This window comes from Plecotus auritus (genome assembly GCF_963455305.1).
Source record: "Plecotus auritus genome assembly, chromosome: 6".
Classification (NCBI taxonomy): domain Eukaryota; kingdom Metazoa; phylum Chordata; class Mammalia; order Chiroptera; family Vespertilionidae; genus Plecotus; species Plecotus auritus.
In genome coordinates, this window is record NC_137773.1 from 96,727,615 (window position 1) to 96,831,075 (window position 103,461).

General features: G+C 53.0%; 5 protein-coding genes across 9 annotated transcripts; 3 read left to right on the plus strand and 2 right to left on the minus strand.

Moving 5' to 3' along the window:
* The first annotated feature begins 1,870 nt into the window (after positions 1-1,870).
* Positions 1,871-25,639, plus strand: MAP1S (microtubule associated protein 1S). 4 transcript variants are annotated; one of them, XM_080672754.1, is made up of 8 exons: positions 2,048-2,198; positions 3,219-3,320; positions 4,700-4,782; positions 5,483-5,623; positions 6,226-8,575; positions 19,406-19,641; positions 20,440-20,583; positions 24,804-25,639. In XM_080672754.1, the coding sequence occupies exons 1-8, from the start codon at positions 2,069-2,071 to the stop codon at positions 24,993-24,995; spliced, it is 3,378 nt and encodes a 1,125-aa protein (XP_080528880.1). In that variant the 5' UTR covers positions 2,048-2,068; the 3' UTR covers positions 24,996-25,639. The 4 variants fall into 4 exon arrangements, with proteins under 4 accessions (XP_080528881.1, XP_080528880.1, XP_080528882.1 ...); XM_080672756.1 differs by lacking the exon at positions 24,804-25,639 and having other exon boundaries at positions 6,226-7,053; positions 8,275-8,575; positions 20,440-20,716; XM_080672757.1 differs by lacking the exon at positions 24,804-25,639 and having other exon boundaries at positions 6,226-7,053; positions 8,344-8,575; positions 20,440-20,716.
* Positions 25,640-28,723: 3,084 nt separating this feature from the next.
* Positions 28,724-57,200, plus strand: FCHO1 (FCH and mu domain containing endocytic adaptor 1). Of its 2 annotated transcripts, XM_080673904.1 has the most exons (29): positions 28,724-28,818; positions 34,363-34,407; positions 34,609-34,693; positions 35,348-35,422; positions 39,878-39,969; positions 40,999-41,073; positions 42,215-42,356; positions 44,105-44,257; positions 44,477-44,581; positions 46,500-46,598; positions 46,691-46,787; positions 47,993-48,037; positions 48,150-48,228; positions 48,786-48,810; positions 48,931-48,988; positions 49,690-49,868; positions 49,951-49,975; positions 50,558-50,609; positions 51,179-51,270; positions 51,631-51,906; positions 52,786-52,898; positions 53,006-53,093; positions 53,243-53,351; positions 54,045-54,200; positions 54,539-54,671; positions 55,107-55,306; positions 55,922-55,977; positions 56,319-56,483; positions 56,923-57,182. In XM_080673904.1, the coding sequence occupies exons 4-29, from the start codon at positions 35,396-35,398 to the stop codon at positions 56,943-56,945; spliced, it is 2,664 nt and encodes an 887-aa protein (XP_080530030.1). In that variant the 5' UTR covers positions 28,724-28,818; positions 34,363-34,407; positions 34,609-34,693; positions 35,348-35,395; the 3' UTR covers positions 56,946-57,182. The 2 variants fall into 2 exon arrangements, with proteins under 2 accessions (XP_080530030.1, XP_080530031.1); XM_080673905.1 differs by lacking the exon at positions 34,363-34,407 and having other exon boundaries at positions 28,739-28,818; positions 56,923-57,200.
* Positions 57,201-64,361: 7,161 nt separating this feature from the next.
* Positions 64,362-76,875, plus strand: B3GNT3 (UDP-GlcNAc:betaGal beta-1,3-N-acetylglucosaminyltransferase 3; the record flags this gene model as incomplete). The annotated part of the gene is made up of 3 exons (XM_080675473.1): positions 64,362-64,381; positions 73,888-74,506; positions 76,324-76,875. The coding sequence occupies 3 exons, from the start codon at positions 64,362-64,364 to the stop codon at positions 76,873-76,875; spliced, it is 1,191 nt and encodes a 396-aa protein (XP_080531599.1).
* Positions 76,876-79,226: 2,351 nt separating this feature from the next.
* Positions 79,227-80,600, minus strand: INSL3 (insulin like 3; the record flags this gene model as incomplete). The annotated part of the gene is made up of 2 exons (XM_080674776.1): positions 79,227-79,556; positions 80,411-80,600. The coding sequence occupies 2 exons, from the start codon at positions 80,598-80,600 to the stop codon at positions 79,339-79,341; spliced, it is 408 nt and encodes a 135-aa protein (XP_080530902.1). The 3' UTR covers positions 79,227-79,338.
* Positions 80,601-82,452: 1,852 nt separating this feature from the next.
* Positions 82,453-97,506, minus strand: JAK3 (Janus kinase 3). The gene is made up of 24 exons (XM_080673478.1): positions 97,429-97,506; positions 96,308-96,503; positions 95,773-95,896; positions 95,344-95,455; positions 95,031-95,176; positions 94,333-94,627; positions 93,639-93,761; positions 93,392-93,549; positions 92,858-92,969; positions 92,425-92,611; positions 91,489-91,616; positions 91,124-91,255; positions 90,505-90,589; positions 89,709-89,836; positions 88,874-89,006; positions 88,644-88,795; positions 88,396-88,546; positions 87,652-87,791; positions 87,391-87,580; positions 86,316-86,440; positions 85,885-86,057; positions 85,290-85,407; positions 84,972-85,082; positions 82,453-83,678 (listed from the first exon to the last, which is right to left on the minus strand). The coding sequence occupies exons 1-24, from the start codon at positions 97,438-97,440 to the stop codon at positions 83,571-83,573; spliced, it is 3,339 nt and encodes a 1,112-aa protein (XP_080529604.1). The 5' UTR covers positions 97,441-97,506; the 3' UTR covers positions 82,453-83,570.
* Between the last annotated feature and the right edge of the window lie 5,955 nt (positions 97,507-103,461).

The following is a 103,461-nucleotide window of genomic DNA, read 5'->3' on the forward strand; positions in this document are numbered from 1 at the left end:
ACCTGGAGGGAGAAAATCAATTGCAGAGTCCAAGCAACTGCCAGGGCTGGGAATGTCTTAGATCCCATCCTGAGAGCTGTCCCCTCATCAAGCCCCACTCCTGACACTGGTGAACTTGACTAAGCCCATGTTTGTTTGTTTTTAAAAAATTACCAGGGGAAAAAATGAGAGCGTCAGCAGTCATGAGGACCCAGGGTTCCATTTCTTCACAAATGCCATCACCTGACCCCCGGTGACGTTGAAACAGGCATGGAGCTGTGTGGGCATGGACAAAGATAGGAGGGAAGTGGCCTGCATCTGGTTCTTGGGATTTCAGAGGTCACCCTGGCTGGTGTGGCTTAGTTGTTTGGGTTTCAGCCCAGGCACAAAAAGGTTGCCCATTCAATTCCCAGTCAAAGCACATGCCCTGATTTTGGGCTCGACCCCTTTCTCTCTCTCTCTCTCTCTTTCTCTCTCCAACAACAAAAAAATTAAATTAAATTAAATATCTTAAAAATAAAAAGAATATCAGACGTCTGTGGGGGCACTCTTCCCTCCCAATCAGATTCTCTGGTGAAGACACATCTTGACAACTCAGGGTCCTTTAAGGCCAACTAGCATGACTAACTCACAGCCTTGAGCAAAAGGAAGAATAGAGATTTCAGTCAGAAAGTCCTGCATTTGTATCCTGACCCAATCAATAAACACACATGAAGGAATAGATGAATGAATGATGAATGGTGGGCCAATGGGCTTTTCATCCCTGTTCCACAAGCCTTTCTCATACACTTCCTAGATGCCCAGCCTTGTCCTGCAAAAGACCAGGGCCCCAGAGAGGCCTCTGCCTAGTCTGGCCTCCAACAAGCTCTCATCCTGGTGAAGAAGACAGAGCCTGACACAGAAAATCCCACTTTCATGATTGCTCAGAGCAATAATAATAATAATAATAATAATAATAATAATAATAATAATAAATCATGAGGGAGGTATCGGAATAGAGTAAGTATGCCAGGGCCAAAAAGAAAGAGAGAGAGGAAGTAGAGTGCCAGGACGTTAGATGGTATGTGGCAGGTGACTGTTATCCGCTGACCAGGGAGGAAGTTGGGCTGAAAACTCAGATAATGAAGAGTAAAGGCTGGCTGATCCTGCTTCCCAGACCTTTTCACTTGTCTTGATTTCTTTTGTATACCTCCAGAGATGGGAGCTCACTCCCAAGGTAGATAGCATGGGCATGGACAACCGTCAAATGTTTAATGCAATGTGGTTTTTCAAGTAGTGATTGCCATAGGTAAAAGGGCTGAATGAGATTGTTTGGGGTTGGGGGGATGCCCTTGTGAGCTGAGCAGTCAGTCCCTGCCACAGGCTGTATCTGGAATCAGACCCACCTGAGTTCGAATCTCTGCCACTTATTGGCCTGATGACTTCATTTCTCCAAGTCTCAGTTTTCTTTTTCCTCTGAAATGACCCTAATAACAGCATCTACCTCATAGGTTCCTGCATGTATTCAATGAGCTAATGGGACAAAATGCAGGGCACACAGCAGGTGCAGAAGTATTTTGCTCTGCTCCAGGCCCATAATGCTCTGGGATGTGTCCCAAACACACTGTACTTTGCTAACTCTAAAACGTTGCACGTTCTCACTTCTGCACGTGCTCTTGCCCCACCACCCACACCTGGCAAACTCTGATACATCCCTCAAAACCCTAGCTACAAGATACCTTTCTTTCTTTTTTAAAAAATTGTTAACACTATTACAGATGTCCCCCGTTTTACAAAATACCTTTCTTTTCTCTGTTCAAGCCCTGACCTAGGGAGCTGGAAGCGTCAGGGCATGGTTCTGATTGGGCCTACTGTGATGTGACTCCCCGAGGGCAGGGATTCTGATTGGCACGTGGTAGGCATGGGTGGATAGATTGATGGATCAATGCAGACCCAAAAGTCGGCACCACCTCCCATGACTTCAAAGGGCCAGTAGGGGGCAGACAATGGACCGGAGGGGGACTTCCGGGCGGTGGTCAGCATTTCCGGGAAAGCCCCTTTAAGGGGCGGGGCCGGCAGGGCGGGCTCTCAGCGCCAGGGCGGTGCGAAGATGGCGGAGGCGGCAGCGACTGCGGCCGGGCCCCGGGTGGCTGAGGCGCCGAGCTCGCTGCTGCTTGTGGTGGGCGGCGAGTGCAGCTGCCCGGGGCTGCTGAACTACGTGCTGGAGGAGCTCGAACGAGGTGGGGCCGGAGTGGCGTGGCGGGGTGGGAGCGGCCAGGCCGGGGGCTGGAGGCCCGTGGGGTGGGGCGGCTGGGGGCGGAGAAGGGTTGCATCCAGGGATTTGGGGCCGAGAGCTCGGGGTGGGAGGCGGCAGAATCCAGGGGGGCGGGTGGATGGGCGGCCGGTGGCCTGTGCGGCGAGATCTTTGGGCTGGGGGCTCAGATCCCCTCAGGGTTAGGCGGACGGCACGGCTGCTCCGCCCAGACCCGGGTGCAGCCAGAGCAGGGGACGTGGCCTGGCTTTGGTAACCGTGCGATTGGGCAACCCCGGTAACGGCTCCGCTTCCCGCCTGCCGGGCCTGCCAAAGGGAGGGCGGTGTCGCCTCGAATCCCGGGTCTTAGCAGCCTGGATGAGGCCGAGCCGGGAGCCAGGGCCCACTTTCCTTAGCTCCAGGGGGAGCTGCTAATTGGGGTGTGGGCGGTTGCGGCTGCCAGTGGGATTTGGCACCAGGGGAGGTGAGTCATAGATGCACCTGCAAGGTTCAGTTCACCTGCAGCTACTTGGCACCCTGGCTGGCGTGATGCACCCCACCTGTAGTTGGAGGGCGTTCATCTCTCCAATCCGCGGGGCCTGGGCTCCATCGCCTGTGAAATGGGCGGCAGCACACGCGGTTCTCATTCTTGGACAATGTTCCCCCGCAGGGCACAAGGTGGAGAAGACTGGGGTGGGGGGGTAGGAGGGGTGTGGACCCAAGGTGAGTGAGGAGATGGAACCAGTTTTAAGCTTGCATGGTGTCAGGACAGTGCAGAAGGATGCAGTGGGCATAGAGGACCTGAAAGGGGGTGGTGTCCAGACAATGGGAACAGCTGGTGCCAAGGCCCAGAGGTGAAAATATGCCTGGTAGTGGGAAGGAGCAATGAGACAGGTGGTGGGGGTGGGGCAAATGCTGGAGGGGAGGAGATTACTGAGATGAACAAGAAGCAGGGGCAGTTGAGGGGAGGGGGCTGACTTCCCACCTCCATTCCCCTCCCCGCCACTAGGCCTCCAGTCTTGGGACATTGACCCTGGCATCTGCAGCCTGGATGAGCAGCTCAAGATCTTTGTGTCCCGGCACTCGGCCACCTTCTCCAGCATCGTGAAAGGTGAGGCTGGAGACCCTGTGTGCCCCAGCTGCTCCCCTTTTGTGTTCATTGGGCAATGCCTCAACAACAGTTAAAATACACCTGACCTCTGCTCAGTGTGGAGCAGGGGTGGGTCCTGAGCCAGAGGTTTCTATACCTTGGTCATCAACAGCCCACGAGGCAGATCCTTGTGCTTTTGTCCCCATTTGACAGATGAGGCAGCTGAGGTGTGGGGGGCAGGGAGACCTCTGACAAGGGGGCTTTAGTGGAGAAGCATCTGGGGCTGCTGTGCCAGGTGGAGGGAAGGGCCCAGGCAAAGGGACAAGACATTTGGAAAGTGAGGGGCTGCTGGGCAGGCCTGGAGGATGGTTTGTGGACTTCATATTGTAGAGAACGTGTCTGGTTCATGCCTGTGACCCCTGCACAGGGTTGGGTACATAGTAGGTACTCAGTAGATGCGGAGCTGATAAAAGAGCAGGGTCTAAGAGGGAGTTGAGATGCCTGAGCAAGTCCCACATAGCCTGTGGCTCCTTGGAGATCCTGTGGTGATTCCAGGTTAAGGGAGCAGCTGCTGGTCGGGCCTGGTGTTGCCTGTAGCTTCCCCACCTCAGCCTGCCCTGCAGCCAGCCCCTTGAGTCACCTCCAGGCTGCTATGGGAGGGGAAGGAAGTGACTCGTAGTTTCATTGTCCTGGCAGTTCTGGTGGCTTCCTGACCCCTCATGGGATGGGGGTACTGGAAATCCTGTTGGCCCTGTGTGACCTCAGGGGCCACTTCCCCTCTCTGTGCCTTGATTTCCCCACCTGAATGAGGCAATATCCAAGTGTGTGACCCTGGAGGGTCCTTGCCTCTCTATCTTCCGGGCCTAATGCTCCATATTGGAAGCACATCCGGACTCCATGAGACAGTTTAGGGTTGGATCCCAGAATTAACCCCACTCCTCTCTCTTGGCTCATGAGGCTTCCCTGTCCTCAGCTCCCTCCTGCTGCCCCTCATCCAGCCCCACATGCCACTTTCTCATCCTCCTATAGTCCTGCCTCAGGGTCCATGTTGTTCCCTCGTGGCCCTCCCTGGGCTCGGCTCCTTGTCTATAAAATGGGGGTGACGATGGCATCCCCCACAGAGCTGACAGCTGTGAATTGGGCCTCAAGCAGCAGTGGCCTTGCTGTCCCTGCTGTTTCCAATGGGAGGCCTGCTGAGGTAGGCTTCCTGTTCTTGCCTCATCCTGACCTGTGGCACTACCATGTAGGCCAGCTCTGCTGGGCTGGGATTCCCCGGAAACAGATCCTGGAGGGACTTGTGGCTGCCTGGGGTCACACAGGGAGGCAGGGTTTGACCCCGGACAGCCCGACTCTGTGCATGTGGCCCAGCTCCAAACTCACAGGGTCCAATTCCCACACAGGCCAGCGCAGCCTGCACCTCCGAGGAGACGCTCTGGATATCCTGGTCCTCCTGAACCCATCAGACAAGTCCCTATGTGATGAGGTAGGACCAGCCAGCTCCTGGGGGGTGTGGGCTCTGGAGACTGACACCATCCCCCATCCTGTGTTCTTGACTTCGTGCTGCCTGAAATCCTCTTCTCAGCATCCAGCAGCAGGGCCCTTGCCCCTCAGAAGCCTTCCCCACCCCATGGCTCCAGCTATAATTTATTCTCTCCGCATGGGGGATGATGGGAGCAGGTGGGATCAGAAAGGCTAGAGTTTGGGAGGAAGGAATGGGATAGGGAATGTCTGGAGATGGGTAGGGCCTGATGGATGTTTGCATTTTGTGTTCCCTCTGGCTGGGTCCTAGTAGTTGTCTGAATTGATTTCTTAATACTTCTAGCTCGTGGATGTCTGTATCCTTCTCTCCAATATCTATGAGAAGATGTACAAGATAGAGCCCCAGGGCACTCCTGTAGAGACCCTTGCACAGGTTGATTCCTCGAATCAAAATGCTCCCTCTAGGAAACAGCTAGCTCCGTGGCTCTGGGGCTGGACCATAGAGAGAGGTGGGCTTGAGGGAGCCCTGAAAGGGTAGAGAGGGCTTTTAGGAGGAGGTGGCACTGGAGCCAGGCTTTGTAGGATGAGCAGGAGTCTGGGGGGTGAGGAGGACATAGATTTAGGGTTGGGGGTCACCCAAGGCGAGTGCTGGTTATGTCGCTGTGCAGAATAGGGTCTGTCTTAACAGTCTCTCCCTCCCTCAGCTCCGGAACCTTCTCATAGACCCTGCCCCTCACAAGCTTCTGGTGCTGGCTGGGCCCTGCCTGGAGGAGACAGGGGAGCTGCTGCTCCAGACTGGGGGCTTCTCACCCCGCCACTTCCTCCAGGTTCTGAGGGACAAAGAGGTAAGCTGCCTCCTCCCCCTCTTGCCTCCCCCAGCTCTGCATCCTGGCTTGTTTCCATTGGGCTGTGTGGCCCCTGTGACTTGCTGTCTGGAGCCCCATCCCCTCCTCTGGAAGAATGATGGTGACAAGTATCCCTCCTGTTGTCAGGGTGTAGTCCCATCACCCACTACCGTGAATAGTTCAAGAGGGTACCTGTGGATTACAGGCATCCCAGAAGCCTCAAGTGGCACCCCAGATTCCCTTCTGGAATCCTTAGTCTGGGTGGGGCATATGAGCAAAAACACCTCTGAAAACTGTATGTTCACATTTGTAGTGAGTGATGTAACCATGATAAGAGAAGAACCAGTGAGAGGGCAGGGAAGGCCTCCCTGGAGGGAACAGCAAGTGCAAAGGCCCTGAGGCAAGGAGAGTGAGAGAGGCAGGAGGGAGGGAGGGGGGCAAGGGGTGAGAAGGACTGGGGGAGGCCTGGATTTTGTCTTGAGGGTGACAGGTGACCCTCGCAGCCACAGGGGGCAGGACAGTGGTGTCCTTGCTCAGTTTTTTCAAGGTACTGGGCGTTGCCTGGCTCCAGGTGGCCCCTTAACCATTTCCCCCCTCTGCAGATCCGGGATCTCCTGGCTTCTGCGCCCCCATCTGCAGACCCGCCCAAGCTCACCATCACCTGCCCAACCTTTGGCGACTGGGCCCAGCTGGCACCTGAAGTGCCTGGCCTCCAGGGCGGGCTCCGGCTGCGGCTGAACCCCCCAGTGCAGCGGCCGGCCTCCGAGGGCCTGCGTGAGTTCCTGGAGTATGTGGCCGAGTCACTGGAGTTGCCGTCCCCCTTTGAGCTGCTTGAGCCACCAGCATCCGTGGGCTTCCTCAGGCTAGCCCGGCCTTGCTGCTACATCTTCCCTGGTGGCCTTGGGGACGCTGCCTTCTTCGCCGTTAATGGCTTCACTATGTTGGTCAACGGCGGCTCGAACCCCAAGTCGAGCTTCTGGAAGCTGGTGCGGCACCTGGACCGTGTGGACGCTGTGCTGGTGACGCATGCGGGCGCTGACAGCCTTCCGGGCCTCAACAGCCTGCTGCGGCGCAAGCTGGCAGAGCAGGAGGAGGCAGCAACCGGTGGGGGCTCTGGGGATGACAGGCTGCGCAGACTCGTCTCCCCCAGCCTGGGTGTTGTGTTCCTCAACGCCCGCGGGGCCACCTCTCGTCTAGTGCGTGGTGAGGATGAGGCGGAGTTGGCCCGAAGCCTTCTGGCTCGGCTGGGCATAGAGCCTCTGCCCCTGAGCCGTGGGCTGACGCCGACCGAGCCCACTGTACTCTTCCAGAAGATGGGTGTTGGCCGACTGGACATGTACGTGCTGCACCCGCCCTCAGCTGGTGCTGAGCGCACACTGGCCTCCGTGTGTGCCCTGCTGGTGTGGCATCCCACGGGCCCCACTGAGAAGGTAGTGCGCGTGCTATTCCCTGGCTGCACACCACCTGCTCGCCTCCTAGACGGCCTAGTCCGCCTGCAACACTTGGGCTTTTTGCGGGAGCCCGTGGTGACCCCCCAAGACCTGACAGGGCCTAGGCGCACTGAGAGCAAGGAAAGTGTGGGCTCCCGGGACAGCGTGAGGAGAGAGGGCCGGACTTCGGTGCCTGCCAGGCCTGCCCAGGAGCGCTCTGGGGTGGCCCGGAAGGAGCCACCACGATCTGAGGCCTCTCGCAGGGCTGAGAAGGAAGCTAGACACCCCGGGGAGGTGAAGAAGGACCCCAAGCCAAGTGCCCCTCGGACCCAGCCCAGGGAGTTGTCCCGGGCATCCTCTACTGTGGTCAGTGGCAAGAAGGCAGGTGCCCAGGCAGCCCCCAAGCCCCGAAGAGCACCCAACAATCACCGCCCGGGTGTCCCATTGGTGGGGAATGGGCCCCACAGCCCCCCCAGCTTCCGGTGTGGAGAGGCCAGTCCCTCCATAGAGGCCTGCAGCTCTCCTGTCCCCCAGCTGGTGGCCACTCCCAGCCAGGGGAGCAGCCTGGAGCTGGGGCTGAGCCCCACAGGGGAGGACAGTAGCAGCCTAAAGACTCAGGAGCAGCTGGTAGCCAGTTGCACCACCCCGCCCTGCACCCCCTCGCCAGCTGGAGCTCCCCAGGGCCCAGCTGAGGGTAGTAGGCAGCTGTCACTGAGCCCACTGCGGGGTGGGGAGGCCGGGCCAGATGGCTCCCCCACGGTGACCACACCTTCCCTGCCGGCTGAGGTGGGCTCTCCACACTCCACAGAGGTGGACGAGTCCCTGTCCGTCTCCTTTGAGCAGGTGCTGCCACCGCCCCCTGTTCCCATGAGTGAGGCAGGGCTGAGCCTCCCGCTTCGAGGCCCCCGGGTGCGGCGCTCAGCCTCCCCACATGACGTGGACCTGTGCTTAGTGTCGCCCTGTGAGTTTGAGCACCGCAAGATGGTGCCCGTGGCGCCGGCCCCCACATCCCCTGGTAGCTCCAATGACAGCAGCGCCCGGTCCCAGGAGCGGGCAGGTGCTCTGGGAGCTGAGGAAACGCCGCCTACGTCTGTCAGCGAATCCCTTCCCACGCTGTCTGACTCAGACCCCCTGCCTGCTGCCCCTGGCACTGCAGACTCAGATGAGGACATGGAGGGCTTTGGGGTCCCTCGTCACAACCAGCTGCCCAACCCCCTCAAGGTTCCCCCACCGCTGCCAACCCCACCCAACATCTGCATGGTGGACCCAGAGCTGCTGCCTCCCGAACAGGCCCGGCTGACAGAGAGCCTCAGCCGTACCCGGAAGTCCCTGGCTCGCCCCACCTCCAGTACTGCCAACTCCAAATCCACTCCAGTGATCGCTGCCAAGACCAAGGGACTGGCTGGTAGGGACCGGGCCAGTCGGCCACTCAGCGCCCGGAGCGAGCCCAGTGACAAGGGAGGTCGGGCACCCCTGTCCAGAAAGCCCTCAGTCCCCAAGATGACCCTTCGGGGCCCATCTGGTAAGTACCTGGGAGCTGGAAACCTGCATTGGGTTACCAGCCCAAGTTCTATTCCTAATGCTGTGTGGCCTTAGTCACCCTGGCCACCCTCTCTGAGCCTCAGTTTCCTCTATAAAATGGGGGCGCACTGGTGATCCCAGTTGCTCAATGGAAACATACAGTGAGCACATCTGCTAGTAGCCACAGTGCCACAGTGAGGGAAAAGAAACAGGTGACGGTAATAGTGTATTTTACATAACCATTTGTGTTGAGGTTCTTAAGACCAGGCCCAGATTAATGATTGGCTAGGAGGACACAACTCTTAGTATGCAGCACACAGAGCAGGAGCTGCAGAGGGAAAAGACGGGTTGGGGACTACTCCCCGCTCCCCCCTCCATCTGCGACCCTGTCCACAGGCTTTCTAGAGTCCTCTCCCAGTGGGATCCTGGACCATATGCTTAACTCCTGAGAAGCAAGCTGTGATGACAGGGGAGATGTGGCTGCCACTGGGAAGGCCCATTAGAGACTCAGCCGTGAGGTTTCAGCTGGGGGCTCATCACATCAGTATCTTCGTCTGGCTTGTACCATAGTTCCAGACTCCTCAGAAAGGGGGAAGCCAGTGGTCATCTTAAGCCACGTTACTATATGAACGGTGTTCGTTTACGGAATGTTGGAGCTCTTTGGAAATATGTTCCCAGGTGCCAGCCCAGGCCTTCCTAAGGATAGTAGTCTCGAGCCTGCTGTGCTAACCTTTTCCAGTTTTCTTTCATTGTGATGAGATACAGAACATGACATTTACCACCTTAACCATTTTGAAGTGTCCAGTTCAGTGGCAGTAAGTACATTCACATTGCTGTGCAGCCAGCACCACCATACATTTCCAGAACTTCATCTTGCAAAACTGAGACTATCCCCATTAAGCACTAACTCCCCATTCCCCCTCCCCCAGCCCCTGGCATCCACCATCTTTTCTGTCTCTGGATCTGACCCCATTAGGGGTCTCATAGAAGTGGAATCACAGTGTTTATTTTTTTGGTGACTGGCTTATTTCACTTAACATAATGCCCTCATGGCTCATCCATGTTGTAGTATATGTCAGAATGTCCTTTTTTTTTTTTTTTTTTTTTTTGTTAATCATCCAATGACATTTTTTCCATTGCCTTTTTAAAAAAATATATTTTATTGATTTTTTACAGAAAGGAAGGGAGAGGGATAGAGAGTTAGAAACATCGATCAGCTGCCTCATGCACACCTCCTACTGGGGATGTGCCTGCAACCAAGGGACATGCCCTTGACTGGAATCGAACCTGGGACCTTTCAATCCACAGACCGATGCTCTATCCCCTGAGCCAAACCGGTTAGGGCTCCATTGCTTTTTTAGAGAGAGTGGAAGGGAAGGATGGAGGGGGAGGGAGGGAGAGAGAGAGAAATGGGATTTAACCTGCAACCTAGGTATGTGCCCTTAACCAGGAATCAAATCCACAACCCTGTGGTGTGCGGGCCAACGTTCTAACCACTAAGAGACATGTGCCAAGGCAGAATTTCCTTCCTTTTTAAGGCTGAATAATATTCCATTGTCCAGATGGACTGACCACATTTTGTTTATTTATTCGTTCATGGACACTTGGGTTGCTTCCACCTTTTGGCTGCTATAAATAATGCCGCTATGAACATAGATAAACATCTCTTCGAAGACCCTGCTTTAAGTTCTCTGAGATAAATACAGAAGTGGAATTGCTGGATCATGTGATGATTCTGTTTAATTTTTTGAGGAACCTCCATATTGTTTTCTATAGAGACGCCACCATTGTACATTTCCACTAACAGTATACAAGGGTTCTAACTTCTTTCCTTGTTTTTGAGCATATTTGTAAAGGGCTCAGCACAGTTCTGGGCAGATAGCACTCCACAAAAATGCCCTCTTATTTTTTTAGATAGAGAAGCATTGATTTGTTGTTATACTTATTTATGCATTCATTGGTTGCTTCTTGTATGTGCCCTGACCAGTGGTCGAACCCCCAACCTTGGTTTATTGGGATGAAACCCCAACCAACTAAGCTACCCAGCCATGGACACAAGGGTTCCAATTTTTCCACATCCTTATCAACACTTATTTTCTGCATTTAAGAAGCAAAAACTTTTTTAACTTGGATTGCACACAGCTCCCAGTTGCCCACTGGGCAGGCTCCTTCCCCGCAGGCCATTCTTTATATATTTTTTCCAACAATTTATTGTAGGAAGATTGGGTCAGAACGGAAAGTAACCCCAGTCTGCACAGATAATCGCTGCTAGACCAGTTACAGTAAATATTTTGTAGTATAGCTGAACTAATGATGGACAAGACAAAAGGACCATGCCTTCTGGTGGTCTTATGATGGATACTTACTTACAGTTAACACCAGTTTGATATTTATCTCAGTTGCTGTGCCATTCTGGCCTTTTACTGCTAGGAATCTTTATGGTTACATTATATAAACTTATCAAACACAGCTGGTCATTAATTATGAGGCTTTGGTGCTGGCTGAGGCTAGTTTGGTCAGGTTCAAAACATGGAAGTTTTAAAGAAATCAGGGGCGCACACAAAAATGAAATCAGCTTTGTTTACATCTATAAAGAGAAAGTTTTGGAAGCTGCCTTAGACACCAAATAGAGGATTTTAAACTCATAATAAAATTAATGCAGCCCTGACAGGTTTGGCTCAGTGGATGGAGCGTCGGCCTGCGGACTCGGGGGGTCCCAGGTTCGGTTCCAGTCGGTGGCATGTTCCTTGGTTGCGGGCACATCCCCAGTGGGAGGTGTGCTGGAGGCAGCTGATTGATGTTTCTCTCTCATCGATGTTTCTGACTGTCTATCCCTCTCCCTTCCTCTCTGTAGAAGATCAATAAAATATATTTTTTAAAAAAATTAATGCAGAATCAGAACAGTTTACAGTCTGTACAATTAATACTTTATCACTTCAAGTAAAATGGAGAAGCTCTACAACTGTATAGATCCTTTTATCCTCCTCCTTTTATACTGTAGTTGTTATATGAGCTATGTCTATTTGGTACATTGAAACCTGACCAGATACTGTTACAATTTTTGCTCTCAATAACATATATTTAAAAGAACTTAATGTTTCTCTTCATTCCTTAAGTTTTCCTCTGCTATTATTTCCCTTCAGTCTAAAAAACTTTCTTGAGCATTTCTCATAGCACAGGTGTGCTAACAGTGCTCTTCATTTTCCTTCATCTGAGAATAGTTTTTACTTTGCCTTCATCCCTGTGTATATTTTCTCTAGATGTAGTTATTTTCTTTTGGCACTTTGCTGTTTTTTGTTTGTTTGTTTGTTTGTTTTTATAGTAGCCATCCTGATGGGTGTGAGGTGGTATCTCGTGGTTTTGATTTGCACTTCCTGATGATTAGCAGTGTTGAACATCTTTTTATCTCTTGTTGACTGTTTATATATCTTTAGAGAAATGTCTACAAAGTCCTTTGCCATTTTTTAATAGAGTTGTTTGTATTTTTTTATTGGGTTCTGTGAATTCTTTCTGTATTCTTGATATGAATCCCTTATGAGATATTATTTGCAATATTTTCTCCCATTCTGTGGGTTGCCTTTTGATTTCAGAGAGGAAGGGAAAGGGAGAGAGAGATAGAAACATAAATGATGAGAGAGAATCATTGGTTGGCTGCCTTCTGCATGTCCCCTACCGGGGTTCAAGCCCGCAACCTGGGCTTGTGCCCTGACCGGGATCTGAACCGTGACCTCCTGGTTCATAGGTCGATGCTCAACCACTGAGCCACCATGGCCAGGCCTGTGGGTTGCCTTTTTACTCTGTTGATAGTGTCCTTTGATGCACAAAAGTTTTTACTTTTTTTTCCTAACATAAAGTACAGTTTGTCTTTTTGTTTGTTGCCTATGTTTTTGGTGTCATATCCAAGAACTCATTGCCAAATCCAGTGTCAGAAAGCTTTTGCCTTATGTTTTCTTCTAAGAGTTTTATAGTCTTAGCTCTTAAATTCTCTTTGATCAATTTTGAGTTAATTTATTAATTGGTTTGAGAGATAGAGAGAAAGACATCAATTTTTTTCTTCCACTTATTTATGCATTCATTGGTTGATTCTTGTATTTGCCCTGACTGGACAATTATCCACCAGGAGGTTATGGTCCCTTTGTCTTATCCATTATTAGTAGTTCAGCTATACTATAAAATGAACTGAGCTACCTGGCCAGGACTGAGTTAATTTTTAAATACTGGAGGCCCAGTGCATGAAATTCGTGCACAGGTACAGTCCCTAGGCCTGGCCTGCGATCAGGGCCATCTTCCCTGGCTGCCGGCAGCTGGCCCCACCCCCTACCGCCACCCACCCCCGGTTCCCATTCCCCTTCAGGCAATTGGAGCGTGCTGGCTGGGGGTAGGGACCAAGAGGTTGGCCATTCCTGCCTGTTCACCGGCCCTGCCCCCAACTGCCGGTCACCCTCTGTGTGGGGTGACCGGTGGGGCGGGAGCCTTGGCCTGGTGCAGCCCACATCTGCCACCACCCACCCCCAGTTCCCCGTTCCCCTTCTGGCAATTGGAGCCTGCCAGCCAGCAGCAGCTCATGCATCGAGTGTCTGCCCCCTGGTGGTCAGTGCGTGTCATAGTGATTGGTTGTTCCGCTGTTCGGTCGATTTGCATATTGGCCTTTTATTATATAGGATGGTGCTAAACAAGGGTTCAGCTTCATTCTTTTGCATGTGGAAAGCCATGTTTTCCAACACCATTTGTTGAAAAGCCTATTCTGTCCGCCACTGAATAGTCTTGGCATCCTTATCAAAAATCATTTGATCATGCCCATCCGGTGTGACTCAGTAGTTGAATGTCAACCTGTGAACCAAGAGGTCGCTGTTTGGTTCCCAGTCAGGGCACATGCCCAGTTGCGGGCTTGATTCCCAGTGGGGGTCATGCAGGAGGCAGCAGATTAATGATTCTTTCTCATCATTGATGTTTCTATCTCTCCCTCTCCCTTCCTTTCTGAAATCAATAAATATATATATATATATATATACACATATATATATATATATATATATATATTTTTTTAATTCATTTGGCCATATACATGAGGGTTCATTTTGGGCTCTTTATTCTAGTCCACTGATTTTAAAAAAATATATGTTTTTATTGATTTGAGAATGAGAGGAAGTGAGGGAGGAGGGGGAGAGAGAGAGAGAGTGAAACAGTGTGAGAGAGAAACATCAATTCATTGCTTTCTGTACGCACCCCAACCAGGAATTGAATCCGCAATCTGGGTATGTTCAAACCAGTGACTTTTTGGTGCATGGGACAACACCCAACCAACTGAGCCACACTGGCCAAGGCTCCATTGATTATTTCTTATCTTACTCACTTGAGTCTTCTCTATTTTGTTCTAAGCCCATCTAAAGATTTATCAATTTTGGTCTAAGCTCATCTAAAGATTTGTCAATTTTGGTCCTGCTGGTGTGCTCAGTGGTTAGAGTGCTGGCCCATAATCTTGGTTTCAGTTCCTTGCTTATTATTACCTTGAATATTTCATGCCATCCCTTCTGATGTAGAGTTTCTGATGAAAAAAATCAGCTGATAGCCTTATGGGAGTTCCTTTGTAGGTAACATTGCTTTTCTCTTGCTGCCTTTAAGATTCTTTTTTTGTTTTTACTTTTTGGCATTTTAATTATGATGTGTCTGGGTGTGGGCCTGTTTGGGTTCTTCTTGCTTTTGGGACTCTCTGTGTCTCCTGGACTTGTGTGACTTTTTCCTTCATCAGGTTAGGCAAGTTTTTTGCCATTATTTCTTCAAACATGTTTTCTAGCCCTTGCTCACTTTCTTCACCTTCTGGTACTCCTATGATGTGAATATAGTTACATTTCATATTGTCCCACAGCTCCCTTAAGCGGTCCTCCTGTTTTTTAATTGTTTTTTTTTTTTCTTTTTGGTTCTCTGATTGATTTTTTTCTACCCTGTCTTCTTATTCACTGATCTGATCCTTAGCTTCTCCTAATCTGCTGTGTATTGCTTCCAATGTGTTCTTTATTAGTGCTATGTCATACCTCATTTCCAACTGGTCCTTTTTCATAGTTACTATATCTTTTCTCATGCTGTTGAGCATCCTTGCCATCATTATTCTGAACTCTATATCTGATAAGTTTCTTTTCTCCATTTTATTTAGTTCATCTTCTGGAGAATTCTATTGTTCTTTCACTTGGGGGTTGTTTTTTTGCCTTCCCATTTTGGCTGCCTGTTTGGGTTTGTGTCATGTATTAGGTAGATCTGTGACAACTTCCAATCTCTAGTGCAGGACAATGTCAGATGCTCTTTGTGACTGGCCTTGAGTACCCTATTTGGAGCTATCAGCAATCCACAGCTTGTGGCTCCCTCTGCTGGAGCTGGGTGCCTTTGGAAAGGACCAAGATGTGCACCAAGGTCTGCTTTTCCTAGCCCCAGATCCAGAATTAGATTAGGCAAAGACTCAAAGCCTCCAGAAACCCACCTCTGCCTGCATTCTGATTATTATCAGTCTTGATTAGCCTCAGGCTATCGACCACAGGGTAGGGCGAGAGGTTTTTCAACATTGTGGGGCAATTGCTCCCTCCCCACTGGGAAAAAGCTACCTGGATGATAAAGGTCTGCTGGAGAAAATGTCCTCTGCAGTATGGGGGAATGACTCAGCACAGGAAACTGGGGCAGCTGCCTTCTGAGCTCAAATCCCAGAGCCCACAACCCTGGATTCTGCTCACACAGCTCTAGTCCACTCTGCCCTCCCTCTGTCAGAGCCCAGTGTGAGTGGCTACACACAAAATTTTGTGTTGGCCCTTTAAGAAGGTACCTGCATTTCCAGCCATCTCTCTTAGGCAAACAACCATCCTACTTTTCACAGTCAGATGTTGTGTAGGCACCTTTCTCAGTTCTCATGCTCTGGGCTAGTGGACCCAGCTTGGGGTTTGGGGCCCAGAGTTCTCAATGGGAATCACCCACAGCTGAGATATACCTCTGGAGCTTCAGGTGCTGTCTGTGGGAGCTCAGCCAGCCCTTTGCACCTCTGCACTTCCTACCAGTCTCTATGTGGTCACCACTTTCCATCCTTGGTTATCAGGGTTCTCTCCAGCGAGTCTTCAGTTGATTATTCAGGATGGTTTTCTGTATTTTAGTTGTTATTCCATGTTGGTCCTGGGAGCATGTCAGTATAGCTTCCACTTACTCTACTGCCATTTTGGAAGCTCCAAGATATTATTTTTCAGTATAAGCTTTTGAAATGTAAGATTATAGCTATAAAATTCCCTTTTAACACCACTTTCTCTCAGATTCTCTCTTTGTCTTTGTTTTCAAGAGTTTATGTGTCTCAGTGTGGGTCTCTGAGTTCATTGTACTTGGAGTTCATTAAGCTTCTTGGATGTTTATGTTTGTGTCTTCCATCAAATATGGGAAATTTAGGACTATTCCTCTCCCCGCCCCCCCCCATATAATCTTTCTGCCCCTCTCTTCTCTCTCTGGGAATTCCATCATATATATGTTGTTCCTCTTTTTATTATTATTTTTTTTAATGTTTGTTTTTATTTTTAGAGAGGAAGGAAGAGGGAGAGAGAGAGATAGAAACATCAGTGATGAGAGAGAATCATTGATCGGCTGCCTCCTGCATACCCCACACTGAGAATCGAGCCCAAAACCTTGCATTTGCCCTGACTGTGAATCAAACCGTGACCTCCTGGTTCATAGGTCAATGCTCAACCACTGAACCATGTCGGCCAGACTATATTGGTCCTCTTGATGGTATTCCAGAGGTTTCTTAGACTCTATTCACTTTCTTCTTTTTTTTTTCTGTTCCTCAGATTCGGTAATTTCCATTATTCTATCATCAAGATCACTGGTTTTTTATTTTTTGTTTTTGTTTTGTTTTTGTGTGGGTTTTTTTGTTTTGTTTTGTTTTTTGCCTGTTCAAATCTTGAACAGAATCCCTCTAATGAAATTTTCATTTAAGCTATTATACTTTTTTTTCAGCTGCAGGATTTCTTTTTGGTTTATTTTTTTGTTTTCTATCTCCTTATTGATTTTCTATTTTGTTCATACACTGCGTTCTTGATTTTCGCCATGTCTTTAGTTCTTTGAGGATCTTTAACACAGTTGTTTTGTTTTGTTTTTTAATATATTTTATTGATTTTTTACAGAGAGGAAGAGAGAGGGACAGAGAGTTAGAAACATCGATGAGAGAGAAACATCGATCAGCTGCCTCCTGCACACTCCCTACCGGGTATGTGCCTGCAACCAAGGTACATGCCCCTGACTGGAATCGAACCTGGGACCCTTGAGTCTGCAGGCCGACGCTCTATCCACTGAGCCAAACCAGTCAGGGCTCACACAGTTGTTTTGAAGTCTTTATCAGTGTTGATTTTTGTTGATTTATTTTTTTCCTTTGAATGGTCTATACCAGGGGTGGGCAAACTTTTTGACTCGAGGGCCACAATGGGTTCTTAAACTGGACCGGAGGGCCGGAACAAAAGCATGGATGGAGTGTTTGTGTGAACTAATATAAATTCAAAGTAAAGGAGCGGAGGGGAGAGCAAGAGAACCCTCCGCTCTTTCGGCTCCGCGGGCCGGATAGAACAGCCGAACGGGCCGGATTCGGCCCGCGGGCCGTAGTTTGCCCACGGCTGGTCTATACTTTCCTCTTTCTTTGTGTGCCCTTTGATTTTTTTTTTAACTGGACATTTGAATGTAATAATGTGATAACTCTAGAAATCCAAATTTTCTCCTTCCCTGGGGCTTGCTGTGTCTTTTTGTGTGTTTCATTATTGTGGGCTCTCTCTGTGGTGGGGATCAGTCTGAGGTGTAAATGTAGTGTTGTCAGGTCTTTTCTCAGCCTCTGCCTTTCTCTGGGCTTGTGTGGTGGCTTTCTAGGTTCTCCTGTATATGTAGTTGCTTAAATATCTGGCTCCCAGAACTGGGGGCGGCGGGGATGTGCAGTCCTTTAAATTTCATGGAAGTTGCTTCAACTTGAGGCTACAATTCGGTTGTCCTCTGGGTGGGAAGAGGAACTCCTGGTGCTTCCCACTGCCCCATCTTCCTAGAATCCTCCAACTGTGTTAAAACTCTTTCCTGCATAGTACGGTATAAAGATGATGCTTCCACATGTAAACAACAAAATAGATTATTTGATAGTTCCTCTTCTCTGTTCTACTCTTAAGTTTTGGGCGCCTGGCATACATTTGGCACTCCCAACTCATGTTGGCTCACACCCACCACTTTGCAGTATCCACTGCATTGGTTAGCACAAGGCTAGATTACTTAGGGCGGGCTGGTGAGAAAGCAGTGATATGACAACAGTAATAACTGTAGCTTGTGTTTACTGAGCACCTGCTTGTGGGCTGGGCCCCATTTCAGGTACCTAGGGTCGTCCTTCCCTCCAGGAGCTGAGGGGTGTCCCTGGCTTCTCTCCCCTCATGGCCTGTCCTTGGCTGCTGGGCACCCTGGTCTCTTGAGTCTCTTCAAGCCTCAGCACCCACCTGAGCTGTCATCTCTTGTCTTTGGGCAGAGTCCAAGGGAGGCACCTGATGGGCCCCTGTGACCTTTGGCAGGTCAGGGGTTCCCAGCACAGGGAGAGGATGGCCCCTGCGGGTCTGTGGGTACCTGGAGGCTAGGGGTCATCTGAGGCTCTGTCTGCCAGGGCATTTGGCCTCTTTGAGAGGCCACAGTCTTGGCCACTCAGGGTTCTGCCCCTCCATGCTATATCAGCAAACGTGTCTTAAAGGGCCAGAGGGTAAACTTCAGCTTTGCAGACCAGACCATCTCTGTCTCAAACTCAGAGCATCTCAGTAAGTACCTGAACAGATATTCCAGTAAAACCATCTTTATAAAAGCAGATGGTTGCCATATTTAGCCTATAGGTCATTGCTTGCCCGGTCCCTCCTCTACCCCTATCCTCCTGCCTATGATCCCCCTCATCTTCTCTTTGCCCTCCAGTCTCCTGCTCCTCTCTCCCTTGCACTTTCCATAGCCACAGTAGCTTTCTCTTTCTAAGGCTCCATGCAGCATCCTCACCACCACAATCCCCAGTTCTGAGTGACAGATGCCATTTGCCCAAAGCCAGGAGTTTCATTTTATTTGCAACTGCCCAGCAGCCCTTTAGGCCCACACCCTGAGCTACACAACATTTATGTTCCTAAGACATCGAGCATCTGGTAGGCTTCCTGTGCCCAAGACCTCAACCAAGTGTTAGAATTCACTCATCCCAAAGTGGCAGCCCTGTCCTCCTTGCACAGGCTCTGGGTTCAGGGCTGTGGACGAGGCTCCAAGCACAGCTGCCCCAGTTCCATCCAGGCCTCCCTGTCCTGGGTCGTCTTCTTGCAACTCGATCCCTCCCACACCAGCTCTTGCTCTCTGTTGCCCCTGTGGGCAGGGATTTTTGTCTGTCTTGCCCACTACCATGTCTCCAGGATGTGGTGCCCAGGAGGGCCTGATAAATGTCCCCTGAGTAACTGAACAGATGGATGCTGCAGTAGCAGCGAACCTTCCAGGCATCAACTGCTTTTAGGGCTCAAGTGCTAAAAATCCCCTCTTCCCGAAAGCCCTCTGTAGTTGCCCCCTCCTTCTGGCCTGAAGGATGTCTGTGTCTGGGGACTGGCAAGGGAGGGTCCAGGCTCTGAGGAGGCAGCCAGGGATGTTTACAGAGTTCATTGAGTAACTGTCCTTGCCAGGGAGGGCTTGTCAACCAACCATAAAACAGTGAGATCAGGCCTATTGAGGAGAAGCACTCAGAGAGGTGCACATAGAGCTGGAAGCCTTGTCCCAAACCCTGAGACTCAGTCCCTTCCCAGACCCAAAAGCTCATGACTGACCCCATCCTTCCTTCCCACAGGGTCAGCCAGCAGCCGGCCAGGTGGGTTGGAGGCCTCACCTGGCTCCCCTGTCTACCTTGACCTGGCCTACTTGCCCAGCGGGGGCAGCATCTGCCTGTTAAATGAGGAGTTCTTTCGGCGGGTGCGCTCACTCTGCTATGTCATCAGCGGCCAGGACCAGCACAAGGAAGAGGGCATGCGGGCCGTCCTGGACGCACTGCTGGCTGGCAAGCAGCAGTGGGACCGTGACCTACAGGTGAGTGACCACCCTACGGCCTTAGGCAGTCTTGACACAGGGTGGGGTCAAGTATGTTCCTGTTGAACCTACACAGAGGTGGGATGGGGGGCTCGGAAATTTATCTGCATCCCCAAGGTCACAAGGAAAGGAGGGCAGGAGCCCTCCCCATCTCTCAGGTTGCTTTTCCTGTCACATCCATTTTCTCATTCCTCTGCTGCAACCTGAATGGGGACGCAGGGCAGGGCTGGTTTGATCACGTCTCCTGACCCCCAGTTCTTAGCCACCCCACTGTCATGAGAATCGGCCAGGAGGAACAGGTGGGGTGTGGCATCTACACAGTTGATAAAGAGGACTGGGTCCCCAAAGGAAGCCTTGAAACAGAGCATGAAGGGTGGGGCAAGTTTGGGGAGAGGGGAAAGCTTAGATACCTGGTTGCCCATCAGTATGTGAGTGTGAGACCCCTGACCTTGCACACAGCTTACAAAGCAGCCAGGAGGGAGAGTCTGGGTGAAGGGCACAACATGGGCAAAGGCCTGGAGGTGGGAGTGAGCCTGTTGTGTTCAAGGAGCTGCAGAGAGGCCCGGGTGAGCCTAGATTGGGAGGCACAGAGAGGGGTTCACAGAGCCATGGCCCGGTCTCCTGGGTTGTAAGAGGGTCCTTTGGGTGCTGTGGGATCAGAGGGACTTCAGGGACAGGCTGGCCGCTGGGGAGGCGGGGCACATGTGGTCAGAGAAGGGCGCCTCTGCTGCCCAGGGGCTGGGTCACGAGAGCAGAGCGTTCTCCCCTTCACTGCTCATCCATTTTTATTGCCCACAGGTGACCCTGATCCCCACCTTCGACTCAATGGCCATGCATGAGTGGTATGAGGAGACGCATGCCCAGCACCAGGCAATGGGCATCACGGTGCTGGGCAGTAACAGCACAGTGTCCATGCAGGACGAGGCCTTCCCTGCTTGCAAGGTGGAGTTCTAGTCCTGCCTTCACCCCTACACCTACCCCATCCCTCAGCCCAAATCTGCCACCATCCTGAGAATCACTGCATCAGAAATAAACCAAGTGCCCCACTCCACTGTGGCCTCGGTTCCTTCTGCCGACAGGAGACTTGATGGCACCTAGGACAGTCATCGCTACCATGTGGGTCCCCAGGTCAGGCATAGAAGAGGGCATGCCTCTCCAGTAATGATTGCTGGCAGTGGCACTTGCTGTTAACTGAAGCCTCCAGCCCACCCTGGCCACTGGTGAGGTTCCCATTTTACAGACAAGGGAGGCAGCTGCTGGAGCCCTGCCATGTAAACCAATCAGTGGCTGAGGTGAGGTTTGTGCCCCGGTCTCTGCTCCAAAGCCATGAAACAAAAGCTGCCCTCTGTTCCTGGAGAAATTTGGTGCTTAAAGGAGAATCTGAATCCAAAGGTGCAAATAGCAGCTCCTTGATGAGCCCCTGCCCTTGTCACTGCATGTACAGAAGCTCCTAGATAAAATTCTATATAATAAAAGGCTAATATGCAAATTGTCCCCTCGACCGGGAGTTCAACCGGGGGGGGGGCCAGCTGGCCAACCACCCACAGACCCTCCCCCTGGCTGACCCTGCTCCCTATCGCCCCCCACCACTCATCAGGGCAGGGCCGGCTTGACCCAACCTGTGCATGAATTCGTGCACCGGCCTCTAGTTTTAGATGAGACATCATCTGTAATGGGTTGAATGGTGACAAAAAAACATGTCAGAATCCTGGCTCCTGATATTTGTGAATGTGACTGGATGTGGAAAACGCACTTTACAGATGTAATTAAGTAAAGGGTCTTGAGATGAGATCATCCTAGATTAGGGTAGTTCTAAAGCCAATGACAAGTGTCCTTACAAAAGACAGAGGGGAGACCCAGACCCAGAGGAGAAAACAGTGCAGATGGAAGCAGAGATTGGAGTGATGCAGCCATAAGCTGAGGGACACCAGAGCCCCCAGAAGCTGGAAGAGGTGAGGAAGACTCCTCCCCTAGAACCTCCTGAAGAAACCAGCCCACTCACATCTGTTTCTTTAAACCCCCAAGTTGGTGATAGTTTGTAACAGCAGCCCACGCTTTTCTGCCTGAATCGCTGTGTGTGGTTGCGTATCTCATGGTACGGATTCCTTCCTCGGGCTGTCTCAGTGTCTCAGTTTGTTCAGGCTCCTATAAGATACCATGGATTGAGCAGTTTAAACAACAGACACGTAATTCTCATGGTCTGGAGGCTGGAAGTCAGATCAGGGTGCCAGCATAATGGGGTCCTGGCTTGCAGACAGTTGCCTCCTTGCTGTGTCCTCGCGTGGTAGGGGAGAGAGCAAATGCTCCTGGGTCCCCTGTAAAGGTATTAATCCCATCGCAAGGGCTCCACCCTCATGGCCTCATCGAACCATAGTGCCCTCTCAAAGTCCCTTCCTCCTAACCATGTCATTGGGGATTTGGGCTTCAACATAGGAATTTAGGGGGCACATCAGTCTACACTGAGTGGCCAGATTATTATCTCTGAACACATAATAATCTGGCCACTCAGTGTATCCTATATAATAAAGAGGTAATATGCAAATTGACTGTCATTCCAACACAAGATGGCTGCCCCCATGTGGTCAAAGTTGGCCACCACAAGATGGCCAGCAGGGGAGGGCAATTGGGGGCAACCAGGCCTGCAGGGGAAGGCAGTTGAGGGGAACCAGGCCTGCAGGGGAAGGCAGTTGGGGGGAACCAGGCCTGCAGGGGAGGGCAGTTGGGGGTGACCAGGCCAGCAGGGGAGGGCAGTTAGAGGTGACCAGGCCAGCAGGGGAGGGCATTTAGGGGCAATGGTGCAGGCAGGGGAGGGCAGTTAGGCATAGATCAGGCTGGCAGGGGAGTGGTTAGGGGGTGATCAGGCTGGCAGGCAGAAGTGGTTAGGGGCAATCAGGCAGGCAGGCAGGCGAGCTGTTGGGAACCAGCAGTCCTGGATTGTGAGAGGGATGTCCCTCAAGGGGTCCCAGATTGGAGAGGGTGCAGGCTGGGCTGAGGGACACCCCCCGCCCCACCCATGCACAAAATCTGTGCACGGGCCTCTAGTATATATATACTAGAGGCATGGGTGGGGTCCAGCCAGCCTGGCCAGGGGGAGGGGACATGGGCGGTTGGCCAGCCTATCTGCTGGTCGAACTCCTGGTTGAGGGGACAATTTGCATATTAGCCTTTTATTATATAGGATATACACTGGCCAGATTGTTATGCGCTCAGAGATCATAATAATCTGGCCACTCAGTGTATAGCAGTTAGGGATCAGAGTCACAGGGCGAGTGGCAGGTGTTGGAATCTCTACTTTGATTCTATTTTTATTTTAATAAGCTGGGGGGCAGGAGGCATTTAGGCTTTGGCCCTGGATACTTGGTGGATCTTTCCCTCCTTCCACATTTCAGACGTTGCTGTGTTTCTCATCACCCTCACTCAGCATCCCAACTTGACAACTTCCACCACCTCCAACATCAGGTGGCGAGACAGGAAGGGTCACATGGCCGTGAGTCGGGACCATCTCCTAAATGGCTTGCCCAGGAAGCATTTCATTGACTAAGGCAAGTCACATGACTGCCTAATTCTGGAGCTGAGCGACACTAAGCTCCTCCCTTGTACCTGGAAGGAAGAGAATCAGAAATCGTGGTGAAAATCATCTAGTAACCACTACCAAGTCCCCCCTGCCCCCTCAAAGAGAGTTTTGCCCTGGCAAACTTTCTGTAAAAAAAGCCAGGTAGATTTTTTGGCATCATGGGCCATACAGTCTGTCCACACCACCCAACTCTGCTGTTGTGACTGAACAGATGGAAATGGCTGCATTCCAATAAAACATTATTTACACAAGGCTAAGGCTGAGAGGTCCAGGGCATAACTGACCCTTTCCCATCTACATGCTAGAACAGCTTGCACCCTTCTGTCTCCTGTCTCCCAGTCTCTTCTGACAGCTGTCTGGCTCAGCCTCTGCAGGAGCAGCCACTAAAAATATCCCTGCAGCAGGGAAGCACCTGAGGGTGCTGGGCCTGCGCAGGAGCCAGATGTGTGCTCTTGGCCCAGGCACCCACTGTGCCACCTGCGAACCGGCAGCCCCTCGCTGATACCCTACCCCTGAGCTGCCTGAGCCAAAACCACCCTCCTGGGATTTCTCCTGTTGCTTCAACATCCAGATCCCGCCTCCAGGCCTGTGCACTTCCGGTGTCCTCTGCTTGGAATGCCACCATGCAGCCAGTCATCATTCAGCAGATGCTGCCCTCACAGGCCAAACAGTATTGAGAGGGGGAGCCAGACACTGGCGATCACAACCCACAGGGTTGGGGTGGAGGGGTGGCATACTGTGCCCAGAGGAGGCCCCCATGCCACCCCAGAATAAGGATGCAAAGGATCAAGCCACATTAGGGGAAATGAGCACGCCTGGGGAGGGACCCACAGAGGCAGAGGAACTGAGAGGAGACGTAACACTGAAGGCCCCAGAACAAGGGGCAGCTGCTGTGGGCCTGCAGCTGCCTGCATGCCCCACTGAGCAGTTGCAAGTTCCCCTTCTTGGGGCTGAGGGTGGGCCAAGCTGGGGAGCAGTGAGAAGACCAGGTTTGGGGCTCACAGATTGGAGGCACTGAGGAGGCAAGGGCATGGGGCTGGGGACCCAGGTCCCTGGTGGGGTGGGATTGAAGCACTTTTCTGGGGAGATGTGAGCTCTTGTGAGGCTGTGAGGGAGAAGGGAGGAGAGGATTCTCCTGGGAAAAGCAGCACAATAATCTCTCATCTTCCAAGCCCCACCTGCTAGGGCCCCTCTTCCAGGAAGCCCTCCCTGCGCTCTCTCATCCCACCTCCACCTCCACCCCCAGCCCAGGCACTCCTCTGGCTCCACCTGACCTACTCCTGTTTAAATGCCACCCTGTCCACCCTCTTGTGTTTCCTTCTAGTCCATAGCCTGGATTGCTCTGGGACAGGCACCTGCCTACACACAGTATGTAGCTTTACCTGCCTGGCACGTAGGTGCTCAGGAAGTGTTGGTTATATCCAGCTTGGCAACACTGCTGGGTGACCTTGTGAACGTTATTTAACCTCTCTGGGCACCCCGCCCCCATCTCAGAAATAAAAATATTGGCCTGTGAGCCTCCAGCTGAGGTGGTCTTGGGCTGTATGGGTGTTGACTGGACCTGAGTTTCCTTCTCTGGCCTGCTTAGCTCCAGGCATCCCCGATGGACCTGTTCTGCATCCTGTCCTCCTCATCACCACAGAATCTTCTGGGATCCAGGATCAGGGCAGGCGAGAGCTTTGCCTCTAGTGCACCTGGATCAAGTCAAGCTTCTGACATGTCTTCACTCTGTGACTTCAGAGGGTATCCTCTTGCCCACGAGCCAAGGTTTTGCCTGTAAAACAAGAGTTCTCTCCCTCTTCCCTACCTTGCCCCTGGCCCAGGCTTAAGGGAGGCAAGTGTGGGGAGTAGAATGCGGTTCAGACCCCACCTGACTCGTGTGGATGGTGCCAGGGCCCCCAAGGAGCGCCCCAGCATGTCAGGGGAGAGGGCTGAGCCTGACACAACACCCCAGTCTGTCCTGGAGTGGGAGGGGCCGTCAGCTCCCAGATAGGATTTGAGAACTAAGGTACCAGTCAGATGTGGAGCTGGAGGAAGGCAGAGGGAACAGCAGGAACAAAGGTCCTGGGACTGCTTTTGTTCAGACTGCAAAGAGGGGGCAGAGCTGGACTGCACAGGCACACAGGGCTATGGGGAGGGGCTGGAGTCTTGACTGAGAGTCCTGGGCAGTCAGGGGAGGTTTTTGGGCTGGAGAAGCAGATAAAGGGTTTCTATTAACAAAACAAGTCTAGTTGGTTTGCCTCATGGATAGGGACTGCAGGGTCCCGGGTTTGATTCCAGTCAAGGGCACATACCTGGGTTGCAGGCTTGATCCCCAGCGGGGTGCGTGTAGGAGGCAGCTGATCAATGATTCTCTCTCATCATTGATGTTTCTATCTCTCCCTCTCCTCTCCCTTCCTCTCTGAAATCAATAAAAATATATTTAAAACAACAACAACAACAAAACCCCATGTCTTGGCGTTAACCTCCTAAAGCCACTCTCTGTGCACCTGGAATGGAACAATGAAGCAAATGGAAGGTGGATGGGGGGAGACATCTACATGAACTCATGTTTAACTTTATATAGATATAGGCAGTTACATATGGAAATATTTATTGATGTGTGTACATACACAGGCTAGTATACACACATATATGTCCTTGCCCTGTCAGCTGAGAGGGCCTAGAAGCAGTGAAATCTCAGGAGCAGTGGGCACCCCCACTGCCCCAGTCTTGGTTCTAACAGCATTCTCCAGGGAAAGACACCAAGGCTGCTCCTGGAGAAAAGGCTGACTCCCGGCCTGGGGCAGGAAATAGATGAGATGAGCTTGGAGCATCCTGTAGTGACAGAGTAAGGAAGGGCTAAGAGAAAAATACCAAGGATACATGCAATAGGGACATGAGAGCCAACCGAACAAGCTCCCGTGGCCAAAGCTGAGACAGTATGAGCAAGAAAATCAGTAAAGTAGTATTAGGTTATAACCCAAAGTGTAAAATAAATATCCACGAGTCCATGGATACACTGCATGAATAATTGAATAGATGAATAAAGGGGGGAGACGAGACATTACCCAAGCAGAGGAATCCCAAATGATTTATGCAGATGCTCTGCCCTCCAGGGGGAGCAGGACTCCCCACCCTTAGGTGTGGGCTGGAAATAATTACTTCCTTCCAGAGGATACAGCACGGGAAGAGGGGAGAGAGAAGCTTTGCAGAGGAGACACCTAACAGGCACCGCCTCAACAAGGTGGTTAAGGTCAACATCACAGTGATAAGTCATGTTGATGGCATGCTCCCTGGTCTCAGTGTGATGAGACGAGCTCTTCATCTCTTCACACCCGTTCCCCTCCCACACCCATCACCCCAGTCCAGCCATGAGAAAAACCCACAAATCCCAATGGTGGCAATCATATAGTAATACATATAAATATCAAATCAACATGTACACCTTAAATTTGCACAATATTATATGTCAAGTATATTTCAACATATATTTATGTTTTTATTGATTTCAGAAAGCAAGGAAAGGGGGGGAGAGAGAAACATCAATGTAAGAGCAACATCCATCAATTACCTCTTGTATGCACCCTGACCAGAGATCAAACCCACAACCTGGACATGTACCCTAACTGGGAATTGAACCAGCAACTGGTACATGGGATGATGCTCAACCAACTGAGCCAAACCAGCCAGGGCCAATCCTATATAATAAAATCCTAATATGCAAATCGACCAAACAGCAGAATGACCGTCACTATGATGCGCACTGACCTCCAGGGGGCAGACGCTCAGTGCAGGAGCTGCCCCCTGGTGGTCAGTGCACTACCACAGGAGGAGCGCTGCTCAGCCAGAAGCCGGGCTCACAGCTGGCGAGTGAAGTGGCAGTGGCAGGAGTCTCTCCCACCTCAGCAGCAGCGCTAAGGAGCAGCGAGCAGGTGAGCAGTAAGGAGCGAGGGGTTCCGGACTGAGAGAGGGCACAGGCCGGGCTGAGGGACCCCACCCCCACCCCCACCCCCAGTGCACAAATTTTGTGCACCAGGCCTCTAGTGTGTGTGTGTGTGTGTATATATATATATAATGTAATTTTTTCCCATTAATTTTTAGAGAGAGTGGGAGGGAGGAAGGGAGATGGAGAGAGAGAGAGAGACATCAATGTGAGACACATTGATTTGGTTGCCTCGGGCACACGCCCTCTTGTGTTTCCTGGGATTAAACTTGCAGTGCAGGTACTAAACATGAACCCAGACACATGCCCTTGACCAGGAATCAAACCTGTGACCCTTCAGTTTTTGGACCAAGGCGCTAACCACGGAGAACACCGGCCAGGACCCAATATATACGTTTTTAAATCAAAACTCCTGACCAGTTCTCAAAACTGTAAAGATCATCAAAGCCAAAAAAGTATTAGAAACTGTCTCAGCCCAGAGGAGCCTCAGGAGATGTGGCAACTAAATGTCACATAGGATCCTGGGACAACAAAAGGACATTAGTGAGAGCAGGAAATCTGAATAAACTATGGACTTTAGTTAACATCTCAATATTGGTTCAGTGATTGTGACAAATGTACTATATTAATGTAAGATGTTAATAATAGGGAGACTGGGTGTGGGATACACAGGAACTTTCTATACCATCTTCACAATAATGCTGTATATTGAAAACTGCTCAAAACAAAAGATGTAATTTTTTAAAAAAGATAGTTGCTATGGGGAACAGAGGTTGTCTGAGGCAGGGGTGGAGGCAACAAGAGGCCCAAGTAGAAACGGAGGCAGCATCCAGCCTGGAGAATACTGGGCCTGGACCGGGGCCACTTCGGGATACAGGAAAAGGGGCAAATCCAGTGTATCAGAGACACAGGCCGGCAAGACCAATATGGATGATGAAGGGAGAAGACTCTCAGGGATGATGGAGGGAGAAGACTCCCAGGCCTCTGGGGCTGGGCTGGTGGAGGAGCAGGCTGGGTTGGTACCAGGTGGTGGGGAGCGGGGGGGGGGGGGGGGGTGCAGATCAGCAGGGTATTGAAGTGGAGGGTTGAATGGGGTACAGGGAGGCACTACGTCTCATTTTTGGAGGACCCAGATGAGAGGGGTAGGAGCCTTTCAGATCTGTGACATGACAGCATTCTTGGAGATAGTTTTCCCCACCCCTGGGGCCCATCCAGGGCCAGCCCTCATAATGAGGATCAATAATGTCCCGCTCACAGGCTGGTGGGGGGCATCACATGAGCCCTGCTCAGTGCCTGGTATACAGTGGGCGCTCAAATAAATTGGTCGTCCCTTCCCCCTCCCACCGGGTCTCGGATGCAGCGATGCCTGTGGCTTTAAATTATGCAGATGACCTGCAGGTGGTGGAAGGTGGGGGAGAGTAAAAGGAGCCTGACTCATCCAATCAGTGCGCGGGCTGGCGGAGCTGGATGCCCACATGGCCCAATGGCTGGTTGCGTCGAGAGTCCGCCCTGCCTCCGGGTGCTGTCGCGGCCTTGGGGTACTCTCTTAGCCACGCCCCGGAGGCGGAGCCACCCAGCGGCCCCGCTGCAGCCGCGGAGGGAGGGGCGGGGCGGGCTCGGGTGTCACAGACCGAGCCGCAGGTGGCGGCGGGCGCGAGGCTCGGCCCGAGCTCGGGAGGTGAGTGGATTCCCACCAATCCCCCTGGCCCGCGCAGCTCCGCGAGCGCAAGCACCGTGCCCCGCAGTCCTGGTGGCCACGGGGGTCGGGGGGGGGGCAAAGGTGCAGCGGGACTTGGAGGGATGGCGAACAGGGATTGGGGAGGGGGGCTGCAGGGTGGGCGCCCCTGCCTCCCCCAGGTGATAATCAGGGGTCCACGGAGGGAGACATAGACCCCTGTCCTAATGCCCCGTCTCCTGGCTTAGAGCAGCTATGATGCGAGACCCCTCCTCAAATCCCTTTATTCTAAGCCTGTATCTGGGTCTAGGTCCTGGGGCTGCAAAAATGGGGGCGCCGCCCGCCCCCCACCCCCCTCCGCCAAGCCTGGGACCCAGGATAGATGAAGTGGAAACCACCCCCAATTTCCCTCTTTCAGCTGGGACCTGCAGACCCTCTGGGGACCGAGATAAGGAACCTCCTTCCCTTTTTCTCCACTGGGAATCTCGATCCAGTCCTAGTAGAGGAGCAGGGGGTCCTCTGGGCCCCTCCTGTAGACTGTCCTATAGCAGCCCCCTAACACAAGGATGGGGTGGGGGGTCTTTCATTGGCATCCTCTTCATGGACCCCAAGGTTGGAATTCTGGGGAGTGGGTTAGTGTGGGGTCCCTTGCCTGGCGGGGCGGGGAATGGCCTGGAGTAGACTTGGGAGCGGCCCCTGCCTTGGTGGGGGTTGGGCAGTGAGCATCTGTTCCTGGGTATTAAAATAAATCGAGGTAAATTAGGGTCTTGCTAGAGGCTGACTGTGAGTGGGGTGTGGAGGAGGGGTGGGTGGCCCCTCCATCTGCCTTGGATCTTAGGCGTCATCTGCCCGAGTCGCAGTGGGGACCAGCCGGCGGCTCTGGATGGACCTGTCTCTGGTGACCTTGGGCAAGTGGCAGCCCTTTCCTGAGCCCTAGTTTTCTCCTTTGGAAATGGGGCTGGGGGCTTCAGAACCTGTATTCTATAAATTCTGAAGCACCCCGCCCCCCATCTTTTGCCAGATCTTGATCCCACCCTTTTGCTTAAGATGTTGGTGGTTTGGGAGTGAGAGAGCAATGGGTTTGAAGACACACATACCCCCACCCCTGACATGCCTTGCTGGCGTCTGAGCCTCAGTTTACTGCACTGCAAAATGGGTTGATGATCACACTGTGGCATTGCTGGAAGGGCTACTCTGCCATACAGTAAATTATATCACCAGTCTGCAATCACTGGAACAGGCGTTCCACCACCCAGGTTTCACCAGCAGGACCGCCCAGGGCACACCCTGACCCACATACCATCACCCACACCAGGAGCAAGACAGTGCCTGGGCAGGAGGAGGTGCCGGGCCTGCCTGTCCCCTTTCCCTTGAAGCTCTGTCTCTGTAGTGGACATAGGGGTGAGCACTGGGCTGGGAGTCTGATGCCCCTAGGTTTAAATCTGGTTTTTCTGTACATGGCTTTGGCCCTCTGCACCTTGGTGTGTTTTTCTGTGAAATGGGCTGAATCCCTCTAGGAAGATCAAAGGAGACTGTGGGAGGATGGGAGTGCTGTAAATATAGACATGGTCATTATAATACTAATTGCAATATTACTGCTCATAAATGGGGTCACAGCTGACCAGGAGTGGAGAGAAAAGAAGGGAGTCTGCAAGGGTGTCGCCTGCTGTGTCTCCAGCCTGGAGTCAGGTAGAGCTGGGTGCTCAGTAAGTGTTTGCCCAAAAAGGTGATGAAGGGGGGGCCATCAATGGGGAGGACTGAAAAAGTCCTGTGTGAGCTCAGATCCTCAATGGCCTAATCGCTGTGTACCATGGGGCCTGTGCCTCAGTTTCCCCATTTGGGGTGATGGCCCAGATGAGATACTGTCTCTGAGTGCGATTGTGGGAATCAAGCCGGAGCATGTAAATGGCCACAACTCTGGTGGCTGAGCCTGCAGGGAGGAACCCCGTGACAGCTGGCCATTGGTACAGCATGGCCAAGAGGCTAGACACCGAAAAGAAGAGAAAACCCCTAAACTGGCCCTACTGTGAGCAAACGAATTGAGGGGGAGCAAAATGTCACATCCTATTTCACAAAACTCAGGAAACCCAGAGCTGTCAGGGGCATCCCAAGGTCACCCAGCAGGAGGCCAGGAGCCAAAGTCTGACCTTCTTTGCTGACTGGGCTCCTATCCTGGGCCTGGTCTCACACTAGACCGGGCATAGAGCCCCAGGCTTGGGGGAGTTGGTGCTGGGGAGGCAGGATTCATCTCCAGGAGGTGCCAGGGCTCATGTCAGACTTCCCCAGGGAGGACTATGTTCCCTGCTTCTACCAGCCAGAAGATGGGGGCATCCTGGTCAGCAGACAACCTGCTGTTTGACCTTGGGCGAGTCCCTGTCTATCTCCGGGCTTTGCACTGGCATTACAGAGGCCAGGAGGCCTGGGTTGCAGCAGGACTGGCTACTCCATCAGATACAGTGACCACTGTGTCTCTGGTGTATTACTTTTAGGGGTCCCTGAAGATGTTTTAACTTCTTTTAAAATCAGAAGGGGAAAAAATGAGCTGCGGAATCAAAGAAAACATTTAAATATATGATATTAATATATTTGTCTTTATGCCAATGTAGCTGTAAAATATAGTATAAATTATTTTCTTTCTTTAAAAAATTTTTTTTTAGTTTCAGAGAAGAAGAGAAAGGGTGAGAGAGAGATAGAAACATCAATGATGAGTGATAATCATTGATTGACCGCCTCCTGCGTGACCGCAATGGGTTAAGCCCACAACCTGGGCATGTGCCCTGACCAGGAATCGAACCATGATCACCTGGTTCACAGGTGGATGCTCAACCACCGAGCCACACTGACTGGGCTAAATTATTTTCTGAATGGAGCACGGGGCCCAGGAAGGCAAAATTGCCTCAAGCCTGTGAAAGTCCTAATGAGACCCTGGGTTGAGTCTCACTCAGCACTGCCATTCATTAGCTGTGCAAGTTTGGACATGTGGACTCCCCTCTCCGAGCCTCGGTTTCTCCATCTACAAGCAGGCCTCATTGGCCCACCTCGGGATGGTGAGCTGTGGAATGCTGAGCCCAGGATTGGTACTCAATTTGTGGGTTCTATTATTTCACAACTGTCATGATTATGATTTGTTGGATAATAGCCCTAGGCTGAGGGCTGTAGATCCAGGGGCCTCAGTTTACCTATCTATGGCCTGCTCCAGTCCAGAGGTCCCACGGGTGCTGCTCCGGGAGGGGAAGGTGAGGTGGCAGTTGGGCGGTGGGCGGGGCGGGTGTGCTTCCTGTCCCCCACACCCACGGCCTCGGCTTGGCGGAAGTGGCAGGGGCTGCGTGTCTCTGGTGCCTGCCCTGTCTGGCTGGAGCCAAGCCCCACTTGCTGCGCTGTTTGGTGAGTTTGAGCCCTGCCGGGAGGCCCCCATTGCCCCTCTTTGCCCCCCTCAGGAACAGGAAGGATACCCCTCTGCCCCCTGGGTTTCAGAAACAGCAGGTGTCACTTCCTGGGCCTGGCCAAGCCTGCGGGACTGCCTCCCATTACTGTTCTGAGTGGTGTGGTGGGCTGCCAGGCAGTAGAGTGGATGTGGAGGCCCAGAGCCACCCAGGACGGTTCTGAACAGGAGTCCTTTGGCAGACAGGCCACGGACAAAATCAGCGACCTGGGGACAGTGAGTGACCTCTCTGTGCCTCAGTGTCCTCATATGTCGCGTTGGGGTTGCTCCCCCTGGTGTGGTTGTGAAGGTTAAATGAACTGGGACCTGTAAGGAGTTGAGCACAGCGCCACACACATACTGGCACTCGCTGCGTGGGGGGAGGAATCTAGTCGGAGTTGTGAAAACAGGATCGCGATTTTTGGTTTCGGTGGAACTTGGGCCTGGTGGCTCCCGGGATCCTCTAAAACAGCACTCACGGAAGTCTCTATCTGTGCCGTCCTACGTGGCAGCGCAAAGCTGGCACAAATGAGGGGATTAATTTAAATGTTACTTAGTTTAAAGTCAAGTGGCTAGCCCTGGCCGGTGGCTCAGTGGTTACAGCGATGGCCTGCACACCAAAGGGCCTTGGGTTTGATCCTGGTCAGGAGCATATACCTGGGTTGTAGGTTCTATCCCAGCCCCTCGTTGGGGCACATGCTAGAGGCAACCAATTCCTTGGGTAAGGATTAACAACAACAAAAGTAAAATTAAGTGGCTACAGCCCTGGCTGGTATGGCTCAGTTGGTTAGAGCATTGCCCTGTACACCAAAGGGTCGTAGGTTCGATTCCTGGTCAGGGCACATATCCAAGTTGGTCAGGGCACGTAATGCACGGGAGGCAACTGATCAATGTTTCTCTCTCACATCGGTGTTTCGCTCTCTCTCCCTCTCCATTCCTCTCTCTCTAGAATCAATGAAAAACATATCCTCTGGTAAGGATTAAAAATAAAAAATAAAAAGCTGCTACATAAGGCTAGTGGTTCCTATGTCGGTCAGCCTAGCTCTAAGGGATTTAGAGATGCTTTCATGGCCAGAAACTAAGAAATGAGATAGAAATTTAAGGCTTTTCCTTTTTGGGATGTCAGCCTAGCGTGACAGGCTGGGTTCCTCAGGGGCTGCACTGGCCACTGAAGTTTCTCACAAGTCCCAGCATCACCAGGGTGGACGTTGGGAATATTTGCTGAATCAATTTGTGTGTGTGTGTGTGTGTGTGTGCGCGCGCGCGCACGCCTGGATTCCTATTCATGCTTTAAAACCCCAGCACCTGCCCGGCTGATGTGACTCAGTGGTTGAGCATTGACCTATAAAACAGGAGGTCGTAGTTGGATTCTGGTCAAGGGCCTATGCCCTGGTGGCGGGCTCGGTCCCCAGTAAGGGGTGCGCAGGAGGCAGCCAATTAATGATGCTCGCTCATCATTGTTGTTTTTATCTCCCTCTCCCTCTCCCTTCCTCTCTGAAATCAATAAAAATACATATGTTTTAGAAAACCTAACACCCATGCCTCCCTTCTCCAGTGCAGGCTTCCCCAGTTCTGGTTCCTCCATTTGGCCCAGCCCTGGCCCTGCAGGACCAGGGTGTCTGTATCCAGTTCTGTTCCCCTAGACTCAGGGGTTCCTCAGGGAGCAGGCCCAGGGCTGAATCATCTCACAGATCCTGGTATTGTCCTGGCTATGTGGGCACATGGTGGGTGCTGGGTGAAGTCAAGGGACTGGGGCTAGATTATAATGGATCAAGTTAAACTCACTTTCAAGATTAGACAAACTGAGGTTCAGCAATGGGCAGCCTTGTCCAAGGTCCTTACTCAGTCCTTTCCTGGTAAGGCCCAGGGGGCTTTCCAATCCTGCGGTCACCAGCTCTGTCCCTGTTGCCACTGTACGTCCTGGGCTCCCAGCTGCTGCTGAGCTGCCTTCGGAGTCATGAATTATGAATGGGGCCAGCAGGCTCCAGTGACAAGCCCGGCCCCGAGAACATGCCAAGGACACCAAGTGTCCCTCCGTCACCAGGTGGCTTGACCCACCCCCTCTTCGGGGAGTCCTGGGGTCCTCCCAGCAAGACCCCATCTAGGCATTCTCTCTTGTTTTGCAGATGGGGAAACTGAGGCATAGAGCCAGACAGTGACTCAGATACCAGGTGAACACTGGCTTCCGGGGGTAGGGTTAGGACTCATGGAGGCACCAATAGCACCTGGGTGAGGGGTGAGCACTCCGTTCCAGGAGTATGCATGACATGGGGACTGTTGTAGAGGGATTCAGGAGACCCCAAGGGACCCAAACACCCATGTTGCTAATCACAGCCCCAGTGTCCATTTCTCACCAAACCCTTTCCCCACAGGAGCTGCCCAGTGTGGAGCTGAGTGCTCAGGACTGGACTCAGCTGGCTCAGAGTGCAAATCTACTATCAATTCCTGACTGACTTGGCAAGTGGTTTCCCCTTAGGGATGGGGGCCTGTTTTCCCATCTATACAATGGCCAAAAGCCCAGCCAGTGTGGCTCAGTGGTTGAACATCGACCCAGGAACCAAGAGGTCACTGGTTTAATTCCTGGTCAGGGCACATGTCCAGGTTGTAGACTCAATCCCCGGTAGGGATGCATGCAGGAGGCATCTGTCAATGGTGTTTCTCAGATCAATATTTCTCTTTCTCTCTTTTCCCTCCCTCTTTCTCTAAAAATCTATTTAAAAACATATTTAAAAATAAAAAATAAAATGGCCAAGAACTTTTCTCCCCAGTCTAGGGCTCATCCAATAATCTTCTCAACAGTGAACTCCTATTTGTGCTCAAGAACTCCAATTCCTTTGCCCCTTCCTCTAGCCTAGGCTCCCCTAACCCCTATCCCTCTATCTAACCCCACAGAACTTGGGGCATCTGTATCCAGCTTTTTCCTCCTAGACTGGGGCTACTTGGCCTAGGACTGAATCATCTCAGGAGCCCTGGCATGGTTCTCAGGAGCTCCCAGCTTTTGGTTCCTCCACTGTCTTCTCTCTCTCCTCCACAGGGAGGACAGTTGTAATATCCCCTCCTTGGGCCCAAGACAGCCATGACTTTGCAGCTCAAACTTGCCTCTCTCTTCAGACAGGCACTAGACAGGAGTCTGAAGGGGTCTCCACAGAAGGCATCAGGATGTCATATTTTGGGGAGCATTTTTGGGTAAGTAAGACCCACTCTTAGTTTGGTGGGTGCTCCTAAAAGGGCTTTTATGGAGGTGGGGGGACCTGGCAACTTGTGGGCAGAATTTGGGCAAGTGGAAAGTCTGTAAGGAATAGAAGTTAAAGGGAACAGGCAGGCTGGGCTTGAATCTACACCCCCAGACCAAATGGGCCTTGTGACCTTGGGCAAGCACAGCTTGAAAAACAAACTGAGGCTCAGAGTAGGACTCTTTTACCTGAGTTTGCCCAGTGAGAAAGTGCAGGATCAGGGCTCAAACCCAGGGCCAGACAGAACTACCAGGATCCAGCATTATTCCAGCCAGAGGATTTCCCTGTCTTTCCCATCCTGAAGTATTGGGAGTGGGGGGGAGGGCAGTTCATGGCTTAACCCCTAGGGGCCACCCCACCCATTTGCCCTCCAAGCTGGGGACTACATACTGTGACCCAAGGGGGCCACGTGAGATGGACTTGTTTTCATTTATTCATTCATTCACACTCTCCATCCCAGCCACCAACATTGCCACCAATTCGGGGAATGCTTCCCCCCAAGAGACTCCACCCCAGCTCTGACCCCAAGGAGCCCCCAGTCTGGAGGACACGGAGCCAGCCTGACTCTCCCAGCCCTATAGTCCCTTGGAGGCACCCAGAGGAGGAGCCAGGACACAGAGCCATGTTTGCTGTGGGCTTTGAAGGCTGAGATTTTCCAGGCATTCCAGGCATGGGAACAGCCTGGACACAAGCCCAGAGGTGTGACACTGGCTGGCGAGTAGAGGGCACAGGGCTCCTCCTGCAGGGCCAGGCTAATGGGGAGCAACAGAGGATGCGTGAACAGGAGAGTCTAGGAAGGACCAGGGCAGAAAGCCCCTTCCCCAGTTGCTGGCCCTGAGCTAGCAGAGAGGAAGTCTGTTGCTAGGCAACTGGTTGCCCCTAGCAACTGGCCCTGCTCTCTTCCTTTCTCCCTCCCCAGTTGGGGCTCTTCTTACTGGCCTTGCTTTCTTAAAGGAGCCACACCCCCTTGCCACCTGTGGGGACCTGACCTATACCCCTTCCCAAAGGTCAGTCTCCAGATTTGCCTCTGAATAGCTGTGTGACCCCCATAGGGGCTGCCTCTCTCTGAGACCCTGTTGGTGACTCTGTGTAAGGGTATTGCCCGGTTGAGGATCAGTCATGTTGCCCACGCATTGGAACCCTGACAATGGCACCTACATTTATTTAAAATTTCTTTTTAATTGCATGAGGCATGCAGGCTCACTGGAGAGAATTCAGATCAGCAAAGAGAAAATAGAAGCCACCCCCGTCCCCTCCCCCACCACCAAAAGATAGTCTAATGCACAGTGAATAAGACTTGAGTATGTGACTTGAATTGGGTTTGGCTGGGAGTTCTTGGAAAGGTAACTTGGCCTCTTGAAGCCTCAGTTTCCCAAACTTGGAAAGGGGAATAAAATTTCCCCCTTCCCTGGGACCCAGGAAATGCTTCTGGAATATCTGTTTTGTTTAATCTATTGTTTGTATTGATGGCTCTTTGCTGGATGACACTGGGGCTCTGGCTGGCTTGAAGGAGGCTCCAGGCAGGGGAGATCAAGCCAGACAGGGATGCTCTAGCCCCACTGGGCCAGAGCAGGGCTGGAGGCCTAGAGGGCACTAGGGAGCCATGGAGGGAGTGTGAGCAGGAAAGGGACATGAGTAAGCTGTGTTAGAAATACCCTCTGAGACAGCCCCTCCTCGGACCCTCGGCTGCCAGCCCAGCCTGAGGGAGGCAGACACTGCTGGGGGCTTTGCCAGGTCTGGGAAATGGGCCAGCAGTTGGCTCCGAGTCAGCCCCAGATGCTGGCCTGGTCAGCGGTGCCTGGTGCAGCCTCACCCGAGGATCCCCTGGCCGGTGCTGGTGGGGGCTGTTTGGGCTGTTTGCTGAGCACCCCTACCGTGCAGGGAGCCCTGTGTCCAGCTCTATACTAACCTCAGGTCACCAAAACTCTTGGCAGGTAGGTGCTGTCATTGTCCCCATTTGTCAGATGAGGAAACTGAGGCCCAGAGAGGTGAAGTCACTGGCCCAAAGTGAATCAGTGCATAAAAGGAAGATTTGACTCTTGAACCTTGAAAGTACAACCATAGATGTGGAAAGTGAGGAAACAGATTCCTGGGGAGCTGGAGGGATCAACCGTGAACCTCAGGGAAGTGAGAGTTTGAGGAGGGTCTGAGAAGGTTCTGGAAGGAGGGAGGTCTGGCAGTGATCCTGGAGAGGTGGAAGTATTGGATGGGTGGAAAGAAATGTAGGCTGGTAGCCGGGTGGTGGAACTGTGCGATGGTGGGAAGGTGTAGCATGTCATCACATTGTCTGCTGTTTTGAGGGCGAGGCCGAGAGGAAGCTGAGAGATGAGTTTGGAAAGGCAATTCCAGGCCAAGGGCTTTGGACACAGCAGCTGGCGGGTCACAGGGAGCCATCAATGAGTCTAGAATGAGCAGCGACTGAGATTTGGGCTTGAGCCTGCCTGGGTCTGCCCCAGTCTTGGCTTCAGTTTCTCCATTTGTGCAGCAAGAGGGATCATCTGATAGTGACTCTGGCCTTCAAGCTTCCAGGTAACTAGGAAGGTGAACCCCACAGATTGGAGGAGGATGGAGGAAACCATCTACGAAGGGCCTGAAAAATGCTGCCAAAGGGGTTGCTTCGGTGATTGGTATTGGCAGCGAAATAACGTCGGATCCCTCCACGAGCCTCTCCTTTCTGTTGGGGTTATAAGGCCCCATTTGGTGCTAAAATGTCTCCAGTTCCCTTGGACCCCAGCTGATCTCCCATTTTTACGAACGGCTCGGTGTTCAGACACGATGCACTTACATGTGCAGAGTCTGGCGGCAAAAAAACACAGCTGTTGCCTTATTTTCTCCCCTGTTCCCTTCTTGATGGCATGGGGTCCTGGCTGTCCACTTAGAATAGTGGTAAAAGTTGCCCTTTTAAATAAAAATGTGTTTGGAAAAGAAACATGAGCAAAATTAAAGCAAAAATTAACTAATGCCTCAAATTAGCAAAACCTAGGGTTGCCTTGGGGCACTGGGGGACCCTGGTCATCTTGGTATTTATTTGTCCTCAAATGAGAGGTTGATGACTCCCTGCCCCCATCTTAATGAGGTCCACTACAGAGGGACAGTGATTTTCCGGACCACCCAGCACAGCCCTGGCCGTCCCCACCATGGTGACCCCAGAACTTGGACGAAAGGGGTTTTGTTCAATGCACCAGCAGACACTGGGGTGGGAGCTCTGTTCCCACCAGCACCGGGTAACAGAAGAATAGCTCCAGGTTTTGCTAATTCGAGGCATTAGTTAATGTTTGCTTTAATTTTGCTCATTTGTTCATTTATTTAACAAACTCAAGTGCCCTTTCTGTGTCCCATCCTTAACTGGACACTGCTAGGTGCTGAGAGAGGTGTCAGACCCAGACCTCTCTGGAGGCTCAGACAAGGAGTTTCCATGATAAAGAGAAAGAAAACCAACTACGGTGACTTACAGGACAGTGGTCATATTGCTTCACAAAATGAAATGCTGTGCGGCAGTGAGGCTTTCAGAACTGGTTTGATCCCGCAACTCAACTCAATATGCTTGTTATGGGATTCTCTCAGATTCAGCTTTTTCCCAAAGTTCATGGTTTCCACTCGGCTTCCAGTGTTTCCTGTGCCCACATAATTCCTCATTTACCGAAAAATGCAGACAGAAAAGCAGGGGGAGAAGAGACTGGTGGAGGCAGAGAGACTCAGAGAGAAAAGGAGAGAGAGGGAGAAACAACCACAGAAAGATCATATAATAAAAGCCTAATATGCAAATCGTCCGAAGGGTAGAACGACCAGACGCTGTGACATGCACTGACCACCAGGAGGCAAACGCTCAATGCAGGAGCTGCCCCTGGTGGTCAGTGCACTCCCTCAGGGGGAGCTCTGCTCAGCCAAAAGCCGAGCAGCAGTGCTAAGGAGCAGCAAGCCAAGCAGTAAGGAGCAGCAAGCAGGCGGGGGGTAAGGAGCGAGGAGACCCGGACTGCGAGAGGGATGTCTGCCTGCCGGGTTAGGCCTGCTCCCTGGGGGTGGGGGTGGGGTGGGGAAGGCCTAACCCGGCAGGTGGACATCCCAGGAGGGCTCCTGGACTGCAAGAGGGTGCAGGCCGGACTGAGGGACTCCCCCACTCCAGTGCACGAATTTTGTGCACCAGGCCTCTAGTAGAAATAGAGAGAGGCAACTAGTGAATGAGAAAGTATCTTTTTCAACTATGGGACACAACTCCCCAGCTTCTCTCTGATTAGGCCAATTTAAGGCCCATGCACCAATGTGTGTGTGGGGAGGGTGGGGGGAGGAATGAACCAATCCCTGGAGCCAAGGGGATGGACTTCTGCTGGTTGGGTTTTCTGTTTAAGCTGGACAACACTGATATTTTTTCTGCATCCTTTTCTCAGTCTCCACTTGCATTCTTTTGCAGGGCGAGAAAAACCACGGCTTTGAGGTTCTGTACCACAGCATGAAGCAGGGACCCATCTCCACCAAGGAGCTGGCAGAATTCATCCGGGAGAGGTGAGGTTCCCAGGCCCCACCTACTACATGGCCATGCCCCACAGTCCACCCAGCCTTGCCTACCTCGTGGTCCCGCCCATCTCGTCGCACAGCCACCTCATGCCCCACCCCATCAGGTCCAGACCCCTGTGGGCTCCAGGGACCACACGTGCTTGAAGACCCTCGAAACTAGTCTTCTCAACACTCTCAGCCCCATGATCTCCTGTAAACAACCTTCCCCAGGTTTCTCATGCCTCCTGAAAAGACATTATGACCTACCTAAAGGGGAATTTGAAAACCCAATCTTGTGCCCTAAGCATGATAAAAGAAGACACATGTGATAAAATAGTCCACATTTCAGTATCTAAGTATTCTGTTGTTAATATCCCAGAAAACACAATAAAATCAGATTGCAAAGCAGCTCCCTGGTCACTCAGTCGTGAGTGCCTGTGACATCTGGGCAGAGAGTTCAAAGGATTAGAACCAAGTATTTCTATTTATGGCTGGCAAGTGGCACTTGCCATACAGGACAGAGGCCACTCTTTCTTTTGTGGGTCTTCCACCCCTGTGGTACTCCACAGGTGCCTCTATCATAAGATGCCCCCATGGGCAGTTGGTTTTAACTGGGCTCATTGCTGCCCCAAACAAAATTAAGGCTCTATTAGTCCAGATAAAAATGTTAGTGGATATGAGGTAGGCATTTAGCGGTGTCTGTTCAAAGGGAAGAGGGAGATATGAGTTTGCCTGCTGCAATTAAATGGGAAAAACCATCTAAACTTCATATGGTTTTTCTCATTTATATTATAAAGCACTTACAGTATGTGCTCAAAAATTGTTTGACCTGCTGCTGCTACTGTTGCTACTACTACTACTATTGTTGTAAAATGTATTATTTAAGGATAAAAACCTCTCCCATGAATTTCCTGGTTCTGTCCTCACTAAGAGCCACTGCTCAGATGTTTGAGGTGGGGAAACTGAGGCTCAGGGGGGCAGGGTATCTCCCATGGGTGCCCAGAACCTTCCCTAGCTTTTCCCTGTCCTCCTATCCAGGGCCACAATAGAGGAGACCTACTCGAAAGCGATGGCAAAACTTTCCAAGCTGGCCAGCAACGGGACCCCCGTGGGGTGAGTGGGCCATGGTGGGGTAGGGGTCCTGATGACCCCCGAGGTTGTGGGGCCCTGGGGTCATCAGGAGCCTTCCCTTGGGTGGACATCTTTTCACAGGTGTGTTGTGTAGGGTAGGGAGTCATCCCCCCACTTATAGGGCTAATCAGACAGAGGAAGGTATATCATTCATTCATTCACTATCTCATTCACTCATTTAACACATATTTACTGTGTACCTACTGTGTGCCAGGTACTGTTCTAGGCACTAGTAACCCAGTGGCCACCAAGACGGATAAAATCCTCAATTACCTTCAGGCTATGTTCATGCCATGTATATCTAGGATGTGTGACAAGACAAATGTTAACTACAAACATGAACAGGTCCTTTCCCGGGGCTAAGAGTGCTAGGAAGGCAATGAAATAAGAGTGTGAGAGGTTGGGCACCGCCTCCGGGGTGGCCTCCAGTTCTATGAGCTGAGACCTTAATCATGGGAAGGAGTCAGCCCTGCGAGTGTCTGGGGGACAGAGACCCAGGCCGGCAGCTCGACCAGGGTAGAGGCCCTGACACAGCCACACACTATATGTTCAAGGAGGAGCAAAGAGGCCTGTATGCTGCAGGGCCTGGGGGAGGGGGAGATGAGATGGGGGGTTAGACGCACAGGTGACTTTTAAACAAGGATGTGATGTGGTCCCACTGGCATTTGCAAAGTTCCCTGTGGCTGCTGTGGGGCAAAAGTTCTGTCAGGGGCAGACATGGAGGCAGAGGGAGGGAAGGCAGGGGGCCTGGATAGGGGTTCTGTTGAGGTAGGGAGGCCCCATGAGCTTGGTTGGGGCTGGTTGGGTCGTAGCTGCCGTTGGATATCAGGTGGCGCCTGGAGTGAGGACTCTGGGCCTCAGGACCTGGATTTAAATTCCAGCTCTGATGGTCATTCGCTGTGGGGCCTAGCATGAGTTACGGAGCTTCCTTTTCCTCAGTTTCCCCATCTGTCACAAGCCTGCCTTATATGGTTGCAGTGGGGATTAAATGAGTTAATATGTGTTGATGCTTAGCAGGGCCTGGCACACAGTAGGTGCCTGAGCCAATGCCAGATATGCTGTCTGAGGGGACCCAGAGGTGTTGGGCCTGCTGGGCCTTGCATGTGATCCTGCCCATCTCCAGGACCTTTGCCCCACTCTGGGAAGTCTTCCGTGTCTCCTCGGACAAGCTGGCACTCTGCCACCTGGAGCTGACCCGGAAGCTGCAGGACCTCATCAAGGACGTGCTCCGTTATAGCGAGGAGCAGCTCAAGATGCACAAGAAGGTGTGTGCCTGGCGGGCACTGCCCAGTGGGGTGGGCGGGGGGCACCAGTGGCTGAAAGGAGCCCAGGCCTTCTGAGGCCTACAAACCTCCAGCCTCCACTTGTGCCTCTGAGGATTCTGGTAATTCTGAAATTTCAAACCCAGAACCCTGCAGACCAGGGAACTGTCAGACATTTCAGACTCAAAATCCTCGAGCAGAGGTCTGCGCACTGCAGCCTGGGGGCCCGATCCAGCCGCCATCTAGCTTTGTCCAGCCCACGAGCTCAGAATGGTTATTACATTTTTAAATGGTGGTGGTGGGATCCGGAGAAGAAGAATATTTTGTGAAACGTGAAAATGAAATGACACTCAGTTTCAGTGCCAGTAGATTGGGTTTTATTGGCACACACCCAGGCCCACTTGTGTACAATAGTCTGTGACTTTTTTTGAGTTGAGAGTCCATGACAGGCAAACCCATTTACTGTCTCCCTTCACAGAAAAAGCTTGCTAACCTCTCATCTAGATGGTCAGAACCTACAGATGTCATTATCTGACATGTCTAGATGCTTTCAAACCTAGAATCTTGAAAGTATCAAGCCTCAGACTCTCAGGATCCCAAAATAGTAGCATCTTATAATTCATAGGTGCTCGGCATTTACAGGGCCTGAATCTGCATTTTTAACTCTGTTAAAAAGGGGAGTTGGTAGTAGTACTCAATACTGTATACTTATAAATCGTTAATATAGTAAATCTTATATTATGTGTGTTTTAACACAATTTTTTAAAAAATGGGGACAAGAAAGTTCCCTATGGGCTGATGTGGAACAATCTTGGGAATGGACTATGATGTGGAACAATCAGTGGGATAAACAGCACAGACTGCTGCAATTTGTCATTAAAAAATGGGTGAAAACAAGCACACTTACTTGTCCATGTGCTGTATAATTCTGAAGACCTATCATGGTAATAATGGGGGCCCCCTGGCAGAGGCCTGGGAGGCTGGCAATCAGGGAATGGAAGGTTTTTTGTTTTATTATTGATTTTTTTAATACATATTTTATTTTTATTGATTTCAGAGAGGAAGGGGGAGGGAGTTAGACAGGAACATCAATGATGAGAGAGAATCATAGATCTCTCTCCACTGCCTCCTGGAGGCCCCACATTGGGGATTGAGCCTGTAACCCGGGCATGTGCCCTGACCAGAAATTGAACCCTGACCTCCTGGTTCATAGGTCAATGCTCAACCACTGAGCCACACGAGTCAGGCTATTATTGATTTTTTAGAGACAGAGTAGAAAGGGGAGAGGGAGAAGGAGAGAGAGAGAGAGAGAGAGAGAGAGAGAGAGAGAGAGAGAGAGAGAGAGAGAGAGAGAGAGAGGAGAGAGAGAGAGAGAGAGAGAGAGAGAGAGAGAGAGAGAGAAAATATCGATTTGTTTTCCACTTATTTATATATTCATTAGTTCTTGTATGTGCCCTGACCTGGGGTCAAACCCACAACCTTGCTGTATCAGGATGATGCTCTCACCAACTGAGTTATTCAGCCAGGGCAGGGTTATGGGAGTTTTAGGGAGCTCACCCCTCAAAATTTTTTGAATGATGTGTAAATATTACCTATTTTAAACATTACAATTTTTATATTAAAATAATACTCAGAGAACCCCACAATGTTTGAGAAGCTGGGAGCTTCATGGGCTGCACCTGAGGTCTGCTCAGGTCCTGCACCCATGGGTTTCGGGTGGTATCCATGCTCCCCCTTCTCCTCCCTCGCAGCTGAAAGAGGAAGCAGGGGGCACCCTGGACGCTGTGCAGGTCCTCGCAGGTGTCAGCCAGCTCCTGCCCAAGTCCCGAGAGAACTACCTGAGCCGGTGCATGGACCAGGAGCGGCTGCGGAGGGAGAGCACAAGCCAGAAGGAGATGGACAAGGTGAGCCCACACCAGCCCCGTCCGCAGGTCCGAGGCGTCTGCTGAGGCGTGGCGGCTGCCTGACGGGAGAGTGAGAACATATCACAGAGCTGTAGTTATTGAAACTGAGTGTGGTCACCAGACCCTGGGCACCCCGAGAAGTCTACCTGCTGGGGGAGGGGTGGGGGGAAGCTCCCTGAGTGACCTCGCCCAACCCTGTCCCCTCTCTGTGCCTCCTAGGCAGAGACCAAGACCAAGAAGGCGGCAGAGAGCCTGCGGCGCTCTGTGGAGAAGTACAACTCCGCCCGCGCTGACTTCGAGCAGAAGATGCTGGACTCCGCTCTGGTAAGAATCGGAGGGCGGTACCTTAGAGACCTACACATCCCCGACACTGGGCCTCAGAAGTCCAGAACCTCCCATATCCTCATCTCCCAGGAGCCTCAGTCACAGGAACAAAGCCATCAAATGCTAGAGCCAGTTAGCTATTATTATTACTGCTGACATTATTATTATTTCAAAAGTCAAATACTTTTTATTTTCTTTTATTTCTTTGTTAATCCTCATCTGAGGATATTTTTCATTGATTTTTAGAGAGAGTGGAAGGGAGGGGTAGAGATAGAGAGAGAGAAACATAGATATGAAAGCTACACATCGATGGTTGCCCCCCATACGTGCCCTGACAAGGGCTGGGGATCGAGTCTGCAACTGAAGTACGTGCCCTTGACAAGAACTCAGGACCCTTCAGTCCAAGGGCTGATGGTCTATCCACTGAGTCAAACTGGCTAGGGCTCAAATCATTTTTGTGCCTTGGTTTTCCTACCTGTAAAATGGGAACAGTAATAGTACCTGCCTCATACAGTTGTTGTGAAGATTAAATGAGTCACTATATGTGAAGTTTTCAGACTAGTACCAGGTGCATAGAAACCACTCTATGAGGTGTCATTTTTATTTATATTATTATTGACTAGAGGCCTGGTGCATGAAAATTCATGCACTGGAGGGGTCCCTCAACCTGGCCTGTGCCCTCTCGCAGTCCGGGACCCCTTGGGGGATGTCCACCTGATGGCTTAGGCCTGGCTCTGCATACCCACCACCCAGGTGGTCATGATGCGACCTGTCCCTGTCCAGCTCACTAGTCATGTGCCACCTGCCTGGAGGCTGCTTTTATAACCCTCAAACAAAGCGAGGTCAACCAGATGGCCAGGGTGGTCCATTGTCATCATAGGATGGAGGCAAATGGTAATCTCAGGGATAGGGCATGTGCAGCCAGCAGAGGGGAGTGAATGGCGGGCCTAAGCTGCAGTGGGACATCCTTAGCACTGCCGAGGAGGCGGGAGAGGCTCTCTCCACCGCCTCTGCGCTCGCCTCGCGCCAGCCTGGCCTGTGGCTGAGCGGAGCTCCCCCTGTGGGAGCACACTGACCACCAGGGGGCAGCTCCTGCGTTGAGGGCCTGCCCTCTGGTGGTCAGTGCGCATCATAGCACCCAGTCGTTCCGGTCATTCCTCAGTTAGGGTCAATTTGCATATTACCCTTTTATTATATAGGATTATTATTTAGGATAAGGTGTTTTTTTGTTGTTGTTTTTAAACAAGATAGGGCAGGATTTAGACTCTAAGAGTCTCCTGACATTTCATGGTGGCTGAAAGGCCCAGGCGCTAGTCCAGCCTCCATTCCTCACCAGCTAAGTCACCTTTTACAAGATATTGTACCTCTCTGGGTCTCTGTCCATCCAGATTGGAATCTCAGGATTAGGAATCAGATTTTTTCCCCCTGATTTTGCAAGTGATAGAGAGTTACAAAGGATAGAGACCTTCATTCAAACTGACAAAGTTTATAGGCTCATGGGACAGAAAAGCTGGAGGGGAGGGCTCCAGGCATGGCTGGATCCAGGTGCTCAAAGGATGTTGGCAGGAAGTTGTGCCTCTCTCCTTTTCAAGCCTGTTTTTCTCTCTGGGGCTTCATTCTCAAGCAAACACACCCGTGTGTGTGTGTGTGTGTGTGTGTGTGTGTGTGTGTGTGTGTCCAGGTCCAGCAAAGTGGCCACCAGCAGCTTCCACATGCATCCCACCAACTCATTGACTCAGGATATGAAAATGTCCTTTTCCTATAGTTCAGCAAAAGACCTAGGGCAGACTCTCCTTGGCTCTTCCCCAAACCAATCACTGAGCTTAGGGGGTTGAAATATCCTGACTGATCAGGCTGAGTCACATGGCAACTCCTGGTGGCCTCCACCTTTCTGTTCGCCCCTCCCCTGCTGCCTCAGCACTTCCAAACCATGGAGGAGACCCACCTGCGGCACATGAAGACACTGCTGGGCTCCTATGCCCACTCGGTGGAGGACACCCATGTGCAGATCGGGCAGGTGAGTGGGGCCACGGGTGGGGAAGGAGGGTGGAGGTGCTGAACAAGAAGTCCCTGGCCTTGCCCGTTATACACCCTATCCACTCTGCCCAGGTTCACGAGGAGTTTAAGCAAAATATAGAGAACATCAGTGTGGAAATGCTGCTGAGAAAGTTTGCAGAAAGCAAGGGCACGGGCCGGGAGAAGCCTGGTGAGTCGGGGAACCTGGGGGTCCGGCTGCATGGAAAGAACAGGGTTCAAGAGGCAGGAGACTTCCCTGGGTCTCAGTTTCCTCATCATAAAAATGGGCTGATGACAAATCTAACTCTATAGCCCACAGAGGAAGAGGATTTGATAGCCTGATCTTATGTGTAAATCTAATACAGCCAGATACCAGCGGGGCCATGAATGCCAGACTCCGTTGTTCAAACTTTACCCCAAGGGCCAAGGGAGCCTTTACAAGCTGTTGAGCAAAAGACCAATCTGAAACTGCCCAGATGCAGGGTTGGGGAAATGTTGAGAGCAAGAGTTTGGGGTCAGACCTGGGTTTGAGTCTTTTCTTCCCTGCTTGCTGTGAGAACTTGGATGTGGGTCTTGACTTCTCTAAGCCTCAGTTTCTTCATCTGTAAAGTGAGAATGACACTGATCCCCAACCGATGGTGTGTGAATGTTCAGTAATTTGATGCAGGTAATAGGCGAAGTATAAGTCAGGCACACAGGGGGAATTCAATAAATGCTGGTGCACAGCCTGTCCATAAGTCAGGTCAAGCACTAAGGCCCGTCCTTTCTCCCTCCTAGCTACACAGCTCAGCCCACCCCTCCTTGTGTAGGCCCTTACTCTAGCCCCGTGGTCGGCAAACTGCGGCTCGCGAGCCACATGCAGCTCTTGGGCCCCTTGAGTGTAGCTCTTCCACAAAATACCACGGCCTGGGCAAGTCTATTTTGAAGAAGTGGCGTTAGAAGAAGTTTAAGTTTAAAAAATTTGGCTCTCAAAAGAAATTTCAATCGTTGTACTGTTGATATTTGGCTCTGTTGACTAATGAGTTTGCCGACCACTGCTCTAGCCCTTCACTGGCCCCAGATGAATCATGCCCTGCTCCTGCTCACACCCTCTCCCTGGCTCCCCATCTCCCTTAGGAGCGTCCCAGCTCCTCTACCTGGCACTTGCAGCCCAGCCCATTGCATAGACTTGTGGTCCATCCCTGACCCACCCAAGTTCCATCCAGAAAAGCTGGGAGTAGAAATAACTCAGGCATCACCCCTCCCCGAGTCCGTCCCAAGGTGGGAGCAGAACCCTCAGCCCATCCCACCCGTGACCAGCTCTGGGACTGGTTCATGTGTGGCCAAGGGTGTACTGCTGCCCTCCTCAGCCCCAGGCTCCCTCTCTGCTGAGTGTCTCAATCCCTTCTGTCTCAGGGCCTTTGGACTTTGAGGCGTACAGTGCAGCCGCCCTGCAGGAAGGCAAGTACGTCTGGACCTGGATGCCCAGGCTGGACTGTGGGGAAAAGGGAGGCAGAGCTGAATGGGAAGGGGGCACCCCCAGGACTCAGCTGCACCCATCATCTATCCTCAGCAATGAAACGTCTGCGGGGAGCCAAGGCCTTTCGCCTCCCGGGACTGAGCCGGCGGGAGCGGGAGCCACCTGCAGCTGTGTGAGGAAGCACCCCCCCCCTACCCCCACCCCCAGCCCTGGCCCAGGCTAGCCCGGGATACCTCCTCCTGCCAGGCTGTCCCAGAAGTCCCCTGTTTAGGGTAGCCCAGGAGCATTCTTACTCCAGGCACGGAGTACCTCTGACTCAGGCTAGCTCAGTATTACCTGCCCAACCTAGTCCAGAAGTCTTCCTTCTTCCAAGGCTAGACCAGGGGCTGCCTGCCCCAGACGCACCCAGGATTAGCCCTGCCCAGGGTGGTCCAGGATCCTTTCTTTTCCAAGACTAGCCCCTATGTTCCATGTTTTCAGGCAAACCCTTCAAACTAGCTCCAGGGTTCCTCGCCTTCTATGCTGTTTGAGAACACCCCTTGCTTTGCCAACCCCAGATTCACTGTCCCTCGCCCCAGGCAAGCCCCGGGATTCTCCCACCTGCAGGGCCAGCTCAGGACATTATGGCAATCCAGGCCCACCCCCTCAGTTGCCATTTCCAGTGTTGGGGGCCAAGGGCAGGGCAGATGGGGTGGGGGGGCTGATACCAATGTCTTTTTTTATCTGCAGAGATTCTCTGGAGCCTGATCCACGGGTGAGTGCCATCAGGGTTGTTTTTAGGTCTGGGCGGGGGGGGGGGGGGCGGGGGCGTAGAGGGGCAGGGTGAAAGTCGAGGTTTAGAGGGGAAGAGCCTGACTCACCGCTTGTCCTCCAGGCATGTGCAGAAGTGGATGAAGAAGGTTTCACGGTCCGGCCTGATGTGACCCAGAACAATATCCTCCTGGCGCCCTCTGGAGGCAGTTGTTGGCATAGCAATGAGAAAGCTCTGCCCACAGTGATTTCGCTGCCATTAGCAACCTTCTTGGCATACACCCTGTGGGGATCCTCTAGTGAGGACCAAGCAAAGACACCTGCCCTATGGGGTCTGGGATGGTCAAGAGGGAATCAGGAGGGGCTGGGTTACAATATAGGGAAATCCAAGAGGGCTTCCTGAAAGAGGGGGTACCAGTGTTGGGGCTTAACAGTTGAATAGGCTAGGCCTGTGGTCGGCAAACTGCGGCTCGCGAGCCACATGTGGCTCTTTGACCCCTTGAGTGTGACTCTTCCACAAAATACCACGGCCTGGGCGAGTCTATTTTGAAGAAGTGGCGTCAGAAGAAGTTAAGTTTAAAAAATTTGGCTCTCAAAGGAAATTTCAATCGTTGTCCTGTTGATGTTTGGCTCTGTTGACTAATGAGTTTGCCGACCACTGGGCTAGGCGTTCACTAGTTAGGGGCAGGACACACTTGTGCAAAGGCTTGGATCGGGGAAAGGGTAGGAGGTAAAACATGGTGTCAGGGCCCAGGGTGGCAGTGGTGAGAGAGAATGCTGCAGGGCCTCAGAGGGTTTGAACAGGAAGGGTTATGGGCAGTTTGAGGGCTGATGGGATGGGAGCCCTGCATTCGCATCTGCTTGGCCCCTGACTGAGGCGCACGCACAGCGGAGCCCTCCCGCTTCTCATCCAGCGACTCTGACTTTGACGACGAAGAGCCCCGCAAGTTCTACGTGCACATCAAGCCCGCCCCGGCCCGGGCCCCGGCCTGCAGCCCCGAGGCAGCTGCCGCACAGCTCAGGGCCACGGCCGGCAGCCTCATCCTCCCTCCAGGCCCAGGGGTGAGGCTCGGGAGAGGTGCTGCAGGTGGGGCCGTGGGGCTGGCTGATGCGCCCGGCCTGACACAATCCCCTTTGTCCACAGGGCACCATGAAACGCCATTCCTCACGTGAGTCGCCTGCTCGGGAGTCTCTTTTTTAAGTATGTTTTTTAATTGATTGTTTAGAGAGGGGGAGAGAGATAGAAGCATCAGCGATGACAGAGAATCATTGATCAGCTGCCTCCTGCATGCCCCGTACTGGGGATGGAGCCCGTAAGCCGGGCATGTGCCCTGACCAGGAATCAAACCAGTGACCTCTGAGCCACACTGGCCGGTATCCAGGGGTCTTTGGTTGGTGGGGGGGTAAGACGGGGGGAGAACATGGAGCGAAGACTAGGCCTAAAGTGTTGGGTGGGTTTGAATCCCAGCTCTGCCGGGTGACTTGGGGCAGGCTGCTTACCCACTCTGACACTCAGTCTCCTCTTCTGTGAAATGAGGTCATTATGAGAATTAACTGAGACCCAAAAGGGGTTTCTGGGAAAGAAGCCAAAACCTGAGACAGCAAGGCTCAGGTCCAAATCCCTCTCTGCCTGATTTGGCCACTCTGGCCCGCTGGCTAGGCAGCCCGAGCCTTGGTCTCCTGGTCTGTGGAGGAGGGCGCACTGCGGGCAGGGTGACAGGAAGGCTCAGAGAGAGGCCCATCTCTTGTAGGGGATGCTGCCGGGAAGCCACAGAGGCCTCGATCTGCCCCGAGGGCCAGCAGGTGAGTTCGCAGGGTGGGACATCGGGTCAACACAGTGGGCAGGTGGGGGCCACCCCCATCGTGTCTCTCCACCTCCCCGGCTTCCTCCCTGTGTCTCTGTGTCCCCTTCTCTCATCCGGGCAGGGAGCTGCGGCTGTGCTGCATTTTGAGAGAGCACTTAGTGATTCGTTTGGTAAACATTTATTGAGTACCTACTGTGTACTCATGCCATTCTGGGTTCTGAGGATGTACGAGCGAGATGGGTCCTCCTTCTCAGCTTTACATCCTAGCGGCTCAGATTTTAGGAATAACAAATAAGTTAGAGCATAGTCACTACTTCTAAGTGTTCTGACGAAACCAAAGCAGGTGATGCGATGGAAGAGAGAAGTGGCGACTTCAGCTGGGCTGGTAGTGGAGGGCCTCTGGGGTTGCGGGGAGGACGACCTTGAGCTGAGCCCTGAGGAGAAGCAGGAGTGGCCACAGGGAGAAGTGGGAGGACGGAGGCCAAACTAAGCAGCATGTGCAAAGGCCCCGAGGTGAAAGGAGGCCCGGAACAGCAGAACAGCCCCTCTCGTCCGTTTGCTCCCCAGCTGCACAGAGAAGCTGCGATCAGACGAGCAGGGTTCCAAGAACCTCTTTGGGCCACCCCTAGAGTCAGCCTTTGACCACGAAGATTTTACAGGTAGTGGGGGTGAGGGCTTCCTTCTGGGAGCGCGGGTGGGCCAGCGGGTGGCTGGATGGAGCCACTGCAAGCGTAGGTGGCTCGGTGGGCAGGAGGGCGGATGCTGGGGTCCTTTGTGGGACAAGGGGAAGTTCAGTGGGGCCAGGTCAGTGTGAGGTGGGCGGGGCCACAGCATGCGTAGGAAGAGCCAGAGAGCAGGTGAAGCCTCTTGGTAGTGGGGGTGGCAGTGGGAGGGTGGGTGAGGCGTCAGTGGAGAGAGGTGACCAGCGTCATGGCCTGGGTGGGGTGTGAGCACCGGCTTGGAATGGCCCAGACCCCCGCGTGGGCAGCGTCTGGAGCTAGTCACCCTGATTCTCCCAGGCTCCAGCAGTCTCGGCTTCACCTCCAGCCCCTCGCCTTTCTCCTCCTCGTCGCCAGAGAACGTGGAAGACTCTGGCCTGGACTCACCATCCCACGCAGCACCTGGCCCCTTCCCAGATTCCTGGGTCCTCCGCCCAGGCACCCCGCAGAGCCCACCTACCTGCAGGCCGCAGCCACCTGAGTCTAGGGGAACACGGTCCCTGCTGTCCTCGGACTCACCACAGCCCCTTGCGGCATCCCCAGGCCCCTGGGGGCTGGAGGCTGTGGCTGGAGGCGGTAAGTCCCGCAGCCAGGAACTGTGGGGAGGATGGGGAGGATGGAGCACCTACCATGATCAGCGCCGGGTGCTGGGGACAGAGCTGAGAGGGAGGCTGGCGGAAACCTCACCCTTGCAAGGGCAACAATGAGATGGGTAGTTAACAAGTCAGGAGGTGGCAGGTGAGGGCTCCCAAGGGTAGGGGCCTCTCTGAGGAGGGACATCTGAGCTGTGACATGATGGAGGTGAAGTGAAGTTATGTGGATGTGGGGGAAGGGGTTCCCAGCAGAGGGTTATAGCCTACGCAGGTGATGGGGTGGGAATGGGCTAGGCCCCTTGAGGAACAGTGGGGAGGATGGTGTGGCCAGAACAGAGTGATGACAGGGAGGGGGGAGGGAGGGAAGAAGTCAGCAAGGAGATGGGCCCAGGCATGGGGGAGGCGCCCGGGGCAGGAGAGGAACGGAGAAGGTCCAAGGCTGAGCTGAGGCAGGGCTAGGGAGGGAGGAGGAGAGCAGGCAGGAGTGGGTGCCTGCAGGTCACACGAGGAGAGTGGAGTCCCCTTGGCATTTAGAGAAACAGCGCCTCCCCCATGCCTGGGCCCATCTCCTTGCTGACTTCTTCCCTCCCTCCCCGCTCCCTGTCATCACTCTGTTCTGGCCACACCAGCCTCCCCACTGTTCCTCAAGGGGCCTAGCCCGTTCCCACCCCATTGCCCTGCGTAGGCTATAACCCTCTGCTGTGAGGTCCCCAGCAGTGGTAATGGGGTGCCAGGCAGAGGCCATGGTTAGAGAAAGACCCTGATTGGAGCTGCTTCAAGGGAGGGCCTCGGGAGTGAGTGTAGAGTAGACAGAGGCCCAGGGCAGCCTCTCAGCCATGTCTTTCTCACACTCACTCCCCAGACCCAATGCCCGGACCTGCTGACCTCCCAGCCACGGAGGGCCTGGCGGCCCCACCCCGGAGGCCCCGCTTCCGGAAGGTGTCCTGCCCCCTCATGAGCAGCAACGGGGACCTGGTAGGCCGAGGGGGCATGGCCGGCGCTGGGCTGGGGCGCCTCCCGGGTCAGCATCAGGACACTGCTCCAGGCGTGTCCACAGCCCAGCCTGTCTCCTTCCCTTCCAGTCTCATTCTCTGAGCTCCTCCCCGCTGGGCTCCTCCATCCCCAGCGCCGCCCCAGAGCGCTCCAGCGTCTCCTCCCAGACGGGACACGGTACCTGTGGGCTTGTGGGCTTCACCTTCTCGGGCCTGGGTGGGGGGCTGTGATACCATAGAGACCCTATTGGCAGAGGGCAGGTTCTGGAGCCTGAACCTGTCCTCACGCTCTCTGTCTGCCCTTCATTCTCTCCCCACCACCCCCAGGAATCTCCCGGGGCCCAAGCCCTGTGGTCCTGGGCTCCCAGGATGCCCTGCCCGTGGCCACCGTCTTCACCGAGTATGTCCACGCCTATTTCCGTGGCCACAGCCCCAGGTATGCAGTGCCAGGGGAGTGTGGACAGGGAGGGGCAAACGGGGCTCCCGGGGGCTGTGTGTCTGGGTTCTAGTAGGGACAGCCCCCAGGTGTGTTTCGTGACCCGCTTTACCACGGAGGGGCCTTTACCATCGAGCTGAGCCACCAGGCCCCTCCTTAAGGGCAGTGGGAGCGACAGAGGGTGTTGGAATAGGGTGAGGCATTATTGCTGCCACTGTGCCGAGGACCTCCTCTGAGGCTGCTGTGGGCCTCAACCTGAGGGAGGAACACCCGAGGCCAGGCCCATGGAGGAGGTGGATAAAGGGTGAATTGAGGGACCAGGGATCGTCGGGGGTGAGGCCCAGAAGAAAAGAACTTCAAGTCAGACCAAAGAGAGGAAGAGAGCATTAGACCCAAAACCCAGCATGCAGACAATTATAAAACGGAATTTTTGCTGTGAGCTTCCTGGTGGCCTAGGGGAAAAGAGAACGAGGGAAAGAGGTGTTCCTGCCTCCTCAGCCCAGTGTGGGTTCTTCCTGGTGCCTGGGTTGCTATGCAGACAGGGACACCATGGGAGGAGGTTGGGGGGTAAGGATGCTGGGTGTGGCCAGGGCCTTGCTGCTTATGCAGACCCAGGGAGCCCCAGGAGAGAGGGGAGGATGAGGGGCCGGCAGAGCCCTGAGCCAAAGCCCAGTCCCTTCACCTCTCACCCAGCTGCCTGGCTCGAGTAACTGGGGAGCTGACCATGACCTTCCCAGCTGGCATTGTGCGTGTGTTCAGCGGGACCCCACCCCCACCGGTCCTCAGCTTCCGTCTTGTACACACAGCCCCCATCGAGCACTTCCAGCCCAATGCCGACCTGCTCTTCAGGTACTGTTGGGGGGAGGGAGGGAGGAACAGGGGGTCCCAGAGGCTAGTGGGGGCCAGGAGCTCCCCAGCTGTAAGTTCCTCCTCTGTCTCCCAGAATTTGCCGTGTGTCCCTGGGCAAGTCCCTCCCTTTCTCTGGACCTCACTTTCCTGTCCTCCTTGGATTCCCCCCCTCCTCCCCACCTTCCCCACCCCCACATCCACCCCCATAAACGCACTTTGCTGGGCCAAGGTGACCTGGGAAATCAGTATCTTTAGGAAGCCCTTGGGGTGGGTGGGGTGCTGGGAACCCTGAGAAGGCTTCTTCCAAGGGTGGGGGTGATTATTCCGGGTCTCTGCAGTGACCCCTCCCAGAGCGACCCTGAGACCAAAGACTTCTGGCTCAACATGACAGCCCTGACCGAGGCCCTGCAGCGCCAGGCAGAGCAGAACCCAGTCGCCTCCTACTACAATGTAGTTCTGCTGCGGTACCAGGTGGACTAGGTGGATGGGATGGGCAGAGGGTAGGGAGGGGATGGGGGATACGGAGGGAATGGGGAGGGCAGAGGGAGCAGGGAAGGGGTGGTGGGAGTATAGGGAGGGTAGAGGGTAAATGGTGGCCAGATGGGCATTGTAGGGAGCCAGGCCTCCGCAGTGCGGACGGTATCATTATGCAAATTAGAAGTGCCCCTCCCAGGCCCCCCCCCCCCCCCCCCCCCCCCCCGCTCTGGTGCCTGTCCGCAGACTTTATTAGAATGAGGCCCTCTCCTGCCCTCTGCTGGACGTGTGGTGTAATGCAGACTCCTATCTGCAAAGTCTCCAGAAAAGGGTCTCTCTCTCTTGGGGTGGCGTGTGCAATACAGACCGAAGCTGGTTGTAGTGCAGTGTGGTGGGACAGGATGGCCCACTCTCTGTCCTCTCTCTTTCTAGTTCTCCCGCCCGGGTCCCCAGTCTGTGCCTCTGCAGCTGAGCGCCCACTGGCAGTGTGAGGCGACCCTCACTCAGGTCTCGGTGGAGTACAGCTACCGGCCCGGCGCCACGGCTGTGCCCACGCCGCTCACCAATGTCCAGATCCTGCTGCCTGTGGGGGAGCCTGTGACCAATGTCTGCCTGCAGCCAGCTGCCACCTGGTGAGGGCATGTGGAAGGCGAGAGAGGCTCAGGGTGCCCCTGAATCCCCCAACCTTCCCCTTGATGAAGCAACTAAAGGGCCCACCCTGGACCTGACTGGTCAGTGTGAGCTCGAACTGCCTACAGTTGAGGGTGCTGTTATCAAAGAGTGATGATATCTGACACTGAGAGCTTCCTCCGTGTCGGGTGTGTTCCATGGGCTCAGCATGCACTGATTGGCTTCAGGCTCTTAGCAACCCCTCCCTGTGTAGACTGCCATCATCCCTATTTATGGATGGGGAAACTGAGGCAAAGGGAGGCTAAATTGCTTCTCTAAGATCACATCAGGATTTGAATCCAGCTCCAGTGTTGCCTTAGTTTTGTATAAAGGATAGAACCTGTCACGAAGAAGCCAGACTTACAGGACCAAATGCATCCTCTAAAAATGCTGCAAGGCTGTGGGGCCCTTGGGACCAGCTGCTCCACATCCCACCCCTGCTTCACAGATGGGGAAATGGAGGCAAGGGAGGGGACCTGGCTTGCTCCGGTCATATAGCTGAGAGGGAACTGAGCTGGGACCCTGGGTTCTAAGTGTTCTCTCTGGGGTTGACCTGACCAAGCTTCTCTTGATGCCAGGAACTTGGAGGAGAAGCGGTTCCTATGGAAGCTTCCAGATGTGTCCGAGGCAGGGGGTGAGTTGTGGCTGTACATCAGGACTCAGGGCTCTCCGGTGGGGGGACTTATTTAAACTGGGGAGAATCGGGGATATGCTTGGGGTAGGCCAGGCTGGAAGGGCTTTGACCAAACTGAAGGAGAGGCATCCTGGGAATGGGCACAGCAGGTGCAAAGGCCCTGAGGCAGGACTGCTTTACAAACCACACACAGTCTTGTGGAGCCAAAGAAAGTGGGTGCAGGGGCACAAGAGGAGGCCAGAAGGGTAGAGAGGCCACAAATCAAAGCAGGGCCAAGGAAGAGTCTGGGTCAGTGGGCCTGGGGTCAGGGATGGGACACAGCTGACCTCAGGCCTCCTCAGGCTCTGGCCGCCTGTCTGCCAGCTGGGAGCCGTGCTCAGGGCCCAGCACGCCCAGCCCCGTGGCCGCTCAGTTCACCAGCGAAGGGGCCACTCTGTCCGGCGTGGACCTGGAGCTGGTGGGCAGTGGCTACCGCATGTCGCTGGTAAAGAGAAGGTTTGCCACAGGTATGTACAGGACTCTACTGCCCCCACCTTCCTGGGAGCCAGGCCTCTGCTGTGGCCAAGCCCCACCCCCTGCTTCTGCCAGGATGCAGGGGTGGGGGAGGCATTTTAAGTATTTGGGAAGGATAGGTGGGTGTCAGGTCTGGAAACTCAGTGTGGGGTAATCACAGACAGGGAGGGGTGGCCAGGGTCCCAGTGGGAGGGGTCAAGAAGGAAGATCAATGTGTCTGGGCCATCCCCTGGAGGGTGGGTGTTCTTACAAGGATCCAAGGATCGCAGCCAGAAACACCACTGCACCAGCACCCTCACTCTGTTCTCCTGCCCCCACAGGGGACTGCTGGGGTCCATGGGGCAGTGAGTTAAGGGGTATTTTGAGAAGGATTGGGGGATCCCAGGGTAGGGACAAGCAACCCTCCTCCCATTCACGGCTCCACCCCCACAGGGATGTATCTGGTGAGCTGCTGAGCCCGGGAGGCTGACGGGCCCATTGGCCCCAGCTCTGCAGAGTCCTGGTGCTTGATGACTGCTCCCTGCCTGCCTGCCAGATCCTGGGGTCCCAACCTGGCCTCCTCCGAGGCCCTGACTCTGTGGAGAGGAGCCCCACGCCCAGCCTGGCTGAGCCTGAGATTCACTTCCGCTCATACCAGCTCCCACACAGGTCCTTGGACTTTTAATGTTCTTTGAATAAACACTTTATTTTCTAATAAAATAAATTTCCTGCTCCTGGAAGTTTCCTTTCCATCGCCAGAGAGGAGATGAAGAGAAGACGGATACGTGGGGGAGATCTAACATCCCTAATATTCCCCATCACCCACCAACCCGCTTGCTCCCACTTAGCCTGTGTTGAATGATACTAGGGCAGAAAAAAGCCAAACATGGACACCCCAGCCCCATGGACACCTCCAGTTCCATGGACGCAGAGCTGGGCTGGTGGAAGGAATGAGGACGAGAGGAACACAGACTAGAGCGGGGGTGTCAGGAAGACTTCCTAAGGAGAGGATATTCTAAATAGGGCTTTGAGGTATGAGTAGGAGTTTGCAAGATGGGGATGGACACCCCAGGCAGAGAGATACAGAGTTGTGAGTTCCATGAGAAAGCAATTCGTCAATCTATGAATATCAACTGAGTACCTACTGTATGTCAGGCAGTAAGAACCCAACAGTGTGCAGGAGAAAGCTCTCGGAAGCCATGCGCCTAGGTTTAGAGTGTGCAAGTGACTTGACCTCCCTGGGCCTCAGTTTCCTCATCTGGATGGCTGAGGGGAGGTCACACACTTTGACAAGACCCTGGCGCAGAGGAAGCCCCCCAGCAGTGCCAGCAGGTGGGCAAGAAGCAGCCTGACTGGGGCCAGGACAGGCATGGTAACCAGCACACTTTGGTGGGGAGCAGATCTGAGCTCAGTGGAAAGTCCTGGGTCCCGATGGACATGTGAGGACCCAGCGTACCTGACCTTGAGGCTGTGCAGATCCCAGGGACCAAGCCAGGCCAGGTGGAGCTCTGGAAGCAGGAAGTGGGGTTTGGCCTGTGGTCTCTGACCCTCCCACCCTGTCTTCCAAAGAGAGAAGGGGGTTTGGCTGTGCCTCAGTTTCCTCATTTGGGAAGTGGGGGGAAATCCTCTAGTTGGGAGCAATGTGTGTACTCTCGGTTGCCTCAGTCCCTATAAAATGGTCTCTTTGCTGGTCCTATGTGGCTGAGGGGCCGGAGTGCCGTCTCCATGCCACAGCCCCCTGCGTGAGGGGACACTGTTTATCATCACCTCATAGTGGCTGTAATTACTTTCTTTGGGTCACAAGTGAGGTTAGGTATCTTTTGAAACATAAGGCAGCCCTATGTTTTGGCTCAGTGGTTAGAGTGTTGGCCTGCAGTCTTTGCACACACACATGTGCACACACGTGTGTGCAAAGACTTGGTATGGAGGGGAAACACCCATAGGATCAGATGTTTGACTCTGGCTTCTTCTTCTTTTTTTTTTTTTTTTTTATAAAATATATATTTTAGCCCTAACTGGTTTGGCTCAGTGGATAGAGCGTCGGCCTGCAGACTGAATGGTCCCAGGTTTGATTCTGGTCAAGGGCATGTACCTTGGTTGCGGGCACATCCCTAGTAGGGGGTGTGCAGAAGGCAGCTGATCGATGTTTCTCTCTCATCGATGTTTCTAACTCAATATCCCTCTCCCTTTCTCTCTGTAAAAAATCAATAAAATATATTTTTTAAAATATATATATATTTTTTATTGATTTTAGAGAGGAAGGGAGAGGGTGAGAGAGAGAAACATCAATGATGAGAAAAAAATCATTGATTGTCTGCATCCTGCACGTCCCCTACTGGGGATCGAGCCCGCAACCCGGGCATGTGCCCTTGGCAGGAATTGAACCTGGGACCCCTCAGTCCGCAGGCCGACGCTCTATCCATTGAGCCAAACCAGCTAGGGTATGACTCTGGCTCCTTGATGGGGCTCAGGCCTCGAAAGGGGGAGAGCCCACCTCAACTAGCTCCAAAGTCCTGTTCTAGGGTCACAGGTTCAATTCCGGTTAAGGGCACATACCTTGGTTGCAGGCTCTATTGGGGCTCTGGTTGGGGCGCGTGAGGGAGGCAACCAGTCTGTGTGAGACATCAATGTTTCTCTCTCTGTATCTCTCCCCCACCTTTCCATTCTCTCTAAAAAAAAAAAAAAATCAATGGAAGAAATGTCCTCTGGTGAGGATTAACAACAACAAAAAGAAATTTATCCCAGCCTGCATGGCTCAGTGGTTGAGCGTTGACCTAGGAACCAGGAGGTCACGGTTCGATTCTGATCAGGGTACATGCCTGGGCTGCGGACTTGATCCCCTGTGTGAGGTGTGCAGGAGGCAGCTGATCAATGATTCTCTCATCATTGATGTTTCTGCCTCTCTCCCTCCCTCTCCCTTCCTCTCTAAAATCAATAAAAATTAAATAAATAAAACAGAAGGCATTTCCCAAGTGTGGCCTTTCAACTGCCTGGCCATCCAGAACTTGTGTGACATGTGCCAGGAAGGAGGGTGGGACGCCTGTTTAACTTGCCAACCCAGGGCGGGTAGGTTGCCACTGTTTGATACCCCGGTTTCCCTACCTGGGAAGCCCAAAACCTCTCACGGAGGGGTGAGGGGGAACAAAGTGGCTAGGTCACTTGTCAGAGGCCACCCCAGTTGGTGAGAGGCCTAGTTGGGGCTTTTTTAAAATTAAGGTGAAATTCACATAATAAAAATTAATCATTTACAGTGAACAATTTAGTAGCATTTAGCACATTCACAACGTTTGGCAACCACCACCTTGATAAAGACTAACTAGAACTTTTTTTTTTAATTGATTTCAGAGAGGAAGGGCGAGGAAGAGAGAGATGATAAACTTTACGGTTCTAACTCCCCCTTCTCTTAACTTCCTTTCCCTTATATACGTACTCCTCCATCTTGGCGCACAGGCCAGAGTGTGCACTTGGCTTGCCATACCTGCATGCACTTTGCAGCCCTTTCTTTTTTCCAAACAAATCCTTTGGTGACAAAACAACTAGTCGATATTATTTTTTCAGTAGACAACCTCTAGTTCCAGAACATTCCATCACCCTCAAAGGAGACCCCAAGCCCAGGAGCAGTCATTCCCTATTGACCCTCCCCTATCCCTGGCACCCACTCATCTGGCTTTCTATCTCCATGGAGTTGCCCATCCTGGGCATTTCATATAAATGGAGTCATACATGTGGCCTTTAGTGTCTGGCTTCCCTCACTCAGCTTGTTTTTGAGGTTCATCCACATTGTAGCCTGTGTCCCTGCTTCGGTCCTCCTGATGACTGAGCAATAGCCCACTGTGTGTGTGAGCTGCATTTTGTTCATCCTTCACCAGCTAATGGACATGTGGGTTGTTTTCACCTTTTAGTGATCATGACTAGTGCTGCTATGAGCATGCATGTGCAAAGGTTGGTGTCAACATCTATGTTGGGTGGCTACTTAGGAGTGTAATTGCTGATATGATAACACTATCAATATGATAACAATAGTCCAGATGTGAACCTTTGAACCCGGGCCCTTCAGTGTCAGAATCTGCTCTGGGATCTTTGGAGTTACTCTAGATGGGGGGGAGGGGGAGGGGGAGGGGACAGGGAGGTGTCTCCTTTCCTCAATCCCAGACAAGGCAAGCCTCCGTTTCCTGGGGCCCGCAGGGCTGGTTGTGTACCGAACCCACTTCCTCCACCCTGAATGCAGCATTAGATCTGTGGACCAGATCTCCTGACCTCAATGCGTCAAGATTAGAAACTTGTAGAGACTCAGACAGACACAGCTCCGGGTTGGGGTGAGGGGGTTTCGAATCTTCACTAGCCCCAACCCCAAGAAGCTTCCAATTGGGCTTTGCAACTTCCGGAATCTTTCCGAATGCTAGACTGTAGCCTCTGATGTCTGGGGTCTCAGATTGTAGGGTTTGCAACTTTCCAATCGCTTACAAAGACCTGAAGAACCACTGGGTTCAAACCGCCTCCTGCCCCCTTTTCAATCCTTTCTTCACTGAACACACGTTGGACCAGCGCTGGGCAGGCCCTGTGCCAGGGCCTGAGAAGGCGCGGCTTGCACACCGCCAGCGGCGGGGAGCTCACTACCTGGTGTGGGTCGGACTCAAGTAGGATTGTGAGCCCTAGGGGACTGGGGAGGCCAGAGAAGGTCGGCGCGGGAAACAGCGGGCCGCAGAAGGGAAGGGAAGGGGCGGGGCCGGGGAGGGAAGAAGGAGGGGCGGCAGGGCAACCTCGACTGGGCCACCAGGAAACTCGGCCCAGCTGGGGGCGAGGGTGGGGGGAGGGATGTGCTGGCGGGAGGCGAGGCCCGGAGGGAGGCAGGAAGGAGCGAAGCACCTGAGCGCACGCCCAGGTGAAACTCTTCCTCCTGGTCGCCAGCGAAGAGGAGCGGGGATCGGAGACTGGTCCGGGTCTGGGGGTGAGTGCTGGGGTTTCCCGAGGAGCTGGTGGATCCCCGTGGTGGAAGGGAGGAAGTGGGACACTAGAGGAACTCGGGCAGGTGCGTGGGGTCAGATATCCGCGCGCGTTGACCGTGAACCTGCGAGCAGATCCTGGAGCCCACCCCCTTACCCCGTCTCAACCCACCCTCCCCCCCCCCCCCCGTCGTCCTCACTCATCCCTAATATAACCCCGCTTTTCCAAGGCTTACTCAGGCCTGGCTGGGCAGAAAGTCTCCCCCACGCCAGGAGGAGAAGGGAGACCGAGGCCACCTGGGACTCTGGCATCCCTGAGCCCTGCACTGCCCCGATGGACAAGTGAGGTGGCCCTGGACCCCTGCCCCCACCCTGCCCTCCTCCCAGGATAGGGCGGGATCTGAAGGGGGAGTGGAGGGCTCTGTATGCTCTGGCCCTTACTATTACTGTTGTCTCATTATTGAGATTGTTACGGGCACTGATTGGGAGGGTTTGGGCAGGAATAGCACCTGGGGCCCCAGGAGGGGTTTATTACTGTTACTGGAAGGAATTGCTGCCCACCCCCAGCCTCTCCCATTGCCCCCAGCCATGCCAGGCACTGGGCCACATTTAGACCTGAGGACTCCAGCACAGGACTTCCCCTGGGGTTCAGATCTGTGCTCAGCCAGTGCCTCGCTGTGTGGTTTGAGCAGGTTGCTCCTGGTGTCTAGACGTGACTCAGTTTCTCCTCTGTGAGGCGGGACAGTGACCCAGCTCCCAGGAGGATGTACAAGGTGTTCAGCAGGCAGAGGCTTTATGATTTGGGTACTTCTGACCACTGAGGGACTTCCTGCCACCGCATGTAAGGTCCAGATTGGAGCAGCGAGCAACATGCGCCCACTCTTCCCGCCCCCTGTGAACCAGGAAGGATGCCCATTGTCATCCCTCCTGATGGGAGTCTGGCTGGGCTTGATTGCTCCCGTGATGAGGAGCTCATTACCAACATAGCAAACTAAAGGAGGTCCCATCAGATGGTGGTGAAGGCAGGACTGACCTTTCTTGAATGAGTTCTTCGACCTCTCTGGCCTCAGTTTCCCTATCCTTACCTTTCCGTGTAGGTGTGAGGATATATGAGCACATGGTGGAGAGGCCGCACGCAGGACCTGGTGTGTTACCTCTAATCCTGATTAGGCTGCTCACTGTGTTCTCGTTCGTGACATGGATCTCTGGGTGACAAAAAATAATGTGAAGATTGCAGGGCTCTAAGCACAAAGCCTAGCGGAGGGTCCTGACCAACACGAAGGTGTGGGGGTGCTTCAGGAGGCTCCCACAGGAAGGCACCATGAGATCACAGTTTCCCCACTGGGAAATAAACCCAGAGAAGCCCTTTGAGGCTCAGCTGGGGCAGGGCTGGCATTCAATCAGGTGCCTCAGTCCCGCCTGATTCCTTCCTGGCCTCCTCCCAGGAAGGTTAGTTTGCTATAGGGGAGGACCAGCTCACTCAGTGAGTCACTTGTGTTAAGCCTTGGGACTAGAAACAGAATATGAAGGTCTAAAGGGCGTGTGTCACCCTTCTTCCTCACCCAGATGTTCATTGGTGTGGAAGTGTATGTTCGCATAAATCCACCTGCACACATGGTTTTACTAAATCAGAGTCTGCATAACACACCTTTCTAAAGAATTACCTTTACTGGGGTTTTTTCTTCTTCTTTTTCTTTTTTTCCTTTTCTGTTTACAAAAGCCACTCATGCTCCCTGTAAATAGGGACCAGCCCATCACTACTAGAGGCCAAGACGATAAAAAAATGGTGAGGGGTCACCCTCAGATTCACAGGCCAGAGTCCAAATCCCACCAACCCCACTCAGCCTCAGTTGGCTGTGTGACCTCTGGTGGGTGGGCGCCCTCTCTGTGCCCAGTTCACTCACCTGGGAACTGGAACCTAGGGGCCCCGTAGATGGCTCAGTGAGAGTCACAGGGACTCATCCCCAGGCAAGGGGTTAAACCCTCCCCTGCAAGTGCTCTGATTCTCATTCTTGAGTCCGCAGAATATTGTCTTGTTCACTGCCTCTCTGCCCCCATTAGCACATCAGCTCCGTGAGCACAGCATGTCTCTGTCAAGTTGTCTGTGTGCCCAGAACCTAGACCAGGGCATGGCACAGACCAGATGCTCAGAGCAGTCATGCGTGTACAAGTGATCATGGTGGCTGATGATGATATTGTCATTGTTGCTACTTCATAAGTGAATGACTTGGAGTAAAGGCCACAGCTTGGTCCTCCAGCCTTTCCCAGGACATAGGTCATTATGCACACAAGTAGGGTTCTTCCAGATGCTTCTGTCACCCCAACCCTTCACCTCTCCTTTCAGCAGCCCAGAAATGTCCCACGCCCCCATCCAAATCCCAGGGGACTGTTGGTGAAAGTGCAGGAGCGATGACCCCCACAGCGAGGCTGATATTGAGCACCTGTTGGGGGCTAATCATGAGTTGGCAGCTGACACCATCCAACTTTGCAGGCAAGGATTCCAAAGCCCAGGGGAACCGGGATGTCCTTCCCCAGGGGGCACCGGGGCTGCTTCAAGGGCATCAGCCCTCTCCATCTTCCCAGCGGCTGGACAAGGAGGGCAGGAGCTGTTGTTTTCCTGGTTTGGAAGCTGGAGGCACTCAGGCCTGTGGGTCCCTGGAGCTGGAGCTAGGGTGCGGAGGGGGACGAGCATGTGTCTGATGGGCCTGGAGAGGGACCCAAGACTCACCTCCAAGCCTTGGTTTCCTCATTTGGAAAGTAGGAGCATCTTGTTGGGGTCACCTTGAGGCCTCCAAGTCAGTGTCAGGCAGGTCCCCATGGTCTTGAGTAGCACAGGGTGAGGAGGGAGCAGGTCCAGGCCCCAAGGTGTGACCACTGAGGTCCTTGCCACCTGGTGTCTTTCGCACACACCCCATGTATCCTCGCCGCCCTGCCTTTCTGGCCTCCCCCATGACAGTGACGACGACAAGGTGAGGAGCCCTAGCTGGTTTGGCTCAGTGGATGGAGTGTGGGCCTTTGGACTGAAGGGTCCTGGGTTCGATTCTAGTCAAGGGCACGTACCTCAGTTGCAGGCTCCATCCCGGGCCCTGGTCGGGGCGTGTGCAAGAGGCAACCAATTGATGTGTCTCGCTCACATTGGTGTTTCTCTCTGGCTCTCCCTCTCCCTTCCACTCTCTAAGAATCAATGGAAAAGTACCCTCAGGTGAGGATTGACCAAAGAAAGAAATAACAAGGTGAGGACAGAGTTGCCTGGAGCCTCACATGCTGGAAGCCTTACCAGGCCGTGGTTGTTTTCTGAGGGTGTAGACAGAAGATGTGTGGCCAGAGCACTGTCACCAATGGGGACCCTGATGTCAGTCCTTTCTCTATACCTAGTGCATGATTAATATTCAACAATTCATCAATATTTAGTACGGTGTATATGCAATGAGTCATGAATATTTAGTGACTATCTGTATTGGTGCCTCAGGACTGTTCAGTGGCTTGTCCCTATTCATTGTGACAGTATTAATATTTATTGGTGCATCATGATATTTAGAGTGGGGAATACTCAGTGCCTCTTGGTCCTGCCCCCTGAATCCAAAGCATTCTTCAAGTCCACCCCACACCCACCCCCCATGGCATCTGTCCCCTTCGGCGGAATTAGGCGGAAGTGAGGCCCATGGAAATGGCTAACCTGTGGGTCATTCGTATCTTTACCTCTGGCAACAAACACCAGTGAGCATCAGGTGGGGGCACAGCTGTTGGGATAAGACCCCAGGCCCACCTCTGGGGTCCAGACTGGTTGGGGAGATGGACAGGAGAGAAGTGAGTAGATTTGTCCAACAGTGGTGAGAGCTGCAGAGAGAAGCAAAGCCAGAGCGTGGTATTTTAGCTGGGAGGGTCAGCCTCCCGGGTGGTGATGTTGGGCCGGGTCAGAAGATCAAGGGCAAGAGCAGGAGGGCAGGGCTTCCCAGGAATGGCAATGCAAAGGGCTGAGCCTGGGTGGTTAAGGAATGGTGAAGAGGTTAGTATGGCTGGACCAAATGAGAGGCAGCAGAGTTCCTGGTGGGGGGGGGATTCAGGAGAGGCAGGTGCCTGAGAGGACCCACCCCTGGCAGATGCAGCCCAAGAGGTTCTTGGCCAATGAAAAACATGGCTGTTTTGTTGGAGGAAGTGGGTTCTGGGTGATGGTGAAATCCTTCAGTGCATTGAGGGCAAACAGCCCAGAGCAGGATGGCCTGTTCCAGCCACGCCCTTTGACACACAATGGCAAGTGACTGGTGTCCAGCATTCCCAAGTCCTCGTGGGGAAACAGACTCCCAAGGCGAAGCAACTTGCCAAGGTCAACTCAGAGCAAAGAGGCACCACACAACAATGAATCTAAATCTGACTTTTCTGCTCACACAACCTCCATGGGTCCCCCTCACCCCCCAGGAGACAGTCCCACGTCTCAGCATGGCATTCGAGGTCTGGCCACACATCCCCTAGCCTCAGAAATCACCCCCTCTCCAAATTCTACTTTTCAGCAAAATTTACTGTTTGCAATTCCTTGAATATGCCTTATTTTCCATGCCCTTAGTGAACTCCTATTCATCCTTCAAAGCCTCAGCTTCAATATCCTGGTACCTTCTTCTGGCCCAGCCCTGATCCCACGGGTGTCTGGATTTATCTCCCCTAAATTAGGGGTTTCCAAGGGGCCAGGCTCAGGGTTGAGGCTTCTTGGGTTCCTCAGATCCTATTTGTTAAGTAAATGAACAAATGAACGATTTTCATATGTGTTGATTTGGGATAAGAGCTGCTGAGACTCTTAGTGTTGAAGTACCTGGAGACAAAATGGGTTGTTTCTGTGATAATGTGAAGCATGCACTTGGGACAACGCCCAGAGTCCATTTCCCCATTTATAAAGTGGGGGGTGAAGGCTCCCCCAGAGTTGTTCAGACCCTGTGAACTTCAGACTAAACAGCTATTTGGGCTTCAACAATGCTAGTCTTTTTTTTTTTTTTTTTTAATATATATTTTATTGATTTTTTACAGAGAGGAAGGGAGAGGGATAGAGAGTTAGAAACATCGATGAGAGAGAAACATTAATCAGCTGCCTCCTGCACACCTCCCACTGGGGATGTGCCCGCAACCAAGGTACATGCCCTTGACTGGAATCGAACCTGGGACCTTTCAGTCCGCAGGCCGACACTCCATCCACTGAGCCAAACCGGCTAGGGCAGTCTTTTTGTTTTATAATGAGACCTGGAAAGGATAGACAGCAGGATCTTGGGTAGGGATCAGGGACTCGAACCCAAGCCTGAGAGGAGCTTCTTGTGGCAAGAAGTAATACAAAGAGTCATCCCTTCCTTGGTGAAGCCAAGCCTCGAACCCCAAGGTTTCCCACGGCAGGTGTGGGGTCCCAGCCCCTTCAGACAGTGAGACCCTTGAGGACACATTAGTGACTACCTGGGGCATAGCCCACAGAGGCACCTGGCAAGGTTCACTGGGCCAGCGAATCCTCAGCGCTCTCGGGGTTCTTTCTCAAGCCAACCTAGATGTGCGATAGTGTGAGGCTGGTAACATTTCTTGACTGATGTTTTAAGAGACCATGAGTTAGCAGAGGCCCTTGATGGATGGAAGAGGGAAGCAGATCTTGGATGCATTAATGGAGGTCTAGTGCAGGGTGAGGAGAAGCAAGCCTCTGACAAGTTCTTAACTCCATCATGAACCTCATGGGGTGGAATAGCCCTGGGATCCCTCCATTTAGAGAAAGGATAGATAGACAAGGTGGAAAAAGTTGAGAATGCAGATAGCCAACAAAGGGTGTTCCATATGCAAAGAGTTCTGACAAACAAAGAAAAAAAGAATGCAAGGAAAGGAACAGGCATTAATGGAATTAATTAACTCAATGGCCACCCCAAGAGGTTCTATTTTGCCCTAACTCTCTGATCCCAGTCTATGAGCCATTACATACTTGTTCTGCCGCCTCTCAGGCCTTTCCCCTCCCTCGCCCTCGGATTTGGCTGAGTTGTAACTATTTGTATTTGCAGAGGTGTCTTCCTTTGTTAAGGAGCCCGTGTTTAGAACTTACAGAATGCAGTCCCAGTGAACTGATCCTTGGCCATTTAGGTTTGTTTTTTTTATTTAATAAATATATAAGGAATATATAAATAAGCAGTAGTAAATCTCATAAATATTCCCTATTGTGAATTTACATAAACCTATATTAAGATTCTTTGCTCACTCCCTAATTCTCCTTTTCTGACCATTCTTCATCCGGAGTTCTCTATTCTGGTTTCTGTTGGTTTAGACCAGGGTTTCTCAATGCTGCCAATGTTGACATTTGGGGCTTTTATGTAGTGGGGCTGCATAATGTTAAGCAGCATCCCTGGCCTCTCACACCTCCACCCCACCCACGCCATGATAACCAAAAATGTCTCCAGGCATTGCCAAGTGTCCCTGAGGGCAAACTCTCCTCCAATGGCTTGGGAGGAGGGTTTGTAGGCGCATCCTTGTCTCCCAGCATTTGGGGTGTCCAGCCACCCATGTGGCCAGGAGAATGCTGTGGCATCTCTAGTCTGATTTACTATGTGGTGGCTCCGTCTTTCTGCTATAGCTCATGAGGGCTTTCCCATCCTTGGCGCTCAGGGATCTGCCACGTCTGCCCCTGAGAGGGCTCCTTTGTCTTTGCCTACCTGACTTAGGCCACTCTTCAGCGCAGGAAGATGTCCTTCTAGGGATTCCGTTCATTCTTGTGTCACATTCATCAGTTCTCAGTCTCATCCCAAGAGGGTTTGCCTTTTTGGATCTCCCAAGTCTGCCTGCCAGAAGCTGAACCCCGGGGAACTGGCAGCCGCTCCAGGGATGCCACGGCAACAAGACAGGCTCTGTGCCACCTGCAGGCAGGCTCGCCCAGCTTGTTCCCACCTCAGGGCCTTTGCATCTGTTGTTCCCTCCCCTGGGACACCTTCCCTCAAACCTCAGTCATGCTGGCTCCTCCACACCCTCACATCCCAGCTTCAGTGTCATCCAGACCTCAAAATCCAACCCTGCCACCAGACCCCATTTCCTCCCTTGCCTTTTGTCACCTTGTATCATTTCTTTTTCTTTTCAAATATATTTTTATTGATTTCAGAGAGGAAGGGAGAGGGAGAGAGAGATAGAAACATCAATGATGAGAGAGAATCATTGATCGGCTGCCTCCTGCACGCCTCCTACTGGGGATTGAGCCTGCAACCCAGGCATATGTCCCTGACTGGAATCGAACCCGCGACCCTTCAGTCCGCAGGCTGACGCTCTATCCACTGAGCCAAGCCAGCCAGGGCACCTTGTATCATTTCATCAAGGTTTTTAATTTAGTGTTTGTCCCCCTTGAGAGTATTGGTTCCATAGTGGCAGAGACATGTAGGTACTTTGTGCCTGTTCACCATTGAGTCCCCAGCTCCCAGGAGGCGGAGGACAGATACAATAAATATTGATTTCAATGAATGAATGTATAAGTTCATTCTGAGAGTTGGTATTTTTTTAGATGCTGTTGCAAGACAGCATCCATTCATACATCATTCACTCCACACACTTTGTGTATGTGGGGGGGGGGGGCGGTGTTTAATTTCACGCCACATACTTTTATTGAGCACCTACTATAGAAAAAGCGCTGTTCTGGGAGCTGAGGATAAAATGGTGCACATCACAAGTCACATGGAGCTTATATTCTGGTAGAGGAGATGGATAAGAAACAATACGCTTCTAAACTTTTATTATATACTAGAGGCCTGGTGCACGGATTCATGCACATTGAAAGGAAATTAATTAGAAGGTGGCTGGTGGGGCAGGACTGGGTGAGATGGGCCAGACACACCCTGGAGCCAACCTCCCGCGGCTCGGTGCTTGATGGGCATCTGCAGAGTGAGCAGGGTCCCTCCAGCAGGTAGCGTCCCTCGGCCTGGCCTGCGGGGATCGGGCTGCAACTGGCAGTCCAACATCCCCCAAGGGGTCCCAGAGTGCAAGAGAGCACTCTGCAAAGTTGCTGTTGCTCGGCAGCTCCTGCATGAAGCGTCTGCCCCCTGGTAGTCAGTGGGCATCATACCTACTGGCCAATCAGCCAGTCACTTAATCTTTTATAGATATAGACTAGTGATCCAGTGCACAAAATTCGTGCACATTAAAAGGGAATTAATTAGAGGAAATATTTTAATATTGCTATTTGCCCTTTCTCTATAATGGAAGTGTCAGAGATTACAGAAAATTAGTAAAATGTATATGAAAATCTTCCTCCTGTCAGAGTCTGGGGCGCGCCACAGGAACCAGAGTCAAGTCCCCGCCCACCCACGTGTGCCTGGAAATCGTGCGAGACCCAGACTCAGCCGGCCTCACCCCCATTGGGCTAGATTCAGACCTGGACAGCCCCACCCCCGTCAAGCCCCACCAGGCAGGAGGCACAGCCTCAGGTCCCCTGCCCCGGCCCAGCACCATGCAGCCTCAGATCCCTGCTGATTGCTCGTTATGGGAACACCCCCATGGGATCAGGACTGAGCCAGAGCAAGAGACAGGGCTAAAGTGGGCACAGCCATCTTGTGATACGGGATCCCCGCCTCTGCTGTGGGCCCAGCCATCTTGTGTTATGGAATCCCTGCCTCCACTGTGGGCACAGCCATCTTGTTACGGCATGATGGTCCATTTGCATAGTCCCTCTTTATTAGATAGGATTTTAAGAGATGGAAAGTGCTGTGGAAGAAAGAAAAGGTAGAATGGGTGGGGGGTCAATGAGATGGTGTGTCCTGAGGAGACCTCCCTAAGAAGCGGACATCTAACAAAGACAGGAAGGAAAGGAGGGTGCGAATCTGGGGAAAATGTGCCAGGCAGAGGGAACACCTGTGCAAGGGTCCTGAGGCAGAACTGTGCCCATCATGTTTGAGGTCGAGATCCCCGCAACATTTTTACATGGGGTTCATTCCCCTCCTTTTACATGGAGGCTCAGAGAGGGCCAGCTTCTTTCTCAGGGTCTCACAGTGGGACCCGAATCCCATTCCTGGGAGACATCTGCTGGACCCAAGACAGTGTGCAGAGACAGTGGTGGGCACATGGGGGAGGCGGACCCTGTCCCCAGCACATCACCGATTTGTGGCTCTAGATGGAAACAGGAAACCACTTTCTTGCTCACCTCCACCCCCCGGGCAATAGCTAGGTGGGGTCACTTGGGGGAAGAACCCCCTGACTGCTCCACACTGCTCCAGGTATCAGTGAGGAGAACAAGGAGACCTCAGAGCAGCAGGGACATCCTGAGGCCGGGACATCCTGAGGCAAGTGCTGAGGTTCACATACTCATTCAACAAACACTTACTGAATGACCACTTAGGTCCCTGGTGCTGAAAGCTCCCTTCACACCTGCACAGCCCTGTGAGTTGGGGGTTGTTCATATGCCCCCTTTATAGCTGAGGAGACAGGTCCAAGATGTGGAAGGCAAGTGATGGAGTCGGTATTTAAACCCAGGTGTTAGGCCCCAGAGTCTACACAGCCCTGGGGTAAGCCAAAGAAGTGTTTGTTGATAGGTATATTCTGTCTTGGGTCTAATCCAGCACTTTCATGATCCACTGGAAAAGTAAATCCTAAAATTTAGGGCTGAAAACAGTACAAGCACCACCTTCCTAGACAAAAGGACACTGGAGGAGTCTAGGACAGTAGTCGGCAAACTCATTAGTCAACAGAGCCAAGTATCAACAGTACGACGATTGAAATTTCTTTTGAGAGCCAAATTTTTTAAACTTAAACTTCTTCTAATGCCACTTCTTCAAAATAGACTCTGCCCGTGTGGTATTTTGTGGAAGAGCCACACTCAAGGGGCCAAAGAGCCACATGTGGCTCGCGAGCCGCCGTTTGCCCACCACGGGTCTAGGAGAACCTGGGAAAAGGACCTAGAAGGGAGACCAAGGGCTCTGCTTAGATATGGGGAGGGAAAGCTTCCAGGGGGAGGAGACATTACAGCTGGGGTTTTCAAGTTTGAATAAGAGTTTTCCAGAGAGAAATGTAATGAATTTCCTTTCATTCATAAATTTATTCATTCAAACACTCTGTGCTTCCCCCATGTGTCTGCCCCCTGCTGGGTGATACCAGGACCCCCAGTCTTGGGAAGACAAAGCCAGACACAGACACCCGCATCGGATCAGGACTGAGCCAGAGCAAGAGACAGGGCTAAAGTACCAAACAGGGAACCAGGATTCTTCCAGAGGGGTCAGAGAGAGCTTCCTAGAAAATGGACTGTTTGCGATTAATTTTAAAGGAGGAATAGGAGTTTGCCAAAGGAGATAGCTTTATTTGATACACTGAGGGGTTTGTAAGGAGCCAAAGGCCATGCACAGGCCAAAGGGTCATTAAAAAGACAGTAAACCCTCGATTTTGCAGGCCTCGATTTAATGGACTTCAAATTTAACGGAAAAACTTCCAGTCTGTATGTTATATGTGAAAATTAACACACTTTTAATTTAAAAATGCTTTTAACCAACATTTACTCATAATTAACAGGTTACTTTTGTGTATGTTTTGTTTGTTTATATATATATATATATATATTTTTTTTTTTATTGATTTCAGAGAGGAATGGAGGGGGAGAGAGAGATAGAAACATCAATGATGAGAGAATCATTGATTGGGTGCCTCCTGCACCTCCCCCACACTGGGAATCGAGACCACAACCCAGGCACGTGCCCTGACCAGGAATTGAACCCTGACTTCCTGGATCATAGGTCGATGCTCAACCACTGAGCCATACCAGTGGGGCAGTTCATTGTTTTTAACATATTTTAGCAAATAGGCCATATATTGAAAAAAAAAAACACTATAGTAATTTCACCGACATAAATAACTATTACATATCTACAACTATAATTACATATATATATGTATATATATATATATATACTAGAGGCCCGATGCACGAAATTCATGCAAGAGTAGGCCTTCCTTCCCCCAGCTGCCAGCACCAGCTTCCCTCTGGCACCTGGGACCCGGGCTTCCCTCGCAGCCCGAGCTTCATCCAGAAGGTCATCTGGAAGGATGTCCAGAAGGACGTCCGGTCTAATTAGCATATTATGCTTTTACTATTATAGATATACATATACATATTTTTTTAATCCTCACTGGAGGGTATTTTTTCCACTGATTTCTAGAGAGAGTGGAAGGGAGGGAGGAAGAGGGGAGAGAGACAGAAACATCAATGTGAGAGACACATCAATTGGTTGCCTTCTGCATGTGCCCCTACCAGGGCTGGGGAACCTGTAACCAAGGTACATACTCCTGACCAGGAATCGAACCCAAGACCCTTCGGTCTGCAGTTGATGCTCCAACCACAGAGCAAACCTGCCAGGACAGTCTACATATTTAAATCCAAGAGTCACCGCTCATAAACAATGTCAGGCATGGTTAGAATCACACCACATTGCATGGTAATTGGTTCTTTTGTGCATGAATGACTTTCTGCAGCAGTGTTAATGCCAACTGGTTCAACTTCCCAAGTGCGCTTCTGTTTACCTGCAGTGACTGGTGTGTGCACGCATTTACTAGACCTATTTAGTATAAATTTAAAATTACAGCAATACATATAAAAAACCTTTCTGTGAAATTAAACTTTCATACATACTTAATTTTTTTTTTTATCCTCACCCGAGGACATTTTTTCCATTGGTTTCTATAGAGAGTGGAAGGGAGGGAGGCAGAAGAGAGAGAGAGGGAAACATCGACATGCATCAGTTGGCTGCCTCCAGCATGAGCCCCTACCCCGGCTGGGGAACCTGCAACCTAGGCACATGCCCTTGACCAGGAATCCAACCTGCAACCCTTAGGTCCACGGGTCAATGCTCTAACCACTGAGAAACCGGCCAGGGCCATACATACTTAATTACACAAACATGTCTACATAAGTAAAAACAGGTAAACTAACTATTAATTTTTTAACACATGCATTTGGAAAACCTACTTTATTCTATAATAGGCTTTCAGCTTTAACAGACACTACTCGCCCGAATTGGTCCGTTATACAGAGGTCTTATAGTCAAGAAGAATGGGATGGTTGTATCAGAATCCCAGAGCTCAGAGCTTCCTAGTGGGGCAGGTGAAAGGGAAGCAAGAAGGACCCCAGCAGCTCTCAACTGATAGAAAGGGAGTTCTCTGCCCCCCTCGCAGCCCCCCATCTGGGAGGCTCCTGGGCCATCCCTGAGGCAGGGACATGAGGAGGACCAGGTTGTATATGGAGGGGCGAATTCTGGGCAGGCTGAGTCAGGCAGTCTCTCCTTACATTCCTGTGCCTCGGTTTTCTTTGTAAATATAGAATCCCCAGCAACTGTCAGAGTCCACCTGGGTTGGGGTGCTAGAGGAGATGGGGTGTGGGGGACTAGATGGGGGTGAATTTCAGTATTTTACTAACCTGAGCAACTGTACACTGCAACCAGGTGTTGGGACCCGCAGGTGTCTCAGGAAAAGTGCTTGGCCCATCCGGGATCTTCTGTGGTATTCTCCCCAGGAGCCACCCCGTGGGTCCCCTTGGACCAATCGCAAACCTGGAGACCATGAGATGTTTCCGGCCCTTGCGGACAGAGATGGTCCTGGCTGTGGTCCTCTGCACCTTCTCTCTCCTCTTCCTCCTCCTCAGTCTGCACACGGCACCGTGCCCCTGCAGGGGCCTGGAAGAGCCGCTGGGCACCCCTGGGGCTGTGACCTGGCCCCCTCCGCCCACCCGGCCCCCGCCCGCTCCCTGCCAAGCCAACACTTCGGTGGCCAAGCTGCCAGATTTCCCGGGGCAGCCACCGCACGTGCGTGACTTCCTGCTGCACAGACACTGCCGCGACTTCCCGCTGCTGCAGGACGCCCCGCTGAGCAAGTGCGCGCAGCCCGTCTTCCTGCTGCTGGTCATCAAGTCATCGCCCAGCAATTACGAGCGCCGCGAACTGGTGCGCCGCACGTGGGGCCGCGAGCGGAAGGTGCAGGGCGTCCTGTTGCGCCGTCTCTTCCTGGTGGGCACAGCCCCGGAACCGAAGGAGGCCCGCAAGGTCAACCAGCTGCTGGCGATGGAGGCCAGGGTTCATGGGGACATCCTGCAATGGGACTTCCACGACTCCTTCTTCAACCTCACGCTCAAGCAGGTAGGCTGGCGGGGAGTCACCTGTCTTCCTGCCCAGCATCTTGTCCGAGGGCTCCAAGGGGACCCGCAGACCCGTCACCCCACACTACCCCCTCTACTGTCTATCTGGCGCCTGAAGTCCATTTCCTCTTGGGGAGGCAGGGAGGAAGCGCAGGCTGGCCAGAGGTTACAATCCTGGCTATAGGGGCCTGATGACCCAGGCTTAAATTCAGGCTCTGTGTTGCCCTTAATGATGGTTCACCTCTCTATGCTCAGTTTCCTCATCAGGGAAATTGGGATATTAATTGGACTCATCCACCTCTGAGGGCTGTTGTCAGGATTACAGGAGATGATATTAGGCACCTGGACCAGTGCCAGGCTCTCAAATAATATTGGCAGTGGTGTGGGAGGAGGCGGGTACTGGACAGAACACATCTTGTTTATTTGGTCTGGTTCTGTCTCCCCATGAGGTCTAGTCTGTGCAGTGAGTACTCAATAAAGACTTTTTAAAAAATATTATTTTTTTTTTAATTTATTTTTTACAGAGAGGAAGGGAGAGGGATAGAGAGTTAGAAACATGGATGAGAGAGAAACATCGATCAGCTGCCTCCTGCACACCCCCTACTGGGGAAGTGCCCTAAACCAAGGTACTTGCCCTTGACTGGAATCGAACCTGGGGCCTTTCAGTCCGCAGGCCGACGCTCTATCCACTGAGCCAAACCGGTCAGGGCAATAAAGACTTTTTTTTAAAAAATCCTCATCCAAGGACATGCTTAGAGAGAAGAAGGGAGGGAGAGAGAGAGAAACATTGACTGGTTGCCATTCGTATACTCCCCAACCGGGGATAAACCCACAACCCAAGCATGTGCCCTGACCAGGAATTGAACTGGCAACCTTTGGGTGCATGGGACAATGCTCAACCAACTGAGCCACTCTGGCCGGGCAATAAAGACATTTTTGATGGACAAGAACCCATGGCAGGTAGAGAGAATCCGTGTGCAGAGGAGGAGTTGGAGGCTCCAAGGATCGCGCCAGGTTGGGGGTGGGGTGGAGCAAGCTGAGTAGAGATCCAGCTCAGGTTCCTGCTCCTCAGGTACAGACAGGTCTGGGTTCAAGATCTCACGGAGCTACTTCTGTGTTATGTGACCTTGCTCCAGGCACCATCTCTGGACAGCTTCTATTTCCTCATTTGTAAATGGGGTACCTCTTGTGGCTGCACTAGGGATTCAAAGCAGGGCAGGCCCTGAGGACATCACTTGGCAGGCAGCAAAGGTTATTATGGAGGAAACGGAAGCCAAAGTAAGCAGAAGGCCAGAACCCCTCAACATGCCGTGTTCTTAACACAAAACACCAAAGGGCATGGTAAACATGAACTTAAACATGAATCTAGTCCACAATGGGTGCTGGGAACATGGCCCGGGTAGGAGACACAGCCCCCACCCAGGGGGAACCCAGAGTCCGGTAGGGGAGGTAGATGTTCAATGACAACCACACAAGTAATTATAGAACAGCAGCACTCAACCAGGCAGAGTGGGAAGGAATAGCAATAAACATAAATGTGACAATTTTCTTGGCGCTTTAACAAACATCGTCTCCGTGGATCCCCAACAATCCTGCAGGCAGGTCCTGAGATGAGGCCTGAATGGGAAGTTAGAAACTGAGACACAGAGAAGCAGTTGGTTGTTGAGGACACCCCACAGGGTGGGGGGACCTTGAACCCAGGCTGGGCTGACTGGGGACACATCCTCACCTGGTCTCAATGGGCTGGGGAGGCCAACCGGGACCTGAGGCTGATTGTCCCAGCCCTTAAGCCCACATGCCCTGTCCACCCATCTGCAGGTGCTCTTCCTCCAGTGGCAGGAGACTCGGTGCACCAACGCCAGCTTCATACTCAATGGGGACGATGATGTCTTTGCACACACAGACAACATGGTCTCCTACCTGCAGGGCCACAACCCTGACCACCACCTCTTTGTGGGGCAACTGATCCAATACGTGGGCCCCATCCGGGTCTCCTGGAGCAAGTATTATGTGCCGGAGATAGTGACACAGGAGGAGCACTACCCCCCCTACTGTGGAGGTGGTGGCTTCCTGCTGTCCCGCTTTACAGCGGCTGCCCTGCGCCGGGCTGCCCCGGCCCTGGACCTCTTCCCCATCGATGACGTCTTCCTGGGCATGTGCCTGAAGCACGAGGGCCTGAAGCCCGCCTCACACAGCGGCATCCGCACTGCCGGCATTTGGGTCCCCTCCGCACGTTTGTCCTCCTTTGACCCCTGCTTCTACCGGGAGCTGCTGCTGGTGCACCGCTTCTTGCCGTACGAGATGTGGCTCATGTGGGATGCACTGAGCCAGCCCAACCTCACCTGTGGCAAGCGCATGCAGATCTACTGAGGAGGTGTCAGGGCCCTAGCCCCTGGGCTCCTGTCTCCACCCCACAGGAGGGGGTAACATTTTCTTCCCAGGAAAAGACCTTTGTCCTCCTAGGCCATAGGGAAGTGCCAGGGAGGGTTTGATGAGTGAATAGTTTTGTTTGTTTGCTTTTTTTTTTTTAATATACATTTTTATTTCTTTTAGGTAGAGAGAGGGGGGGAGAGAGAGAGAAACATTGATTAGCTGGCTCCTGCGTGCCCCCGCTGGGGATTGAGCCCGAAACCCAGTATGTGCCCTGACCAGGAATCAAACCGGCGACCTCTTGGTGCATGGGACAGTGCTCAACTCACTGAGCCACACTGGCCAGCGCTGATTAGTGAATAGTTTTGTGGCAAATTCCTGCACATCCTTCAAAACTCACCCAGTACTGCTTAGACCAGCTTCAACATCCTTCCTAGACTCTCAGCTGGAGGGACCATCTCTTTCCATGGCAGCCACTGGCAGAAGCACTTCAGCCAGGGTTCCAGCTGCTGCTGCTGGTTCCAGCCCATATGAGTCAAAGTCCCACGTCCCAGCCCCAACCTTGATCATGAGCTGGCCCCTAAATAGTGGCCAGCCTCTCCTTGGTTATGAATCTGCAGTGGTTAATCGTGGGTGAGTTCTGGCCATGGTTCACGGCCAATTGGGAATTCCCAAGGTCACATGCAGCTGAAGGGAGAAGCATTTTTCAGCTAGGGGAAGGGCCTTGGACCCTCAGATGGTAGGAGGGGTCAGAGAGGCCACGAATGGGACCACCCCCTCCCTGCGTGTGGTATTAAGTGCTCTGGTAGCAGAAATATTGGCCAGAGGAGGGAGACAGTGGTCTGTCTCAGGCTATGAAGACTCGGTCTGGAGTACCAGTCAGGACCCAGGCCCCACACCTGGGATCCCCAAGAACTCAGGAAATAGTACTGGGACCAGAGGGGTCTTCACTGGGCCCAAGGCCACACAAACACTCACCCCAGTTCCCTGAGAAGGAGGAGGTTCAGATCCTTGAGTGGCCCTGAGCTCTTGGGACTCAGGACTGGCCCCCCAACCCAGAGTGTCTTTCTGATTAGGGAGATCTAAGCGAACTGGTGAACCCCAATCCTGCTGGCCTTCACAAATGTCTGGGACTTGGGCCTCACAGGCATTGGGGTGGTGGCGGGGCACCTCAGGTAGCAGAGTACAGACTGGGGAGTGGGTCCTCAGGGAATAAAATGTTTGGTGAAGACCTGGGGTCTTTTTTTTTTTTTTAAGTTATTTACAAGTTTTAACTCAGGTGAATCTACATTTATTTATAAAAATCTCATTTCCGTAGAAAATATACACCTGCAGGAGTCTCAGTCATGCTGATCTGACCTTACCTCATCCCTGTTCACACACCCACCATGGCTCACAATAGCCCTAAGCTTATATGCCCCAAGTCTGACTCTCACTACCAGCTTGGTGACAGTCTCAGGAGAGAAAGGCACGGCTTGAGTCTGCTCCTGTCTGCAAGGGACACTGGGCCCACCTCCGGCTCCTGCTTCTGGCAAGGTCCCTTCCCAATCCCACCCAAACTCCTCTCTCCTCCCGTGAGGACTGTGCCTCTGCTGTCCTCTATCCTGCCTCCTTCTCTCCCTTCTTTAAGTATTTATCGTGCACCTATTGTGTGTTGCACACCTTGCCCTGTACTCTCTCCCAGACCCATGGGAAGGGTCAGCAGATACAGACCCACCTTATAGCAAGGAGTTCATATCAAAGGATCCCCACCTCAGGATGAAGGGAGGATGCAAGTGAGAAGAATGGTCAGAGTTGGATCAATAAATAGCCACTGTGACTAACTTAGGTGTGTGTGTGTGTGTGTGTGTGTGTACCGTTAAGTGGGCATTAAATGACATTAAGTCCCTCCCAGGATTTGAATCCTGCACCTGGCCATTCCCACCTTGTCTGATCTTGGCAAGCAGTCATCTCCCTGGGCCTTAATTTCCCCATTTTTTATTGTGATGACTCTCATATTGTTGTCAAACTCCTAGAAGTGTTGGTGGGCCTATGGCTGCCAGGGGCCAAGCCCATGTGAGGGCCGACCTAGACTGGTCCCTTTTTCTTGAGAAAATGCAAAAAAAGCCGCTTTGAATTCTGCAGTTTTATTTATTATTGGGGAGACAGCAAGATGGGGTGTCACAAGTGCAGAGAGGGTGGTGCCTGGGGCTCCTCGGAGGTGAGGACATTTGGCCCTCAGTGTCTAACATCACTGTAAAATCAAGGATTCTCCAAGCCAGGGTGATGGGGTGCCCCCCGCCGAGTTGACCCCATAGAAGATGGGTAACCTAGGGTAGGTGGTGAGTTCCCTGTCCCAGGATGTAATCAACAATGCCCCCTCCCCCCCAGATATGGGGCTTTATGGTGCTGTATGGCTTCAGGAAGTCACCAAACCAGAACTTCTGGGTCTCTGACTCCCCCGAGGCCATGCCCTAGGAGGGCTCAGTGGGGACAGAGGGTCAGTAGGTCTTGCCAGGTGCAGCCGCTAAGGCAGCAATGGCGGGCAGGGTTGGTGGCAGTTGCCCGGCGATGGTGGTGGTGGTGGTGGTGGTGATGGTGAGAGGCCTGGGGCAGGGGCTGTGGGTCGAGTACCAGCATTTGGTCCTCTGCCACCAGGCCATGGAGGAGATGTCGTCCTTCCAGCCATTGCAGCAGCTCACCTGGGGACAGGGTAGAGTTCAGCATAGATAGGGGACCCAGAAGACACCCCATTCTGTGTGCACACCCCTGCATGTTCACATCCTGCTAAGTGCCCCACCAAACACTCATCATGCACACAAATAGTGAGCACTTATTAAATAACTACTGTATACTGAGCACAGATTTAATCAACCATCCAGGTGTGTGCACGCTTGACCCACACTCAAGCCCCTTGCAGTGCACACACACATGTGCCACCTATCACATAGGCGCACAGACACTTCCCAGAGTAGAAGACAGCAGAGGTGGCATGTAACACACTTATGTGCATGGGTGTGCCGACAGTGGGTACAGATGGACACAAGCGCACCCCTGGATGAGCACACACAAGTAACATGCCCTCAAACCCCCTCCCACTGCCTCCACCTGCCATGTGCAACTCTACACATCTGTCTGCACCCATATCACACATGCACACAGAACACGTGTGTGACACACGTGCACACAAACCTGTGTTATGCCCTCTGCACCAGGGCTAGGGGAGGAGAGTGAGCACTGGTAGTGCCAAAACAATAAAAATAAATCATATTTTAATGCAGTATTTTTTAAAAATCAAAATTAATACAAAAATGCCTGAAGATCAAATTACTGAAATGGTAGAGGATCTGACTGCACTTGCAAGACTCTTCCGCTAGGCCTCGCGCCGGTTCCCGCCCAGCGGGGAGAGCATCCTGTGCGGACTTGCACTCGCCAGCAGCCGGCAGGTGGATCCCGGTCCGCCGCGCGCGTACAAACCCGCCCGCGCCCCGAAGCCCACAAGCGCTCCGTGCCCACTTAGAAACCCAGGAACACAGCCCCTGCCTGCCCCACTTACGGTCTCCGCCAGCCACTGGCCGCCCGGTCTCGGGGGACCAGCGCGGGCCCCCACACACTCGCACCAGCGCGCGAACGAAATGGTGGCCACACAGCTTCTCTGGCCCCTCAGGGGTGGGCGCGCGGCCCAGCGTCACTACCAGGGCCGAGCTCAGCAGCACCAGCGCCCAGGGGAGCGGGCGGGGGTCCATAGCGGCGGGAAGCGCCTGAGTCCAGCAGGCACCCCCCTTATAGGCTCCCAGCCGGCCTCAGCTGGGGGCCTTGGAGGAAGGAGGCATGTGAGAGGGCCCAGGGAGAGGGTCAGGGTCAGGGTCAGGGTGAATTCAGCGTGAGCCCTGACTCTGTGTTCTTTGTTGTAATGCTAGTGCCTGACTTCATGAAGCTTTGATTATGGAGGTAACCACCCCCAATGATGGCCATCTCCAAAAAACGCTTGCCTGCCCAGCAGCTAGATGAAGCACCAGGCGCCGTTCCCCACGGAGGCTCCTGTTTGATTCTGATAACTGACCATTGGGGCCACTTGCCTTTTCTCTTTCATGCTTTAAATGACCACTCCCATGTTTTAAAGTCACCAATAAAGGGCCTAACCGGTTTGGCTCAGTGGATTGAGCATCAGCCTGCAGACTGAAGGGTCTCAGGTTCAATTCCTATCAGGGGCATGTACCTTGGTTGCGGGCACATCCCCAGGAGAGGGTGTGCTGGAGGCAGCTGATGGATGTTTCTTTCTTATTGATGTTTCTAACTCTCTGTCCCTCTCCCTTCCTCTCTGTAAAAAATCAATAAAAAATATATTTTTTAAAGTCACCAGTAAAGGATGAGAGTGCAAACCCTAGGCCCCCCAATCCTCAATGCCAATAAAAGCAGAACCCCGAGCTGGCCATCCTCTCTACCTGCCACTTGGCTGTGTGGCCCCAAGTGTGTTGTGCCATTTCCAGGTTCTAAATAAATAATAACCCTTTATTTTTTCAGAGTTCCCGGATGGTTACTGATGGCATCTTGTAATCGTAATAAGCTCAGGGGCTGGTGCAGCCACAGCGCTGGTTATTGATAGGCTGAGGGGGACACAAAACGGCAAGGGTCTCTCCCCCTGGGCGGGGCCTTGGGTGTCCACACCTCTAATGGACTGCTGGCTGAGGAGTCTTTATTATTATTTTTAACTATTTGAAAGAAGTGAAATAGATAAACTGAGAAATAATTTCATGGGGTGGGGGTGGCGCTCAGACAGCTGAGACCAGGGCTATCTAGAGTCTTATTATTAGGGTACACATAAGGAAACTGGCTCAGAGAGTGGACCCCACACTTGCCCAAGGTCGCAGGAGGCAGGCCCTTGAATGGGGGTGCTGGCTTGCTCTGCCTCTCACATTAGGGTCCCCTTGGACTGGGCAGAGACGGAAGGGCCCAGAACAAATGTGGCTGCATTTGCTCAGCACCTATGGGGTGGCCCCCTGGTGCCCAGGAGGCCTTGGGACCCTGTTTCACCAAGAACGGAAGCTAAGGCAGAGAGAGCCTGAGCTGAAGAGCTGGCCTTGCTCAAGCTCAGAGCAGCCCTGCAGTCCCCTGACTCACTCCACACTTTTCACCAAAGTAGGTGGCTTTTCCCGGGCAGAGAGGTCTCTGTCTGTCTCTCTCCCCTGCTCTCTCTCTCTGTCATTCTCCGTGTCTTCCCAGCAGTCCTGAGGAGCACACAGGGGACTAGCTTGGCCCTCCTGATGACGAACCCCTCCCCACAGCCTAGCTCTTCCAACCAGGCCTTACCCTCTGACCCACGCAGAACAGCCTGTTCCCTCCACCCTCCAAAAGCCTGTAATCAGCTCCCCAGGACAGAGCCGAGGCCAGCAGCTGGGGCTGGGGGAGGGCTTTTGTCCTCCAGGGCTCCAGCCAATGCCCTACCCTGCTGTCCTCTTCCTGCAGCCTATCCCAAGGCCCCCACTGTGCCCTTCAGGGGTCTCTATCCCCCCAGCCCTAACCACATTTCTCCCCTGATAGTACCCTCCTCAAGGTTCCCCATCACCCAAGTCCAGCAACAAACCATCCCTTCCAATGAACTCCTTTACTCATTCAACAAACACCCCAGAGTCCCCTCTGTGCCCACCCTACCCAAACCCCACGGAGCCTCCAGGTCAGAAGAGACAGCTAGACAGTCGGCACCCCAGCCCTATGGTCAGTAGGAAGTACAGGCCTTGCGGGGTGTGGTGGGAGCACACCAAGGCAGGCTACAGGGAGGTGACTGGTAGCTGGGGTTTGAGAGATGAATGCAAGTTTTCCAGGGAGGCTAAGTGGCAGAAAAGCCTTGCAGGCAGGTGAGAAGGTTTGGTGGGGCTTAGCCTGCACAAACCTCCACAAGCTGACTCTGCACAGCTGAGGAGCCAGCATATGGAACTGGGGCCCAGAGAGGGGAAGCAACTTGCCCACTGTTACACAGCAAATAAGTGGCTCCAACAAACTCTGTACTCTGAGCTTCCTCATTGTCACCATGATGTTCCCTCTGCCAAGAATGCTTTTCCCTCCCTCAGCTGCTGAAAAGCTCCTGTCAGGCTTCAGAGTCAATCAACGTGTAACCCTCTGATCAAGAGAGAAAGGTCCCAGTGTACAGGCGGGGAAACAAGCCCTGGGGTACAATTAGGGTAGACTGGGACCCCAGCATCTCCTGGCCCTTCACATAATCCCAGTCACACTTGCTCTTCCAAAAGTGAATTTCCAACCAGAGCAGCTGCTCTTGTCCTTGGCTTCCTCCAGTGAGAGCAAGATGGGCGAACAGAAGCCTGCGATCATATATTTAAAGCTACACAACGTCTCTGCTGGAAACTAGTCAGGGAAGACATTCTCTGAAAGGATGGGGAAATGGGAGGAGCTTAAATGTGGCCCCTCCCCTCTGGGAGCAGGGCTCAACGGCCCCATAGAGCCATCTGTCTTGAATTTTTACAAGTTCCAAAGGCCACGAAGCTGAAGCTGCCGTTGCTTCACAAGCCAGGGATGCCCCCAAACGCAATGTCATTTGACTCATGGGGGTCTCCGTGAATCAGGTGGCAGCATCCTGCCCAAACTCGCGAGGCCCGTCCATTGAGACAAGAACCCAGAGGTGCGGGAGATATAAAAACGACAGTGAGTGAGATTCTCCCTCCAGACAAGCAGGGAAGGTGTGCATCTCATGCTTCTGGATGCTACCCCCGACTTCCACTCCACAGCGCCTCCAGCTGGGGGCCCAGGGTGCTGAAGGATGGTCGGTCTTGTGGGCTAGGAGCCCAGCACAGCTTCATGAGCTCATGAACCTGGAGGGGGGTGTGGGGAGGAGGAGACAATAGGGTCACATGGGAGTGGTAGGAAGGACATGATTCTTGTTCTAAAATATACTTAGACTCCATCCCTCTCCTGCTCCAAAGCCTCCCATGGCTCGCTAAGGGTCTTAGAACAAAATCTCACCCTTCCTCTGCCTCCTTCCCTCCATTACTTCCTTCCTTCTTCCATGCAGCCACATCGTTATTTAAAAGCACCAAGCTCATTCCTACCTCAGGGCCTTTACAGCTGCTGTATCCTCCACTGAGAAGGCCCTCTGCCAGCTCTCCCCATGGACGGGCTCCTCCTCTAGGTATCTCCTCCTCTAAGAGGTCCTCCCTGGCCATCCCTCCCTGATCACTTCCCCTATTCATCTCTTTCCCACCAGCATGGTTTTCTTTAAAAAAAAAATATCTGTGTTGATTTTTAGATTGAGAAGAAGGGAGAGGGAGAAACATCAATTGACTGCCTCCTGCACGCTCCCTACTAGGGATCAAGCCTGCAACCTGGGCATGTGCCCTGACCCTGGAATTGAAGCAGCAACCTTTCTATGTGCAGGATCATGCCCAACCAACTGAGCCACACAGGCCAGGAACCCACCAGAATGTTTTTGCTAGTTTCTGCTGGTTACTGGGAGGGCCCTACTGAGTCCCCAGCATCAGAACACAGTCGTAGCTCCCTATTTGTGGCCCAAACTAATTAATTTATGAATGACCAACTGCATGGCAGAAACTCTCACAAAAGTTGTGATGATAACCTTGGCTGTGTGCTCAATAGTTAGAGTTGAGCCATGCACCACAGGGTCGTGGGTTCAATTCCTGGTCAAGGGAGTGTACCTGGATTGCAGGTTTGATTCCTGTCCCGCTAGGGTGCAAGCATGGGAGGCAACCAATTGATGTGTCTCTTTCACATTGATGTCTCTCTCTCTCTCTCTCTCTCTCTCTCTCTCTCTCTCTCTCTCTCTCCCCCCCCCCCTCCCTTCCACTCTCTAAAAATCAATGGAAAACATTTCCTCTGGTGAGGACTAACAAAAACAACAAAGCTGTGATGATAAACATGAGTCCCCACGATTTTATTGAGTGCCAGCTGTGTGCTGGGCTTCCCCATCCTGTAAGGCACTGTTATTTCCATTTTGGATATGGGTCAACTGTGGCTCTGAAAATGCTCAGCCTCACGCCCCAGCGGGAGCTCTCCACCAAGAGACAAGGTGGTGGAGAGACTCAGAGGGGCCAGCTGGCTTGCCCAAGACCCTAGTGTGGGAAACTGAGTCAGTTCTTCCAAGCACTCACCTCACCAGGGCAGGCTGGAGGTGCAGGCAGCCTCTGGCCCTCGGCCAGCAGGTCCAGGAGGCGGCAGAGAGCCGGGACATCTCGCTCACATCCCATCATCCGCAGGAACTCCTGGGGCCAGAGGGAACCCAGGTGATGGAGGGGAAGAAGGGAGAGGGTGACTAGGGGGTAAGCCATCCTGAAGGGAGGAAGGGCTCACTCCTGGTGGGGGTAGGGGAAGGGTCCTCTGTGATGGAAGGGGCTGCCTGAGGGGAGGCGGTCAGCCATAGTGAGGGGGTGGGAGAAGGAGGGTGCTAGGGGCTCAGGATGCTGACTCACAGCGGAGGGGCTGCAGCTCTTGTCGCTGTAGGTGAACAGCTCGTACAGAACAACCCCAAAGCTCCAGACATCTGACTGGCGTGAGAAGATGTTGTCGGAGAGGGACTCCGGGGCGTACCTGGAGGGGACAGGGAGGCCTTGGGGTGTGAGTATGGGGCAAGGGACAGGAAAGGAGCAGCACTGGGCTAGGGAAGCAGTCAAGGGCAGGTGGGCTATGGGAAGGTCGGACTCCAGCTCCAGGGTTCAGTTCCCCTGACTGTGGGATGGAGCTGAATCTGTGGCCAGCCAGGGCGGGACCTGGGGGCGGAGGGGGGGTGTCAACTCTGTGGCCTGTAGTTGTGAGAACGGGAAGGGCCAGTGCTGAGGGGGAAGGGCGTAGCCTGGGAGGGGCCAGGGCTGTGGGCGGGGTGGGGCTAGGGTGGGCCCAGGACAGTAAGGAGAAGGGGCCGGATCAGAACAGGCGAAGCAAGGGAGGGGCCAGGATAGTGGAGAGAAGCAGGGGACTAGGGCGGGGCCAGTACACTGGGAGGAGGGGCGTAGCCAGAGAGGGAAAAGCCTGTGGGGAAGAGGGGCGGGTTGAAGCGGGGTTTCCCACCAGAAGATGGGGCTTTGGCCCGGTTCCCGGACTACGTAATAGTCTTTGTCCAGTGGTAGCAGCTTGGCAAGGCCGAAGTCAGCGATCTTGACGTGCGTCTCACTCTCCACCAGGATGTTACGTGCTGCCAGGTCGCGGTGCACACAGCGGCGGGAGCCCAGGTACTCCATGCCCTGCAGCCGGACATGGGGTACAGAGAATGACTCAGCAGGGGCCCCCCCGAGCCTGACCTGGATCCAGCCCCAATCCCAACCCAGATCCCAAGCCTAACCCCACTTCTGCCCCATCCTACGCTCCAGTCCTGACCTTAGCCTGAACTCAACCTCACCTCCAACCAGACCTAGACCCCAAGTCAGCTTTCCCCAGGCTCCTCTCAGACTCCCATCCAAGGCTAGCCAGCTCGGCCCGCAGGTCCAGGGGCTTCCCCGCACCTTGCAGATCTGTGAGGCGTAGAGGAGCAGGCGGCCAGCATCGAGGCGCGCACGGTGCCGCTGCAGGAAGTCACGCAGACAGCCACTGGGCAGGTATTCCATGACCAGCCGCAGGCTCTGGCGGCCTAGGAGGCAGGGCGGCGGGAGGAGTCACCACGGGCCCAACTCTTGTCTACTCCCTTTCCCATTCTTCCTCCTGTTCAGAGTGGGACCTTGGGTTCTCCCTGGACTCAGTATTGCTTTCTATAAAGCTAGAGGCCCGATGCTCGAAATGCGGCGGCTGCCTCGGTCCTCCCAGCCCCTGCTTAGTCCGGAAGGACATCTGGTCTAATTAGCATATTATAGACTAGAGGCCTGGTGCACAAAATTCGTGTGGGGTGGAGGGTGTCCCTCAGCCCGGCCTGCACCCTCTCCAATCTGGGGACCCCTCAGGGGATGTCTGACTTCCAGTTTAGGCCCGACCAGCAGTCAGACATCCATCTCACAATCCGGGACCACTGGCTCCTAACCGTTCACCTGCCTGCCTGCCTGATTGCCCCTAACCACTCTGCATGCTGGCCTTCTCGCCCCCAACTGCCCCCCCCTTGCTGGCCTTCTCGCCCCCAATGGCCCCCCCCCCTGCTGACCTGATTGCCCCCAACTGTCCTCCACTCCTGGCCTGATCACCCCTAACCACCTCTGCCTTGACCCCGACGACACCATGGCTTTGTCCAGAAGGATGTCTGGAAGGTCTCCCGGAAGATCTCCTGGTCTAATTAGCATATTACCCTTTTATTAGTATAGATAGATTGGAAGGCAACAACACTTATTGCTGATGTCTCTTGAGTACTTCCTGCCATATATATATATATACTGATTCACTGACACCTCATAATGACCCATTTTTCAGGTGGGAATATTGAAACTCAGAAAAATCACCTGTCCAAGGTCAGCCCTGGGGACAGGGCTGGAAGTGATAGTGCAGAATAAATAACAGTGTCCATGGCACCTGCTGGTGTTCGCAGACTACCCCATAGTGGAACTGTAGGGTGATGAGGAAGTGGGATTTAGGGTACCCATTTGGGCAGGGGTGCACCTGGGCCGTAGCTGACACCGCGGTACTTGACAATGAAGTCACTGTGTAGGGCTTTGAGTATCTGGATCTCCCGCTGGAAGTCCTTCTGCTGGTCTGGCCCACTGTGCTGCAGCTGCTTCACAGCCACCAGGGCACCTGTGTTGTCTCCCAGTGGGTCATAGCGGCACAGCTCCACGCTGCCAAAGTTGCCCTGAGGGAGAGCAGGGCTGGTGTCCACGTGCCTAGGTGCCACCCTACCCACCCCAGCCCAGCCCACCTCACCTTGCCTAGCTGTGAAATGTACTTGAGGTGTCTCTCCTCAAAGATGGTAGGGTCCTGGCAGGCATAGAGCTGGGCTCCATTCCACAGCCCATCATGGGGCGCCAGGGCACCAGGTGTGGGGTCCGAAAGGAGCTCATAATCTGGGGGCCACAGACAGTGAGATCTTAAACTGATCTGCTATGTGACCTCAATCTGCATGCATACCCTTTCTGTGCACATGGCCACCGCGAGCCAAAGGGTACTTTGTGGGGCTGAAGTAGTGCCCTCTGGGCCCAGGCAGGTCCCTCAGGCAGTGCACACCCTGTGCAACGACACGTGGCTATGGGTATTGAAGGGCCTTTGCAGACTCCACTGCTGTGAGCTGTGGTCACATGACTGAGCTCAGACTGATGGGGGAGATGCACTCTGAACCCCTTCAGGCCTGGCACATGGAAACCTCAAATGGGACCCTCCACACTCTTAACTACAGAGGATCCAACAGAGACCTGAGGCCCTGGGATGGGTGGAGCCACAAAGAGGTGCCTGTTGACCTGGACACCCACCCTCATTGAATGAGAACTAAACACCCATGATGTTCAGCCTTGAGCTCAGGTGCCTGTTTGTTACAGCTGCTATCAAACTGACCATTACAGCTGACTGTTACAGAACCAACACTCGAATCTTTCTAGGCACACAAATTGGGCTCTGCTCCCACTGGGCCCAATACCACATGCAGGTCCTGCCCCCCTGCGGCCCAGGGAGCACCTGATGTAATGAGGTTGTTCAGGTCACGGATGACAGCGCGAAAGGAGGGCCTGTGGCCTGGCTCATAGGCCATGCACTGTTGGATCAGCAGGGCCAACTCCATCCACTTAGGGGCAGGCAGCTGCTGCCGTTCCTCATAAAACTGGAGCTTCTGAGGATGGAAGGAGGAGCCAGTCACCCTGGTGCCCCCTCAGGAGGCCTTCCCAGACCCACTCATCCTCCCCAAGCTGTCAAAGGGGAAGTCTGACCTTAGCGGGCTCCAGGGTACTGATGGGCATTGTGACACCGCTGAACACCTCCCAGACTGTGGCCCCGAAGCCCCACTTGTCAGCTTCCAAGCTAAGTGTCCGGGCCTCCTGGAGACATTCAGGAGCCACCCAGGGGATCCTGTCAGTGAGCACTGTGGGGACGGAGATGGCATCAAGGACCACTTCCTTGCCCCATGAGGCCCCTCCTTCCTCCAGCCTTCTGCACTTACTCTCCAGGCTTAGCACAGTGGGACTGACACCGGGATCACTCAGCTTGATGAAGGGCGGGCTCCCATCCGTGCCCTCCCGAGCCAGGAGCACCTTCCGGGCTGAGACATTGCCATGCGGGAGACCTTTGTCCTCCTAAGTGGGCCAGGCATAATGAAATGCCAGGGAGGGTTTGATGAGTGAACATTCTGGCTGCTGACTGCTACACACCCTGCAAAGCCCACCTGGGGCTGCTCAGACCATACTCTGGAATCTTCCCTAGAATACTGGCAGCCTGACTGGCATCCTCTAGCCCACCCCCTATTACCTGACTATGGCACTCCCCTTCTCAAATACTGCTCTCCCACCCTGTGGCTCCCCATTGGTTTCAGAATAAAGTCAAAGGTCCTCAGCCTGGTGTTCAAGGCCTTTTGAACATTCTTCCCATGAGCTCTCACACCCCCACCCTGGTCTCCTGCCAAGTGAACGAAATGATGCACCCAGACATGAAACATACCCTCTTCGCTGTAAGGCCTTTGCCCAGGCTGTTCTCTCAGCCTGACACGCCCTCCTTGCTTTCTCCTCATGATGAACTCCAACTCAACCTTCCAGGCCCCGGCTCTTTGGGAAGGTTTCCCCCTGACCCAGCCTCATTGCTCACCGCTCCCCGATATCCACAGGTGACCAGCTGTTCCCTTCCTCTGCTCTTACATCTCTGAGCCTGTACATATGCTTTGCCCTCCGTCTAAAATGCCTCCCCTTGCACCCTTGCCAAACTGCTATCCATACAACAGAGCCCACCCTCAACTCCCCCTCCTCCCTGAGAATGGAGGGTGGAGCAGGCAGAGGAGCACTCACCAGATAGTTGAGAGCATAGGCCAGCTGTTTGATCACCTGAAGCTTCCAGCTGGCTGGCACCAAATGGCCACACTTGCGAAGGTATGTGTCCAGTGCTCCCAGGTGGACAAATTCCTGCACCATGATGCCTGGTAGCCGCACAGGGAAGAGCAGGACCGCATAGTGGGCGACAGGCTCCGCCTCCACTCCGCCTCGGGAGTCACTACACTGTGCTCTGACTGTTCCCTCCCCTGCTCCTCCATCCTTACCCTACCCCCCTCTTCACCTCCCCTCCTCCCATCTCAGAGCTCTCTGCCTGAAATGACTGGAAGGCTCTGAGCTCCCTCTGTATCTCACATCCAGCCCTTTTCGTATTTAGTGTCTTCTGCCTAGAACACCCCTCTTCTCTCCCTTCCCTGATTCCTACTTATCCTCACCGCCCCAGAACCATTGCCTGATCTCCAAGCCGTGTCGGTGGTCTCTGGCCACCCCGGGTGCCCTGCGCTGTCCCCATCGCACGTGATCATATGTCACCTTGCCGGCCTGTCACGTTCTCGGCTGTGCACCCAGCTCCTGGGATGAACTAAATGGGTGGGGAGGCAATGTGGCCCTGACAAAGTTGCAGAAGGGTAGACAGTGAAGTGACATTGGAACCCAGGTCTGGCTTGAGATAGTTCTGGGGCTGGGTATTGGTGGGAGCCTGGAGTGGCGATTGAGGGGCCTATGTACAGCGATGGGCCCTGGATGTGTATTTCTAATGCTGCTCAGTGAGGCCATGAGGGTGAGGTGGGGGTAGGGGGCACAGGGTGTCTCTTACTGTCTCCGGCCATGCACACGCCATGAAGCAACACGAGATGCTGATATGACACTTGGCTCATCAAACTCGCTGCTTCCAGGAATGACTGGGGAGGTCAGGAGGGAGAGAAGATGCATGGGTTCCTCTCACTCCAGGATCTGACCAGAGACCCCAAACTTGCAGCTCACACACCTGCCTTAGGAGGAGGCCTGGCCCCAACTTTTTCTGGGCCTGGGTCCCACTGTGAGTGGACACCGCACTCTACATCATAATTTTCTGATGGCGGCTGGAAGTGGGCACTGTAGTCTACCTCGAATCTCTCACAGATAAGTGGGAGATTTGGGGTTAAGCAAGGCCTAGCCCCTCTGATGCCTCCATCGACACCACTCCCTATTCTTTGCACATTCCTCTCTAGCCCACTGGCCTCCTCACTGGTCCTCAAATGTGCCATGCTCAGTCCTGCCTCAGGACCCTTGCACTGGCTAGTGCACTCTTTCCATTTGCGCTGGTGTTCCCCGACTCTTCTGTACTTCATCATTTGGAGTTGCTGTGGCTACATTTCTGTGTTTTAAAATGCCTGATTCCATGACCCTCTCTCCAGCCAGCCCTGACCCCAAAGGCCTGGTCCCTACCCGCTCACCTCCATGCAGTGCTTATGTTTAGCATCCAACACTTTGAGCAGCACCTCCGTCTTCCGAGGCTCCCCATCCACAGTCTCGTGGCGACAGCCCCGGTAAATCTTGGTGAAGGATCCATGACCCAGGTTCTCACACTGGAGGGTGAGGGAACAACAGGAGAGGCCAGTAAGGGCACTCCTGTGGGATTCCGACCCCCCTCTTGGGCCTGAGCAAGGCACAGGCACTGGTCCCATTTTACAGATGATGAAGCAGAAGCACAGAGAGGTTACATCACATGCCTGAGGCCACACAGCAGAGATGGATGCAGACCAAGTCTCTGGACTCCAGCTGAGGTCCCCATCCAACCCTGTTTCCTGAGGCTCCTTACCCACTCCAGGCTGTCAGCGGCGATCTTGTGAAATGTCATCTGGCTCAGCTGGCATCCCAAGTGGGGCTGAACAGGGGATGATGTGGGTGGACTGCAACCTCTCCGGACCACAATCAGGTTGGACTTTTCTTAAAAAATATATTTTATTGATTTTTACAGAGAGGAAGGGAGAGGGATAGAGAGTTAGAAACATCAATGAGAGAGAAACATCGATCAGCTGCCTCCTGCACACCTCCCTACTGGGAATGTGCCCGCATCCAAGGTACATGCCCTTGACTGGAATCGAACCTGGGACCCTTGAGTCCGCAGGCTGACGCTCTGTCCACTGAGCCGAATCGGTTAGGGCGTGGGTTGGACTTTTCTACGAGGCGGGGGTGGAGAGAGAAAACCAGAGGTCAGAGGTAAAAGGCCCTCAAAAGGTTTGCTCATTTCCTGCTTAGTTTGGAGTCACCCCAGGAAGCCGGCCCTGCGGCCCTGCGATGAGGACTCCAGGGCACATGGTTCACTGGAAAGGAGACTCCAGGTAGCCCCTAGGTGAGGGGTTGGGAGTGAAACAGAGAGGGAAAGAACCCTGTGGGGGAGGGGGGTGCCGATGAGCAACCAGCACTATGGTCAGCCTGTCTCCGTATTGCCTGGAGCTCTGGGAGAGGCAGCACTCACACCACAGAGCTGCCCCATCCCAGGGGTTTGTCTGAGAGTGAATTCACCCAGAGGGAAGGGCAAACGATGAAGAGAGATTAAGTGCTAGTGACATCCCTCCCTCAGATTCTGGATTCAGCTGTGCCTGAGACAGTAATCTATCCCACAAGCCAATAAATCAACATTTCTTCCCTAAACCACTTTGCATTTTCTGCCACTTGCCACACAAGAGCTGTGACAAACAGAAGAGCAGGGCCCCAGATCGACTCCTCTGCTCAAGGGAGAGGGCAGGCTCACCTTTGGGTCTAGGGGTGCAGCAGAAGGTGAGGTTCAGAGCAACCCCGTCTACATGCAGACCACCATCCCAGCAGGCTGCCAGGAGCTCTCGGAGACTGCTATGGGGTCGGCCAAGGCCAGCCAGGGAGAAGGTTCCTGTAGGGTCGCACCGGATGAGGCAGCCCTTGTAATTGGGGCCCAGCGGGGTCTGCAAGGAGGAGTGGTCCCTGAGTGGGAGTAGGCAGCACGCTCCTCGCTCTCTCCCTCTTTCTTGAGCACTATGGGCTCATTTTGATCTCCAAGATTTTGCACATGCTGTTTCCCTCCACTGGGAATGTCTTTTCCCTTCCCTTCTTCAGGAAGCAAATGCTCACACATCTTTCAGGACGCAACTTAAATCTCTCCTCCTCCAGGAAGCCCTCCCTGACCTCCTGGCTCCTCGTGGTGGACTAACCTGAACACACACAGTGAGGAGGAAGCTGTCGAAATCCTGGGGGCTGCGGCGGAGAACATAGGAGCCAGGGAGGGAGCCTTCAGTCTTGAGCTTGTTGATGGCAAAATCCAGGCTTGGGGGAAGGTGGAAGGGAGCCAAGTTTGCAAAACAAAGAGATGGAGACAGAGGAACCAAGCCAGGCCTGGGCTCTAATTCTGGTCTCTCTGAGGCCCTGGGATCCTCACCAGGTAATATTCCCTCCCTCCCCCCTATGTAAAATGGGCCAAATGATGGGTTTCTGCCTAGGAGATTAAGCAAGAGGAAATGGCCTGGAACCCCAGGAGACGAGGGAGGGACATGGTTGGTTGCCTGGGCAGCAGAAAGGAGACCCAGGCTCTTTTAGTGCTGACTATGCACCAGTCGCTGTCCAGCACTTGACCCCCTGTCCAGGGCTCCTGGAAGGCGAGGACATTGAGGCACCAAGAAGGGGAGTGCCCAGGGTTTGGACCCGGTGGAACAGGCTACCGAGGGCGGGTATGGAAGGCCGGTCCTTACGTGATGGGGCCATGGCACTGCTGTGCCACCTCCTCCAGCAGCCGCGGCGGTGCCACCTCCTTGCAGAAGTAGTGCTGGGAGTCCGTGGTCAGTCGGAAGTAGCCGTCCACGAGCGCCACGAAGGACAAGGAGGCTGGCAGCCCCGGGAACTCAGCCTCCTGCGAGGGGCCGAGCGAGGGCCGCGTTAGCGCCTGTTGTGGTCCCCGCTCTCGGGTAAGTCGAAAGAGGAGGGACATCCAGCACCCACCAGGATTTGGTTGTCTGTCCTGGTGATGGTGACCAGGCGATGCTCCCCAGCTGGGCCAACGCGCGGGGCCTGCTTGATGCTGATGTCCACGATTTCTGGAAAGTCGCAGAAAGGCTGGAAGACCTGGGAGGCAGGCGGAGGCCTGAGGGCGGGAGTCTGCTTTCTCGGAGCCCTCAAACGCTCTTGGAAGCCTGAACCCCACCAACCCACAAAATGAAACCCGCAGCTCTCGGCCTGGCCCAGTCCATTCCTTTCTCACCTCGCTCCTGCCAAGCCCTCCTCTTCTATTAATCACACCCCTCTCGACCCCTCCCCTGCCCATCCCCAAATTTCCCACACCCTAACCCTGCCAAAACCCTCCTCCATCTCTCAGTGGGAACCTTCCCTGAGCCCCTCCCTTGCTTAGCTCCATCTTATTTTCCCGCCTCTTAGTCCAGTCGGAAGCCCCACCCTTATCCCCGCCTCCTCCCTGTACCATCGGTTAGCCCCGCCCAACCAGCTCCCTCCCTCTCAGCCCCGCCCATTTTCATTCCCGCCTCCTCACTCAGCCCCACCCCTCACTCTGTTAGCCACTACCTGAGCCTTCCAGTCTCTCCCCCAGCTGGGGCCCCGCCCCCAAGAGCCCTGCCCATTTCCTGCCCCTCCCTCCTAGGCCCCGCCCCCGCCGTCGGCCCCGCCCAGATTCTGCGGGCACCTCCTGCGTTCCTGGACTCCAGGCAATGCCGCTACTACCAGCCACACGGAGCAGCCCCTTCGCCTCTTGACCACCTGCAGACCCGGGGAGGCCCACGAGGAAGGTCTCCGTGGCCCTAGCCAGGTCCAGTCTCTCCAGGTCCATGATGTACTTGGCCATGAGTGAGTGTCTGTCAGCCTGGCAGGTGGCCACGCGGAGCAGGGCCTGGCGCACCCTCCTCCGGATGCGCCTCCGGGTAACGAAGCTCAGGCCCTGGATCAGGTCTCGCAGGCCTGGGGGCAGGCAGGTCTTGTAGCTGTGAGTGGGGGTAGTGGACTCTCAGTGTGGAAACGAGTCACGGCAGGGACTGACAGGGACACACCCCAACCCAGGCTTTAGTTGAGGGGCTGTAGTGTGGCGTGTCTGTAGGCATGGGGACACACTCAGGGGCATGCATGGAAGCAGGGCCTCAGTGTGGTGAAGGCCATTGGGGCCCACAGGACAGACAGGGACACAGGCAGGCCTTTCAGTGCAGGAGGCAGGGCCCTGGAGCCTCAGTGGGGCATGGGACTGGGTTGAGATCTGGGTCATCACAAGGATACACTGCAGGCTTATAGGTAGGGAGCCTTATGGGGTTCCTGAGCTCTGGGATGCCCTGGTGGAGCCATGTTTACGCACTCCCAGCTAGCAGCTGGGCACCACAGCCTGGAGGCCCTCACCTGACGGTCTTCAGCAGCTCCTCCGGCCGCTGGGCCTGCTCACAGGCCATCTGAGCCAAGTCCAGCACAGCCAGGCTGAGACATTCGCCCTGCTCCTTGAGGCTGAGGCCCACCGGAAGGCGGCCACTCACCAGGTCACTGCGGTGCTGGGAGCCAGTCATAGCCCAACTGTGAGCCCTGAGGTTGCCCTGTGGACCCCCACCCCTGGGCTGACCCCCATCCCTGGGTTGCCACAGGGAGGATCAGCGAAGGCCACCCCTGAGGTTGCTCTGCGGGCCCCCAACCCTGGGCCAGGCCCCACACAGACCCCTACCTGAGCAAATAGGTATTCCAAGACTGGCAGGTCAAGGATGGCGCTGGCCAAGTCCTTTCGAAGCCCGAAGCGGTGACACATCTCTAGCCCAAACCAGTTGGGGAAGTAAAAGCTGTGTAGGGGAGGGGAGAACACTAGAGTGTGGGGTATTGGGGCGTGGGGGGAGTTAGAGGACTGTGCCAAGACTTCACAGAGCCCAGGGTGTGCCAGTTAATTGCTGTGTGACCTTGGGCAAGCCATCTACCCTCTCTGGCCTCCCTTTCCCTATCTGTGAAAGCTACAGTGATCACACCCTCCCTGGAGCACTCATTTTGAGGTACAGGGAAATGATACATTGTAGGATCACTGTTTCAAACTCCCATTTCCTAAGCCCTCAGCAAAAGGCATCCTGCAGGGAGGGCAGGGGGTGGGGGAGGGAGTGCTTCTTACCGGAGCCTGTAGACAAGGACCTGGGTGCCCTCGTCCTCCACGGAGAAGATGTGGCTCGGGGGAAACCAGCAGGACAGGTCCTCCAGAGCCAGAGCAAAGAGGGAGTGGTACACGGGCAGGATGCCTGAGGGGATGCCTCCATCAGCTCCCTCCTGGTCTCCATCTGTCCTCCGCAGCCCCCAAACAGTGCCACAGGGCTCTCTGGCACCTTTAGCTATGACACTGTTCCACGCCTGCTCACACACACTCCAGGGCTCCCATTGCCCTCAGGAGAGAAGCCACTCACCATCTTCTCAGGGCTCTCTACCCCTCTCCCCAGAGTATCTCTCTCCCCTGTACGCTTTATCTAGAGGATGATCAGCCGTTTTCCCTCCTGTGCTATCACATGCCATTCCCTCCTCCCTTACCAAACTCCTACTCATCCCTCAAAGCCTCAGTTCCAATGCTGACTCAGGCTGGCAGCTATTCTAGCTCCCAATCCAGGCCCCTCACTCCTACCCATCCCTCTGGCCCTGCATTTTAAGGGCCCACTCACCACTGGCCTTAGCAGCCCGAACACACAGCTCTTCAGCCGAGTGGTCCCCAAAGGAAAAGGATAGGCGCTGAGGGGGCCCAGGACCCCGAGAGGGCAGCAGCACATGCAAGGCACCAGCCTCGGAAGACGAGAGGCTGTAAGAGCGCTCAGGGATCAGGGGTGTCTCTTCACCGGGAGGCGCCATGAGTGCAGCTGCCTGGACAGAGAGAGGTAGGCCCTGAGTTCTGGGGAGAGGGGCAAGACTACATAGAGTAAAACCTTGATATAACCGACTAATTTGGGCGAGGCGGGGGACCGTTAAAGCCAAAAGTCCATTATGTAATAGAGTGGGTTTTCTGAATGTGTACGTTAAAAAAATTGACAAATTAGTTTACCTGTTTTTACTTATGATGACACATTTGTGTAATTACAATTAAGTCTGTATGGCCCTGGCGGGTGTGGCTCAGTGGTTGAGCATTGATCTATGAACCAGGAGGTCATGGTTGGATTCCGGTCAGGGCACATGCCTGGGTTGTGGGCTGGATCCCAGTAGGGGTACGTGCAGGAGGCAGCCGGTCAATGATTCTCTCTCAACATTGATGTTTTTATCTCTCTCCCTCTTCCTTCCTCTCTGAAATCAATACAAATATATATTTTAAAAATTAAGTAGGTAGGAACAGTTTAATTTCACAGAAAAGTTTTCTACATCTATTACTGTAATTTTAAATTTATACTGAATAGGTCTAGTAAATGCACGCATTCACCAGTCACAGAGAGTAAACAAATGCACAGGGCTGGGGTGTGGCTCAGTGCACACTGGAACCCTGGCCTCTGCAGAAAGTCACACCAACAGACAACAGAACCAACTGCGTGATGTGGTGTGACCACGTGTGCTAATCATTCCCTGAACATCGTTTAGGAGCGGTGACTCTTGGATTTAAATATGTAAACTATAGTTGTAGATATGTAATGTTTATTTATGTCAGGGAAATTATTAGTGTTTTTTTTTTCCAACATATGGTCTATTCGCTAAAATTTGTTAAAAATAACAATGAATTGCTCTAGCTGGTTTGGTTCAGTGGATAGAGCACCAGCCTGTGGACTAAAGGGTCTCGGGTTCGATTCCGGTCAAGGGTATGTACCTTGATTGCCATCTTGGTTCTTGCCCTGGTCGGGGCTCATGTGTCTCTTTCACATCAATGTTTCTCTCTCTGTGTCTCTTCCCATCCCTTCCACTCGCTCTAAAAATCAATGGAAAAATGTTTTTGGGTGAGAATTAAGCAAAAATAATAATAAAATAACAGTGAATTAATAACAAAAAAACCCTGTTAATTTAATTATAAGCAAATCTTAGTTAAAAGCATTTTTAAATTAACAGGGTATTAATTTTCACATACAGACCAGAAATTTTGTCCATTATATCACAAATCTGTTCAATCAAGCTCCACAAAATGGTTTGCTGTACAAACCTCCTAGATTAGGAAGGGGTGGAGTGAGGGTGGGGAAGGAATAGAGATACAGCTGGGTGAGGTAGGAAATTGGCTGGAAAAAGAGAAAGAAGAGAGGGACAGAAATACACAGAGAGAATGAGAAAGAGATGGGGAAAGAGAGAGAGGGGGTTCTGAGTATGCAAGGTGGGTGAGGAGCCACAAGCCCCCAGGCGAGGTCTGTGCTGGGGGCTGGAAGATACTCTGCACCCAGATTTGTGTGAACTCACAACAAACACTGTTGTTAGTGCCCAAGGCAGACATTTCCATCAATCTGCAGCCTCTCTTACCCCTCATTTAGCCCCTGCCCCAGGAAGGCAGGAGCAATTGATAACAGATGTACAGATTTGCCAACCAGGAAGCAGATGGGTGCTGGCTTTTGCACTTAAGGGTTTACAGGCGTAAGGGTGTCCATCACTCCCTGTTGGTGGGAGTGGTACTCAAGCACTTCTGGCTGGAAGCTTCTGCATCTGACTTGATTCATGTTCAGGGGGCAGACCCAGTCTGATGACTCTGCCCACAGGGGTCTCTGTGTCTGACTCACCACCATCTCTGTCTCTATCACTCCTATCATAGAGCTCCTCAGGGCATCTCAGGCCCCAGGGCAGGAAGCCCAGGAGGAAAATACCCCCTTTATTCACAGCCAACCCCCAGCGCTCTCGCGCGTTCTCTCTCTCTCTCTCTCTCTCTCTCTCTCTCTCTCTCTCTCTCTCTCTCTCTCTCTGTCACCACTGGGGATCCCCAGAGCTCAGGGCCCCTGGCTGGGCTGGGCAAGGGGTTGGTCTTTGAACCCAATGAGGAAAATCGGGGAAGTGGTCAAGATCCACTTCAACTGCCCTGAATTAAGAAGATACAAAGAGAATGTTGGGTAAAACAAAATAATAGTTACAAAATATGTTACAAAATAATAGTAGGGAATGGGGCTAAGAGGGGACAGCATTAATGTGTTTGTCACACACTCAGAATATCAGCCTGCGGCTAGGATAGATGAAGACCCCAGGCTCTGGGTTCAAATCCCAGCCCCCCCCACCCCCCGCCATGTGACCCTAGCTCCCACCACTGGGTCTCTCTGTCAGTTGTGAAATGGGCTGACTCCTCACCCACCTCAGTGAGGTGGTCCCCTGAGCCCGCCCAGAGGTGTCAACCCGTTTAATCTGCAGTAACTGACCCAATCCTTAGCGAGTGAGCACTGGACAAAGGCCCAAACCAGACAGGAAAGTCCCCTGGCAAGGTGGTTCAGTGGTTCCTGTCAGGGAGGGAGGGTGTGGTAGGGACAGGACTTTGCCCTAGGAACCCTTCAGTGCCACCAGCTCCCAGACCAGTAATGGGAACATTCACAGCCCCTAGAGCCTGGGGACCACTGTCACCCCACAGAGGGGACCACTGTCCGTTTCTAACAGCCACCCCGATCTTGCCCGACTTTGCACTTTCATAAAAACGGAATCACACAGCATGTCTTCTCTTTAAAATAAATCTTAAAAAAAACAACAACAACAGCCCTGACTGGTTTGGCTCAGTGGATAGAGCGTCAGTCTGAGGACTGAAGGGTCCCAGGTTTGATTCCGGTCAAGGGCATGTACCTTGGTTGTGGGCACATCCCCAGTGGGAGGTGTGCAGGAGGCAGCTGATCGATGTTTCTAACTCTCTATCCCTCTCCCTTCCTCTCTGTAAAAAATCAATAAAATATATTTTAAAACAAACAAAAAAAAACCCAACAACAAACCCACACGATTGTTTAAATATCGAAAGTAAAAAAAAAAGGAAAACTCGGAGGTGAAAACCCAGGGTTTGGGGACGAGAAAAATGCCCCTGTTTTGACACCAAAATTCCCACATCCTGGGTCACCCCAGGCTCTGTCGGGGGCTGCGAAAGTCTGGGCTGGAACTGGTCCCCGAAGCAAGTACAGTGATGGACGCAGGTTCCCAGAGCTGGACTGTGAAGCCTATTTTATGCCCGACAAAGCGGAGGCCCCCAGAGCCAGTGCTTCTCCAGTGTCCAAGTTCACATCAATCTCACAGCTTTCCTCGCAGGCCTGGAAGGCAAACTTGCCCTTGCTGTCACAGTACCCTCCACTCGCCCTGACATCCCCAGACACAACTGTGCACCCCCTCCCCACCCTCCCCCCCCACCCCCACCCCGCTGGGCCTGGCCAGAGCCCTGTGGCACCACCAGATCTTACCTGGCAGGTGGGGACCCTGGGCCAACGATGGGAAGGCAGAGCCTGGTGGCAGTGGAAGGAAAGTCCCGCTGGGCTCTTTCCTGTGTGGGCCCCTCTGCTTCCTGAGCGGCTGTCACTTACCGAAAGTCATGGCCTTGTGGGGGATGGGGGCGGGGAGGTGAGAGGGCCCAGCTGGGGAGGGGCAGAAATTTCCAGAAGCCTGCACAGCAGTGGTCCTGCTCAGACAGGCTGCTGCAGACCCCAGACCCAAGGGGTGACGGCACAGAGGAGGGCTCAGGTCACATAGGGATCTCAGTATGTTGAGGGCAGAAATAGAGAAATGGGGACTAGCTATAATTATAAGAAATATTAATCATGTTGTTAACCGTGATTGTTCTGTGCTAATTAGAGGAAGCACATTCTAACTTGGCTGAGAGTTGTACGCCCTGGGACATGGGGACTAACGTAGGAATGCAGTCCATCTCCTTTCCCGAGGACTGCATCTCCTTAATCTCATCCCGGAGGCACCCGCCCTCAGCCCGCATGGCCTATAACCTGTGAGCATTATGCCTTACCTACTTCCCCATGCCTGTAGTTCTTACTTTCCCATGTAATCTTTACCTCCTGCCCAATGGCTTATGGGGAGGGATAGAGCAGATTTTCATGGATGACTTGCTGCTCCCCCATATGCCGGCATTATTGGAATAAACACGCATATCTGATTCAACCCTGTGTCTGCTTAATTGGCTCAGGTAGTGACAGGCAGCCAGGACCCATTGGTTGTCCGGTTACAAGCAGGCTCCAGACCCACTCTCTGTGGGGACCTAGCAACACCCCAGCTCCCCAGGCCTCAGATTACCCATCTGTGGCATGTGTGGATTGGGCACCCAGAGGAACTAATGTTATGCCCAGGGAAGGGAACTGGGCTGGATCTTCCCAGAAAGGAGGCCAGGAAGTTGTCTCAGACAAAGGTCAGGTTCTCCTTCCAGGTGTATCTCCCAGGAGACCCTGGAGAGGGCAGAGCCCCTCCGCCCAGTGCACAGTGCCCTGTGCCCAGCCCCCAGCTGCCTCTGCCCGAGGCACACCTCACCATCCTCTGGCAGGGAGGCAATTAATCATTATGGACAGCAAAGAAAATTAGCTGACAGGCCAGGGCTCAGTGGGACTGGGCAAAGGCCAGGATCCATCCAGCTGAGATCTGAGGCAGGACAAAGAGCTCTCCTGGCAGAGGGCACCGCAAGGACAAACCATGGAAATGAGTTAAGCAGTTTAAAGAGCAGAGGAGGCCCCTAGGGCAGGAGGAAGTGAGGAGGGGGAGGGACAAAGGGAGGGGTCTGATTGATGGTTTGTTTGTGTGTTTAACTCCCCTAAAGTCGTCTTCAGTGAAGGAAGCTGGACAGCATCCAGGGGAGACTTGGGCCAGTGTCCTTAATAGGATATGAACCACGGAAAGAAATTTGGGGAGAGGTTTTAGAGGACTCTTTTATCTTGGTAATCCCATCACAAGTCCTGGCCCAAAAATGACTTGTTGACTTTAATGCAATCTTCCAGGTACTTATTGGGCACCTCCTGCCTGAAGGGTAGGAGGACACAGCGGGGAACACAGCAGACACACCCTCTGACTGGGGAGACAACAGTAAAGAAACCTATTCCCTGTGAGTTGTTGCAGTGGCCCTTGGGCCCAGGCTGCTAGGAGAGACCCCTGAGTCTGGGAGGGCTTTCTGGAGGAAGCAACTTTGATACTAAAATCCAAGGACAGGTAAGATTAGCCAGAGAGTGATGTGGAGGTGTGGAGGCAAGCCTGGGAGGCTGGATAAGGTCAGAGTGCTCCTGAGAAGGGCAGGGTGCTCCTGAGAAGGATAGGGTGCTCCTGAGAAGGGCAGGGTGGCAGAGGCACAATGTGCCAAGACTTGTTTAGAGGGATCACTGGGGCCTCCTGGGTGGAAGAAAAGGGTTTGGGTTTTGCCCTTAGCAAAGTGGGAGCCACAGCAGGCTTGTGGCAGGAAGTGCTATGTGGGGGCTTAGTATTTTTCTTTCACTTCCTGAGTGGCTTCAGCAGAGAGAAATACAAACATAGACATACTCCCATCCCTTGCCCTGAGACAGAGGCTGCTGCCTGCAGGAAGGACCGGGAGTCTCTGGGCCCCGGCAACTCCAGTGTGATGGTCACTGTGGTATTTGGAAAATGAGCAGGAGGGGAGCAGGGTCAAGACAAAGGTGGCCCTCAGCTCCAAAGAGGGGGCATGAAGGCTCCATGAGGACTTTCTGAGGAGGCAAAGCCCAAGAGCAAATTGAAAACTTCAGTGATACAAACATCCCAATTTTTCTGTGGCAAAAAAGCCCATAAGAAGTCAAGGAGTAAACAAAGGAAATGGGTAAAAAGTTGAACATGGATAAAAATATCCTCGTTATATAAGCAACTCCTAGAAAGCAATAAGAAAATGCCAGAAACTGCAGGCTATGAACCTAGAAATCACAGAAAATGAAATACAAATGGCTCTCAAATCCAGAAAAAGATGCTCAGCCTCGCTAAATGCAAATTAAAAGTATCAGGAAACCATATGATAATTTCAGTGGATGCAGGAAAGATTTGACAAAATTCGACACCCATTCATGATTTAAAAATAAAAATTCTTGCCGGGCTGGCATGACTCAGTGGTGGAGCATCATCCTATGAACCAGGAGGTCCCGGTTCCATTCCCAGTCAGGGCGCATGCTCCAGTTCTGGTAGTAACCCTCAATGATTCTCTCTCAGCATTGATGTTTCTATCTCTCTCTCCCTTCCTCTCTGAAGTCAATAAAAATATATTTAAAAATAAAAATTCTTAGCAAACTAGGTATCAATGGGAACTTCCTCAAACTGATAAGGAGCATCTACAGAAAGAATCTACAGGTAGCCAAAACCGGTTTGGCTCAGTGGATAGAGCGTTGGCCTGCGGAGTGAAAGGTCCCGGGTTCGATTCCGGTCAAGGGCATGTAACTTGGTTGCGGGCACATCCCCAGTGAGAGGTGTGCAGGAGGCAGCTGATCGATGTTTCTCTCTCATCGATGTTTCTGACTATCTATCCCTCTTCCTTCCTCTCTGTAAAAAATCAATAAAATGTATTTTTTTAAAAAAAGAATCTACAGGTAATATTACACTTAATGTGAAAGGCTGAACTGTGTCCTGAGACGGGGTAGGAGACAAAGGTACCCATTCTCACCACCTGTGTTCAGCACTGTTCTGGACTCCGGAGCCATGGCCCCAAGGCAGGAAAAACAAATAAAAGGCATCAAGATGGAAAAGGAGGAAGGAAAACTGTGCCTACTTGCAGATGATGTGATTGCTTCTGTAAAAAACCCAAGGACATCTATGACAACTACTAGAACTAATAAGTCAATTTAGCAAGTTTACAGGTTAAAAAGTTAATATACAAAATTCAATTGCATTTTTATACACTTTATATTCTTTTTTTTTCTTAAGGTATTATATGTGTACATATCTTACCATTGCCCTCCCCACCCCACTCCCATACATGCCCTCAACCCCC

Coding starts and splice junctions, on each gene's coding strand:
- MAP1S (XM_080672754.1), top strand. CDS start 2,069: ATGGCGGAGGCGGCAGCGACTGCGGCCGGGCCCCGGGTGGCTGAGGCG. Junction 3,321..4,699: donor CTTCTCCAGCATCGTGAAAG/GTGAGGCTGGAG, acceptor ATTCCCACACAG/GCCAGCGCAGCCTGCACCTC. Junction 8,576..19,405: donor GACCCTTCGGGGCCCATCTG/GTAAGTACCTGG, acceptor TCCTTCCCACAG/GGTCAGCCAGCAGCCGGCCA.
- FCHO1 (XM_080673904.1), top strand. CDS start 35,396: ATGTCATATTTTGGGGAGCATTTTTGG. Junction 48,038..48,149: donor TGCAGCCGCCCTGCAGGAAG/GCAAGTACGTCT, acceptor ATCTATCCTCAG/CAATGAAACGTCTGCGGGGA. Junction 54,201..54,538: donor AATGCCGACCTGCTCTTCAG/GTACTGTTGGGG, acceptor GGGTCTCTGCAG/TGACCCCTCCCAGAGCGACC.
- JAK3 (XM_080673478.1), bottom strand. Junction 86,058..86,315: donor ACGCCTCACAGATCTGCAAG/GTGCGGGGAAGC, acceptor GTCCGGCTGCAG/GGCATGGAGTACCTGGGCTC. Junction 85,083..85,289: donor AGAGCTGCAGCCCCTCCGCT/GTGAGTCAGCAT, acceptor CTCTGGCCCCAG/GAGTTCCTGCGGATGATGGG.